The 138,278-nt window shown below is 52.6% G+C and overlaps 8 protein-coding genes across 8 annotated transcripts; 7 read left to right on the forward strand and 1 right to left on the reverse strand.

Annotated features, from left to right (window-relative positions):
• Positions 1–1,895: 1,895 nt before the first annotated feature.
• Positions 1,896–17,339, forward strand: PLEKHA2 (pleckstrin homology domain containing A2; the record flags this gene model as incomplete). Its single annotated transcript, XM_084302416.1, has 12 exons — positions 1,896–1,997; positions 6,406–6,569; positions 8,012–8,068; positions 9,286–9,334; positions 10,078–10,175; positions 11,535–11,678; positions 14,233–14,379; positions 14,520–14,588; positions 14,728–14,798; positions 15,896–15,959; positions 16,545–16,622; positions 17,007–17,339. The coding sequence occupies exons 2-12, from the start codon at positions 6,429–6,431 to the stop codon at positions 17,337–17,339; spliced, it is 1,251 nt and encodes a 416-aa protein (XP_084158542.1). The 5' UTR covers positions 1,896–1,997; positions 6,406–6,428.
• Positions 17,340–25,364: 8,025 nt separating this feature from the next.
• TM2D2 (TM2 domain containing 2) lies at positions 25,365–26,943 on the reverse strand. Its single transcript, XM_084302383.1, has 4 exons — positions 26,704–26,943; positions 26,262–26,349; positions 26,043–26,158; positions 25,365–25,902 (listed from the first exon to the last, which is right to left on the reverse strand). Exons 1-4 carry the CDS (start codon positions 26,907–26,909, stop codon positions 25,689–25,691), a joined length of 624 nt encoding a protein of 207 aa, XP_084158509.1. The 5' UTR covers positions 26,910–26,943; the 3' UTR covers positions 25,365–25,688.
• Positions 26,944–29,366: 2,423 nt separating this feature from the next.
• Positions 29,367–55,451, forward strand: ADAM9 (ADAM metallopeptidase domain 9). Its single transcript, XM_084302229.1, has 22 exons — positions 29,367–29,506; positions 36,895–36,992; positions 38,144–38,208; positions 39,279–39,357; positions 40,903–40,979; positions 41,731–41,920; positions 42,539–42,604; positions 43,062–43,133; positions 43,759–43,928; positions 45,129–45,210; positions 45,708–45,841; positions 46,000–46,171; positions 46,292–46,384; positions 46,637–46,832; positions 47,327–47,432; positions 48,196–48,379; positions 49,067–49,147; positions 49,953–50,058; positions 50,966–51,104; positions 51,605–51,695; positions 52,316–52,443; positions 53,251–55,451. The coding sequence occupies exons 1-22, from the start codon at positions 29,398–29,400 to the stop codon at positions 53,363–53,365; spliced, it is 2,553 nt and encodes an 850-aa protein (XP_084158355.1). The 5' UTR covers positions 29,367–29,397; the 3' UTR covers positions 53,366–55,451.
• Positions 55,452–55,568: 117 nt separating this feature from the next.
• LOC311219283 (disintegrin and metalloproteinase domain-containing protein 32-like) lies at positions 55,569–62,339 on the forward strand (the record flags this gene model as incomplete). Its single annotated transcript, XM_084302364.1, has 17 exons — positions 55,569–55,614; positions 55,713–55,777; positions 56,641–56,717; positions 56,820–57,006; positions 57,382–57,447; positions 57,703–57,774; positions 58,344–58,510; positions 58,643–58,724; positions 58,835–58,971; positions 59,078–59,264; positions 59,542–59,631; positions 60,006–60,204; positions 60,600–60,708; positions 61,027–61,210; positions 61,512–61,592; positions 61,995–62,112; positions 62,197–62,339. The coding sequence occupies 17 exons, from the start codon at positions 55,569–55,571 to the stop codon at positions 62,337–62,339; spliced, it is 2,010 nt and encodes a 669-aa protein (XP_084158490.1).
• Positions 62,340–62,416: 77 nt separating this feature from the next.
• On the forward strand, positions 62,417–70,976 carry LOC311219284 (disintegrin and metalloproteinase domain-containing protein 32-like; the record flags this gene model as incomplete). The annotated part of the gene is made up of 19 exons (XM_084302365.1): positions 62,417–62,462; positions 63,202–63,266; positions 63,555–63,616; positions 63,939–64,017; positions 64,329–64,405; positions 64,508–64,697; positions 64,841–64,897; positions 65,848–66,014; positions 66,238–66,319; positions 66,429–66,565; positions 66,976–67,170; positions 67,362–67,476; positions 67,813–68,011; positions 68,407–68,515; positions 68,990–69,173; positions 69,410–69,490; positions 70,067–70,187; positions 70,344–70,500; positions 70,940–70,976. The coding sequence occupies 19 exons, from the start codon at positions 62,417–62,419 to the stop codon at positions 70,974–70,976; spliced, it is 2,160 nt and encodes a 719-aa protein (XP_084158491.1).
• A 272-nt stretch (positions 70,977–71,248) lies between these two features.
• LOC311219285 (disintegrin and metalloproteinase domain-containing protein 32-like) lies at positions 71,249–77,439 on the forward strand (the record flags this gene model as incomplete). The annotated part of the gene is made up of 18 exons (XM_084302366.1): positions 71,249–71,275; positions 71,378–71,460; positions 71,539–71,617; positions 72,066–72,142; positions 72,266–72,440; positions 72,957–73,019; positions 73,265–73,336; positions 73,450–73,616; positions 73,738–73,819; positions 74,071–74,207; positions 74,306–74,486; positions 74,691–74,780; positions 75,238–75,436; positions 75,845–75,950; positions 76,262–76,445; positions 76,692–76,772; positions 76,905–77,013; positions 77,282–77,439. 18 exons carry the CDS (start codon positions 71,249–71,251, stop codon positions 77,437–77,439), a joined length of 2,070 nt encoding a protein of 689 aa, XP_084158492.1.
• Positions 77,440–77,646: 207 nt separating this feature from the next.
• On the forward strand, positions 77,647–86,340 carry IDO2 (indoleamine 2,3-dioxygenase 2; the record flags this gene model as incomplete). The annotated part of the gene is made up of 11 exons (XM_084302367.1): positions 77,647–77,680; positions 79,545–79,783; positions 80,508–80,603; positions 81,179–81,298; positions 81,443–81,561; positions 81,869–81,883; positions 82,439–82,538; positions 82,668–82,785; positions 82,957–83,008; positions 84,389–84,537; positions 85,988–86,340. The coding sequence occupies 11 exons, from the start codon at positions 77,647–77,649 to the stop codon at positions 86,338–86,340; spliced, it is 1,395 nt and encodes a 464-aa protein (XP_084158493.1).
• Positions 86,341–104,869: 18,529 nt separating this feature from the next.
• On the forward strand, positions 104,870–105,980 carry TCIM (transcriptional and immune response regulator). The gene has a single exon (XM_084302283.1). The coding sequence runs from the start codon at positions 104,908–104,910 to the stop codon at positions 105,226–105,228; it is 321 nt and encodes a 106-aa protein (XP_084158409.1). The 5' UTR covers positions 104,870–104,907; the 3' UTR covers positions 105,229–105,980.
• Positions 105,981–138,278: the final 32,298 nt, after the last annotated feature.

Here is a 138,278-nt window from a genome sequence, read left to right on the forward strand (position 1 = left end):
CCATGCAGCACGGGCTTCCTGCTCCCCAAATCCACCCTGGTGAGCTCCGGCGGCCTCTCTCCCAGGCCAGGCTTTTGCAGGAACTGGAACCCAAGCTGGGCAGCTCGTCCCTGTTCAAGGCCGTGCTCAAGAATATGCTTCAAGTCCAGCTGCCCCGGCCCCCGCCTGCTGTGCTGCAGCGCTGCCTCTGCGCGGGGTGAGAGGCGGCCCTGGGCCGTGACAGACTGTGGTTTCATCCGCTCGAGGCGGTGACACGGGCACAGCGCAGTCACACAGAAATGAACACACATGGTTTCAGTAACAGCATTTGGGCAATCTTCTGTAACATGGAAGGGGAAAAAATAACAAAAAAAAGCTTTGTTCTAAAAATGACCCAGGCCATAGGAAATGCTCAGGGTTGAGGCAATGTGTTTACTTAACAACACTTCACACAACAAGCTCTGAACTCTGCAATTGCTCTTGGAGAGGGAAAAAAAAAATCTTCTAATGCCTGACACCGAATCTTCAGACTCGAGTCTTGCTTTAAAATATGCAGAGGCAAGAATGCCCCAGATGCATCAGCAGCGAGGTGCGTGGAGCTGCAGACCAGGGTTATTTGCACTGCCCAGAAGCAAGTCCTGCTGCTGCCTGTATCCGGGCAGGGGCTCTGCAGAGCTGCCCCTGGGCGTGGGAGCGCTGCTGAGTTTGTGCTAATTCAGCCCCGGCCTCCTGAGCGAGTGACAGGCTCGGCAAGTGACTAACAAGTGACAGACTGATGCAGCTGGGAGGTTTTCTGGGTGACCGGGCAGCACCTGCAGGCCCTTTATGATCGGTTGCCCCCTGCTCAATGTGAGGAGCAGCCTCCCTCCAGGCAGCGACCCTGAGACTTCATCCCAAAGCGGAGCGGTGACTCACGCTGTTCTCAGTGGTCTGTTGTCTCAAAACATCAGTTATTAACTCCAGGCTTCATTTTTGCAACTTTTCCTGGGTGCGGGAGAACCGCAGGGTTGTGTTAGATGCTGTAACACATGGGTAACTTCAGAGATTTCACTGCTGGCTTGCCGGAGACCTCACCTGCTGCAAGGGCGCCCGGAGTGTTTTTGGGAGCGGAGCTCTGCGGTTTGGGCACCCTCCACACCCACGAGGGTGACGAGCCGACCCCTCCGGGTGCTCGCTCCCTCCCAGCAGCCCTGCTGCTGGTGCCACGGTGGCTTTGTGTGGGCTGTGTGTGCGCAGACAGAAATCTGGCTGCGTTTTCAGATGGCTGTGAAAGCACGCGAGGAACTTCCATTCGCAGGCATGCTTCGACCTAAACAAAACCGGGGGGGCAGTCGGGTCTGACGGGGAATCTGGGGAAGCTCCCCTTTGGAGACGCTGTGCTTGCAGGGGCTGACAACAGCCTTTGCCCTTGGGGGCCGTGGGAAAGGTTTTGCACAGCAGTCGCGGTGCCCCGCGGGGTTTGGAAGCCCCGGGACTTTGTCGGGTTGAGGCCTGACCTGAGGACGGGACCCCCCGGGGGTGCCTGCCCCTAAAAGCGCTCTCAGCCCAGGACCCGCTCGTTATCCTGAGCGCCCGAGCTGGCGGCGCAGACGCTGCCCGTGGGGCTGGGGTCGCGGCTCTGGCCGGGGGAGGTGGGGGGTCGGGGGGGGACCGGGCTCTCGCCCACGGAGCCGCAGGGATGGGGGGGGGTCGGAGGGGCGCCGGCTCGGGGGGGGTTGTGCCGGGAGGGGGCCGTCGGGGCAGGGGCAGGGGCAGGGGCTGAGCCCTCCGCAGCCGCCGCAGGTGCGGGATGGGTCCCGGGGCGGCCCCCCCACGGCCCCCGGGGCGCCCGCCGCCCCGCACTCACATCCGGGGCCGGGTTTGCTAATGGGAGGCGTAATTAACCCGGAAAAAAGCGACGGCGGAGCCGCGGGCACACCCCCTCCGCCGCCCGGCCCTCCTCCGCGCCTCGGCGTGCGCGCAGCCCGCAGCCCCCGGCCCGGCCATGCGCGGGGGGCGCAGCCCAGGGACGCCGCGGGGTGAGTGCGGGGCCGGGCGGGGGGGGGGGACAGCGCCTCGCGGGGCCGTGGGGGGGGTAGCGGGGCCGCCGCCGTCGTGCCCGGGGGCAGCGCCCCCCCTGCAGCCCCTCCGGTCCGGGCGGGGATGGGGAGGGGGCAGCGCGGGGACCCCCAGCATCCCGGGGTCCCATCCCCCGTATCCCGTCGCTGCCGGCTGGGGCTGCCCGGCAGAGCCCCCCCTGCCCCCCGAGGGGGCTTCCCGGGAGCGGGGTCGGGGCTGGCGGTGCCCGGGTGCGGGCGGGCGGGAGCCTTCCCCGGGGGTCGGCGCTGTCCCGGGGACACCCCCGCGGGTCCGGGCCGTCGGCGGGGGGGGCGCTGCAGAAGCTCCCCCCGCGGGGCTGGCGGCATCGGCCCCGTGCGCTGGGGGCGGCCTCGCTGCTGCCGGGGGGGTCGCGGCGCGGTCCCGCACCCCAGGGGCTGAGGGCAGGGGGCGGCGGGGGCTGCTCCTGCCGCGGCGGCTCGCGGTTTTGGGGCCCTGCGGGGAGATTTGGGGGTGCTGAACGCACCGCTCCCTGCTGTGGGGCTGTGCTGCAAGGATTGGGCAGCAAAAGCGCAGAGAGGATTGGATCCGCGGTTATTTAAAGCGTGCTCCCCAGACTGCGTGGTGAAACGACGAAGCGTACCCTCGCTGCTCCCAGCCTGCTTTCAACAGGTTAATTATTCCATTAAGGCACGTCTGGATCGAGCAGCAGTGAGTCGCTGGGCTGTTCCTACGCCGTCTCTGCCTTGTGTGCCTGCCACCAGACAGACGTCGATAGGGCAAGCTCTGGAAACTGCTCTGCAGGGCAGGTAGAAGGAAGTGGCGCAGCCACCGCCGCGCCTCGCAGCCCTGCACGCACGGGCGCTGGTCCCACGCCCTGAGTGGCACCGGGGCAGCTTGGACAGATGGATGGGGAGAGGAGGAGGATGCCGTGACCGTCTGCAGGCACAACGGGCTGTGTTGCAGAGTGGGGTGCTGAGGATTTGCCTGCACCTCCGTGGTGCTCAGGGCGGCAGGTCTGCAGGCGCCTTCCTGCTGCCAGGTTTCCGCGGGCAGCGCTGCCGTGGCTGGAGCTGCACCCTGAGTGCAGGGAGCGGGGTACAAAAGGGCACAGGCAGCCGCGGTGGGGCGGTGCTGGCGTCCTGGGGGTGCTTCCTGGAAAGTCTGGCACTGCAGCCACACATGAGGCCGTGGAACCAACAGGAGCCACATAACAGGGTTTGCATATCAGGACGGCTCCCCACCCGCTTGGGGGCAAAGGCAGCGGCGTGCCTCCACCTCGGAATACAAGGGGAGGGGATTTGGCACCTCGTTTTGCTGCAAATCTTCCTCTGTAGCTCGATTGCTCTTGTCATCCCATCAGCCGAGCTTGAGAAGGGTTGGCTGTACCTTTTGGTGGGGCACCAGGGCTTGGGCAATGCTGGTGAGCCAGTCAGCTCTGAGGCTGGGGAGAACCCTGGAAGCCCTCGCTGTGCCGCTCTGCGCGATGGCATCAGTTCTTGATTTGGATCCAGGAACGAGAAGCTGAGAGCCTGGGTCAGTGCAGTGCTTGGGAGGGTCTCTGGGCTGTGGCTGGACAGCAGGTTAGCCTGCACGAATGAGGCCCTGGCATCGTGGTAAATCGTAGCTCTGAGTGCTCAGGTTTCCATCACGGGGCTCATCTGAAGCTCGAGCACCTCCTCCCGTGAGGACTGCAGGGCTCGGTAGCACTCCTGAACAGTGATCACTTTCTGATTCTCTGCTCAATCCCTCCTACTCTCCCCCCCAGATCTAGTCTTGTGTCCTTCCTATGGCAAAGGCAAGTTTGGGTCCTGCATACAAATATTTATGACTCTGAGTTTATAAAGCGCTGTGTAAATAGTAAACATTAGTGTAAAGTGAGCTTTTTCTGGCCCTTGTGGAGTTCCCGAGCAGGAGGACCAAATACCCACATCCTGGCAGAGCTGGAGCTGCTACTTTTGTCATTTTCCTATGGGAAAATGGAATTCCCAGCGGCCACAAGGAGCCGGGCAGCCCATGTGCTGCGAGGGGCTGGGAGCAGCCGGGGAGCGGCACGGCCCCGGAGGAGGGATGGGGAAGATTCCTGCTCGCTGAGAGCAGCGCAGTCCGGAAGGCAGAGTTTGGAGCGATCGTTATCTCCTCTGCCCGATGATTTTTGCATATCCAAGTGCAATCTGAGGTCAGCTTGCACGGAAGAATTGAGCTGCTTTGCGTGCTTTTAGTCGAGCCCCTGCTAATCCAGGATGGCGAGGGGGGAGATAAGGAACTGCGGGAGGGATCCCGGGGGTCCGGCACCGCAGCCACGAGGAGCTGGGGACTCGCCCCTGAGCTGCCTGCCAGAGCCAGGTGGTGCTGCACCCCACCTCACACCCTTCTCTTCCATTTCATAAGCAGAAACCTCTGGATTTTTGTTAGCAGCAGGAGGCGATTAAAGAAGCCTGGTCTGAACGTATTAGTACGGCTGAAGTCGGCTGGGAATCTGTTTTTTGTGCACTCCCCCACCCCACAAAAATAAACCCACAAAAAAGCAGCGAAATGTGAAGTGCCCACATAACCTTTGCATCAGCCCGCCGTGTTGTTTTGAAACAATCCTTTCTACTGCAGCGGGGCAGCTTCCCCCCCGTGCAGCCTCGATACCCATCTCTGGAGCGCTGACGTGACGCCGAGGTGCTGACGCCAGGTTGCCTCGTGCGCTGCCACCTCTACCTCTGCAGCTGCACCGCAGCTCTTGCACAACACTTGCCACTCCGGGCCCCACTCCACTGCAGCTACTCAGCTCAAAAATAGTATTTCCTCCTTTTCTGCATGACATCTTTTATTTGTGCAGCCTCCTCTTCTGGCACCTGCACAAGTCATCTCCTTTTCTACCGGACAAACCGCACCAAGCTCAGCGCGCATCCTCTCGGTAACCGCTGCCTCCGTCCCCTGTCACCGGGGCTGGGGTCTCTGCCCAAGCTGCAGCCCGTGCCTGGCCAGCCCGCGGGTCTCCGTGCTGGTCCTGCTCCTACTGCGGGGCTGGAAGTGACAGCGACCTGGTCCGACGGGCAGCAGAGTGGCACGAGGTGCCACCGGGCTCCCCTCCCCGTGGCTGCCATGCGCAGCGGGCGGGTGCTGCGGATGTGAGCGGTGGCAACGTGCACCCGCTGCCACTGAGTCAAAGTGGCTGCTGCTCCCGTGGTGTGACCGAGAGCGATGCTGGGTCTCGTCCACGTCTAACTCCCACGGGGGACGCGAGCAGAGTCCGTTCGCACGCACCCTGGCCCCGTGCTGCCCGCGCGGCGGGCGTTGGGCTGTGCCTCGAGCTGAGGAGCAGCACTGCAGAGGGTTTGTGCCCCGAGCAGCCCCGGTGACACGGCTGCGCCCCGTGGACGTTGGTCATTGTTTTCCCTGCTGACTCCGCATCCTGGCTGCACACATTTTCTGCTGGAGTTGCAGATTGTTTTCCATTTCCTGGGAGTGTGCTCGGGCTCTCTCTAGTGCGCAGCCTGCCGCGGGGTTATTTTTTGTTGGCAGTTCCCGGGGGCCTTGCGTTGCCCGGGGACCTTTGTGGCTGCTCTGCCCCGTTTGGAGGGGCCGTGCTGGGGCACGGGGCTGCCCCTCGGCATGGTCCATCCCTGCCCTGCGGACCCTGCTGGCGCTGGCTGCAGAGCCTGGGGAGAGCCACGCCGTGCCGAGCACGCCCGGAGCCGTGCAGCAGGGCCAGCGAGCTTTTGTTCAGCTGCGTGCGGTGATCAAGTCCATCTGTGGTTCCTGCAGGCACCCTGGTGTCCAGACTCCTGCAGTTCCTCCGCTGAGCTATTTCGGTCCTTGCTCGCTGCTCTGTTTTGCCCGGCTCTTGCCTGCACCCGAGGCCGTCATGCTGGCACCCCCTCCTTGCCACAGAAGCGTGCTGGATGACTTCTGTGTTCGTCTGGCAGCTTCCCCACAGCGTGACTGCACGGAGGGACAGTTTCATTTTGCTTTGACTGTGTTGAGCCGTGTGCTTTGGAGGCCTGGGAGAGGCAGCAGAAGTTTGGCTGGGAGCTGGGGACAGCTTGAGAAATGGGAGCTGCAGGAAGCTCCGGTGGCCATGGGATGCGCCGCAGGGGGACGGGATGAGGAGTGGATTCCCTGGCTGCTCTCGGGAGCCTTGTGCAGGCTCCTGCGCCCTTCCAGCACCCTTCACTGGGGTGGTGGGACACATCTCTGCAAGGCCTCATTCCTCAGTGAGGGGACAGCCAGCACACCCATGTGGATCAGTCCCAGCAGATTCTTTTCCCTCTCCCTTTTGGCATCTTTGTGCTGCGAGCTGGGGGCTGAGCCCTCACCCAGGAGGGGTTGAAGCTAACGGAGGTGGGGAGCGGGGTATGAGCAGAGCACCCACCTCTCCCCTGCCCTGTCCCTCTGCAGGGTGATGCCAGAAGGAGCCCGGCATGCCGTACCTGGACCGACAGAACCGTATCTGCGGGTTCCTGGACATCGAGGAAAATGAGACCTGCGGCAAGTTTCTGCGGAGGTATTTCATCCTGGACACCCAGGCCAACTGCCTGCTGTGGTACATGGACAACCCGCAGGTAGGGCTCCGCGGCCGCGCTCCCGCTGGGTCCCTCCCTGCAGCTGCCCGGCACGGGGGTCCCCTCGCTGCCCCGCGCTGCCAGCCACGAGCCTGGTCTCTCTCCCAGGGTGACCCCCCCGGCATGGATTCTGCGTGGTGTAGTCAGTGATGTAGAAAGGAGGCCTTCTCCACACACAAAAAAGTGGGATATTAAAATATAAAAAGCGAGCAGGCCGGTGAGGGCACGCCTGGTGTCGGGGACAGCAGCGTGTCACGTTTGTGCCTGTTCCGCTGTGGTTTAATTGAGGGAAATGCTTTCTGCCTGACAGCAGCACGAAGCACAGGGGTAGGGCTTTTCCCCCCATCTATTGCTTGGGCTCATTTTGTTTTCCAAGCCTGGGGTTGAATTTTCCACTCCTGCCGCCTCATCCAAAGCCTGGTGCAGTCTGCAGGGAAGCTTTGGGTTTCTCCCTGCTCGGGGTGAAGCTGCTGGCTTGCGGAGCAGCGGCGGTGCTGAGCCTGGCCCCATCTGGAAGCAATCTGTCATTCCCAAGTAGCCCGGGCTGGTTCCTGCGCTGGGCTTTCTGAGGAAGCAGCAGCGCAGTGGGATTACATCTGTTACCAGCCTGGGTCACCAGCAGTCCTGAACTCTGCATCTCTTTGGATGTCGCATCCAAGGAAAATAAACCCGGAGCTCCTATTTGCACGTGCTGGGCTGCACGAGCAGCCCCAAGCTGCAGCAGCGTCTCCTTCCTCTGCCTTGTCCCGCTAGCCATGGGCTGGGGCTGCCACGGGCTGCACTGGGCAGGAGCCGATGTCCTGGCATAGTGCAGGGTCTGGCAGCACGTCCCGGCACCCCTGTGGTCTCCAGCCCCCCCAGCAGCACTTGATACCTTGCAGGAGCCCGCACAGCCCCTGCAGTTCGTGTCTTGGTGTAAAGGCAGCGAAAACAGGAAGGATGCAAGCTCCTAGGAAACACTCCTCGTCTTGGAGCGGTGTCACGGGGCAAATGTCAGCGCTCGGTGCAGCCAGGTCCCTGCCTGGTGCAATGCCTGCTGTCTGTGGGGGCTCCCCAGTGCCTGCTGTCAAGCTCAAATGAGAAAGAGCCAAGGCTGAGCTCTGGGACAAGCCTCCTGGTGCTGCTGGCAGCTGGGCAGGCACCTGCCGCCCGGTGAGCATCCCCAGGGCTGCTTCAGCACCATGCAGTGGGGAAGGAGAAGCACCCGGCCGCCCTGGGGGGCAGTGGCACAGCCTCGTGCACAGGGCCAGAGCTCGGCAAGGAGCTGCTGGGAGGGATGGGGGCACGGGAAAGGTGGGCGCTTGGAGAGGGGCAGTGACCGAGCCGGGGGCATGGCTGATGTTTTCACCACTTGGCCCTGCTGCTGCTGAACGTTGGGCGCTTGACTCGCCCCTTGCCTTCTCCCTCTCGTTTCACTCCCGTTGCTCGTTTTGTTTTTGCAGAACCTGGCCATCGGTGCGGGTGCTGTTGGATCTCTGCAGCTGACCTACATCTCCAAGGTAAGGGCAGCGGGGCTGGGGTGCCCTGTGCCGTCCCCCTACCCCGCAGTGCTTCCCATCCCCGCTGCGTGCCTCGGGGGCGTGGGAGGAAGAGGAACCGCTCTGCTCTGCGGTGAGGAAGGGGCCGGGGGCCGGGGCCGGATGGGAGCACGGCATCAGTGGAGCTGGCGGTGGCTGGGGCTGGGGCACCGAGCCCCACTGCAGCCTGCACCGGCCGGGGACGTGCCCAAGCCCTGCAAGAGGTGCCGTGGAGATGGGAACGGAGATGGCCCCATGGTTCCTCTCGCTGTCAGGCAAAAACGCTGCAAAACCCCCAAACTGCCCCACAGCCTGGTGGCACAGAGCTGCGGGCACGGCTGTGTGCAGCTGCGTCCTGCCCCTGCGCCGGGTCCCGCTCATCATCGGAGCCAGGAGAGAATCGAACAGATCTCCGTGTTCCTGCTGAATCATGATTTATAAATTAAGCTCAGATGAAGCAATGCTGGGAGGCTGAGCCTTCCCCATTTCAGAAAGAGCCGCACTTATAAATTATATAGGTTTTAGTCTGTTTGAAAATTGCTGCAGGACGGCATTTGGTCACAAACTGCGGGGCTGGGTTATGCCCGTGGCTCTAACTACCAGCTGTAAATACGCCAGAAAAATGGAGCTTTGCTTGAGAAAACATATTTAAAGCATTATAGACTGGCTCGGAAGGAGGAAGCCTGTCAGAATAAATACTCCGTGAATGCTGTGCTTGGAGCCCCGGGGAATATTATTCTTATATAAATGATTCCTGCTCTTTAGGGAGAAACCACTGCTATTTTCCTTCAATTTTCTTAATTGCTGACAAGAGCGACAATGTTGGTCCGGCAGGAACGCTCACTTCCAAGGCCCTTGAAAGCTTTCTGCTCTTCGCAGTGCAGCCGGTGCCTCGGGGGGCTGGCGGCGGATGAAAGCCTGGGCTGGTGCTGACCTTCCCTCGGGGCTGCCCGCCCGTGGGCTGTGCGGTGCCGGGGGCAGGAGGCTTCTAGTGCAGTAGTGCTGCTGCAAAGCCTGCCTGGGCAGTGGGGAGCTGGGGCTGCTGTCCGAGCAAGGCAGGTACCGGGGGCACGGCCGGTGCCTGGGGAGCGCCAGCTTGCCCATGGTCTGGTGCACATGCATGGAAACTTCCACCCCTTCGGCACATTGTTAGTGTTCATGGTTATCCTTCATTTTTTCTTTCGTCTGCTCTGTCACAGGTCAGCGTCGCCACCCCGAAACAGAAACCGAAAACTCCGTTCTGCTTCGGTAAGCCTGGGGACAGCAGTGGGGCGTGGGGGAAGCGGCAGCACGGGCACACGCTTGTCCCAGAGGAGCAGCGTTGCCTGGGCAGTGCCTTACCACGGGGGCTGTGACCCCACACAGCAATCGGAGCACGCGGCGTGTCCCCCCCTGGGTGCGCTCCCCGAGGGGCTCTGCCTTCTCTGTGCTGTGGAGCCCACCAGGATGGGGCTGGGGAGTGCCAGGGCAGCTCTGGTGGCACAGCAGGGCCCATGGCTGCTTCCTCCAGAGCTTGTGCAACCCGAAACATCCCCGGTGCTGCGGTGCAGAGGTTCCCCGAGAGCTTCCCCTGGCCCACATCCAGCAGGCAGCGTTGCTGCAGGGCCAGAGGGACCCGTCCCCAGGGAGGTTCCCAGACCCTGCTGGGGCTGCGTGCACATTTCGGAGGAGAGCTGAAGGTGCAGAGTGAGGGAGGCCCTCGGATGGTTGGCTCCTGGTTTGGGCCATGCCACAGCCTTGGCCTCAGGTCCCTACATGGCTTCTGTGGCTTTGGCACTGAGCTCTGGGGTGGGGGTGCTGCCAAGGGGTGCCCGAGCGCCGTCCCCCAGGGCTACAAGGGGTGACAATCCAAGAGGCTACAAAATCGGTGTCTGCAGAGTGCTCCGGGGTCAGGAGCTGAGAGCTGCTGCCTTGCAGAACCACTCACTTGTTCTGACAACGCTAAGCACCGAGCGGGGTTCCCTGACTCTTCTGTTTCCCTTCTCTGGCAGTTATCAATGCGTTATCTCAGCGCTACTTCCTGCAAGCCAGCGATCAGAAAGACCTGCAGGACTGGGTGGAGGCCCTCAACCGGGCCAGCAAGATCACGGTATGTCGTGCTGCGCCCTCGCTCCTGCTGTGCCCGTCTCTGCTGGAGATGTCCCTGTCCCCATGAGCTCTGGGCTCTTCTCCCTCTGTGGGGTGGGGGCTGCCCGTAACCGATTCCCTGCTGCGGCTGTCAGGGCTTCTTTCTTTCAAACCAACTGCACAGGCTCTGGCTTGCGCCGCCTGCCCCCTTTATGGGCTCGGGTGGCCTTGTCCACAGACAAAACCTCCACAGCAGGGTGGGAGGCAGGGAACCGAGCGGCTGGGCTGGCAGCGGGGTGCCCGGGGCTGCAGCTCCTGCCTCGAGCCGATGCGCTGCGCCCGTGCCCACCCTCCTGCGAGCGGCGGCTCGGGGTGGGAGACCGTGGCTGCCCCCCTCCCTCTGCCCACATTTATCCTCGTGCCCGGCTTTCCTCAGGCTGCGCTGTGCTGCGACGGCTTCTGAGGCTTGGTGTCAGTCCCCAGAGGCACAGGGGGCTGCGGGGAGAGTTTTGGGGCTCAGACCCTCAGCAGCCTCTCGTCTCCCTCCCCGTGCGCTGAGCAGGGCTGGGGGCACCCCGGACTTGGGGGCATTTGTGCCCGGTGCCTGTGGGACCAGAGGATGGGGCTGTGGTTTGGGCACTCCTCCCAGTGCCGAGACCCAGGTTCAGCTTCTGCTTCTCACGGGGACTTTGCTCTGGGCGCATTGCCCGGTTCCTGCCTCTCCTTGCTGCTCAGGCGGCTGCTGCCCATACGCAATGTCCCCCGTGGCGAAACCGCTTCCTGCGGCTCCCCGGCATCACTGCGGGGCTGAGCCGCTGCTGCTGCCTGCAGAGAGCAGGAGGGTGGCCCAGAGCCCCCGGTTAATGCTGGTAGAGAAGCAGAGTGCTGGCTGGGGGGGAAGCTTGGCCGCCTGCCGTTCTTCCCAGAGCTGGGGGAAGCAGCACAGGAGGGAAAACCAGGCAGGAGCTGGGAGCTGGGGGCCGTGTCCCTACCCGCTGTCCTGTGCTGTGCAGACGCAGCCTGCCCGGCCTGTCGGTGTAAAACAGCGCCTGGACGTGCTGCAGCTCAGCCTCGTTCGGCGGCTGAAAGCTCTGAGTGGGGAAAATTAAAGGAGCAAGTGTCCCAGAGATGCGCTGGGCTGCAGAGGCCGGTCGCAGACTCCTGCGAGGTGATGCCGCGTTACTCACCGCCTCTGTCTGGGTTCCTCCTGTGAACCGCCCGGGTGCGGCCGCGCCCGCCTTAATTGGGGTGTCCCTCCTTAATTGGGGTGTCGCCTCCCTTTATTCTTCTTAAAGGGCCATATCTGGGGTCAGGCGGGGAGGATGATGTGGTGGTGCCTGGAGCAGCCCCGTGGCCTTCAGCCTCTGCCTTTGCCCTGCAGGTACCCAAGGGCGGTGGCGTCCCGCCCGCAGAGATCACGAAGCCCCCGGCGGTGCCGCAGGCGCAGGATAGGAAGCCTCAGGTTGCCTACAAAACCGAGATCATCGGGGGTGTGGTGGTGCACACCCCCATCTCCATCAACCAGGTGAGCCTCCGGGCCGTGCTGCTCTCCGACAGAAGTGCCCGGTCCTGCTGCTGGCGGCCCTGGGGAGCCATGAGAGCAGCAGAAAGCACACGGGTGTGCGAGGCTGCTCCTTGTGAGCCTGTGGGCTGCAGCTGGGGTCGGGATTTGGAGCTCTGCTGCAGGGATGAGAAGGCTGAAACCAGGAATTGATGTGGAGATGCCTCAGAGCAGGGGGCTGCAAACCCTGGCAGCTGGTTGGCCTCTTGGCCGCAGGCTCTGGGCTGGTTTGGATGTGACAGCAGCGTGGCACTCGTGTCTGTGCTCCCAGTGCTTTTAGAGCGGCTGGTAATGGAGTAAGCAGAAAGGTGGCAGCCTCCTTCGTGACAGGCAAGGGCACCTCTGCCACAGCCATGCTTTGTGCCCTGTGCAAGGAATGGAGAATACTGTTTAATACCCAGCAGTAATGGGCTCTGTTGTTCCCTAACCCGGGCGCTGGAGCAGCAGAACTCATGGACATGGCCCTCAGAGGCTTGGCGATGTCCCCATGGATGGAGGCTGTGCTCCAGGGGCTGCTCCAGCTGGGCAGATTTGGGGTGAAGGGACAGCAGTGCACGATGTGGGGTCCAGGGGGAGGCAGGTTCTGGCTGTGGGCTGCCGGGAGGCTGGTTTGCATTTTCATTTCTGGAAACCAGCTGAGTGCCTGCCAAACCTTCCCACTCGCTGTATAAATAGCTGCACTTAGCACCTTGAGCACCTCTGCTTTGTCTCGCTCTGAATTATGAAGAGATGGGGAGGGGTGAGGAGGAGGGGGGCACCCGCTGCCCCTGGGCACCCCACGGCACCACCTGGCTCCAGATCCTGCCCCGAGGTGCCTGGGGCAGGGGGGCCACGAGCTGCCGCCCCCATGGGAGCAGCCAAGGGGCCGGTGGGGATTTCTCCCCGGGGAGGCAGGGACAGGCTCGTAGCCGGGGTGGGGGCTGGCACCGCGTCCCACAGTCCTGCAGCCCCCTGCCCTCCACTCGTGGAGGGGGAGCAGGGCCACGGGTGACCCCCGCCTCCGGGTGCTCAGCAACCGGCTCTGGCTCCTGACGGTGGCAGCACCGAAATAGAGCAGGAATTAAACCCTCGCAGTGCTTCTCACTGGTGGGCACTTCGCACACTTCCCTGTCTGTGGGGGCTGCACGGGGCTGGGGCTCGCAGCCACCCCTTCCCAGTGCCCCTGAGCAGCGAGCTCGCCTTGCCCTCCTCCCCCTGCCCAGAAGCAGCGAGCTCCATCCTCAGCCCTCTCCTGACTTTTCTTTCACAGAGGAGCTTTTTTTGGAGGTGATGCGTCAGCCGCTGGGCTATTTTCTGCGCTCTCGCTGCTTGCCCTGGGGTGAGATGGCAACTCTCCCTGCTTCCTGGGCACGCTCACGGTTTCCTGGTCCTGCCCTGGGATGGATGGTGCCGTCCCCGGGCTGCTCGGTGACTGCTGGGGGGACCCGTGCTCCTGCTGCACCCCCAGACCTGCAGCAGCATCGCCCCAGCCCCTGGGTGTGCCCGGGACGGTGGTTTGGGCATGGAGCTGCCCGGCTCGGTGGGGCTGGTGCCGACCCAGGGAAAGGTCTGGGGGTGCCTGGCTGCAGCTTGGGGCCGGCCCAGCTGCTGCTCGCCTCTGTCCTGGAGGAACCAAACGCTGCCCCGAAGGTGCTGGAAGGAGCCGAGCGGGGCAGGTCGCTGGTTAACCGCAGCGGTACTCGCTCAGGCGCGGGTGCCATATAAGGCTGGCTGCTATGGCAATTCGCAAACCTCAGCCTCAGAGCAGGAGGAAGGGGTTGGAGGGGCAGGAGGGAAGGAGATGAGCACAGAGGTTTCATCTCGAGCCATCCTCCGCGCTGCCGCGGGGGGGGAGGGACAGCGCTGCGGGGAGCGGGGCGATGCTGGCTGGGGGCAGTGGGGTTTTTTCTACCCGAACTCCAAACATCGAGGTTTCCTTCGGGGAAATGCTGGCTTGGCTGTGAGAATGTGGAGCGGAGACTTTATGGCTCTCCTGAGCAGTTTATGCCCGTGATGGATTGCTTTCTCTGGCTGGAAAGCCTCCCTGCCTTCTAACTTGGGTTTGTCTGGCTCCAGTTTCCAGCCGGTGGTTTTTGTTCTGCCTCTGCCAGATGAAAGAGCTCCCGTACCTTGCCTTTCCCCCAGGACCTCTCTGTTGCAGTTGAGTTGCTTCTCAGTGTTAGATAAGCCGGGCTGATGAAGTTCAGCTCCCCTGCTGCAAGGGATTTCCTCAGCCCTCGAGTCCCCTCTAGGGCTTTTTTGTAGCCTTTCCAATCTCTTAACACTGTTTTTAACACGTGGGCACCGTCGTGGTGAGTTGTACTCCAGCAGCAGTCTGCAAAGCCAAATGCAATGAGAGAAAACCCTCCTCCGCTCGTTCATTACCATGCTCGTGTCCAGGCGCTGCAATTCTCCCTGTGCATGCCGTGCTGTGCTCAGGGCACGCTCTGGGCCGCCCTCCCCTCCAGCTTTCCATCGGGGAGTTCCCCTCCCTGCTTTCTCCGTGCCCCCCCCCGGGTAATCACGCTCTCCTTTGCAGAACGGAGGGGACGGGGCAGAGGGCAGTGACCTGGCCGCCCACCCGCTGCTGCGGCGCTCGCAGAGCTACATCCCCGTCTCGGCCACCAAGCCGCCCGCCGGGCCCCCCGCCATCAAGAGCGGCTACTGCGTGAAGCAGGGCAACGTGGTGAGTGCTGGGGGCCCGCGGGGTGAGTGCTGGGCTGCTGCTTCCCCCGGCTCAGGGGTGCTCCGGATGCCACCAGCATGTCCCTGGCACGGGGAGAGCGCAGGGCCCAGCACCCAGGGGTTTCCTCGTCTGTTTTCCAGAGGAAGAGCTGGAAGCGCCGGTACTTCGTCCTCGATGAATTTTCCATCAGTTACTACAAGTGTGAGCAGGTGAGCGGCCCCCAGCCCTGCCTGCGTCTGGCTGCTCCTGGAGCAGAGCCCTGGGTTACGGGGTGCTTGCGGGCACACCCCGGCACTGGCAGCCCCGCAGGGTGCCCCAGCCCACCGTGGTCTCCTCTCATCTCTGCAGGACAAGGAGCCCTTGCGTTCGATCCTGCTGAAGGATGTGTGCAAGACCCACGAGTGCCTGGTCAAGTCTGGGTAATGCTTCCTCCTGTGCCCTGCTCCTGCCGTAACCCCGCGTTGCAGCTCGCTGCTGTTTCACAACCCTCTAACGCCTCCTGCTTGCCCCCCCCGGCGCTGTGCAGCCCTCCAGAGGGTCCTGGGGGTGGGCAGTGAGAAGCATACGGGCCTCAGCAGAAAGCATTCTGGATGTGTTGCTTTTCCTTGTTTTTTTTTCTCGGAGTCACATCCAGAGTCCCCTTCTCCCATCCCTTCCCCTCCCAATCCTGAATTCCCCCATTCTCCCCTGGAAACCCTCCCCTGGCTGGAATGGGGGCAGCAGGAGACCCCTTCTCAGGACAGCGGGTCCTTTGGCTCCCCCCGTCCTGCCGTTCATTCCTGCGTTATTCCCAAGTGTCTCGAGCTTGCTTTCTCCAGACATTCTTCAAACATCCCGGTTTTGGTTTGCTCTTAAGAAACTTCTCTTCCTTCAGCTTCCCCAGGCAGGTTGGGGAAATCTGGATGCAGGATATTGTCATTCTGTTCTCCTCCTTGTGCTGATAGTCATCTCTGTGGCAGAGGCGTGCTCGCACAGCTCTTATCTCTCTAGATTAAGGAGTACGAGGCCCTGCACAGTAAATAGCATCATATGACAGAAGAACAAAGGTGTTCATAAAGCAGCTGAAAGCTGGGTACAGGCGTATTCCTTAAACTATCACAGGTGGCTACACAACGTCTTGGGAACAATTTTATTGCAGCTAACGCTGATAAAATCAAATAACTTGAAGATTTGCAATGAAAATGAACTAAGAAAACAAACTTCTTTAGCTTGAGCAAAAATGTAATTCATTAATTACGGCTTTGTATCAGTTATTCTTAAGAATTCAAGTTTAAAATGAGGCTGGGGATTCTGGGACTGGGGAGGGGACAGAGGCTGAACTGCAGGAGCTGAAATGTTTGTGGATGGAGGTGGTGGTCCCTGGGGAGCTGGGCTCTTGTTACCAAAATCCTGATGAGATTGCTCACCCTGAGTGTGTGTTTTTTCCCCAGCACGCTGTAGGTGTGAGGGTCATTCTGGCGTTTCGCTATCCATGGTGACTTCTGGGTAGTGACTGTCTCTTTCTTGCTGTTCCCAGTGACCTCCTGATGCGGGACAACCTCTTTGAAATCATAACGAGCTCCAGGACCTTCTACATCCAGGTACGGCAGCCGAAGGGAGCTGGTTCCTGAGCCGAGGATGGGTGGAGGCGGTCAGCAAGGCAGGGCATTGCCAGGCCTGGAGTTTACTTTGCTAGGCAATAAATTCCAGTGCTGACAGCCAAGGCAAGCCACCCTCCTCTAACCAGGATGTTCCCCAGCAGCCTCAGCCAGCAAACATCGGCGGATGAGCTCGCACACGGCTGCCTGGCTTCAGGGCATGGGCAGCGGGGAGGACTCCGGGCGGTTTCACTTCTCCGCTGGGGCTTATTTATAACAGCAGCTCCTTGTGCGAGCAGGAAAAAGCAGAGACGAGAGCACGCGGCGATCCGATGAGCATCGCGGGCGTGCGGGGCTGTGTCTGCACGCGCTGCATGCTGCAGATGTGGCCACCACCCGCCCCCGCCGCCTGCCTTGAACGCTTTTTGCAGGCGAGGGCAGGGCGGTGCGGTTGCTTCTGAGCAAGCAGGAGCTAGCAGCAGCTGGGTTGGGGGCCGTGGTGCCCCGTGCATGGGTCAGCCCGGTGCTGTGGGGCTGGGAGGCTTGCAGAGGCACGGGGGGCTGACTCCTGGCTGCTGTGGTTTGCAGGCGGACAGCCCCGAGGACATGCACAGCTGGATCCGCGCCATCGCAGGGGCAGTTCAGGCCCTGAAAACCCGCCCCAGGGTAGGTCATATTCGTATTTTGTGTCAAATAATGATCATGTTAACTCACAAGATGCTTACTTCGGGCCTGTGTAAACGCTCGGTGAGCCCATTTCCAGGTGAGGTGCCTACCCTACTGTCCCTGCCTTTGCTTGCCAGTCCCTTGAAAAGGATTGAAAAGGGAGATCCGGCTTCCAGGCTGGCCCTGGCTGAGCCCTGCTCTGCTCTCGGAGCTTTCTGATGGCAAGGGGCCATTGAATTCAGGCTGGCAGTTTGCTTAGCGTTTCTTTCCTTTCTGCAGAGTATGCAGAGGGCCTAATTCTGGTCCCCAGAGCTCTGCAAATTGCTCACAGCAGCTTCTCACACACAAAACCAACCGGCACTCGCTCTGCATCTGTCCCTGCAGGAAATCTCCTTCATGAGGTCCTGCTCCATGACCAAGCCAGCCCCTTCCCAGCAGAGGCAGCCGGTGGAGGAGAGGAAGGCGCTTTGCAAAGCCCCCTCGACCTCCTCCTGGCAGCCGTGGACGCCGGTGCCGCAGGCGGAGGGGAAGCAGCCGGCGCTGGCGGAGGTGCCGGTGCCGGTGAGGGACGCGGTGTTCGTGCCGGCATTCACCGAGCGCGACGTCGGTGCCACGCAGGGCCAGCGCCTGCGGCACAGGTCGGAGCCGCAGCACCTGAAGGAGAAGTCCTTCGCCTTCGACCTGGACGATGAAAGCATCCGGACCTCCGACGTCTGACGGCGCCGAGCCACGCCGCGGCTGCAGGGCGCGGGGACTTGGGGACGCGTGGCCGCTGGTGGGGCTGGACGAGCTGGTCTCCTTGGTACTTCTGCCCAGCCCTTGGGACCTCGCCTGCCCCGTCACCTCGGCTGGGACGAGATTTGGCTCCTTTCCTCCACTGTCGCTGCTCCGTGCGGCGCTGGGCTGGGCCAGACGCACTCCCTGGTGCCTGTGCTCCATGGGGAGAAGCGGGGCTCCCGTCCTGCTTGCCCCTCGGTTGTGTCTCGGTGAGCCTGGGGGCTGTGGTCTGGCAGCGGCTGGCTGAGGTAGTTTGGGGTTTTGGCAAGCTGCCTCCACCCCGGGCACTGCCTGCCTCCTGCACGGGGTGGGAAGCGCCAGCTCCGCACTGCTGGTGGGGGGGTGTCCTCTGCAGCAAATGCATCACTTCTCCCCAAAAACACCCCTGGAAGGAGGACTCAGAAGCAGGAAAGGGGGGAGTGAGGTGGCCTTTCTCGTTTCTGGATAAATGTTTTTCTCCCCTTTTGTGCTGCTCAGTCTTCCCCGGGCACAGCCAGGGAGCTGCACCACGGCGCAGTTGCGCTCGGAGCAGGGGAAGCGCTGCAGCTTCCAGTGCTGATGACATTTTTTTCCAGGAGACCAGCTCTTTACCCTGCTCGACTAATGGTGTATTGGCAAATCTGTTTGCTTTTAATTCCTTCTTTTTATATCTGTCGCCACTGCTAAGCTCCAGCAGACTCCCTGCTCAATGCCCTCTGCAAGGTTTTAGTGATTTTTAGCTGCGAGCTGCTCCTGGGCAGGCTGCCGGTGCCGCAGCGACCGGGGGCAGGAGTATCCTCAGGTATGTCTCCCGTTCTGCGCTGCATGCAGTTAGGCACCAAAGAGACGTGCCTGAGTGGTGAAGGGCTTTTAAGAAAAAGCAACAAAAGCCGAGTGTTTAATGAAACTCGGAAGACTCGTCCAACTGGCCTCTTACCCGCCTTGAAATGAAAATGAGCAGCACCTTTTTAAGCAACGCGAGCCATTTCCATAACCAAATGTGCTCATGTAGGAGGTGTGACAAATAGCACATAGAAAATTGAAGTGAGATTGCCCGATATCTGCACCCCAACGCCTGTGCAATGCCTCGGACACTGAGAAGCAGCACACCCCTCCTGGCTGCTCGCTCAGGGCAATAGCTTGCATGGCTGTGACTTTGGAAAGCTGCACCCAGCCCCTTCAAGCACAGACGTTGCTTTACGCTCATTCCGTGGGCCTGTTTAGGCTGGAATTACACCCAGAACGAGGGCTGTGCCCTCTCTGTTCCTCTGGGTATCTCCGAGCTGAGTGCACCTGCCCTGTGCTCGCTGGAACCGAGCTGCCCCCGACACAGGCACACTCATTGCCGTCTGATAAACCAGGGTGGCAAGTGTGGGAACTGCACAGCAAGCCTGGCAGAGCACGGAGGGCTCTGGAGTTAGCAAGGCTTCCCTTCACTATGTGCTCGTTGCCATTTCTTTGTCATTACGTGTTCTCTGCTTTGCAAAATCTGCTTAACGTGCCCCCCAGAAGCAAAATCTCTGATTTGTCCCTGCCTTTTCCAGGTCTGTGTGCTCTAACCCAGCTCAGGCAGCCTGGGATCGAGCGGGGTTTTGTCACCTGCCTCACTGCACATCCAAATGAGGTTCGGGCATCTGCCGAGCCCTGGTGTTGGAGACGAGGCCAGAGGGGAATTTCGTAGCTTGGCCATGCCCTGCAGGTTTTCTCCCCTGTCCCTTCACACCAGCCCTGCACAGCCGTGCTCTGCACAGAGCGTGGTCTCTTTGGGGAGGTTTGTGCTCACACCCACACCTCCGTGCCCGCGGCAGGAAGGGGAGGCAGCGGCACTGCCTGGGGCAGGCGCGGTCTGCACGTGGAGGCGTTCTCGTTTTTCACAGAATCAGTTGGCCAACACGTGGCTTGCTAGCAGTACGTTGTCAGATGGCATTATTTTGCTTTCCCGTGGTCTGCTCTAGGCCGCGAGGGGCAGCTGAAGGTACACTTTATACAGCCTGTGAGGCGGCGAGCGGGGCCTCCCGAACCCGGTGGGCGAGAGTGGCTCACAGGGGGCTTGTGTGGAAATCCTGGAGAAAATTGAGAGTATGAAAATGAGTGGGAATCAATGCAAATGGTACTGGGAGAATGTTAATATTTGTTATTTAATTGTAGAAACCTAGGTTACGCTGTTCCTTTTTGCTTTATTTGCACTAGTGTTTGAATTTTTTTCTCTAGGCTGACTTGCTCTTTGGCTAGTTAGATGTTCTGTTTCCGAAAATGTTTTAATAATTTGGTAAGACTATCAACCATAAAGTTATGGCACTTAGTGATATCAGCGCTCTGACCTCATTTCTGGAGAACATTGAATGCGCAGGGACGATGGTTACTTTGTGCAAGGCTTCAAAAACACAGAGTACCAAGTATTTTTGTTGCTTGATAATTGCAAAGTTTCCTCGGGCCTGGGATGGTAAAGCAGAAGCTCGTTGCGCAATTACGGTTAATTATCCAGGAGGAGAAGCTATCAGTGGCTCCAGCATGGTTGCGACATCCCCGTCTCATTCCCACCCTCCCTCCGTCTTCAGGACAGCGCGACGGCCTCGGCGGTGGCACGGGGATGTGGGACTAAAGGCAGCGTGCTCAGAGCCGGCCCGATCCGTGATGGTGACCCCCTCCTGCAGGAATTGCTCCTATCCCGAGGACGGACAGAAACATGGACAGGAGCACAGCCAGACCTCGATGGGGCTCTGCAGCGATTCCTAAAATCGGTGCCCCACGTCCTGTAGGTTTGGCTCTTGGCACTGGTGTCGGGGTCAATGCATTGCCCTGGTGGCTGCCCCGTGTCCTGCGTGGGCCCTTTGGGAAATGAAGCTTGTGCCGAGTTTTCCCTGCTTTAGTAGCGAGTGCGGGTTCAAGGTGTCTTGTACAGAACGAGCGGAGTGAGGAATGGGTTTGCTATTTTTATATGAAAACTCCCAAATGGTTTCAGCCATCGGTCAGTGCTGGCTGCATGCTCCAAGTGCTCTTAGGGACTGGGGTCCCTCGCCGGGCGATGCTCCACAGCCCGTGGTGCCAATCGTCCGCCTCGCGCGTGTAAATGCTGGCTGCAGGAGATGGATCTCCCTTTTTTTGCCCTGTGTTTTTAAATAAAGAAGGAAATCCCAGTTGCTTTTCCAAGCTGTCCATTGGTGTTGTGTATTTTGGGTTGTGAGTCCTGAGGGGGGTCAAATGCCATCCCTGCTGATGTAAGATCCCCCAGATCGTACTCAGCTTGAGCACTTCCACAGGTAAGTGTCCCAGTAAAACTCTTGCTTTAAGCCTGTTTTTTCCTTTTAATATTACATTTTCCGGTGCAGTCTAGCTGAGCACGTTTCTCGTGGCCATTTGCAGCCTGTGCTGTGTTGACGAGGAGTGGAGCAGGATCTCCTTTTTTCAGGACTCCTTGAATAAATAGACAACAGAGGAGGAGGCTGTGAAATAACTTCCTCCCAGACCAGCCTAGGAAACCCCTGCTGCGACCGGTTGCAGCTGGGGGCATAAACAACAGCAGAAGTGCAACGGGAGCAAACTTTTCCCAGTTGCTGGGAGCTGGGAAGCAATCCTACAGAAACAGAAAGGTTTGGAGAGCTTCACATGAGAGCTGCGCCATTTTCCAACAAAGGGTTTTGTTGATGGGAAGATGCATTCCTGGGAGAAGTGGTGCATTTTTTTATTATTTTTTTTTTTACTAACAAACTAGCACAATCGAGGACTAGTAGTAATGCTAATACTTTCAAGGAATGAGACAAGCAAACAAACTTGCTGCAAAGTTTCTCGGGCAAATGCTGCAGGGGTGGCTGCTGAGATCTGCAGACGGCGCGGATGGGGATGGGAGTCAAGGCTGGGCTGAGGGAGGCTGAGCGTGCGGGGAGGCTGCTGCAGAAACGCCTGCAAAGGGCTCGAATGCTGCCTTCCCAGACTCATCTCCTACCCGCTCCTCTCCTTTTCCCACTGCGCAGGACAAATGCAGACGCTGTGGGCTGGGCAGTTGTGATGGCATCAGGAAAAATGCAGGACATAAATGCTGCTGTTGTGCACAGGTGAGTTTCATGTGTAGGATGGGAATGAGTGCCATTAGAAACAAAAACATCAACGTGCCTATTTTTAAAGCCCAGGTTTAGAACCCTAGCAACTATCTTTTTTCCCACCCCTCCATCAAAAGGATACTTTTGATGTAAGACTGCTTTTCCAGCTTTGTTCCCCATTAAAGTGAATCAGAAATCTACTTAAGAAATGAGTGGGTGCCCATTAGAAGCCTGTGTGTTGCACTGAAAACACCAGAGGTGATTCATGCAGCAGAGCAGCACGTAATTGCACTGAGGAAGGCAGCACGGTAAAGATTTTTCCCAAAGTAGAGAAAGAATTGATAATATTTCTGACAGGAGTGTGCTGCCGTCTTGCCTCGAGAATATGAAGGGATTTTTTTTCAAAAGATTTCCCCCAAGCAGGTGACACGGCTGGCAGGGAGGTACGGTGAGGAGACTGGACTTGCTAGGTCACGTTTTGGAAATGTTTTGTGCCAGTCTGCCCTGCAAACGTGCGTGCTCCCCGGAGCACTGGGAGTCGGCTCCTGGGCACACTGTGCCCCAGCGCCTTCTCTTGAAGCTCCAGCATTTTGCATCCCTGTGTGAGCTGTTGGTGCCTCCTGTACCAGCGCTGGCTTTCTGAGGGCCTGTCCCCAAGGACTCAGCGTGCTGTGACCTGAGGGAGCCCTGCAGCCTCAGCACAGCTCCTTGCAGAGCGCAGCACCGAAACACCAAACCCCCAACTTCAGAGGGTTTGGGAGCTCGTTCCAGCCTTGGCTGCCTCACTTCTCTGCTGCCCCAAGCCTGCCGGAGGTCGCTGGGGTCAGACTGAGCAGCGTCGTGCTCTGAGCGCTGCCTCTGGAAGATGCCACCGAGCTCAGCAGCGATGGGCAGGGAGGGGACGAGGAGCTCGGCCCGGAGGTCTCAGACACGGGCTGCGCTCAGACAGATGCTATCGCCGATGTAAGATCAAACTCCAGACGCTGCCCCCGGGGCTGTGGGAACCACAGGCAGCAGAGAGCACTTTGGTCAGCTTTAAGTGGGATTCCCGGATGCTTAGGGAGCGATGCCCCAGAAATTCCCAGGTTTGGGCTCTGTGATCCGCTCTGTAATTAGCAGCAACTGTCTCGCGGGCGCCTCTCCTCTTTGCATGCACGTCCGCGCGGCGGTCGCAGCAATATTGCAGCGGGAAGTAGCACCCAGGAAGTGTCTGGCCTGAGCCCTTCTTGCTGTAATTACGCTCCTGGCGGGGAGAACCAGCCCTGCTGGCCCGACCAGCAGGAGGGAGAGGGCTCGCGGCTCAGCAGGGGCTCTGCTGCCAGCCACAAGCTCGTCCTCGTCTGCGAGGTGGTGCGGGTCCTGCTCAGCGTTGGAGATGCCCTTTGTGCTGTCTGAAGACCGCAGGGTTTCTGTGACGCACCTCGGGCCAGAGAATCTCATCGTTTACCAGAGGAATTCCCACTTTTCTAAAGCTTTGCTCCCTGCTTTAAATAAACCATGGGGAAGCACAACCTTGAGGCTGGGATTTCAAACTTACTGTCACTGGGAGTTCAATTCACGTTTCTCCCAGTAACTCCTTCTTGCTCTTGCACCACGGGTTTGTTTCTGAATTAATGTTCACAAATGCAGTGCTGCGGGTGCCTTCGTGGCCTTAAGGTCATGCGAATAGCTCCTGGTCCAGCCCTAGTTGTGCCTGGAATACGCTGGTCTTGGGAAAGCACAATTCAGAATCAGTTCACGATTCTGCCTTCGTGCAGCTGCTGCTGCAAGGGCCATCATCCGAAATGGGGACAGGACGGCAAAGTCCCGGGGCTGGGCACGCTGACGGTAAGTGCTGGCACCTCCTCTGCAACCTGCTCTTTAAAAACAAAAACAAAAACAAAAACAAAACAAAACAAAAAACCTTTAAAACCGTGCAGCACAATAATCCATTTTTATTGCACGAGTGCAGTATAACAAGTTGCCCTATGCCTTGCTCACAGCAAGTTGTAGCATAACTTCAGGCAGAGCAGAGAATGCATGAGAAGTTCCAGCTCAGCATTGAAGGAAAAAAAAAAGGCAAGGAAGTTGAGATTCGGGCCTGTAAGGGCTGAATCCATGGGCAGCCACAGCAACTTCTGTCCTTCTGGGTACGAGGGCGTGAGGAAGGGGTGCCCTGATGGCCAACACCCCCGGCACTTGGTGCAGTCAGCGACGGCCTCGGCTGCGGGAGGAATCTGAGCCCCCGCTGTTAGTTGGCAGCTGCGGGGCTGAGAGCACAGGGAGCTGTTAATGATGATGGGCTTTTTGCACACAGGATTATTATTTTTTTCTTTCTGGCTTGCAGCTTAATTTTTTTTTCCCACCGTGGGCCTTTCAGCCCCGTTGTTCCACTCGTCTGAAGAATGTGGTAGTTTTATAATGAGCGCTCCCCCCACCCACCCCACAGCCCCGAGACCTATTCAGAGCTGCCAAATTCAGATTACTTGTGACCTAAATGGGATATAAATCCCGTTCCCCAGACAGAAGGAGTTGCTGCAACAAACCACAAACCAGAACTGGAACAGGCAGAATTCCCTGCCAAATCGAACCCCTTTGCAGTTCCACGGAAGGCAGAAGTAGAAGTAACACCGGCAGAAACTCGCTGAGTGCAAACGACTGGAGGGTGCTTAATTTGCAGAAATGGGTGGGAATGGTGAGTGTACGTCTGCTGTGCTTTATGTCAAACGTTAATTGACTTTTGCATATACGGTTCTGGTTCTGGTGGCTGGTTCTGTCTGTGTGTGACTTACTGTAACAGCTTCCTTTTCCCGTTTTTATTCAACTTGTGAAGTTTTCAGACTGCATCTGCTGGGGCTTCCTCTTTTGTGTGTGGTTGCTTGAAGCTTCTGCTCATTTCGGTAGCACATGCGCCCCGTGCCGTGGCTGCCAGTGCTGCGGGCAGCCTCGCACAAGGACGTGCGTGATGCAGGATTTACCCTCCTGCCATCCCAACCCCGTCCCAGCTCTCCCATGGCTCCTGGCCATCCCCTGCAGCTGCAGGGTGGAAGTAAGCCTTTCCTCACTAATGAGGCCAAGCTTGTTTGGCAGTTCTGTCCGTTTGCTGTCAGTTAACTGGGGCACAAGTTTACTGATCGGGACTAATGTCGTCACAGGCAGAAATGTGTGCAGCGCCTCCAACGCCACGGGAGCCGAGCTGATTGGCTTTATGGGGACGTTACCAGAGCCTGCAATGGAGCTTGGAGAAGTGACTGTGAAGTGCAAACGGTTGCCGCTGACCCGCCGTGGGTTTTAGCAAACATGAGTATCCAACAGCAGTGGGAAGGCAGGCAGCAGCTCACCCTGAGGCTGCTCCATGGCAGAATTTGAGATTTAGATTGACTGCAAGTCCCTTCAGTGCAATCAAACGCTTTTAGTTTGCTACTGCGCAGACTTTTAATGTCCACCTCTCAACCAGCTGCTCCTACAGGTCTCACCTCAGCTCCCCTCTCGTTCACGCTCTGCAGCCTGTCCCTGGAGCCAGCGCTTGGCTGCAGCACCAGCGGAATGCTCTTAGCCGTGAAGGGCAGGGGAGAGGAGAACCAGGTAACTGTAAAGTAATACACGTACTGCTTTGGGGTAGGCTTCTAGAACGTGGACATGGTAGGGGAAGCCTCATCAGTGGAAGCAAGTGCTTCATTTTGTGATACTGGATTTATTTTTGCTGCAGTGCGGGTTTTCCAGCCTGAAAGGGAAAGTGCCATTCTCCACAAGGGTTTGGCCTCTCCCAGATCTAACCCAGCTTCACATGAAGCAAGTGCACATGGTCTTGAGCAAGTCAGTTAGAATTGGAGCTCATGACTTTGCCACAGTCTCTATAACACTGCTTGGTTTCAGCTGTAAAGGTTTGTCAAATCATCACATGCAACCACAGGACGGGGGCCTGCATCTCCACGTGGATGTACCCTACCAGCACCAAAAATAAGTGGAATCAGCTCTTTCCAGACTTTATTAATTTGACTGCCAGTGTTTGCAAGGTCTGAGTTCTTTAACTTTTACCGGCTGAGGGGGAAAAAAGCCCAGATCATTGTAAACAAGCAAAATATATACTGAACAATTTTGTGTCCAAGGTATGTACAGAGGAATTAACAAGAGTAATTGTTCTGCAGATCAAGCTACAGCTTTGTAAATCCACGTTTGTGCAAGGCAGAAAGCCGCACGAGAAGTCTGTTCTGGTGCCACGCAGCACGTGGCAGCGTCCATCTCCAGCCCTGCGGAGACGCTGTGGTTTTCTTTGGGACCAGCTTTGCTCCTCTCAGTACACTGTGCACCAGTTGCTGCCATCGCTGGGCATCAGCCCTCCGGTGATGAGGAGAATCAGATCCACGAACCACCAGATCCCGAGGCCTCCGAGCGTCAGCAGCTTCCCCACGGCGGTCCCCGTGTGGCCCAGGCAGAAGCGATCCACTCCGAAGCAACCCAGGAAAAACGAGTAGAGCAAAGTGGTTATAAAATAGTGTCCGGTGTACCTGCAACCGCCGGCAAGAGGTGGGTCAGAGGAGGAAGGACACGGGGCAGGGGGCTGGCAGAGCCCGGCTGCTGCCCGCTGCCGGCGGCGCGGCTCCCCCCGGCGGGTGCCGGGCTCCCTGCAGCCGGTGCCGGCTCCTACCTGATGCAGGGCTTGCTGCCGCGCAGGAAGCTCCGCGGCTCGGCGCACTCGATGCCATCCAGCGCCCGGCACTGCACCCGCGTGTGGTCCACGTCGCCGTGCGCCTGCCCGCCGAACTGGGAGGAAGGGGGGGGCTCGGGCTCAGCCTCAGCCTCAGCCGGCCCGGAGGCCGCACCCCCCCCTTGTCCCCCCGTCACGGGCCCGGAGGCCGCGGCTCACCTTGACGCAGCCGTGCCCCAGCTCCTGCTGCGCCGTGGCGTTGCCGCCGTGGTCCACGGGCTCCTCGCACTCCACGAACTCCTCGGGGCTGCGGGGAGGGGACGGGGACGTCAGGGGCGGCGGGGAACGGCCTGAGGGGACCCGACCTGACGGGACCTGACTTGAGGGGACCCGACCCGGCCTGAGGGGACCTGATCTGAGGGGACCTTCCCTGAGGGATCCGGCCTGAGGGGACCCGTCCCGGCCTGACGGGGCCTGGCCCGAGGGGACCCGGCCTGACGGGACCTGCCCTGAGAGGCCTGGCCCGAGGGGACCTGCCCTGAAGGGCCCGTCCCCGCCTGACGAGACCTGGCCTGAGGGACCCGTCCCTGCCCGAGGGGACGCGGCCTGACGGGGCCTGCCCTGAGGGGCCCCTCCCCGCCCGCCCGCCCGCCCCGCTCACAGGTAGGTGCAGAGCACGAGCGGCGCCTGCGGGTCGCTGTAGGCCCAGGCGTTGGCGGGCGGGTCCTGCCCGGTGGGGTCGGGCTCGGAGGCGTTGTGCGGGGCGGCGCGGGAGGCCCCGCGCAGCAGCAGGAGGTTGGCGAGGAGCAGCGCGGCCTGGCCGCACAGCAGCGCGTAGCCCAGCGGCCCGCCGCGCCGCCGCGACATGGCGGCGCCCGCTGCTAGGAAACGCCGCCGCCGCCGCCGGGCCGCGCTGCGCAGCTGCGCTGCGGGCAGCCAATGGGAGAGCGCGGAGGGAGGCGGGGATAAGCGCCGGTGGCCAATGGGAGAGCAGAGGGAAGGGGGAGAAGGGAGGAGAGGAGGAAGTGAGCGCCGGATGAGGAGGCGATTGGATGTTAGCGGGGAGGGGCAGCCAATCGGAAACGAGAGGGGGCGGGATAAGGCGGCCGGGTCCTTTAAAAGGGGGCGCCGCGGGCGGTGCCGCAGGGTGTGGGCCCCGGGGGCTGGTCGGGGTTGGGTTCCGTGGTCCTGCTCTGCCACAGGGTGCTGGGATGCTGCTTCTTGAAAAACACCAAATTCCCCTCCTTTAGCCAGGCAACGCTGAGATTATTTTCAACATCTACCACATGAACTTTGTTTTCACACTAGATACGACGTTACCTGTGGTGTAAATAGTTAGTTCGATGTCCTTTTGGCTCATCAGCTGAATCAGCTAATGGTTTCGGCTGTCAAATTGCACGCCTTGCTCTTGCATTACCAATTTCCTGTGGAAGTGAGACGTCCAGCACGCGCAATTTGTTTCTATTTATGTACATTTATTCTTCGTAAGTTCACTTTTAAATGTTTCCCGATTCTGCCTTTCATTCCTATTTAAGAGAGTATCTCTCATAACCAGGCCTTCAAAAAGGTTAAACATCTTGATTTTAACATCAAGTAATCTCCCAGGTTCTTGCATGCTGTGGTTCTTCTCCTTGTCTTACTCTGGTCATATAGTTAGTGCAGGACTGCTTGCCTTTGAGGTTTCATTTGTGATTTCAGGCATTGCAGCAGTTCCAGGATTTACTGGTTCATTTCACCTGGTCCTTTTCCAAGAACATCTTCTACCACTGCTGAGCGATAGCTCTGCTTGTTCATGAATTTCAGGGATATTTCCGCTGGCGGATCTGATGAGCTTTTCCTTCCAGAGCTGACGGGCTCACATTTGACCCAAAACATCTGTTCAGAAGCTGTCCTAGCCTTCTCGCCTCCTTTCTGATTTGTTTCTGGAGTTTGGGGCTTTGAGGTGTGTTGTCTTACATTCATTCCTTTTACTGCAAAGCCAGAATGGTGGTGGGAAGCAATAGAAGTCAAGGGAGATGGATGTGGCTCTTGCTAAGTGCAGACCTGGGAATCTCGTGCCCCTCAGGCAGGAGCCACTTGTGTATGGGATGACTGATGTTTGTGTTATTTGTACAGTGCGCAGTGATATCCGTATTTGATCCATGATAAGATCATAATCCATGGGAAGCCTCATATATCTCGAGTAACGCCTAGCTTATGTGAAGCACCGGGTATCACCTGACCCAGAAGTTACGCTGACAGCCCTCCCACGGCGCTCGTGCAGTTGCCTGTTGTTTGTGTCTGTGCTGATGAGACCTGTGAGGCCTTTGGCACAAGTCTGGCCCTGGATCTACTGGGCATCGGTTTTGTTCAACAGTGGCAACGTGGATGCTCAAAAACAAACAAACAAAAACATAATTTACCAGACTTGGAAGACCAGAAAAGGTCAGTATGTGAAAAGTTGTCAGTGGGACTGGGTTTTCTTCACGTGTACTATAGTACAAACTACAAGAACCCACTGTAAGTACTATGGGGTAGCCTCTCGGTACGCTGTCGAGGTGACTAACACCTCACGTGTTATTTATGCTGTCTGCGCTCAGAGGAAGGCACCATGCTCCGTGGGGTGTTTGGGACGGGTGTTGAACGTTGCTGTGTGCTGTCAGCGGCAGGTTGAAGCAACGTGTGCGATGCTCAGGGCGGCAGTGAGGTCTGTGACGTGTTGCGTTCAGAGGCAGCTGGTTCCTCCTACTCACCTGTATCCTGTTGATATCACATAGTGGAACACTAACGTGAAGTTTTACCTCTATGTGCTTCACGTGCACAACCTAGGATTTTTTTTGGAAGGAAAAGCCAGCAGAATAATTGTTTTGAATGAGGTGTCCGGGTGTTTCTCCCGAAACAACGGGGCTCTCCGAGCTGCGGGGTCGCTGCGTGTGCTTGAGGCTCAGCCCCTGGGCGTTTGCTCAGAGCGGGCTGGCTGCTGCCAGGCGGCTTTCAGCACCCGTGGGTGGCACGGGGCGCCCCGTTTCCAACCCCACGCTTCTAAATTTTAACCTGAGGCTCCCGTTAGCTCCCAGCGGGGCTGAGCTCCCGCAGCTCCCCCTGCGCTGTTACTTTGGGGGGCACCTCCCGGGCACGGCGCTGCCTTCGGGCGGCCTCCCCTCGCCCTCACCCGCCCCGGAGCCCACCTCAGCCCCCCGAGGGCCGGTGTCCGCCCCCCAACCCCGTGTCCGCCCCCCCCGTGTCCGCCCCTTGTCCGTGGTGCTGCCGGCTGCGGGCGGAGCGGCCCCGCCCGGGGGGCGGCGCGGCGCAGGCCCGGGCCCGGCCCCATCGCAGCCCGCGGCCGGAGCTGAGCGGGCGGCCCGGGAGGGGCGAGATGCGGCCGGGGGGCGCCATGGCCGGGGCGGCGCGGAGCTGCCTCTGCCTCCTCCTCCTCCTCCTCCTCCTCCTGCTGCCGGCAGCGCCAGCGGGGTCGCAGCGAGCGGGTGAGTGCGGGGCGAGCCGCGACCCCCGGGGCGGCCGGGCAGGGCCTGCTCCTGCGGGCGGCCCCCCCGCACCCTCAGCACCGCCGGGCCGGGCCCTGAGGGGGGTGAGGAGGGCGCCGGGGGTCGCGGGGAGGCCCCGGGGGTCGCCGAGGAGCGGCCGCTGCCGGCCCCAGCAGCCCGGGGCCCTCCCGGAGCCCTCCCGGGGCCCTCCCGGCTGGGGTCCGGCTGCGGGAGGTGTTGGGGTGCTGGGGGTGCTGCTAAGGGGTGGTTCCGTGCTCAGGGCATCCCACTGCAGGCGGCTCTCCTGGAGCCGGCAGCCACACGCCGTGCTGAGCGGTATCGCTCCCGGGGGGCTCTCGGCGTGGCGCTGAGCCCCCCGTTTCTCGCCTGGCACCGGGCGTGTTGTCGGCAGGGGCTGCGAGCTGCCAGCCAGGCAAATCCCGGCTCGGGCAGGTGGCCGGGGGCTGGCTGTGGAGGCAGGGCCCTGCGTGGGCACCGCGAGGGGCAAAGCTCACGGCACATCCCCGTGGGCTGGATGTGTGTGTGCGCAATGGGCCCGCGCTGTCCGGAGGGTCAAGGCTTCGTCCCTGCCCAGGGTGAGGAAGGAAACACAGGGCACTGGAGCCACGGGTGGTGTGTGGGCAGCGCGTCCCAGCTCATAACGCCAGCTCTGTCCCGAAAGATCCCAGAGCCCGGCTGTCTCAGCTCGGGGCACGACCACGAGGCCAGAACCTGGCACCTGTGCCCGTTCCTGCAGCGTTTGGGCTGGGATGTGAGGGCTTTGGGGGCTCCCCAAGGAAGAGGGGTGTGAGGCAGAAAGGGGCTGTTACCGGAACCTGCTAATTGAAAATTCCTGAATGGACGTAATGGCACGGGGATGTGTAGCCCTAGGGGATCTGTGTGTGTTGTAGTTTTTCCCTTCCTGTTTGTGTCTGTGGGAGGTGTCAGCATTTGCCTGGGTAAGTTCATAAAAAAGCAATCTGACACAGCAATAGGTAGGGGTTTTGCCTTCTGCCTCCCATTTCTTCCCCAATTCTTGGTGTAACATACCTATCGGAATGGTCTAGCCACACTTTATCGGTTTTTAAAGGAATTTTTAAAGTGTCTGAATACTTTGGTTTGAGTTTTCTGAGGAGATGCAATGTTTGCTTAAGATAATGCTTTTGTTCAGCTCACAAGAAACACAGCGCGGCCTCACCCGTATTTCAACAGATCTGGGACAATCATTCAGCAGAGTAAAGAGGTTTTTGTGGTTATTTCCTCTGAGTGAAGAATAAAAAGAGGAAAAACCTCAGTGTAGCTAATGTTGGAGCTTGTAGTGCTTTGCGTGTGGAGAGAGGAAGTTTAAAACACAACCTTGTAGTGTTTGCACGTCTCGAGCATTCTCATTTCTTAAGATTAAAAAAAAAAAAAGTTTATTTGCTCAACTCCACTGAGCTCTGTGATTGAATTCGTCCTGCGTGGTTTCCTTTGGTGACCAAATGTAAAGATAGCGACATCCCTGAAAAGAAGCGTTCCCACGAGCCTCCGCCGTGTGAGAAGAGTTGGCCCCTGCAGCTGGAGGAGGTGAGCGGGCGCTGCCCTCGGAGCCAGCACCGGGGGAATCGTCTCCCACCCTCAGGCAGCGCGGCTTTGCTCAGTTTGTCACTGTAAAATGAGAGGCCAGGCTGGAGAGGATGTTAGTGGCAATACCAGAGAAGAAGACCGATGGTCCTTTTGCAGAAGGAGGGTAGCTGCTGTCCTGCAGACAGATGAGAGCGTGGCTTCAGAAAGGGCAGAGGGAATACCAAGAGTCTAGACAGGAAACCCTTACAGCAGAGGTCGGGGTTTCGGTGGGAGGGAGGTGAGAACATTGCTGGAAACGCTGCTGTAGGAGAGCTCAGTGTCATCGTTAACTTCCCACACCGCTAGTAAAATACCAGGAGAAATCCCATTAACCATTCTTGTCTAGTTTAGTGTGAAGTGTTTCAGGTGAGCAGCAAATCAAGTGCATGACTGTTTCTCTTGCCATGATAGCAGGTCGTGTTTTCCTTCTAAGAAGGCAGTGACACCAGGACACCTGCGCGGTCTGAAAACGTGGAGTAAGTGAAGAGAAGCTCTGGGCAGGAATGCCCTGCAGCAGGAAGGCGTGCCCCATGTCTCCAGGTGCTTTGGAGACGGAGCACGACCGTGGACGTGCAGGGCATGCTGTAGTCTTTGAGGCGTCAGAGGAACCAGAACTGCTGGCTTCCTACGAAATGTTCCTATATTTTTGCAGTAGATTTGTTAGCTTGCTGCTTTGTGTGAAGCTCTAAATATTTTTAAGTGGACGTGGATAATGTTTACATAGTGCAAGTGAAGGAGTTTCTTGCTTCCAGTAATTTCAAGAATAAATCTTAACTGCAGCTGTCATCTTAGAGCGAAGGTCAGCTGCACATAAACGTGCCTTCCCCGGGATGTGATGGGCTGAAGAATTACACAGAAGAAGTAACTGATGGCTGGCTACCGTTCCGGATGGACGTTTTAATCCCGTTCACAGAATTTTCTCCTCAAACAGTTGCTGCTTGGCAAAGTCCATTATGGTGTTGATAATGGGGTACAGAGGACGCATGCGGAATCTGCAGTGATGCCCCTCCAGTCAGAAGGGATTCGAGCTCCTCAGACAGGGATCAGCAGCACAGGTAACGCGGGCACGTGAGAGGAATACCTGGCAGGAAGGTGCAGCTCTGGGAGCACAGGTGCAAAGTGTTCTTCCGAGGTGGAAATTATTGTCTGCACATGAGTGGGGCGCAGGAGCATGTTGCAGGGAGGGGAATGAGCCTTGGAGTAGGTTAAACTACCAGTGAATCACCCGGGCTGCTTGGTGTGGAAAAGAATAAACCTGTGCAGGCAGATAACCACACGGAGCTGTCCTTCACAAAGCGTCTGAAGCTTGGTACTCGTGAGGCCTCGGTGGCACCCCGTGTCCCATTCTGGTTCCCTTTTTGGGGTAGGTGTGGTGTGACTGGAGAGCCTGGAGCCCTAGGAGGTGTGCTCCGCGAGGGACTGCTGAAAGAGCGGGGTTTACTTCTCTAGGGGAAAGGAGAGGGGAAAATGACAACAAATGGTGCAAATACAACAGCCGTGCGGCCAGATGGAAGGGCAGGGACCCGACCCCTCCGCTGGGGGTGGGTGTGCGGCCGAAACCCCAGCGAGGGGGAGCTGCCGGGCATTGGGCAGGGTGGGAGGCAGGAAGGGGGCTGGAGCTCTGTGCTGGAGCTCTGCGTAACCGTCAGGTGACGGTGCGGTTGACCTCATCTGTTAATTGCAATCAATTAGAGCACAGTGGTTAGTGCAGTCGGCATATCTAATGCGTTAGCAATGTGTGTCTGTCTTTTGATTCAGTCTCAGTTGTGTGCATGCTTAAACTCAGTGCTGTTAACTGATACTCTTGCTTTGGTATGGCTGTGACCACACCTTTACAGGAAAATGGCTGAGAATTGCCAGGATGGGTGCAGGCGCTGGATGAATCCAAAGCAAGTGTCAGCTTTTGCCGTGCTTCTGTGTGAAAGTGAGTTCTTTCCTGTCTCAGTAGGAAACCTTCCACTCCCATGCAGGGGCTCAGTAAGTGGCAGATAGAAGCGTGTGGTTACACTGGCAGTCCTCTGTGGCGTTCACTGATGGAAAGCTGTACACAAATCTGGGGAGGATCAGAGGAATTGCAGCATTTTGCTCCTTGTGAAGAAGGATGCTGTCTGTCAGCAGTCACAATGCTGAAAGCAGCAGGGGATCCGAAAGGGGTGCTGAGCAGAAACCTGGCCATGCAGCCATCGCTGGCATTTGGAGCGCGGCAGTGCCCGGAGGTGCTGCAGGTGGGATGGCTTTGGAGGTTGCTTCCCCAAGGCCTGACCTCCTTTTTCTCTTCCTCCTCCTCTTCTTCCTCCTCCTCAGTGCAGGAGAAGGCTTGTGGGTTCCTCGTCCTGGCTGCCCATAGTCTGAGCTGGTCGCCTGCTGACTGAGCTTGGCGTTGGGGAATGAGTTCTGCGGTGCAATAAGCTGCAGTCTGAACTTCCCTGAGTTTTCTTTTTTTTTCCTTCCATGGAAGAGGACGCCTTTGGGCTCACCTGAAGGGCTGGGCAGGAGGTACTGTAACGGCTGGGCCGTGCCTCTGTAGCACAGCGAGGTGCGGGGAGGCAGGGCATGCAGCTTGGCCTCCGGGCATCGATCTTACCTGTCGGGGAATAAACGCCCCGCCAGCTTCCCTCGGTGTCTGAAAAGCCACAACAGCTCGGATTCATTTCACTGGTTTTCAAGCTCCCACATGTGAGGAGCATGCACGGCATTCTTACTGCGGGTTCAGGGCGGGGAAGGTGATTCACGTCTTCCTGATAATTACGGCAGTCCTTAATGAGACAAGATAAACACAGAGGATGCAGTTGCTTTTCCCTGCTTGGAAATAACTTCAGCTGGTGCCCAGGCCTGAGCGATAAGAAGTACGGCGGTGGTGAGCAGTAGCTGTCAAGATTTGGGCTCCTCTCTAAGAAGAAGCCAGTCGGGTCCCACAGCAGCGAGCCTTGAGGGCAGGAGGAGGATTTAGGGGCAGGGCTCTCTTCGCATGCTTTAATTGCTGAGCCGGTGTGTTTGCCCCTTGTATCTGATTACTGAATAACCAGTCAGATGCTCCTCTTGAGGCTTGCTAATGAGTGAAATGTTACATGGGGCAGCCAGCATGGAAGTGCTTCCGTACGAAGTTGGGGTAAAGGCGATGGAGATAACTGCTGGAATGGGGGCTTTTGTTCTGGGAGGCCCCGCTGGTGGAGTCTGTGCTTCCAGACAGAGCAGGGAGGTTTTGTCCTAATGAGAATCCCACAAAGCAAACTTTTGTCTGTCCTGTAACGAAGTGGGCTCGTCAACCTAATCTGTACTACAGCATGGGAAGAAAAAGGGTGTTTTTGCCAGCAGAGGAAGGAGAACTGAGAGTTAAAGGGAAAAGGATTTGCACTGAGTTCCAGCTTCTAACGTGAGCCTTGCTGTACTCCTTCCATCCGCTGAGATGAGAAGCAAGGAGCTGCCTTCCTCCTCCTGTGCTTGAGCTTGTTCTAGCAGGAGGAGACAAACACACCTCCCTCTGATACAGACAAGAAGGGGAAGGGGAAGGCATTGCACCTGAAATCAAGCCCCAGGCTGGCAGTGGGGAAGTGAGGAAAGGAAAGCAGAGGTGTCAGAAATCCCTGAGACCTGGGGGCAATGCTCCTTCGCCGCTGCTTCTCTGCGATGCAGCCTCCTGGGCTTGCCCTCCTCCCCGAGGTTCCTCCCCGAGGTTCCTCCCCGAGGTTCCTCCCCGAGCTGTGTGTGCTGATTCACGCCTCTGTGTGCGGCGTCCAAGCTGCTTTTGGGGAGGCGTGCGGCTTTCTGAGCGCTGCGGGGACCAGCGGGGCCCTGGTGTTTCTGTAGGCTGCGTCCCGAGAGATCCCCCAAAAGTCTCGCAGCGTCTCGTGCCCCCTTCAGTAACCACCGAGGTGAAGCAGCGACGTGTGAGAGCCTGGGGCAGGATGTGAACAGAACCGGGTGGCTGGAAGTGACAGAGGGAGAGAGGTGACTCGCCAGAGCGCACTGCGGTGGCTCATCTTGGGGAAGGAAGCAGCCCTTCCCTCTGCTGTTCTCAGGCCAAGGAAGCGTTGCCACTGTACTTGCTGTAGCCTCTGAACTACAGTTCAAGAGCTATTTTCAGGAAGTGTCCCTGATTATGTTTTCCCACACTTCTCCAATGATCGCAGAAATGAACCAAAGTTCTGCTGCCGTGTGCGCTGTGCCTGCTGCTTGGTGGGAGGCAGCGTGGCTCTGCCCGTGCTTATGTGACAGAACTGCAGTGTTACAAACAGCACGCAGTAATGCATACGGCTGTGTTCCCCAAGCAGGTGTGTGCTTGCGCTGCAGCCTATGAGAAACTGGAAGCCATCTAACTGCTTTTGCTTCCTCACTGGGATCCTGGTGGGAAGAGCACGGAGATGATGGGCGTAGCGTTCCCCGCTGCGCTGGCGGTGTCGGTGCAAGGCCTGGCTATTGCAAAGTGCAGTCTTGGTGTCAGACATAAAAGCATTTGTGGGCTCCTAAGGGATCTCCAGATAATTTTGCTGACTGTGATAAATCAAAATCGGTCTGTCCTGCTGTAAATTCTGCTTTTCAGCTGCTGCTTTGCATGCTGCTTTTGTGCAAAGCTCCGCCGAAGAGAGGTGCATCCTTCACAAAATTGAAATCAGCCCAATCTGTGCCTCAGGCTGAGAGATGCTGAGCTTGAGAAGGGAAAAGGTACCAGAAAGGAGGCTGTAGGAGGACGAGGGGCTCACCCCAGAAGCAGGAACACTTCCCTGTCTTCTCTTTAGCCTCCTGCTAGTGCGGTAAGCTCGTGGTCGCAGCGAGGAGTGTGGCTGCTCCCTTCCCCTGCCTTTGGCTCAGAAGGCTCACGCGGTGCTGCGAGCTGAGCTCACCCACCCGTGGCTGTGAGCTCGCAGGAGGCTGCTCCTCGTCCGTGGGCCGGGCACAGGGGCAGTGCTTGCGGGTTGGGAAGGTAACTTAGGTGTGCACTAAACTCCTGTCTGCACGTCCATGCGGAGCAGGTGCTGGAAAACCTGGTGGCTCGTGCAGGACGGTAGAGTTTTGGTTGCTCTCTGCTCCATCAGGTGATCTGTCTGTTGCATATGCAAATCGTTTATACAGTAATCTGCAAAAGGCTTTTTTTTTGCATGTATTTGTTTCGCCCCGCTTGTTTTTATAAGGTGCTTAAGTGCTCTCTAAGAACATAATGAGCAGCCCTGGCGTTCTGTCAGCAGCTCGGCAGTGGCGTGCAGGGCTGAGGGCGTGACGCTGAGCTCTGCTGGCCTCCAGCACGGCGTTGGAAGCCCAGGAACTGCTGGAGCCCCTGGGAGCTGAGCTGGAGAGGCTCTGGAGCCCAGCTGGTGTGTTTCTGCAGCTCGGGAGACCTGGATTTGACACTGCCTTTCTTTCTGTCCTTGAGCGAGTTATCTCTGTGCTGACCTCCTTGATGTGCTCTGATTTCTGCTAATGGAATGTGAGATAGACACCTGTAAGGGAGTAACTGAACCGTGAAGCTTTCAATTCAACGTGTTCTGCTCAGCTCGGTTGTGTGGCCTTTCCCAGGGCAGCCCACGAGTGCCGTGCTCTGAGCCACACTGAGTCCTGCGTGCGTTGGGCCTGGGACTTTGTGTGTTTGGGTGTGGAGCTCCAGGGCTGTGCTGCACAAAGGCTCTGGTGGGGTCTGCCCGGTGCCGTGCACCTGCACAGAGCTCTGGGGGTCTGCCTGCCTCCTCCCTGCCCAAGGGAAAGAGCTTTTCTTCCTGCTGCCTCATCCTTCCGACTGCTTTGTTTCTTTATGTGGGCTAATCTGCTGGCGTTTCTCTCTTGCTCTTTAGGTTTCCAGGAAATTTCTGAGTTGTCCTCCTATGAAGTTGTAATCCCGCAGAGGTTAGGAAGAGAACGGCGAGAGGCCTCCAATGTCTCCTCGGTGCAGGTACGGGGCAGTATTGACCCAGCTGGGGGCTGGGGTAGACACCTCCAGGGGCGCTTTCCAGCCTGTATTGTCCTGCTGTAATCACATAACTAAAGACTGCACGCCTCAAGGTATTGGGATTAGACCAAATGTTTTTAGTCATGGATTTTATAAGCCTTGGCAGAGTTTAATATTCAGAAAAATGCCTTGCAGTTTATTGCTGTTGATGGCTAGTACTCTTGCTGTGATATTTAATGTAGTGATCAGGCGATTCAGCTTACCCACGTAATGTGTAAGGACCCTCGTTGCTGTGCATAGCACTTGGCTGACGCAGGGCTGTGGAGGTACTGGCACACTGAATGCTCAGTGGTAAAACAGTGCTGTCCTCTTCCAGCTGTAACTAAGAGTTTTTTTCTGTGAAAGTCTTGTTATAAACAAGGAATGTGAAAACCACAAAGCTATTTCGAAATAGCTTTTTTCATGTGACTTTTCCCCAGCTACGCAGGAAAAGATGCCAGGTTCTGGAGGTAGGGACGATTAGAAAATAGGCTTTAGGCTCACACACCCTGCTTACTTCTGCTCTGGTTCAACCAGCAAGATTTAACAAAGTGCGGTGTCTGTGTCTGGCAGTTTGCTTGTGTGGATATGCCATGTAGAATCAGTGTGGTTTGTGTTGGAAGGAACCTTTAAAGATCATCTAGTTCAACCCCCTGCCTTGGGTGAGAACGTGCATGGACACAGCAGCCATCAATTCTTTGGGATCTCTGGGAACCAGAGCAAACTCAGATGGCTGAGGCCAGGTTCTCATTGCAGTCTTGTCAGCACAGCGAGGTCGGTCAGGAGCACAACAAACACCCGGCCCCCTGCCCAGCATCGTGGTACCAGCCAGCAGCACCACAAGAGGAGCAGCCGAGGTCAGCAGAGCTCCACATCCTTCAAGGAAGCAGTTTAAATTTTGTTGCATCTCCCACAGGGACTTTGCTGCTAAGGCCGTGTCTGCAGGCTAACGGGACAGACCGCTCCTGAGCTGTGGAAGGTGTCAGTAGTGATCTGAATGCTTGTACCCATCGTAGTAGCTTGCAGAGGCTGTTTCTGCCAAACTTTTGGTGCTGTTGAAGAACATTTTGTTCATTAACATAATTAAAATGCAACTTTTTCTTTTTTACGTTCAGGACAAGGTGTCGTACGCTATTGAGATAGAGGGGAAAGAATACACAATTCATCTAGAAAAGAACAAGTAAGTGATGAATTTCTCGATTACTAAATTCCAACTGTTCTGTCCAAATAACAGGTTGGCAGGTAGCATGCTAGTTTTGATTGCTGAGGTTCATGATGAGAAGGGCAGTTACAAACTAACTCTGAGAAATCTGCAGAGAAAGGCAGCGAAAGTGGGTTGAGCCACATTGTCCTGGCTATCAGCCAGCAATGTTGTTGAGCTCCTGCGACACTGGTGATCCTCTTGCAGTGAAGGAAGTAGTAGTTTGCTCAAAGGGGATCTGGGGAATCATTGAAATAACTCTCCATTCACATCTAAAAATAAACAAACTGAGTTACATTTCAAGTAAATATTTCTGCTTTCCTTTGGGTTTTGTTTATTGTTTCAGGTTTTTTTCCCTGTCTCAGTAGCACAAGACTACTAACAAGTGAGGAAGTGAACTTCATCTCCCAGCTCTTAGTATCTGTAACTTACAGAGAACGTAGATGTTGTCTGTCTTGCTTTTAATTTTTAAAGGGCTACTTGAGCAACAGCAGGTTACCATACATCAGGCTGTTTCCCGTGTAAAACTGCCTTCGTAATGGAAGAGACATAACTGTCTAAACCGAAGGCCACAGAGATCTGTCTGCCATTTGCCAAACTCCTGACCCTCAGGAACGTGGGAATTCACCTACGCTTGCACCTCTGGATTTACGAGTACGGGTCAGCTGTCATAATCATAGGAGACTTTCCCAATACACTTTCTTCCAAAACTGGGGATGTCATAATCAGCCACCTGAATGTTGTGCTTTTTTTTCCTGTGTGAAAGCTGGTGAGCTGTTAGCACCATCTAAAGACTTTTGATGCTTGTTCTGCTTACCCAGGGTGAGGTGTTTGATTTGTTTTCATTAACGGTTCAACCATTGTGATATCTTGGATTTTGCTGCAAAAGTTCACAATTTTTTAGTTATTTTTTTTCCCTTTTGAATGATACATTTAATTATAATTTACATACATGTGACACTTAATTAGGATCATCTTGCTACCTGCTATAGCATTATGGTTATGTCATGATTTTCCTCTTTCCTCTCTTCTACTCTCTTTCCTTGCAGAGAACTGCTGCCCAAAGATTTCACAGTTTATACATATAGTAAGGAGGGGAAGTTGCAATCTGAAAATCCAGATGTCCAGGTAGGACTTCTTCCTTTTTATACCTTTCCTGAAGGTGTCTTTAACATTGGGCATCAAGACCTGCAGCAGAACTGGGGGTTACCTGAGGCCTAGGGAAAGCTTTTCCTTTTGCACACAGTGGTCTTCCAGATTGGTCAGCTGCGGACCCATCTTTTTGGTTTTATGAGGCTCTGTGTTAGTGACTCTTAAGAAGCTCCAAGGGCTGACAGCCTAGCCGTCAGTCCAGACGTTTGGGAGCTACTGGAAGGGGTGGAGGACCTCTGAGAGGGACATTATATGCGTAGTGTTGGAGTTATTTCACTGAAAATGTTTGCAGCCCTCTTCAGTACGAGCAGACTGCCTGCTAGGTTGCCATTGAAAATTTAATTACTTCTGTAGAACAAGAATAAATAGAAAGTAGCAGCTTTTGCAATACAAAAAGCATGAAAGCGTTTCTAATGGCTTCACTCTTCTTACATACCGGCATTGTTCCTTTGAAAGGGAAGTGTTAGTCATATATGATTCATGGGATCTTGTTTTTGAAAATAGAGCACCTGAACTGACTATTTACTTCCTATAAAAAAATGATTGAGAGAAAAAATGTTTTTTCTGCACAAGGTTACAGAAGTTACGGTGACCCTGAAGGATTATTGCACGCCTCAGCATTGAGTGCTGAAAGAACAGGCGATGTAACCTGCCTGACCCCTATACTAACATTCAAAAATGCAATTGCCAGAGAAAACTAAATGCATTTGCCATGTATTACCCTATTTTCAAATTTCCAGAATGTCTAATACAGAGGATAAAAAGGAGCTATTGTGTGTGCTCAGGGCTGATGGGGGATGTTCTGTGCTTTTGAGAAGTTTAGGCAGCACAGTGCCTTGGCGAGGATAGCAGGTGTTGGCCCTTTTCTTGCTAGAGGGAGGCTACATGCAGGCCAAACCTTCTCCAAAACTGTTTTTTTCAAAGTCTGAATGATGATTTGGCCCAAATCAGTAGGGAGGGGCTAGCCTCAAAATATTTGAGGCAGGGCGGAGGACAGAACTGCAGAGAAGGATGGCTTAGTGTCAAAGCTAAGAAATCCAGTCGCTAGATAACGCCTCTGAGCCCTGCCTGTCAGTATTGCTGCACGTTAACAGTGTCAGCTCGGAATCTGGCTTCAGGTAGAAGGACTGAGTGGGCGAGTGGGATTTTAAACTCAGATCTAATGAACTACTGGCTGTATCGAGTTGTGAAGAGCGCATTCTTCACAGAATAGGAATCCGACTGGGTTCCTACCTCCCTATACATCTGACAGCTTGATTAGCTTCTGTTATAGAAGTCCTTGTGGCACCAAGGCATGGGAGGAAGTTTAGGTGCGTGCTGGAGAAGGAAATGCTGTTATGTTGTGGTAGTGCCAGAGGCAAGTTAGAGGCTGTAGACTATAGGTACTTTAAGCATTATGTTGTCAACTTGCAGCCACTGCGGGTCAGTGGCAGGCATGGCGATTTATGTGCTCAGGGGTCGCACTGGGTGTGCAGAAATGCATGGAATACGCCTGTAATATGCTGTTGTTTTCCCACGCAGGATCACTGCCATTACCAGGGATACGTGGAGGGGATCCTGGATTCTGTTGTTGCTGTCAGCACTTGCTCGGGGCTCAGGTAGCAGAACTCATCTTTTGTGCTGCAGTTGTCATGTGAGGCTCACGGTTCATTTAACCTGAAACAAAAATTCTTTCTCTGTTTTTAACTACTGTTCAGCCAGATGGGTATTCATGGACTGGGGCTGAGCTGCAATAGCGTGTATCTTTATGTAGTCTTTCTGCAGTATCGTTTGTTCAGGTGGAGGTAACAGATATTTCCACTAGCTTTAAATATAAGCTAATGCAATTCGGTATCAGTACAAAAAGCCATTTGTTGACACAATTTTTGCCTTATTTGATTTGATGGTCATTATGAAGAACTATACTCAGTGCAAAAGTGTAAAGTGTTATACCATTCTGCAAATTTTTTAGAATTGCACTTTAGCTTGTGCACTTCGAATGTGATTGAAAATTCTTTTTGTGTTAATTTCCATACCTTTTGTGCTAATTTCCATATCTTTTGGGACTTCATTTTGATGCAGCAGCGTGCCAGACACAAAAGCAGTGATAATAATGGAGCTACATTTTTTCTGCATGTGATTTAATTTCTCAGGCATTGCAGACTGATGGAAACGTTTAATTTGCTGTATTTGTGAGGGCTGTGTTCAGCCTTTAAGTGAAGCGTACTGTTTTGCAAGGACAAAGAGGACAGAGATACAGTTATTCCTTCAGTTATCAAAGAACAACTGTTTCTTTTTCTTTTACTGTAAAAATCTGCATAGTTATTGTGTGTTTAATGAAAAAACTTCTTGAACATCACCATATTTTAGGGGGTTGGTGACCATAGAGAACATCACCTATGGGATTGAGCCCATGGATTCGTCCTCTGGCTCCAAACACATTTTATACCCATTGGATAATGTGAAGAAAGAGCCCACAACATGTGGAGTAACCACCGAAGGCCATGAAAGGGAGCATGCAGGGGAAAATCACCATCCCAGTATGACTCAGCTGCTGCGAGTAAGTGCACCACTGTTTTCTCCATAGTCCCCTATAATGGATTTTGTGAATGTTCAGCTAAGAATATGGAAGCAGCTTACTGGATTTCCTGGGGTTTAGCACATACCTAAAGGTTTCTGATCCAGAGGGTTTTCTACTCTGCTGGAAAATGCAGTTGTCGCAACAAAGCAGTTGCAATTTTCTTCTGCGTCTGCACAGAGCAGTGAGAGTTCAGTGGCTGGCTAGATTATTCATTGACAGAGCTTTCAGGGGCTTTTAAAGGCAGGAACAGTGCCATTATTGGAGAGGCTCATTATCAAAGTATTACATCATAAACCGGCAGAATATTGTGTTTAGTCCATTCTCCTAACCATCAGTCTAGCAGTTAGGTGTGAATGTCCCCTTTGCTGTTTAAAGACTGACTATATGGGAACACAGATGCTCAATTTTAGTGTAAAATGCTGTAGAGAAATTGTCATTGCTTTGGATTGCACTTCTTGCTTTTGGCTAGTTTTCAACTTGGCGGAGTGACTCTTAAACCACTAGTTGTGCCAAGTGAGATATGACAATATAATATTTCTTGTTGTTACTTACTTCTGAGTTAATAAACTTGAAATTATCCAAAACCTTTTTCCCCAGAGAAAAAGAGCCGTCCTACATCAAACAAGATACGTGGAGCTATTCATAGTTGTGGATAAAGAAAAGGTAGGGATTGTGTATTGCTTTCTATTCCTTCTCCCAAGGAGATGACTTGAAAAGCCCCCAGTCTCCGTTATTCCCAAATGGGCTGTTGAAAGACAATGACACTTTAGACAAGGTTATGCAAAAATGTTAACCTGTAACTGAATAAATATGTCCTCTGTGATACTCCTCAAGAAAACAGTAAACTGTCAGACACAGAGAGTTTCTATCTGCGAAGGAATTAATGAAAGGAAAACATATGGCAAAAATTGCCTTTCCTGTTCTCTCTTGGATATTGAAAAGCTCAGTAACAGCAATGAAGATGCTGTTTTCTTGATAAGCAGGGGTTCAACTTTGTATCTTTTAAGCAGGAGATTGGGAGCCTGGCAGGAGTAATTTTTGTTATTAGTCTTAAAATGTTTTATTTGTTTTTCTTATTTTTTTTTTCTTCTTTTCATGACCAAGTTTATTTATCTTGCAGTTTGAAGATTTTGGGAAAAGTGAAACAGAAGTAAGAGAACACATGGTGCAGCTGGCAAACTTCCTTGATAGTGTAAGTTACAGACACGCTGACCTTAAGGAGGAATGACAGCATGTGCAACAGCCTTTCAGCTCTGTTTATGTTTATAAACTTCCACCTTGGAGTTTGTTCTCTTACCACTTTAGAGAGAATGAAATAAAGGTTTTTGTCAAGCTAGGAACTAAACCTGTTCCAACGTGTCATCACTATGAAAGCTTTTTTCCTGCCCTAAATTCATCTGCAGTTATTCTTGAGAATGAACTTAGGGAACTGTTATAACCTGTGACACAGTGACAGGACAGGTTATTGCTGTCCTTGTGTATGTAACCTTTAGGTTAGAGAAAAAGCATGTCTTTCAACTTGACTGTTTCAGATGATATTTGTCAGGATTTAGAATACTTTTTATTTGTGTCTTGGATTTCCTTGTAGTATGGCCACTGTGGCATTTAAGCGTTGATTCTTTAGCTAATTAAAATGTAATTTACTGGGAAAATGCATCCTGTTCATTTGAACGGTGTACTAAATTTAAAAAAATAAGTGGAAAAAGTGTGTGTGGGGAAAAGTAGGTTCTCACAGTTAGATACGTAACACAAAACCACTTGTTCTTATCTGAAGGTCTTCAGAAATATTTCTCCTTATTTTATTTTTTCTTCCCCAGATGTACGTAATGTTGAACATCCGCATTGTACTGGTTGGCCTGGAGATCTGGAAGTACGAAAACATCATCAGTACAGACGGAGGTGCTGGTGATGTGCTGGCAAACTTTGTACAGTGGCGAGAGAAGAATCTTGTTTTGCGACGGAGACATGACAGTGCCCAGTTTGTTCTGTGAGTCGAGGTTCCTTCCCTTTGGCTTTTAAGAAGCTTATTCTATTCCTGTCGGCTTAGCTGTGCTCTAGCATCAAAAGTAGCTGTTTTCTGGCAGAGTATCGAATGCAATCTGCTGTGTTTTATGGGAAAACACTCCAAGTCAACTTACGGATTTTAAGGTTTCTGTGGTCCTTGAATGTCCTCCGTGACAGATACATTCCTAAATTTATTTTCTCGTTCCACATCTCCTGCAATGTTATATTTTTGTATTGTGTAAAGCTTGTAATCAGATAATCCTTCGTCAGGATTGTACACTGTTCAGACTTGTAATGTAGGGCTTTTTTGCTTGGAAGTGAGCATTAGCCTGGTGCTGAGCATTGCATCTGCACGGAGTAAAAGCTGTTTCTGCAGTTGGTATCCAGAAACCGGCTGCGCAGTTTGAGCTTTGCCGCGTGACATTAATCTGTCTGTTCCTGTTGCCTGAAGCAAGCACAGAATTTGCAGGACGCGTGCCCCCGTGCACTTCCTGCCCCTGCAGATAGCACAGGACTTAGGAAGCCACTACCCAAAGTACAAAGGAGGGCAGAGGCGAGAGCACTGCTTTGCACGGGGGCAGCTGCCCGATCTGCCCTGGCACAAAGCAGTAGCTCCCCTTCCTGCAGGGCAGCAGGAGCTCAGAGCCTCTTCTCCACTGAGGCAAAGCACCACTGGTCAGGTTATGAGGGCAAGATGGCTGAGAAAAGTACTTTTAAAAATTGTTTTGTGTGAAGTAAAATGTGGTTCGTTACACTTAAGCTTTAAGATCTATGTAGAAAAAAAATAAGATAGTAATGAAAAGGAAGTCAGCAAGGAAAGGAACCTATGTTTGGCAATAGTAGAAAGGCAGTTAATGGCCAATTTAAACACATGATTGTAAGGGTGGAGAACTTAGCTTTTCATGTTTAAAAGGAATATGTGGGAGAGGCTGACTCTCTGCAATCTCTTAATTCAATTTAAAAAAATGAACAGAAAGATAAAGCTGAAGTAGTACCTTCATACCCAAAATAAACACTAGCACTTGTAGCAGTGTTCCTCCCATTTGCTAGCATGTGAAAGCTGAAAAGCCAGTGTTTTGTGCCCAGAGGCTACTGAGTGGCTGTATGGATGGGCTGTATTATTGACAGACAGTATTATGTTGTCTGTATGATTATATTTCTCCTTTTCTCTCACTGACTGCAGGAAGAAGGGATTTGGTGGCACTGCTGGAATGGCCTATGTTGGAACAGTGTGCTCCAAGAGCCACGCAGGAGGCATTAATGTGGTGAGATATCTTTAGTAATGCTGTGAGTATGAATGAGATAAATAAATTGCACTCCACACGTCTTCCTGGAAGTACAGAATCTTTAACAACACAGCTGCAGTGGCTTAATGGGGGCTTTCGTGGTGTCACAGTTTCTGGCAATGCCATGATACCTGGGTCACAACTCTTCTGCTGTCTTTTGCATCCTCTGATTAGCCATCCTTCTCCTCAGCATGCAGTGCTCATGAGGAAGGGACAGGATTTCTCTGCTGATGTTTTAAGCACCCATGTTGTAGAAGTATGTGGGAGCTGTGAGCATTTATCTCAGATCTGTCCCCTGCCGGTGTCTGCTTGACATCTGCAGCTGTGCCATTCTGTGGAACAGTGCTGGTTGGTTGCCCTCTTATGTGAAATTCCAGAGCATTAGTGAGCTGCATTGACTTTTTGGCACATAAGGAAGCACTGACTTTCTCAATATAAAAGTGTCCACTAACTTCCTCTGTTTTGCTCTTGTGCAGTTTGGAAAAATCAGCATACAGATGTTTGCATCGATTATGGCTCATGAACTGGGACATAACCTGGGGATGAACCATGATGACGAAAGAGTCTGTCACTGCGGAGCAAGCAGTTGCATTATGAGCTCTGGGGCATCGTAAGTAACTGAGGAAAGGGGAGGCAATTCCAGGCTGTCAAATCTCCCTGTGTATATGCTTAGTTTTTACAAGTCACAGGAAAGCAAATACGATGCTTGTTCTACAACAAGCATGTGGATTGACATGGTGTAAAGATATGGTCATGTTCTCTGTACAGGGGATCAAGGAACTTCAGCAGCTGCAGTGCAGAAGACTTTGAGAAGCTAACTCTCAACAAAGGTGGAAGCTGCCTGCTCAACGTTCCCAAGCCTGATGAAACCTATAGTGTCCCATACTGTGGGAACAGGCTGGTAGATGTAGGGGAGGAGTGTGACTGTGGTTCGCCAAAGGTTGGTAGCTTGCACGTTTACAAATGCTGCCTGGGTAGCCTTGCATGCCCCTCACTGGAGAGCAGCCTGTGGCTGGCTGAGGGTGTGATTTCCTGACATTCACAGAACTTCTGTTTTCAGGAATGTGAAAGTGATCCTTGCTGTGAGCCAGGTACTTGTAGGCTCCGATCTGGTGCTGCATGCGCTTACGGTGACTGCTGTAAAAACTGCCAGGTAAGAGGCTGAGGTGTATTATTTGGAAGCGTTCTTCAGTGGGTTTAGAAAAGGAGCGTAGGCCTAGCCAGGGCATCTGTGAGATGAGCAGCACATGCTGTGCTGGGAATTGCCCTGCACTTTTACAGCACCCCCAGAGGGCTGCAGATCAATGCCCTTTCTGTGGGGAGCACACTGTGGGTTGGGTGCATCATTCACTGCTGTGAGGTTTATATTTTCTGATAGTTTCTCCTCCCCAAACTCTCTCTTTAGCTCCTTCCTGGAGGAACTGAGTGTCGGGCGAGTAACAATGAGTGTGACCTACCAGAGTACTGCAATGGCACATCCCAGTTCTGCCAGCCAGACTTCACTGTTCAGAACGGTCACCCGTGCCACAACGAGGAAGCCTACTGTTACAATGGTGTTTGCCAGTACTACGATGCACAGTGTCAGGATATCTTCGGCTCAAGTGAGGAAGAGCACAGTATTACAGTTTTTCTAGGAGACGTAGTTAAAAGAAAACACTGAGCTTATTTAAAATGTTTCATTGTTTTCCTGTAACAATGACCAGATGGCTCTGGCAAAGGATTTGTGGCTTTACCTTCACACACTTTTCCTTTGTTGCAATTAATGCTGTGCTGGTGATTCAAGTAGTAGTTTTCTGAGCATTCCTATTACAGTGAGGCTTCTGGTTTATAGGACTTGAAGAAATAACATCCAGTCAATTATGCCATTTGATAAGTAACTTTTTAAACTTTTTTTTTTTTTTTTTTAACTTGGGACCTTGTAGTGCTGACAGTTTCACTCTATCATTTTGATCAAGCTCTTGAGCTATCTGTGTTGCATGGAAAACATTAGGCATAGCAGGGTAATTGGTTTGGGGAATGGAAACATGATGATGTGAGATGTTTCTGTCTGTTTAACCTGGTTCCTCTGTCTGGGGGAATGGGCTGTTTTTTTCAGAAGCCAAAGCTGCCCCAAACATTTGTTTTGCTGAAGTGAACTCCAAGGGTGATAGATTTGGTAATTGTGGTTTCCATGGCCATGACTACAAGAAATGTTCCAGCTGGTGAGTTGAGCCTGACACATCAACAAATTCCTAAATGTATCACTGAGATTTATTTGGGTGCCACAGTGTTAACTTGGGGTTTTACAGCAGGCTCGCTGAGGGAGAGAGATGTTATGCCATAATCTAACTTTATCAGCAATGCACGTGTCACTCAGTAACCACAGTGAGGTGTTTTAGGAAAGGTCTGAAAAAGATCTGAAATTTCTGAAGCTGTTAGTAGCACTTAACCAACTCACAGTCCCCACACCTGCATTCCTAAGCTTTGATGGCTTTTGTTTTAGATTGTCTGGCTTTTAACTCTTGCCCTTAATAGTTGAAATGGATTTGAATATTCAGGCAATTCTTCTGTAGCTGGGTTTTGAAGCTTTTGTGCTTGTGCTGCAATTCCTATGCATGCAGCGTTCTGTTGCCTCAGGGTGTCTTTGTGTCCTGCACTCAGACTTGGGGCTATGGCAGGGAGAGTTTGTTCTACATCTGCCATCATTGATTGTTCTTATCCTGAAGTCTTTACGTACAGGAAAAAGAATAGGAAATGGTCATGTTTTCTTTAATGTAAAGATCCTGGCAGCTTGCAGAAAGAACGGGTAAATCCATACCCTTCCAGCACTGAAACCAGGCCCAGCTCAATTCTGTTTGGCAGGTTGCCTCAATTTTATTTTCAAGTAGCGTCTTCCAGTAGAAAGAAAAGGTCATATCTGCTTTTAGTTGTCTTCTCAGAATAAATTAGTGTCATCGTTACAGTATTTGTATGTTGATGTTGTAGGAATGCCATGTGTGGGAAGCTGCAATGTGAAAATGTGAAAACTATGCCTGTTTTTGGAATTAAGCCTGCCATTATCCAAACTCCCATTAGAGGCACCACCTGCTGGGGTGTAGATTTCCAGCTAGGCTCCGATGTCCCTGATCCAGGAATGGTGAATGAAGGCACCAAATGCGGTGCTGGAAAGGTAATTAACAAGTCAAAAGTGACTACTAGTAATTTGGATTTTAATGTGAATAAAACTTTGAGTTGCCTTGTTTTATGGGTACATATGGCCACTATTTTTTTGGGGGGAGGGGTTATGTGAACCCCTGCAGAATGCAGAACTGAGTAAGTCCATTATGTCCACACACTCTTAGTATTGCAGTGCATGTCCAGAAAAAAATAAATCTAAAACCCCTCTCATATGTAGATGCAGCAAAAGAAAACAAATATTTTAAGAGTCAGAATCCTTCCTCCATCAGTGAGCAGGAAGAACTGGGCTTGCACAAATGCCTCTGAGAAAATTTTCAATTAAAATCAACCTAAACTAAATGTACTTGAGAAGCTTAGCACCAGTAGAGGAATGTGCATTCCGCATCCCCATACTGCACGCTGCTAATCCTTTACGTTCAGACAAAAGCCTTCAAGTGAGAATTCAGACCCCATACTGAGAAACCTTTTGTAGAAGAGGTGTTCCTGTGGAGTTAAGGTTTAACACACAAAAGTCCGAGACTTGCTTTGCGGTCCATGAGAACAGAGTGCCTTGAAAGCCATGTGCAGTAGAGCTATCCGAGGTGAAGCAGGCAGCCTGGGGAGCAAGGAGTGGGAAGAAGGGGTGGGTCAGTGAAAAGCCAGCATGCTTCACTTGTGTGCATCTCTTTAACTCCCCTAGATCTGTAGGCATTTCCAGTGTGTGAGTGCCTCTGTCCTGAACTATGACTGTGATGTAGAAAGGCAGTGTCACGGGCATGGGGTAAGTAGTGCAGGAGCCTCTGCTCCTACAAATAGTCCACTTAGAATGGCTGCTAAGGCTGTAAGTTTTGATACAACTGGCAGTGTTTCTATACGAGGCTCTCTGACATATATATACTTGAAAGCTCTTAAGATAATAGTTTGTTTGCTGGGCAGGAGTAATTCCCAGTTCCAGGATTGCTAATGTAACTTGAAACTGCATCTCACAAAAAAAGGGCAGTTGGGACAGCTAATCTTTGGAAGCTCGTCCTGAACAATGCTGTGCTTGCTCAATCATGTGAAATCTTGAAAACACGTGGCCTGGCCTGGCCTGGCCAAAGACTATCTAGAATTGACATGGGAATTACTGGTTAAAGTTCTCCAGGATGAGTGATGTGGAAGGGACAGAATAGACAGTCATGGCTACAGCATGCTGCTTTTAAAAATACAGAAACATAAGTTACCAATCTGTTTATACAGACCTTTGCAAAATGAGTATTCAACTGAATATTAAAGTGCCTATTGCAGTGAGTTTTCAAAACAATTCGTCTTATTCCAGCAACTCTGTCACGGCGTATGTATAATGCTAACTATTACTCTGTATCCTAGGAGGAGAAATTCCTGAGTGCAGTGTTAGTAGTTGTTCGTATGACTTTTTTTTTTTAAATTTCCAAATGGGCTGTAGCAGTTGAAGACACCTTGCTGTCTTTGTGTTCTCACTATTCTTAGCCAGAAGATACTTTCTCTGGGACCATGCAGTAATAGATGGCTTCTTCCTCTGTTTTGTTTTTTATTTACTTGTGTGTGTGTGTTTTATTTCAATATAGGTGTGCAATAACAACAGGAACTGTCACTGTGAAGCAGGCTGGGCCCCTCCTTACTGTGAGACTAAAGGCTACGGAGGAAGTCTTGACAGTGGACCTCCTTATAACGGCAAGTAGTGCGAAGGCAGCTCTGGAGCTGTGGGCCTGTCTTGCTAGGGGTGATGCTGGGCTGAGTGCAGTGCCTGATTGCTTGGAAGCAGCTCAATTCTGGTGTCTGAAGTGCTGGTGGTTGGCTGTTGACCACGTTTCATTTGCAAGCAATACCAGTTAGGGTTTTGAGCTCAAGGTGTTGCCCTTCTTTCTTTTGGGATGCTGTAGATCTTCAAAGAAACTGGTCTGTTTTAGCTGTCTTCAGCTGATTTCTGCCAACTTGGACCAAAATCAACTTGGACTTCTCTGTATCCGAGCTGGGAAAATGGCCCTTTCTAATCTTAGATCCAAAGAAAACATGACGGTTGTCTGAGGATGCAAGACATATGCCCAAATATTTTATTTTCTGATCATGTTTTTTCAGAAATTCTCTGGTCACAGGTGGAAAAAACATATGCTTTATGATATGCTGGGCTATAACAACATATTGCTTTACAAAATTAATTCCTAATTTCTTTCACTCCATCACTGTGAAGATTTTGAGCTCAGCTGAAAGACAGGAAAACAGAGCTTCCTCCCTTTGATCCAATCCTACTTCTGTTTGCTTTACACAAAGGAGCTCAGGTTCTTAGCAATCTCTGCATTTTTATATATACCAAATTTCTCCACGACAGGCTGTGGTGTGATTCCCCAGTCTGTTATTATGCTAACACAGTATCTAGCTTCCCTCAAAAACCTCTACCATCTTATTAAAAATGGTCTTCAAGATCATTCTTGCGGTCTTAATAGTTTCTTTAGGTAGGTTTTTCTTCCATGAAGAATGGAGGGTAGTTGGAAAAAAACAATCCTGCTAAATGCTGCAATGAGTTGAGGGGTGGTAATGCTATATAATACTTTTTTCCTCTCCATCCTTTTGTCCCTATCAGACAAAGACACCTCATTGCGGGATGGACTACTGGTATTTTTTTTCCTGGTCCTACCACTCCTTATAGCTGCTGTTCTGGCATTTGCAAGGAGAGACAGGCTGAAGAGATGGTTTAGAAGGTTAATGTCACGCTGTCATTCGTAAGTATATTCTCCTCCTTACCTTCTCTTCTGCCCTTTTGAGGTAGTCCATAGACATTTCCTTACACAAGCCAATACCAACATATGTAGGCATATTCCAGTCCCAAGATGGTCAAGTAAAGACTGCTGCACCAAATGTCATGTGTAGCTTGCCCTTGGCAATGACACAAAAGATAAAAGTTTTTCTGTTCCCACAACGTATTTTTTTTCTTTTTACCATTATGTTTGAAGCCGTGTCTTTGGTGATAGGTTTTATGTTTGGTTGGTTGTTTTTTTTTTGGTTCCTATGTTTAGTACAGAGGCAAAGCAAAGCTGTCATAATCCTAAACAGAAAAAAAGGTGGTTTCTTAGCTGTGTGACAAATACTGTCTTCCTGATGTTTGATATTTGCTAAGATACTGTAAATCCATCTAGCAAGTAAGAAGCACTCGGATTCATAGCCTACTTGGTCATTCTAACGCGTTTATATGCTCACACAGTTTATATCACTTGGATTTCAGGCCACCTCCTAGAACAGAAACAGAACCAAGAGACTACCAACACAGAGGCTTTTCACATGGCATGCCTTATTCGTCAAGAAGTGTACCCATGGTAGGGATGATCCACTTTCCATTACTTTGTCTCTAAAGTAACACATGAGGACAGGTTTTTTTTTATTATTCTTGCACTAACAGAGGCTTCAAAGTTATTTTATTTTTTCGTTTCTGTAATCATTTTCTTTCTTTGCTAAGAAGGGAATAGAAATATTATTTCCTAAAGGCAGTGAAAAAGCTCCTCCGTTCTCCCCTGTTCAAGCACTATGGGTTTCTCTTACAGATTTTTTTGGCTTGGTGGGCAGTTTACCTGCTCTGCTACCCCCTCATCCTTACACTGGAAGCAGTCATCCCACCTGGGGAGTGGAGCACTCCTTCCCACCTCCTTGACCTCCCTCCTTTGCAGACCTGTTCTGTCTCTGAGTGCGATAACCAGTCAAAGCACTGCTGCTAAACAAACCAAACACTTGTCAAGATCAGCCCTTCTATTTTTTCCAGAAAGCAGTACTCTTCAGACTGCTGTTGCTTCTTTCTACTGAGCTTCTTGGAAGGAAAGAGTAACTCTGACATTTCCAGATCTGTTTGCAAGAGGTCTTAAATGTCAACTAAATAATGAAACAAATATTTTAATTTCCTAACTGTAAATCTGTGACTGTTCTTTTAATGTTTCCTTCGTAGGATATGGAACCAAATACCTTCCCTGTGCCATCTTACCCAGTTAACCAGCATCCTCAGCAGGCTTACCACCAGTCCTACTACCCGTCTCCACAATACCAGGCAGCACAGCCACAGAAGCTGCCAACAAGGTTGGTTTGAGTTATTGCAAATACATCAGCACAATTGGTAGTAGTTATATAGCTTGTCACTGCCTTCATCTCTGTGTTAGGGTATTTCATCATGTGTTATATGCATGCAGAACAGACCTATTATTGAAGAAAGTTTCTCCTTCATTTCACACTTCAGAACTGAAGCGCTATTACCCGTAACATTCATTTTACACGTTGTCAGAGCTAGATTTTGATTAACAGGTTTCAGAATGCTTTTCTGGGGCTAGATTAGCCCTGCATGCAGGTGAAGAAAGTGCCTCTCAAAGGACATAGTTTAAAAGGAAATTACTCAAAAATCTGGCCTCTCTCTGATTCATAAATATTATTGCCAAGTACAGGATCATTTCTTAATTAACTTTGAATAGGTTTGCTTTATTTTTCATTTTACTTTTGAATTGTATTTCTAAGATCTTAATGCCCGTGCTGTAAAATATACTTATCCAGAAAGTACAGTGCATCAAGAGAGGAGAGGGAGTATTTTAAAATAGCTTGCGTTGGTGAGAAACTTGTGGGGGTCTTTGAACTGTTTTGGGAAAAATTGTAAATTGAAACTGTGGGAAGAAATACAGGCAGTGGAAAGAAGAGTTTGACCATGAGGAGTTTGAAATGAGCCTTAGCTCTGGGAGCTGGGTGTGCTAGAAGCAGTGTAGCTGGAGAGGGGGGAGTCTCTGCCATTGGCCTTGGGGCATGCTTGTGCAAAGCAAGAGGAAGAAGGGGCAGCTTTACTGTGTGTGTTTTTAGACGTAGTCGTCTGAACTCACAACGGCTTCTCTGTCCCCCTTGTAGGCCACCTCCTCCGCAACAGAAATGTGTACCTCAGGGACCTCTTCCATCACAGCAGAAATGTTTACCTCAGGGACATTATTTTCCTTCTCGACCGGCACCTTTGCCTCCCAAATAGCTTTTGGCTTCTTTGAGGCCTTCACGTGAGCTGACCTGTTCGCTGAAGCAAAGCTGAAATTGCATTTATCCGTCTTGCATCGAGTGGCCCATGGTAATCCCAGAAAGCCTTCCTTCTGCAGCCTTGGATAAGGCAAATGAGATATTGAAACAAGGAATGTAAAACTTTAAACTAAATACCTCTACCAAAGCTACAAGAACTGAAAACATCAAACCTGTTCTTAGCTCTGTCTGAGTATTGTGGCTTTGTAAACTGCAGCAGGGCTGCCCAGCTGGAAGTGGAGCAGTCTGCAGTTAATTAATCTTTAAAGTACAGCACTTAGGAGTTGCTTTTTGTTTCCCAATTTCTGTGGTGAGCCCTAATAATGAAATTATTTGTTGTCGTCTTTCCAAATGTACAGTGAAGAATTAAAGTAACCCATACTAGTATCAAATCAAGGAAATCTGGCCGATTAATTTAAAACTTACTTTGCACGGACTGGAAACTGCTACCCATTTACACATAAATGGCACAAGCGGAATAAGGTATCAGTGTACTTTATCAGAGGAAGATAAATATATTGTAAACATGTTTATGCATGTATATATGTTTATTGATGTGTAATAATGCACTTAAATTCTTAATTTCATGCTGACTGACACTAAGCTGTACTATATGAACATTAAGTTTAATTTAATGTTTTTAAATTAGTAATTGTGAGTTGCTAAATGAGAATCCTGCACTAACTTCCACTAATACCATGAATGGGCAAGGAAAATAAAGGTACGAAAAGACACGGCCATATTTTGTTTTTAAAAAAACAGAGTGCTCTCAGGTTTTAAACCGGGTCTAGAGACTACAAAGGAATCTCTGCAGAACACTGAGAAGCAAAAAATGTGTATCTGCTTAGACCACCTGAGCTTCTCCGTGCACTTTAGACAGGAGCCTGTTGACTGATGCGAGTTTGTCACCTAATCTTCAAACCCTTTTAACGTCAGTCAGGATGCTTATATAGGCTAACTTGCAGTACCTTGTACTGCCGTCAGTTTCTGCAGCATTGACTAAACCAGGTTTTAATACTGCTTCTGAAAAGGAGTGTTTAGCACTTGGTGTGTGAGCAGAGGAGGTCTGTTAGTTGTGATACAGTTGTGCTGTAAGTAGAAACTGAATGATGGTGGTGATGAAGAGAAGTCCATTGCACAACCTTGCTAAATCTGAAGGAAACACTGAAAAGCGTGCTTGGCTTTCTCACTTCGTGCTAGCCACTGAGTACAAACGCGCTCTGTAAAGATCCCCCATAATATTGCCAAAAAAATCTTTTCCTTTGTATATACATATATAAATATATATATAGTGTTTGCATTTGCAGTAATAAAATACTTGAACTCTTGTGGTTTCCCATAAACTTAGACTAAGATTTATAACACTATTAAAATACGTAAAATGTCAGCTAAGGTATCACCAGACTTATCTGTGGGGGTCTTCTTTTTGTTCCAAGATAATCACTTCCTACTTTTTGTTGTATTCTACTCAGTTTGGGCTGTCTGTAAGTACCTAGCTTTGCTGTTTGTAAGGCGATGTCTGGCCGAGCCCCTCGAGGCAGCTCACAACAGTGGCCAGGTTCGCTGGGTGTGTTTGGGAGGAGGGAACCCAAGTCACAGAGTAATCCTGGAGGAAGACGTACTTAACTGAGTTTAAAGCCGTACGTGTGAACTAAAACTATGCTGAAAATGGTGCCTTCTAATAGCTAAGTTTTTATACTTCGGTGTGCATGTTAGCAATACTTGCAGGGCGGAGGTCTAGGGCAACGAACGTGCAGTTTTTAGAAACAGTTCTACGGAAAGGAAATCACTCATATTTTAAATGTATTAAATACTGAGTATGACTACTGACTTTTTTAAAGTGTACACTCATCCCTGTCACCTGATCAGGTTTGAAGGAGCGGGAAATGTTGTTCATGTCCCATACTCATTTAAAACGTTGCACTGGGAGCAACGTCACCTGTTTCTGTGCGCCTCCGGGACCGCGCCGCGTGCCAGTTTTGTAGCGTTTGGGTGCAACGAAAGGGCTGTTACCGAAACCCTTTGTAAGAAACGAGCAATAAAGATGCCAGTTTTGTACAAAAGCGCTCTTGTCTGCCCCTGCTTTCCTGGTGCAGGAACGGTCCCCAACGGCCACGGCGTGGGGCGGTTCCTGGTGGGGCCGTTGGCAGCCAGGCCGCAGCATGGGGCCGTGCGTGGTGCTGCGGGCGGTGCTGCTGGCGGTGCTGTGTGAGTCTGCCCACAGCAACCCGTGGGCCCCCAGCGTGCCTGGGGCTGCAGCTGGTAATGCCTCGCACGGCCCTTTCCCTCTTTCTCTCTCTCTCCAGGTTCACGAGCACAGTCGCAAATCACAGTCCCGCTGCAACTGCCCCCAAACACAACGGGAGAGTCGGTACTTGAGCACCCCTCTTATTTCCTACATGTGTGTGTAGGTGTGAGTGGGTGTACATGCAGGAGGCTGTGCTCTGCTGGCTGCAGAGGGGTGATGGGGGTGGTGAGTGCTGGCAGCTGTAACTGCAGCCACAGGGGCTCAGCCTGCCCCATGAGGAGTGTTTGCTTCTTGAGCTCCTGCAGTTGTCCTCAGCGCTTGCAGCCTGCCCTCTGAGCTTGCTTTTCTGCGGTCGCTGTTCCTAATTCTTCCTTTCTCTGCTCTTCTGCACACACAAGGGCACGCTGTCCTACGTCCTCGCGATAGAGGGGAGGCCGTACACCATTCACCTGCAGCAGCAGTAAGTGCCCTGGTGCTGCCCCGTCTGAGCACTGCTGGCTTGTGCGCTCCCACCGGAGGCTCCCCTGGCACGGGACGGTACCGGTCACCTGCAGAGGACGCGTGTTTGTGTGGCACGCACGCGAGTGCTGTGAGGGGCTGGAGCAGGGCTGGAGGGATGCTTGTGCCCGTGACCGCTGGTGGCAGCGGGTTTTGGATGTGCAAGGAGCCCCGGCACCATCGGTGTGGCAGTGCCTGCTGCAGGACCCAGCGCGAGCTTGAGAAGCTCTGTGTAAGAGATGCTAGTTTTAGTATTTGACTTCATGCTTTTCTTTTGCAGTCTATTTATACCTGATGATTTTAGGATTTATATGTCTAATGAGATGGCATCCTTTAAAACTGATTTGACTCATATCAAGGCAAGTTTGGGCTGTTTTTTTTCTTTTAACCTGAAGTATTGCAGAGCTGCTGTTCAGTGCGTGCAGTTAAACTGTCTGGGTGACCAGTTCTTGGGACTTTAGGGCTTCCTTTGCTTTGCTATGGTTTAGGGCGACTGCTTCTACCGCGGGTACATCGAGGGCGTCCCCGGCTCTGCGGTGACTCTCAGCACCTGCTCTGGGCTCAGGTACCGGGGCCGCCTGCGCTGCCGTGCCGGTGCCCGCGGCTCCCCACCCTCCCCGTCCCCTGCCGGCAGCCGGGGTTCCCAGCGGTGCCGTGCCCCTCGCAGGGGCTTGCTGCAGTTTGAGAACGCCAGCTACGGGATCGAGCCGCTGGTTAATTCACCCATCTTTGAGCACTTCGTTCACCAAATGAGCAACGAGAACACTGCAGGCTTCCTCTTCGCAAAGAGCCGCGCCGAGAGCGGGGCCCAGCCGGCAGCGCAGGAGATGGTGCTGAAGATCGTGTACGGTGAAGTGAGCTGCCGCTGGTCTCCTGGCCGAGCTCACGTCTGCTCGGTTTGGGTGGGAGCTGTTCCTGCAGGCAGCTTTGCCCCACGTGCGGTCTGGATGGGCAGCGATGGGTGGGGGATTTTAGGAGGGCAAGGGCTTCATGGAGCTGTCGCATGGATCGTCACTGTCCTGGTGCCTAACGAGAGGCATGGCCAAGTTAGAACGGCTTCTTTGAAAAGTGAGGAGTGGTTAAAGTTAGAGCGGCTGCTTACCTTGTGCTAAATACGAAGACAGCATCCACGTAATGCTGTTGAGCAGACACTTTGTAGTATAGCAAATTTCAGGAATAAGATCGATGGAATGTAAACATAAACAGCTTCACAATATTTTCTTTTTTAGCCAGCATTATCTGCAGTACGGTCTCCTAAGTACTTTGAGGTGTATGCAGTTTTGGACAAGGCTTTGGTAAGTCAGTGCCAGCCATCTTCTCCTTGTATTTGCTTGACTACTACGAACGTAAGAATGGTGCCGTTTCCAACTTTTATGCATTTTTGGTTTTCCCTTTATAAAGGTATTTGTACTGTGGATTTTACAGGAAAGAATGATTGAAAATTGGTAGCTCACATTTACGTGACTGGATGCTGGGAATCCTTTCCACCTTATCCTGCTTTGCTGTGATAAACGACTTGTCCATTCTTACGCCCTTGTGTTGTTTTCCAGTACAATTATATGGGCTCAGACAAGAAAGTTGCAACATGGAAGATAATCCAGATTTTCAATTTAGTCAACAATGTAAGTTTTGAAACCTGGTTTGTATCGTAATAGAATGATGAGGGGCTGATTTTAGAAACAGCCACCTATTTCCTAGTTGCTTTTGGTTTGGGGAGGAGGCTTTGTAACTGCAGTTCCAGCCTTGGCTCGTGATGCTTGGCATTGCGATGCCAGGCACAGCCTGGCAGGAGCCGCCAGCTTCTCTGCCTCCTGGGCCAGACGTGATAAAAGGTTGGTGAAGAGTTTAACCCCAGTGGGTGAATACAAAGGCTTTGCTTTTTCTTCCCCTCCACACTGTCCAACAAACACACTTTTAAGAAGTGTCCTTGGGCTGATTTGTGCGTATGATGATAAGCTACTTAGCAGAAAAACTGAAACATTTTTACCAAGTTATTAGGCTTTGTTCATGTGCCTCTTGGGACACTGTTTTATTTTTGAGTTTAGTTCATTCTATTTTGCCATACAGATGTCATTCCATGGCTGCCAACAGCTACTGTCCATCTTTTCCTGTCTCATTTGTTGCATGTACAGACATAATTGTGCTCTGAAAAAAGGCGTGTGAGCAGCCATCTCACCTGTCACGTTTTTAGATTTTTAACCCTCTGAACGTGACCGTTGTTCTGTCCTCCCTGGAGTTCTGGATAGAGGAGAATAAAATCTCGACAGCAGGGGAAGCCGATGAACTTCTGCAGAGATTTTTGGAGCGGCAGCAGCCATACCTCGCTCTGCGGTCGTATGACATCGCCTGCCTCTTTGTGTAAGGCTAGAATTCCCCCAGGGACTGGCGGTGCGGGGCAGAGCTCAGCCAGTCCTGCCATGTGGGGGGCACTGGGGGGACCACGGGGCTGGGGGCTGCGACCTGCGGCCGGAGAGAGCTCCTGTGTTTCAGGTACCGGGACCAAGCTTCCTTCGCGGGTGCGACCGTTCCGGGCAAGGCGTGCCAGAGGGATGCTGCGGGTGCGGTGGCCGTGGTATGAGGCCTGCGGCTGGGACCAGGCCGGGTGCTGCAGCCCTGGGGTGGCGCCGGGGCCGGGTGCCTGCGGGGCAGCGCCGCACCCAGCTCCTGGCTCTGCTCCCCCAGTACCAGCGCAGCGTGACCCTGGAGTCGTTCTCCGTCCTCCTGGCCCAGATGCTGGCCCGCAGCTTGGGCATGAGCTACGACAACAACAGGAGCTGCCGCTGCCCCGGGCACATCTGCGTGATGAACTCGGAGGCGCTGTGAGTTCCTTGCGGCCTTCACCCGACAGAGGCACAGGGCGTTCTCAAACCGAATGGTGGTGGATGCGTTGACACCTACACAAACGGGGATAATCCTTCATTTTAGACATGTCGGTGGGGCAAAAGCCTTTAGCAGCTGCAGCGTTGAAGACTTTGAGAGCTTCCTCAAGCTGGACACAGGGGACTGCCTGTTCGACAGGCCGCGCCTGGCCGGGCTCTCCTACCGGCAAGCAGCCTCCTGCGGCAACGGCGTGGTGGAGCGCGGCGAGCAGTGCGACTGCGGCTCCGAGGCGGTGAGCACTGCAGCAGCTGTGGTAAATGTGGGATTTTGTGCTGTTTGTCCATTCGGAGCAGTGAGATGTGGAGATACAGGGCGCAGCTGAAGTAGGAGCCAGCCCAAGGTCTTGGGTCTGCCATGAGCTCCTGTGCTGGCATCGATCCGACAGCAGCTTTGCCCACTCTCTCATGTTATCCATTTTATGGATAAGCAGGAAGGGGAGGACCTTGGACAGTGAAAAGCTGAGAGGGAACAGAAGTGCAGAATAATGTGGCTTTGTGATGTGTTCTCAGGCATGCTTGAAGGATAAATGCTGTACTAACACGTGTCGGTTTAAGCCAGGAGTGAAATGTTCCTCTGGACTGTGCTGTGATGGATGTCAGGTAAGTCATGTTCTTGCGGTCATCACAAGGCCATCGTAATTTTTGGAGAAATATTATGTTCCCATGCTTACGGATGAGGACAAACTCCTCTGCTGTGCAATTGCAGCAGTTCCTGGGGTGGAGCTTTCCAGCTCAGCTCCCTAAAATCCCAAGGAAGGAAATTACTGGGGGAAGGCTGTCATGGGATGGGATGGGATGGGATGGGATGGGATGGGGGAGACACATGGTTAACCTGAGTGCCCAGCAGTGGTCCTAGCACTGGGGAGCTGTTGTAGAGGGTCCCGGGGGCCCGAGAGGGACCCCTGCCAGTGGGTGCCTGAGCATTTGTGAGAGAGGAATTGTGAGAAAGGAACAATTTCTGCCTCTCTCTCCAGTTTAAAGCAAAGAACTCGCTGTGCCGCCCTCCCGCCGACGTGCAGTGCGATCTGGCCGAGTACTGCGATGGGTCCTCCGCGTCCTGCCCCCCCGATCTCTACGTGCAGGATGGGCACAACTGTGAGCACGGCACCGGGTACTGCTACAAGGGACGCTGCCAGTCTGCTGACCTGCAGTGCCGGAGGCTCTACGGGACAGGTAGCGGGGTGGCTCTGCTCTCACTGGCACTGCTGCCCTGCTTGAGAAGGCAGCTATGGTGCTAGCAAAGTTGGTTTGTGTCCTTGCCCTCTAAAACACCAAACTCAGGTGGGTTTCATTATGGCTTTTTGTAGCCTGGTTTCTGTGGAGGTGAGGTTTCGTGGTTAGTTGTTAGACTCCGGTCTGATATTTGGTGAGAACTTCATCAGCGAGCCAATTTTCTATTGGCCCATGACATGCTTCTCAGGACTAATTAGAGAAAAAAACAAAACATTTTCTCTAAATAATGTACAGCATCCACGTTCTGCTGTGTGCAAGATGAAAATTTGTAGGTACCATAACATGTCATTTCATGTTTCTTTAGCACTAATATTGATTATAAATTAAACTTGTAGGTTCAAAAAGTGCTCCTGTGGCGTGTTATGAGGAAGTCAATAGTCAGCGAGACAGATTTGGACACTGTGGGTTTCACTCCCGACATGGCTATAGGGCCTGCGCGTGGAGGTAGGTTGCAAGGGAGGGGCAGCTGTTCCCCTAAAAATGAGTATTTAATTTGGACTGTACAGAAGAGGACAGTATCAAGATTCCAGCTGACAGTGAGATTTGTGAAGCAATAAATAGTTATGTGTGTTTTCTCCTCATTGGTAATGGAGCATCTTTCCCCGTATCACAGATCATCTCTTGGGCTTTGCCAGCCCTACTTATTTTTTCTTACCATGTAGCACTCCGTACTTCTGTTGTGTGGTTTAATGGTGCTGTTGTTTCACTGTTTAGCATGCGTATGTGATACACACACACATTCCGTGCAAATCAATTTTACAGGAATCTCAGATGTGGAAAGTTAATCTGCACGTATCCGTATAGCACTCCCTTTGCAACTGATGCTGCTGCTGTCCTTTACGTCCAAGTGCGAGAGCATTTATGTATATCTTTGGATTACTTGAATATACCAGTGAGGCTGGATCCTCTTATGATTCCGCCAGGTACAAAGTGTGGCTCTGGAAAGGTAAGAAAACACTTTATAGTCAACTAAGACGTCAGATAGGAATTTTAAACATTAACAGTTTTAGGGATACTCGCTCCTGTGCAGCATAGTGTAAACACTGCAAATATACACTGGCATCACATTAAGTTTCTGGTGTGGTATAAGCATTGAACATAACCCTAAAGTAGTAAACGTAGCTTTTCAAAAGCACAGGGTTGTTTTTTCTAAGGAAGCGTATTTTGAATCCCATGTGGGACACGAGGCCAATGAGCTGAGGACTGATGGTAAAGCACTGAACTGGAATGGCCGTGTGTTTTTCTAGGTGTGCATAAACAACACTTGCCACCCCCATTCCGTCCTCGGATCTGACTGCAACAGCGAGGTGGAATGTCACGGCCACGGAGTAAGTAGCAGCAGCACTGCTCTGAGTGCTGCGGGTGTTTGGTCCTAAAGGTTTGCTGGGACTCGCGTGGGACCTGCCTGCAGACACATTTTAGGCTGATCCTATTGAAATCCCGGCCCTGTCAGCCGGTACCGCGAGTAAAACCACTTCAACGTACTGCTCCTAAAACCAACTCCGAAATGAGGAGGACAGGTTTTATTCACCGAGAGGGAAAACTGGGTGGTTTGGGGGGGGGGCAGCGATGTTGAAGGATGCAGCACGGGCGGGCGGCCGCGCTCGGGGCTCTGCCTTGTGCCGTGCTGCCCGCCCCGACGGGGCTTCCCCGCTGGGTTGCTCCTCGCCCGAGCTGCGGGGGGGGCTGCCCGGCCTGACGGCGGGCCGGGGGCTCTCCCCCCTCCCCAGGTGTGCACCAACCAGCGGCGCTGCCACTGCCACCCCGGCTGGAAGCCGCCCGACTGCAGCCGGAGGGGCTCCGCGCTGGGCGTCAGCGCCGACGGCGGCCCGGGGCCGGCGGAGCGCGGTGAGTCCCGCGGCCGGGCCCGGCGCCACGGCGGCTCCGCGGCCCCTCCGCCACCGCATCCGCGCTCCCTTCTCCCCCCGGCAGGACCCCCGGCGCTGCGGGACGCGGCTCGGACCTGGCCGCTGCTCCCCGCCTGCCTCCTGCCGCCCGCGCTGGCCGCGGCCGCGCTGCTGCTGCTGCTCCGCCGGGAGGCGCGGGGGCGGCGCGGGGTGCGGGGGGGGCAATAAACGAACCTTTACAAACCAGAAACGGCCTCGGCAGCGGCTGCGCCTCTCTGCGGGGCCGTTACCGGGCGGGGGGCGCCATGGTGCTGCGCCTGGCGCTGCTGGCCGCGATGTTGGCGGCGAGCCGTGAGTGGGGCCGGGGCTGTCCGGTGAGGCTGGGGCCGTCCGGTGGGGCCGGGGCCGCCCCAGTGCTGCCCGGGGCTGCAGCCGTCTCGGGCCGGCCGGGAATGGTCCCTCCCGGCGTCGTGGTGGGGATGCTCAGGGGTGGTGGTGGTCCCCGGGGAGGGCCGGGGGCTCGTCTGCTGGGCTCTTCTCACCAAACGCTGAATCCGGCTTCTGGGGGTTTGGGGACTTCATCTGCTCCGGGTAACCCCCTCCTCGCTGGCACGGGGGTCCTGGGTTTTGCCGATGTGCCAAGCACGTGAAGGGGCACAACATGGGCGGCTGTGCGTGGAGCGCAGCACACGGAGGAGCAGGAGCGCTGTGGAGCCTGCTGAAGTGGACGCTCACTGTACGGCAGCCAGCGGTGTTCGACTGGGCTCCCCGAGCCCCATTTCTGTTCCTGATGCAAGTTGGGTTGGGTTGGGTTGGTTGAACTGGGGCTCGCTCTCATGCTCCCATCGTACCGTACTTACATTCCTGGGCTGCAGCAGGGCTGGGGTCCAGCACTGGTGTGTGCACATCCATTTGTTTTTTTTTTCTATGGAAGTGTCCAGAAAAAGCAGGGCTGGTATCCCTCTCCATGCCAGCCTACGGTTTGTAAAAGTGCCTCTCACACGTGCTCACAACTCCAGCTGTGGCTGCCAGGCACAACTGTGGTGGCATTCATCTGTGATTATAACTGTAAAACAAATTGTTTCTCTAGGCTCACAAATACCTTTGCACGTCACAGTTCCTCAGAGGTTACCCTCAAAAACAGCTGGAGAGACGGTACTGACACAGTTAAACTATTTAATGTTTGTGCATGTGTGTGCGAGTGGATATACTGGTGCAGGAATACGGGGTGTAACAGTCCTGGCGTTGGCTGCTGCCGGGACAGTTTTGGGAAATGATGCTCTGCCTGCCCTGAAGTGTGTGTGTGTGAGGGGGTGTGGGGGGGTGACCAGATCTGCTGAGCTCCTGCAGTTGTCCTCAGCGCTTGCAGCCTGCCCTCTGAGCTTGCTTTTCTGCGGTCGCTGTTCCTAATTCTTCCTTTCTCTGCTCTTCTGCACACACAAGGGCACGCTGTCCTACGTCCTCGCGATAGAGGGGAGGCCGTACACCATTCACCTGCAGCAGCAGTAAGTGCCCTGGTGCTGCCCCGTCTGAGCACTGCTGGCTTGTGCGCTCCCACCGGAGGCTCCCCTGGCACGGGACGGTACCGGTCACCTGCAGAGGACGCGTGTTTGTGTGGCACGCACGCGAGTGCTGTGAGGGGCTGGAGCAGGGCTGGAGGGATGCTTGTGCCCGTGACCGCTGGTGGCAGCGGGTTTTGGATGTGCAAGGAGCCCCGGCACCATCGGTGTGGCAGTGCCTGCTGCAGGACCCAGCGCGAGTTTGAGAAGCTCCAAGTGAATACTCCTCAGAGTGTTTTCAGAGGATTTTGCTGTATTTATGTTCTAGGTTCTTTTTACCTGATGATTTCAGGATTTACACATACAATGAGAAGGGATCTTTGTACTATGATTCACCCCAGATCAAGGTAGTGCTTTGTTCTTACGTTGGATGAATTGCGGGGCAGCCTTGCTCTTTAGTATATGGGGAGATGTCACCCCTTACGCAGGGAAGTGATGCTTCCCTCCTTTCCCCTGTCCTTCAGCAGAGCTGGGTGGGACAGGGCCGTGCTTTGTCATACGAATGCCCTGTCCTCACACTGGGATAGTGTGTAGAGACTGGAGATTGTTTGCAGATACTTGAACCAAAATGAGATTGAACAAAATCTTCATAGTGCTGTTGCCTGACAGAGCTGCCCCTGTGGTTCCCTTTGCTTCCCTTTGCTTTGCTGTGGTTTAGGGCGACTGCTTCTACCGCGGGTACATCGAGGGCGTCCCCGGCTCTGCGGTGACTCTCAGCACCTGCTCCGGGCTCAGGTACCGGGGCCACCTGCGCTGCCGTGCCGGTGCCCGCGGCTCCCCACCCTCCCCGTCCCCTGCCGGGAGCCAGGGTTCCCAGCGGTGCCGTGCCCCTCGCAGGGGCTTGCTGCAGTTTGAGAACGCCAGCTACGGGATCGAGCCGCTGGTTAATTCACCCGCCTTCGAGCACTTCATTTATCACATGAGCAACGAGAGCCTGGCAGATTTGCTCTTGGCAAAGAGCCGCGCTGAGAGCGGGGCCCGGCCAGCAGTGCGGGAGGTCTCCTACAAAGCGCACACAACGCTGGAAGTGAGTGCTCTGATGGTGGCACTGATGGCAGCATCAGTTCTGGTGTCTCTTGGTCCATCAAAGAAATTAGCTTTTCTTACATATCATGACTCAAATGGAGAAATTAATTAACAACGGTGAACTTTTTTTTTTCTCTTTTCCAGTTACTGTCAAAGCACCACAGAGAGTTGGCACTCCATTTAATTTTGGAAAGGAATTTGGTAGGTTTGCACCAGTCAGTTCCTGTTCCGTATTTATTTCCTTGGCTCTGGATAGAGCTGCTGCAGAGCTTTGCCATGGTCTTTCACGTGGTCCTGCATGGCTTTGTGCAGGCTGTAGCTTGTGGCTGTGGTGAAAGGCCGTGATAACTCCACGTGCTTCAGCACGTCAGTAATCTAGGTACAACCTCATGTCGTATTTCAGTACAACTACCTGGGTGCAGACAAATACGTTGTGACACAGAAGATAGTTCAGATTATCAGCTCTCTCAGCAGTGTAAGTTTGAACCGTTCTTTAAATACTGCAATAGAAATTTTGGGCTTTAATTTCAGCCTACTAACAGCTAGGTAGGTATTGGTAGGATTTGTCTAATTTTTGAGAAGATAATAATTAATTAAATGTGCTTTCTGATAATACTGAATCTCATCTTTTTAGCTACTGATTTTTTAGTTTAGCCTGTCAGAAGCTCCAAGTTTCCCTAGGTCTTGTCTAGATGGGGTTAGGAGCTGTGGCAAGTAAGGTTTTATCCTTTGCTTTCCTCCACAAACACATGCTCTACCTCAGTGCTTCTCTCAAATAAATCAATAGCTATGCCTAACATTACCTCGATACCATACTGTCCTCTAGTAGTTCCACTGAGGGGTGATCATGCATGTGTGCATGTGTCAGAAGCCACCACTGCTTTTTTCCCTGTGTCTGTCATAGGGGACTGTTTTTTGTTAGATCCTGCTTAATAAACACTTTTCTCTTCTCTTTTGGACACATTGCTATTTCTATTTTTTTTTTTTTTTAATTCTCTGTACATTTCATTATACACATACACAACAGTAGATCAGTTGCCAACTGCTCCTGTCTATTTTCCTTAGGCAATGTGGCTACTAATAAGAATAAAAATTTACACAGGGCATGAAATGAAACACACGTGAGTAGCCATTTCCTGTTTACTTTCCAGATGTTCAGTTCTCTTAACATAACCATTACCCTGTCCTCCATGGAGGTCTGGATGGACAAGAATAAAATTCAGACAGGGTTGAATGGAGAAGAAGTGTTGATGCAGCTGCTGGAGTGGAAGATGACCAGCGCTGCTCTGCGGTCCTACGAAGTGCCCTATCTACTGCTGTAAGGATAGACGGTCGTTATTATTTCAGAGTAGACAGTAATGACCTGTAAAATTCATGTACTCTGGAATTCTAGACTTTACTAGGGCTGAGATGCCTCTTGTGGAAGCGAGGTGGGGATGCAGTGAGGAACAAACAAAAGCCCCCCCCTGCCCTGCGTGGCCTGGGGGCTTTGACCCGGAGCCGCTGAGGCTTGGAGGCCAGAGAGAGCTCCTGTGTTTCAGGTACCGGGACCGAGCTTCCTACGTGGGTGCGACCATTCCAGACAAGGCGTGCCAGAGGGATGCCGCGGGTGCGGTGGCCGTGGTACGAGGCCTGCGGCCGGGACCGAGCTGGCACCGTGGCCCTGGGGTGGCGCCAGGGCCGGGTGCCTGCGGGGCAGCGCCGCACCCAGCTCCTGGCTCTGCCCCCCCAGTACCAGCGCAGCGTGACCCTGGAGTCGTTCTCCGTCCTCCTGGCCCAGATGCTGGCCCGCAGCTTGGGCATGAGCTACGATAACAACAGGAGCTGCCACTGCCCCGGGCACATCTGCGTGATGAACTCAGAGGCGCTGTGAGTTCCTTGCGGCCTTCGTGGCCTTCACCTGCCAGAGGCGCAGGGCGTTGTGAGGAGGATGGCACGGCGTGCCTCGGGCGTGGGTGCCCTCCTGTCACAGGGTAACACAGAGATCTCTGCTGTTCTTGCTCTGGGAAAGGAAAAAAAGCATAAATAGTGATTTGATGGTTACATCGGAAAGCAAATCTTTTCTTTCCAAAAGCAAGATGTTTCTGAATGCTTCTCATTCTTACTGATAGCACATGTTAAAGTCAGGTTTGCCAATGAGATGAAAGGCCCCTGGGGGCTGCTTGTCCTGCCTCGTGCTTACCCATGAGCAAGTTCTCAAACTGAACAGAGATGTTAAGAAATGGAACGGCGGTGGATGTGTTGGTATGCACACAAGTAGGGATAATCCTTTGTTTTAGACGTGTCAGTGGGGCAAAGTCCTTTAGCAGCTGCAGCTTTGAAGACTTTGAGAACTTCCTCAAGCACAATCCAGAGTGCCCTTACATCAGGGTTGCCCGGAGGAGCCCGCTCTCCAGAGCGGCCGTCTGCGGCAACGGCGTGATGGAGCACGGCGAGCAGTGCGACTGCGGCTCCGTGGTGGTGAGCGTGGGGCAGTGGGGGGCCGGGGTGTCCCCTGCCCTCAGGAATGGTCCCAGACATGGGCTGGAGGTGGTCCAGGGGTTCATAATGCAGCTCTGTGGCCATGCACAGAGATGCAGCTGTCCCCTTCCCTTGGGGCCCCTGAGGCATGCTGTTTGTTAGGGGGATGGGGGCCAGGGCAGGCAGGTGAGGAGATGTGAAGCAGGGAAGGGTTCACGGTGTGCTTGCAGGCATGTGCGGTGGACAAATGCTGCACTTCCCAGTGCAAGCTCAAACCGGGCGTGAAGTGTTCTTCAGGACGGTGCTGTGAAAATTGCCAGGTAAGGCACGTTCATAATTATCAGAAGTTAAGGCTATTTTTGAGGTCTGGAGACATAGTATTTACTGTAGTAGGACTATAAGCCAGCTTACTGTTTTTGCTGATGGTCACCTCCAAAAAACTTAACAATATTGGTGCCGCCTTTTGTCTTTAGCAAGATGAGCATTTTCCCTAGCATGCAATGTATGGACAAGATAGCATCCAGGGGATGGGGATGGGGCATGGGGGACCTGAGTGCCCAGCAGCGATCCTGGCACTGGGGACCTGTTGTAAAGGGTTCTTGCACCGATGGGTGCCTGAGGATGGAGAGAGGAACAATTTCTGCCTCTCTCTCCAGTTTAAAGCAAAGAACTCGCTGTGCCGCCCTCCTGCTGATGTGCAGTGTGATCTGGCCGAGTACTGCAACGGGTCCTCCGCGTCCTGCCCCCCCGATTTCTACGTGCAGGATGGGCACGACTGCGAGCACGGCACCGGGTACTGCTACAAGGGACGCTGCCAGTCTGCTGACCTGCAGTGCCAGAGGCTCTACGGGACAGGTAGCGGGGCGGCTCTGCTCTCGCTGGCACGGGCTGGGAATGCCTGTGCAGACTCAAATGCGTAGTGCTGGGCTTCCTGCACTTGTGGTGAGGGGAAAGGAATGGGCCATGGGAAGGTGATGATTTACGTGAGGATTTCAGGCTGAATGTTGGCACAGCCATACATCTAGGCAGAGAACAAGCCACAGAAATACCCAGATTTTGTGGACGGTCTCTGAGACTTTACCAGCAATTCCACTGTCTGCGAGGTCTGTCCTGCAACTCGAATGTGGGCAGATAGTGATATAGCCACTTTTTACTCCATCAGATACAAGAACTGATAAATGTTAAAGCCAACACAGGTATTCTAATCTGTATTACCTCAGTTATAATCAGTATTATTTCCAAACTTCCAGGTGCCAAAAATGCTCCTTTGGCTTGTTATGAAGAAGTCAACAGCCAGCAGGATAGGTTTGGACACTGTGGTAATCACCCGAAGGATGGGTACCAGCCCTGCTCTTGGCTGTAGGTTTCAAGGGAGAGGGAAGTGTTTAACTAAGAACACGTGTTTAATTTGTGCCCCCCTTTACTGTTGATGCAAAGCGTAAAAATCTGTCAGAAGCTTCTTCAGTAGGGTTTTCTCCTGCATGGCTGCCTTTTCTTCCACTATTGGCTCTAGCTGTTCTTAAAAGAGATGGTGATGCCGGGCAGGTCTTGTCCTGATGGATAAGGGGCACGTAGGGGTGAGCAGAGCACTCTGTGGTGGGCATGACAAATGCTTACCCGTGGCATAACCCGAGGTGTGGGGGGGTACTGGAGACCGCAGGGGGTTGAGAAGCAACTTCATCGACTATCCAGCAGTACAAGCAGTCGGTGAGCTTGGGTGCTTATTTCATTTAAATCTCCCTCCCTGAATTGTGCACCTCAGTGCCTCCAGCATTGTGGTCAACCAGATGCTGTGCCCACTCTTCTAATTTACTGTGCTAATGATTTTTTTAGGAATCTGGGATGTGGAAAGCTAGTATGCACGTACCCGAGTCGTATTCCCTTCACAAAAGTTAAGGGTGCCATCATTTATGCTCAAGTGCAAGAACATCTGTGTGTGTCTTTTGATTTTATGCGTGGACCAACAGTGCAAGATCCTCTCATGGTTAAAGATGGTACAAAATGTGGTCCTAGAAAGGTAAGAAATATTTTGAGAGCATGGAAATGACATACAATTATCACAACTGCAACAGTTTTAGAACTGCAACTGGTTGCAACTTTGCAGTATAATTTAGAGGTGGTTTGTACTTACATTTTTGGTAATTGATTTACTGATCATTGTTGAACCTAAGAATCTTTTTTAGAGTAATGGCTAGCATGACGAAGAGTGATGGGAAAGTATCCAGCAGAATTTTTTTCTTTCTGGACTTCCAGGTGTGTGTGAATGGCACGTGCCAGCCACATTCAGTCCTGAAGTATGACTGCAATGTGAAGACTAAATGCTCTGGGCATGGAGTAAGTAACGGTGCTGTTAGGGTGGTCTTGTCATGTTGGCTGATATTGCTGAAGAAGAGAGAGGATCTTCTCATGTGCCTACAGTGGCTTGCTTGGGACTTGGCTAAACCTGTGATTTGGGCTAACACTCATTCTCCAAAATTGTTATGCAGCAACTGTGGGAGAAATTAAGTGAGAATACCTAATGTACTTTCCCTTCCAAGACCAAATATAAATGAGATGAGGGGATGTGGAGTACTTGCTTGTCTAGATTAGCAGAAAACTGGAAAAGGGGTAACTAAAGAGGATTTAACTGCACGTAATTGAAATAGTGTTGGAAATGACCAGTGTATTTGTGCGAGGTAAGAGGCAGCCTGGGGAGCAGTGGAGCAGGACATGGAGGAAGCCCAGTCAGGGGTGTCCAGCAGCAGTGCCAAGTGGCACTGGTGTCTGGCTGTGACCCCAGCACGGGGCTTGCACTGGTCTGCGTGTGGGAAGGAGTGGGTATGAAAACGGTGCTATTGAAAGCTTCGCAGTGCTCCTTAGTACAAGTTCTTACAGGTGGGGAATGTTTTCTTCCCACCCTGATGTTTGCAGGTCTGCAATAACAGAAGGAACTGCCACTGTAGCCCGGGCTGGTACCCGCCCCAGTGCAGGATTCGGGGACCTTCGATAGGCGGCAGCATCAACAGCGGGCAGCAGCTGTGGGGCCGTGACGGTGAGTCCTGTGTGGCAGCTCCGGGTGCCCAGTGGTTTTACCGGGGGCAGTGGCTGCCCCCATGGTCCCAGAAACAGCCTCGGTCTTGTGACAGAGCAGACGCCCTTGGCATCGCCTGGCCCTTACCCGGAGGTGTGCCTGTGGTTCTCTCTCTAGATGCTGTCACAAAAAGCTTTCCTAAGGGCACGCTGAAAAGTTGGCTGCTGCTGCTCCTCTGCATCATCGTCCCCATCCTTGTTGGCTGCATCATCCTGATTAAGAAGTGGACCCAGCTGATGAGGCGCTGTGCGAGGAACGCATCGCAAAGTGATGGGTAAGTTAATGGTGGTTGGTTACTGCGAGTCCCCCGTTCTGGGTGGGGGAGATAGGCAGGGGGCTGTGGCAGCGAGGGGTTTGGGGACGCATTCTGTCCAGGTGTGAAGGAGAGTGGGTGGGAGAGAGCCTGGGCATGTGGGGAGCAGGGGGAAGCAGCGCTGGGTCAGGACACAGAGCAATTGTCCTCCACCCATCCCTCGAAGCACTTGCACGCCTCCCAGAGGGGTGCAGGCATGCTCCTCAGGGGTTACTTGTGCAAGCAGTGACACGTTCCCGACTGACCTCGCTCTCCCAAAACACCGGGCCCTCTGGCAGGGCTCACACGTGCATGTGGGGAGCGGGTGGGCGCGCCTTTCGGGGAAACGTGCCCCGGGGGGCCCGCGGGGCGCAGCCAGCAGCGGGTGCCCGGCGCCCTCACGCCCGCCCCGCGCCCCCAGGTCGGAGGCCAGCAGCCAGCGCAGCTGGGAGAGGTGAGAGCGAGCCCCGCGCCCTGCGGGCGGTGCGGAGCCCAGCGGGGCCGGGGCTGAGCCGCCCCCCTGCGCTCCCCGCAGCACCACCACCGAGGACAGCGTCTGCGAAGCGGAGCCGGAGCCGGAGCCGGGGCCGGGGCCGGGGCCGGGGCCGGGGCCGGGGCCGGAGCGTCCGTCGGAGCGGGGGCCGTGACGGGGCGGGCAATAAAGGCGCTGGGTGCAGCCGCGAGTCCGCGCCTGTCTCGGGGCCGTTGGCGGCGGCCGTTGGCGGCGGCGATGCGGGCGCTGGTGGTGCTGGTGGTGGTACTGGTGGTGCTGGTGGTGCTGGTGGTGGCGCTGGGGCTGCCGGCGCGGGGCCTCGGCCCCGGGGGAGCGGTGCCCGGGCAGCGCCGGTCCCCGGCGCAGCGCCGCCGCCAAGCCCCGCAGCGCGCCCGTGCCTACAGCATCCCCATCGCGGGCACCCCCCGCACCGTGCGCCTGCGGCAGCAGTGAGTGGGGGCACGGCCGCGGGGCGCTGCGGGGCACCGAGCGGGGACCCCAGGGCTCCGTCTGTGCTCTGTGCGCAGAGTGTTCTTGCCAGAGGACCTCCGGATTTATACGGACGGCCGAGGGGGGCTGGCGAAATCCGAGCTGGCGCGTGTGGAGGTACGATATGCCCTGTGTGCCGCGCGATTTTGGGAGCAGTGCTTGCTGCTGAGGTACACCTGAAGAAGCGTGCGGTGAGGTTTCCTTCTGCAGGGATGCTCTGTAGACCTTTTGCTCGCCTCGGGCACTGATCTGCTCCGGGCAGCCCTGGTGAGGGTGTGCATCAGCTCACACCCTGCTGCAGCCATCACGAGTTCCCAGGGACGGTGAGGAGCTGATGAAGGGACGAAGACCGAGCGGTGGTCAGTGCAGGTGTCTGCTCCCAGGGGAGCCCGCAGTGCCGTGCTGCTCCCACGTGCTCTGCGTGCTCCCACCGGGAGCCCGTCCTCTGCAGGGACGGAGACCATGGCACAGGTAGCAGCAAGGTCTGGTGCCTTGCACGCTGCCACACGCTCCAGGTCTCGAGGGAGGAGGCACCACACCGCAGACATGACTTTACTCCTTCCAGCGTGACTGCTTCTACGAAGGCTACGTGGAGGGTTTCCCAGTGTCGCTCGTGGCACTTAGCACCTGCTCTGGACTGAGGTAAGCCTCGGGCTGCCTTTGCCCTGCGGCACAGCCACTAGCAAGAGCACCAGGCTCTGTTGGTACCAGTGGTGCTGGGCTGCTGGAGGAGCCATTCCTGCCGCTCGTGCCTTTGCCTTGCAGTGGGGTCCTGCAGCTCGCAAATACCAGCTATGGGATCAGGCCTTTGGAGGCTGCAGCTGGGTATCAGCACCTCGTTTATCAAATGCGTAATGAAAATGTAGAGACACCATTTGTAGAAAACAGCTCCCTTGCCTGGGCTGCAGAGGTGTCACCAGAGCCGTGGGAAGGAGCAGCAGTGAGTATGCCTCGAGGCCGTGGGGTTTTGGTGCAGTCGTAGCAGTAGGCCCTGGAAATCTTTAGCTGAAGGGTGCCTCAGTTTGTGCAGTAGCATTTGTTCCTGTGTGCATTTGGTACATCCAATGCTAAAGGGCTTTGTGACTCACCGGAGCTAAGGACAAGGTCAGGAGGGGGGTCTGATGGCAGCGCAGGCTCAGCCTGGGTGAGTGGGATGGGGTTTCCTTGCAGCTGCAAGGAGTTCTGCAAACTTCTGTTGCTGTGAATACAGCCCGAATCTGTGGCTGATGTTATTGTGTTGTGGATTATGGAAGGAATGCTTTCCTAGAAGTCTGGTACTGTTTGTCCTACAGCTCCAAATCATTGTGGATCCCATTAACTGACTGTGGAACTAAATGTCTCTTCTGCAAGTTGATACAAATTGCAGAGGCTAGTCTCTCTGGGTAATTTTGGGGGGGTATTTTTGTTGCTGTTTAGTTTGCTGTGGTTTGTTTTGTGTTTATATTTCCTTAAGGGCAAGGAAGCTGTCCACAGATCCCCACGATATCTGGAAATGCATGTAGTTTTGGACAAAGCTCTGGTGAGTCTTTGCATCCTCTCCATCATAAATTGTTTTCTCTATGAAAAAACTCTGCAACAATTTCAGAACTTCACAGAACATCAAGGGAAGCATGCATGGGGCTTGACAGTCCCCATGAAATGGAAACTAACTCCCTTGGGCATGGATAATAATATGTTATGGCAGGAGCTGCAGTGAGCCCTGGGGAGCTAGTCCTGCTGCCTCACACAGTGCACTCAGATGCTCCTGTGTCTGTTGTCTTTCAGTATGACTACATGGGAGCAGACAAGGATGCAGTGACAGCCAAGATAGTCCAGCTTTTCAGCTACGTGAACAGTGTGAGTTGCTTTTGGTTGTTTGTGGCAAATGTGTTGCAGTGGTAAGGAAAAGCAAGCGGGGAACTGTTGAGCAGCTGGGCTCTGGACCAGCCGTGGTGTCTGTCTGCTTCCAGATGTTTTCACGCCTCAATCTGACGATAGCGCTCTCTTCACTGGAGCTTTGGACAGAAAAGAACAAAATTCCTACCATGGGAGATGCTGAGGAGTTGCTGCAGAGATTTTTGCAGTGGAAAAACATACATCGTGTTCTGCGGCTCCAGGACATAACATTCTTATTCGTGTAAGAAGGGGCTGGCTGTGATAGCTGGCACGGGGATGAGAGGAGTAGGACGGTGTCAATACAGAGGCATGAGCATACACATGAGCAGCATGCGTAGGGCTCAGTCTGCGCTGTTCCTCAGCTACAGGGAGCAGTCCCCTTCCACGGGGGCATCTTCTGCGAAGAAGCTGTGTCTCAAGAACCACGCTGGAGGGGTTGCCTTGGTACGCAGCCTGTCTGTTTGTACCCCTAGCCTCCCGTGTGTTGGCACGGTGCTGAGCTGTGCCTCCAGGTGAGCCCATGCCTACCCAAAGGGCGAGGAACGCCAGCAGCACTCTGTAGGGCACGGAGCCCCTGGGGGTGATGGAGCAGGGACCCCAGGGCTGTCAGTGCCTCGCAGCCCACCGGAGCCCCAGAGCAGAGTGAGTTTGCTGCAAGGACAGCGCTCTGAGGTCTGCCCGTGTTGCCCTCGCAGTACCGAAGCACTATGACGCTGGAGGCATTCTCAGTCGTCGTGGCCCAGCTGCTGGGGCTCAGCCTAGGGATGGTGTACGACGACCCCGGGAGCTGTCACTGCGCGGGAGCTGCCTGCATAATGCAGCCCAGTGCGGTGTATGTCCTCGCAGCATGCCCGGGGTTTGCAGGGTGAAGCCCCAAGTGCTCTGTCCGTGCCGCCCATGTGGGCGCCAGCCTTGTCCTCTGGCTTACAGGCACTCGGCTGGCACCAAAGCCTTCAGCAGCTGCAGTGTAAGAGACTTCCAGCGTTTTCTTGCCACTGGAGAAGGGCAGTGCCTGTTGAACAGGCCAACGATGGACGTGTCGTATAAAGCTCCCGTGTGCGGCAACAAAGTGGTGGAGCCAGGAGAGGCTTGTGACTGCGGGTCGGCAGAGGTCAGTTGTGAGCCTCGGTACAGCAGGAAAGAGCCACATCCCGTGCCCCCGGGGGGAGAGCTCTCCAAAGAGGGGTGTGAATCTCATGCCTCATCAGGAGGCTGCAGACAGCCACTGCTGAGGGGAAGCCCGAGCTCTCTGCTGAGCTCCTGTACCCACAGGAGGGGTGTGAGCTCTCCTGACTGCCTGTGCTGGTGCCTCCAGGAGTGCCGGCGCGATCTGTGTTGTACCGTGGGGTGCAAAAGGAGGAAAGGGGTGCAGTGCCTGTCGGGCCCGTGCTGCTGGAAGTGCAAGGTAAGCTGTGCAGCAGCAGTGGGAACACTCAGGAATAGCCTTTGCATGTGCAGGGCATGTGCAATGGGACTTGGTGGGGACAAGTGGCTGCATTTCCAGCTGCGAGTACTGGCTGCTCTGCTGTGAGGAGTTGGAGAGCACAGGTGAGTGAAGTGAGCTGTGTGACGTGGTGGTGCCGGTGAAGTGCCTTTGTGTCAAGAAGGTGCTTTAAGGAGCAGGTACCATGCCTTCTCCTGAAGTACCGAGATGAAGGATATGCCAACTGTACGGACACATGTTAATGTTGCGGGGGTAAACCTGGTTAGTGGAGAGCTTTGAAATTGTGTGGGTAGATTTTTCCCAATCCTGATCTAAACTGTAAAGCCAATATTTGCTTTGCCCTAAGAGGAGATCTGTTCTGTTGTCTGTGAGTGCATGTGCTATGCAAAGCTCCTCTTGTTCTGCCTCTTCCCACCAGTTTGCAAAAAGCGGCACGTTGTGTAGAACCAGCTCCGAGGATGAGTGTGAGCTGAAGGAATATTGCAACGGCACCTCTGGGGAGTGCACAGCCAACCAGTGGGTGATGGACGGGCATCCCTGCAGCAGGAACACCGCCTTCTGCTACAGAGGAGCTTGCCAGACAGCTGACAAGCAGTGTCAGGACATCTTCGGCAAAGGTAAGGGCTGCAGGGGGGCTGTTTGTTGTGCGTGAAATGTAAGGCTGTGGACAAGAATCATCAAAACAGGAAACCCTGGCAGCCCAGCCTGTGTGCAGGCAAAAACAGGCAGCAAGAGTGGAAGAAAACGTGTGTTGGGATGTCTCTTGACTTCAGCCTTGTAGCACAGAGCTGACGGGCAGGCTGTGGTGGGGCTGGGTGGCAGCTGCAGCACTGCACAGCAGCAGCAGGCTGTTGGGAGCACGGCGAGGTGAGCACTGTGTCCAGGATCCTGCATGGCCACTGCACCAAGTGCCTGTGAGAGCCAGCAGCCCTCAGCATCATCGGGTGGCCCCGGCAGTGATGTCCAGCCCTGAGTTGGAGAGAGAGGCCTTTTGCCAGTCTGTGAGTGATGCTATGTGTTTGCAGGCGCCAAAAATGGACCCTTGGCCTGCTACGAGGAAATTAATGGCCAAAGGGACAGAATGGGACACTGCGGCTCCAACCACAGCGGGTACCAGAGCTGTGCATGGAAGTAAGTGCTGTAGGAACCCCAGGGGCCTCTGGCTAGGTCCACGGCAGCAGGGAGCCCGGCTGCACTGCAGGGCAGGACGGGAGCACACGGATGTGTCACCCTTGGCACTGGGGAGGAGCTCGCTGTGCCAGGGTGCGTGGGCTGCCAGGCAGATGTGAGAAGGACCCGTGGCAGATGTAAGCATGCCGTGTCCGTGTGCTGCAAATCGGCTGTTTGGGATCTGTTCTCCAAGCCCTCGGTGCGACCGATGGAGAGGAACAGAAGGGTGAAGGTGTCTTGTGTGAAGTCCTCTGCTCTCCGTGCCTTTGCAGGGATCTCCAGTGCGGGAAGCTCATCTGCGAGTATCCAGGTAACCTGCCTTTCACCAAGGAGAAGGCTGCGGTGATCTACACGCGGGTGCAGAACACGCTGTGCATCACGCTGGACTACATGAGGCCTCCTGCAGCGAGGGACCCGATGCTGGTGAAGGATGGCACTGTCTGCGGCGACCACAAGGTGACGTGCCGTGGCTCTTAGGAAAGGAGGACTTGCAGGAAGTGTTTCTGCAGTAGTGGTGTCGGAGACCCACGGGCAGTCAGTGGCTTTTCCTGTGGTTGCATCCTGAAGGGGTCGGGGTTGGTGCATGGATTGTGCGAACCCCATCGCACGGGGTCAGGCTGGAAACCCGTGTCTGTCCCGAGCAGGAGATGGGTGTTACTGCCTGCTGAGTGCTGTCTGCTGACCCCTACATTTGTGTTTTAGATCTGCATGAATCAGAAGTGTGTGTCTGCTGCTGTCTTGAAGTATGATTGTGACATAAAGAAAAAATGCAACAATCATGGGGTAAGTTACAGTGCCGCATGTCCTCGGTTTTTTTGGACCGCTCTCCCAAGATGCGCCTTGCAAAAGCAAGGAAATGTGTTCGTGATCTTTTGTAGCCAACAGAAATCATTTCTCTCCCTCTCTGTCGCACAGGTGTGCAATAACAAAGGGACTTGCCATTGCCACGCTGGCTGGAAGCCACCGAACTGCCAGGAGAAAGCAGGGAAGCAGGGAGGGAGCAAAGACAGCCTGCTCAGCGCCGGTGAGCAGCGAGGGCAGCGACCCTCTGGGCTGTGGGAAAGGAGAAAAGAAATAGGGCAAGAGTTGGAGCAGAATAACAGAATTACGGGCTGTTGAGGTGGGAAGGGACCTCTGCAGGTCTTCTCCAGCATCCCTGCTCAAGCAGGGTCACCTAGGCCCAGGCCCAGGTTGCTGCCGTTCCCTTTCTGGCCGTGGCTCGCACGGGGGGAGCCTTGCTGTCCCGAGAAGTGCGCTGCTGTGGGCTGAAGGAGGTTGTTCCCTGTGCCTAGATGAAGTAGGCCTGCAGAACAAGGACCCGCTGAAGATGTGGCTGCTTCTCACCTTCTGCCTCTTTGTGCCCGTCCTCATTGGGGTCATCCTCTTGGTGGTGAAGAGAAAGGAGCTGAGGCAGTGTCTCTACACAGAGCAGCTGGAAATAGATGAGTAAGTCTGCTCCCCTTGCCTCGGGCTCAGATGCAGTTGTAGGTGACAGTAAAGGGAGAGCCTGGACCTGCACCCTTGCCATGCGGTGTGCACGAGGGGGAGAGAGGAGAGGGGAGGCAGTGCTGTTGGGCTTGGTGACTGGGGGCAACTCCCTGCTCCCACCCTAGGTTTGAAGATAAAGAAAGCACAGAGGAGGAGGGGAGCGTGTTGGATGCGCAGCAAAATAGCTGGAGAGGACTTTAAAGGTAAGTCGTTGCCAAAGTCACCCAAGTTTTGTGCCGATGTTGTAAACAGTCTGCACGTGGTGGCACAGCTGGCAGTGGAAACTGGGGAACGGGAGCAGTCTGTGTGCCTCTGCACCAGCACGTAGGAGGTGTTAGGGGGAGCGTCAGGGCAAGGGCACTGCAGGTGGCCCAGGCATCACTGTGGAGGGCAGGCGGCAGGTTCCCGGCTGCTGGCAGTTCCTGCAGCACATCGGCACCCAGGCACCAACAGACGTGGCCAGGGAGGTCGCAGGAGCTGGAGAGGGCAGTCACGAGGCGGCAGCCGGTCAAATGTCCTTGGGACGTGGCTGCGGGTGACAGCCAGGAGGTGACGAACTCCTGTGTGACGGAGCGGAGAGGCTTGGAGGCGCTCCCTGGGATGGGAGCGGGTGCACGGTGGGGCAGCTGCTGCAGCTCATGGCGAGTCTCAGGGTGGTGCCGTGCCACACACGGGGGGCAGGCAAGGTCTGGGGGGCCGTGGTCACTGTGTGAGGGGCTGGTGGGGACTAACGGGCATCCCTGTTGTGTGCTTGGCAGCTGCCTGCAGGGCTCTGGACTTTGGGGAGCACTGGAAGCAAGGTGCAGCAGCGCAGCACACAGAGACGTTTGTGGTCCCAGGTTTGGGATGTAACCCACAACAGCCACGTGGCCCCCCAGGGGCTGTGTGCGGGGGGTTTTGAAGCCTGTCTGAGGGATGCTAAGTCTGTAGTTTGTGTTTTTTTGTGTGTTGTTCAATAAAAGGTGTTTCTGATGCCTGAGTCCTGTGATCCCTACAGAACAACGCCTTGCCCGGAGGGCCAGGGAGGGCAAGGGGACTGTGCCTTTCAGAGGCTGCCCAGAGGGGGGCTCTGAGTGCTGCGTGTGTGCAGCTGTGCTTCGCCCAGGGAGGAACAACAAGGAGCAGGCCTGGAGAGCAGACGCTGCTGTTGCTGCAGCCCTTTTCGCTGTGCTGCAATGCCACCGGCACCTGCGGGATGGAGGGAGGGGAGGGGGGGACTGATCTGTGGGGGGACAAAGGCAGCACCACACTGAAATGTGATTTTCAGCAGCCTCCTCTGCAGGGTCTCGTTTGGCCTACTTTCATCCATCTCTGGCCAGACAGTGGCACAAGCCACCTGATGGGCAGGGAGTTTTGGTGCTGTGGAGGACAGTTAGGTCAGAAACCCTCAGACCCTCATCACAAGGACGTCTAATCCCCCTCTGTCAGCACACACCCCTGGGGCTGGGTGTGTGCAGCCCTGGGGAGAGCACGGGGAGCCCACGGTGCAGGCACAATTAAAGCCATCAGTAGAATCTTGTGCTTTGTTTGGCAATGGGAATTTAATGACAACCTCAGCTCACGCTCAGTCATTAGGGAGTTAGCTGGAAATGCAGATAAATCCTCAGCTGACATGAAATGTGGATTAGGGAGTTTTACTCCCTGCCACGCAGCACTTACTTTGTGGCAGCAGCTTCAGTTGTGGCTCCCATTAATTTATTTTGGCTGCACTGGGCATATTATTAGCACATAAATCGGTAGCACCTTATTCAAGCACGGGGCTCGGGATGCAGTTGATGCCTGATGGAGCATACATCGCTCCTGCGGGGACAAGGCGCTTGGAGCCCCTGCTTGGGGGGGGTCACCAGCCGGGTGCAGACCCTGCCGTGAGCCATGGGCAGCAGCCACCAGCGCTGCTGAGGAGATCCCAGGCTGGGGGGGCAGCCCACAGCCCCTGCCTGCAGCAAGGAGCCTTCCCCGAGCCCGCTCCAGAGGTGGATGCTGACGAGGACGGGGCTCGGCGCTTGCTCCACGACATTGGCTTATCAGCAACCTTTAATCGTGTTTGCTCGACCCCTCTGGCTGCAGGCGGCCGGGGCCTCACCTGCCCCCCCAGGACAAGGTTCGTGGCCGGGGCGCGCTGTGCTGGCTCAGCACATACCGGGCGCGGGGCAGTCGGTGCCTCCACGGAGCCGCAGCGCGTCCCGGCCCCACGGCCAGCACCGGGGATGGAGGCCGGCGATGGGAAGGAGGAGACCCCGCTGTCCTCGGCACTGAGCCGGTTTCAGCTCTCGGAGGATTATGGCTTCCTGCTTCCCAACCCGCTGGTAGGAGATGGCCGTGCCACCGTGCCCGTGGGCTGCAGGAAACAGCAGGGAAATAGAGGGGCTGGTGATGTTTGGGTGTCCATTTAACGCTATTTTACAAGGGTTTGGAAAATCAGTGAGGAATGCCTGTGATACTTTGGATCAGGCAGCTTCATAGGACAAATGCCTCACTTTAAAAATTACACTGGCTGCAGCACGTGGCACAGGAGAGAGGGGAAGGAGCTCTGCAATTCAGATATTGGCCTTGGATTTACAGGATTTCACAGGAGTACGAGGAGAGAATTTAGAAGGCAACTCTCCCATGCTGAAAGCAGAGCCATTTGTCACTGGGGCGCAATTTACAGAGGGAGCTCTCAGGGACAGGCAGATACTTGTTTATTGTCCATTAATTCCCCATCATGCAGGCTGATATTACAAGAGGGGGAACCAGACATAAACCATTAGCTGCGACTCCCAGGGCTGGATGGATGCTGGAGCCTGGGCTGGCTGACAGCCGCTTCCCCCCCCCTGCAGAAACCTCTGCCCATGCTGCAGGGTGGGGGGTGTGGGGTGGGGGGGTGTGGGGTGGGCTCCTGCCCCAGCTCCATGCAGGCTCCCCAGCAGCACCAGCAGCAGCCCTCGGCACCGTATTGCTGTGCTGGAGCACAGGGAGAGGAGCGCTGCAGGCGCTGTGTGGGGGGCTGTGTGCTGACAGCCCCCCCCTTGCTTCTCATCTCCTCCCAAGACGGAGCTGCCGGCCCCCTACGGCCCGTGGATGGAGATCGCCCGTGAGCTGCCCCAGCTGATTGCGAGCCATCGGCTCCGCTCTCGCGTTCACCAGGTAAACGTGCGGCCGCTGCTGGTGCTGGCGCGCCCTCAACCTCGGTCTGGCATAGCTGAGTCTGCAAATGCCACGGAAAAGCAAAGCAAACCTCCCGACTGCCTGTGCTGGCAGGATCCCCGTGTACGGGCAGCTCCGTGTGTGTGTGTGCTGCTCCTGCCTTAGCTGGTGCTGCTGTAGGGAAGGGCGCTGTGTATGGAAAGCACACGGAGTTGGTTATAACTAACACGATGCAGAGGCAAAGCCTTCGGCACAGAAATAGCTCCTGACACAGCTGCTGGGCTGTCCCAGCCAGCCAAGGCAGGCCGGAGTGCGGTGGCAGGGGAAACCCTCTAGATGTCACGAGAGCTGCAGCTCCCGCGTTCCTCCCGGCGCAGGGCAGTGACACCCCCGGGGTTCCTGCAAACCATCGCACGCAGCAAACCAGTCAGTCCATAGCGAGCGGTGCAGGGCTGGAGGGAAAGGAAAAGGGCAGGGAGAGGTGACCGGAGGGGCACTCCTGGCTGGGGGGGCACACAGGGAATACACTCTTTGTACGGCTGTGGTGCTCCGTGCTCACCAGGGTCTCTTTGTAGATGCCCCAGCTGAGCACGCGGCACCTCCGAGGGCGCGAGGAGCTGTACTTGGCCCATCTGGTGCTCAGCTTCATCACCATGGGCTACCTGTGGCAGGAGGGTGAGGAGGGCACCGTGAAGGTAACCGCAGGTTCCCCTGCTCGCGGGGAGCTGGCGCACGCTCTGCTCCCCTGGGACCGCAGCCAGAGCCGTCCCACTGGGGCCGAGCCTCCTTCCCAAGGCCGGAGCTGGGGCACAACCTCTCCCGTGCTTTGTGCCCCCCAGGTCCTGCCCCGCCACCTCGCCGTCCCCTTCTGGGAGGTGTCGCAGGCCCTCGGGCTCCCCCCCATCCTCAGCCACGCAGACTTTGTCTTGGCCAACTGGAGGAGGAAGGACCCCAGCGGGTAAACAGCGAACGCGGCTCCTGCGGCCGGGTCAGCGGCAACGAGCCCGCACAGCTCCAGTCCTGACCAAAACCTCTTAAACCCGGCATAGCTGGGGGGCAGCTCGCAGCTAAGGGCCGGGGAGGGGATTTGCCCCATGGGCATGGGGGCAAGCGGGAGCATCTGCCTGAGGGATGGTGCTGCCTCTGGCGAGAAAACTTGTTTGTGTTAGGCAGCACAGGCCATTGCTAGAACGATTTATAACACCTCTCTCTCTCCCTCTCCCCTTTCCCTGTGTATTTGCTGGCAATGCCCAAAATGCCTGCAGGCCTCTGGAAATTGAGTAAGTATTTAAGATGCTTATTTATTTTCTAACGGTATTAGTTTTGTTTGAATTGGCTTAGTGCTCCTACACTGCAGGGCTCTGCTTAGGTTAAACCTCTCTCTCGGTACACGAGCAGAAGAAAAACAGCTCGGTCCTTGGCACACAACCACCACTGAAACAACAGCAAAGCCACCACGGTCACGGCTGAACCGTGGCTGATCCAGGCTGTGCAGAGCCTGGCTGCCAGGGACCAGACTTGTAGCCCAGCGAGGGCACAAGGAGGGTTCAGGATCCCTCAGAGCCAGAGCAGAGCCTGTTGGTCCCTTTTGCCCCGTGCCCACTTCCCTTTGCTCAGGGTGCAGAAGGCTCTGCAACAGGAAGGATTTTGCATGGGTGGGGGAGCTGAGGTCCGTCCTGATGCTGGGTGGAGGGGTGGCTGCACGCAGCAGCTCCTCCAAAAGTCTCACCCACCCCTGGGAGGCAGCAGCAGAGCTCAGCTCCCTGCCAGGATGCGGCGTCAGGGCTGGGGGGCAGGTGAGGGCAGGGGGAAAGCTGCTGCTGACCGCCCTGCAGGAACCTGGACACCATCATATCGCTGCCCGGGGGAGAGAGCCTGAGGGGGTTCATCCTCGTCACCTTCCTGGTGGAGAAGGCAGCGGTGCCTGGCATTAAGGTAGGGCGCGAGCCCCTGCTGTGCCCTGCAGCTGCCTGGCCCCAGAGCCCAGCCCTCGGGGCTGCCAGCGAGTACCCCGAGCACATCCCAGCCCCTCCATCACTTTGTGCTCCCCCCTGCTCCTCACAGGCGATCCCTCAGGCCATTCGTGCCATCCGGCAGCTTGATGAGGAGACCCTGCACCAGGCCCTGCAGGGGCTGGCGACGGCCATCGGGGCCATGGGCAAGGCTCTGCAGAGGATGCACGGTAACAGCAGCCTGGGGCAGCCCTCGGGGTGCCGTGCACGGGGCTGCTCACCAGCTGCACTGCGCGAATGTGCTGGTGCTTGGCCCAGAGAGCAGCTCATAAAGGTCCTGCCCGTGGGAAACACCGATGCAGACTGCCCGCAGTGACACCTCCAATCCAATTTCCTCCTAGATTACGTGGATCCTGCAGTGTTTTATGCCGTGATCCGGATCTTTCTCTCTGGGTGAGTATGGAGCATTTCCATTCCTCCACAGACACCACGGGCAGGGGGAGCAGGGGCTCTGCTGGGAAGGGGGAGCCCTGTTGGGGCTGCTCAGTTGGGCAAGGCAGCAGTATGGCAAAAAGAGCTCAGCGCCGTGGTTTTGTTATCCCTCATCTTCCCTGCTGGGCTGCAAGCATCCCAAACTGCTCCACTCTTGGGCTTCTCAGGGGGTTTCTATTTTTATTTCTATTCGGCATATCTCAGCATTCCTCAGTCAAAAGGCTCCATGCATCCTGATTATGTTTCTTTCATTTTTTATCCCAACTGACCTTGTCTTGATGGTCATCAGCTTGGAAAAACATGCCTTTTAAATTCCCTTCTGCTTAGAAGAACTTCCCACTACTAGAGGTTACTATAAATACATCCATGGGAGAGCTAAAAATATTAAGGTATTTGATAATGAATCTATTTTCTCTGCAATTTGAGCAAAACCTGCAGTCAAACAGCCCTAACAGCCAGTACTGAAAGCTTCATGAAATGGTGCATTCTTTGGAAGGTCAAGAGATATTTTTGTGCCAGGCACATTATCTCTCTGAAATTATAACTTCTCTTTCCATTTGCAAGAGAGCATTTATCCATTTTTGCACAACAGGAGCATAAACCAGTGTGACACGGGCTGAGAGTTAATGGTGTTTGGGGCGGGGGGGGCAGCAGCGCTGCCCAGTTCCCAGCCCTACTGAGGGCGAGCGTCCTTTATGAGAGGGAGGAAATCACATTATGGGCTTGTGCTCTACTAAATAAATAAAGACTCTCCTGCACTGTCTTTAAAGACATCATCAGCAAGAATGGAGAAAAATCCAAAGTCAAAACTTCAAGGGCTCAGAGGAGCTCTTGTGTGGCTCTTACTGGTGCAGAGGCAACCGGGCTGCTCCTACTGGGGACTCAGGGAACTAATGCCTGAGGTGCTGCTGTTCTATCCTGCACAGCAGGGCAGCCGATCCCCTCTTGCCTGCTCAGTGCCAATCCCCAGGACCTGGCCAGGGGCTGGGGATGCAGCCACGGCAGGGGCTGGTCCCAGGAGCGTGCCCTGGGGTGAACGCCAGAGCCTGGAGCCCCACACAGTGATCCCTCACTTGTGGGAAGAAAGGTAGCGATGGATTTCTCCCCACAGCTGCAACCTTGCTGGGCACCTTGGTGTGGTGTTCAGTTCCCAAATTTATCCTGTGCTTGAGGACAGCTGGCAAGGCTCAGTGAGGGGGAAGCGATCCAAGGACGGGGTCAGGAAGGTTTTACCCCAGCTTGTCAGCCCAGGGTCACTTCTCTGCAGTCTGACCTGCTGACAAAGCATGGGGGCTTCGCTGCGTGGCCACCCCCTTCCTGAGCACCTTGTGCCTGGCTCAGCTGGAAGGACAACCCCGCGATGCCGGACGGGCTGGTGTACGAAGGGGTCTCCGAGGAGCCCATGGCCTTCTCAGGAGGGAGCGCGGCACAGAGCACCATCCTGCATGCTTTTGATGAGCTCTTGGGGATTCGCCACAGCCAGGAAAGCAGTAAGTCAAACACTTCTTCCTTTTAAAAAAAAATCTATAATAATTTGGGGGGCACAGAACCAAGCCAGCACATTTCCTGTGGCTTTGCCTACAGCAGATTTACCAGCTGATAGGGCCGCGTCTCCAGCTCGCCCTCCCCAAAGCCCTGTCACAGCATCTGGCTGGGAAGAGGCTCTCCCCAGTACATTACAGAGGAAGTCCATAAATGAGGCTCTGGCAAGCACCTCCACGCTGCTATAAATTCCCGGAGGGACAGACTTTGTTTTTTGCATGTCAACTTTTTACTGAGGTTATATATGGGTACAGAGATGAGGGAGCAGAGCATGCCAGCATCCTGCCAGTAACTGAGCTCATCCATTCACATAGCTTTGCAATAGTCTGGCCCACAACAGAATATATTTATCAGAAATTAGTGAAACCATGCTAATAGCAAACAATAAATAAAGGCTGAGAGCAAGGGCTAAAACCTGCCTTTTAGGGTTAAAAGCAACTCTAATGAAGCACTGACCTAATAAGGGTTTTCTTTCTCGATTCATTTATTGCACCAAGACAGATGAGAGGACAGGAGACTGTGAGGAGGATTTTATCTGGCACTAAATGGCATAGCTCTGTGCCGGGGACAGAGGTGGGGTTGGGCAGAGGGGAGCAGCCACCAGGAGGTTTGTTTTGGGATTTTGGTGCTTGCAGGCAGTACACCACAGCACCTGCAAGCAGAGGGCTTCCCCAGGCACTGACGGGGAACCCAATACAGCTCTTGAGGGGCTCAGGCCCCTGCTTGCTCGGTGCTGGGCTCCAGCCCAGGGGTCTGGGAGGCAAAAGCCCTGGGTAAGCTCCTGGCTGGCTGGGATGCAGCCTCCCCTACACAGCATTCCCAAGGGCATCCAGGTGAGGATCAGCACAGGTAGGAAAGGGCAGGGGCAGCCCCAGCAAATGCCAGCTGAGAAGAGTTTTGAGAGCATTTACATTGCGTTATGGAAGGGACCCAGCTATCTGCAGCTCCTCTTCTCTTTGATTTACATTACACCTGCTCCTAAGGTCCTCTGTTGGTTTATTAACTTTATTAGTTTTTCCAGGTACACAGACAGACCTTCATGGAGTAAGCAAGAAGAGGAAAATCCAATATTTCAGTCTAAAGGAATGCCTGGCATCTATATAGTTTTCCCACATGCCCCTAGCTTAGCAGGGATATATTTCACCAAGATATGAGACAGGATCAGAGATGGGAATATTTGTCATCTTGCATTTCAGGCACAGAATCACGCTGCAGTATCTTGAGCAGGTTTCCTGCCACCTACGTGGCTGCACAGGCCGGGTTAAGGACACTCAGGCTTTGCAGTGTGCAACTTGTGCTCACCGACCGCACCGGCACCCTGGCTGCAGCCCGGCCGCTCTCCGAGAGCTTCCTCCCATCTCCCCTCAACTTCTTTCTTCCTCTGCTGGTGTTTTGCAGCCGCGTTCCTGCACAGGATGAGGGACTACATGCCCCCTCCCCACCGAGCCTTCATCGAGGAGATCGGCCGGGCCCCCTCCCTGAAGCAGCACGTGCTCTGCTCCGGGGACGCGCGGCTGCGGGCGGCTTTCAACCGCTGCGTCACTGCGCTGGCAGACTTCAGGTCCTGCCACATCGCCATCGTCACCAAGTACATCGCCGTGGCCAAAGCCAAGGCAGGGCGGGCGGCGGTGGGCGGCTGGGCTGGGAGGCCCCCGGCCGCGCTGGAGGCCAAAGGGACCGGGGGGTCGCACATCTTCAGCTTCCTGAAGAGCGTCAGGGACACCACCAGGGACGGGCTGATAAGCGCCTGACGCCCCGGCGGCTGAGGACAGGCCCAGGAGGCCGCAGGACTCAGGCTGGTGTCTGCAGTGCATGAGCCAAACGGTGACCATCACTGACACCCCCTCCCACCCTCCCTCCTTCCCTGCAGCCCCTTCCCACTCATGCAGGTCCCAGGCTCAGAGCAAGCTGCCTCCCTCCTCCCTAATTCCAAGTCCCTTGCTCTGCAGCATCCCTGCCTGCCCCACGCCACCCCTGGGGGTTGTGCACGGCAGCCACCCTCACCAGGACCCCACCATGGCTCAGATCCCACGGCTGGCAGGCCGGGCACTGCCCCTACTGGGGTCTCATCCCCAAATGCAGCCAGGGCTGCGGTGCTGCCATGGGCCTGCTCTCCTCAGCTGCTGGAGGCTGGCGCTAGCAGATACACACCCAATGCACCTCTGCTGCTGGAGGTTCTAGTTCTGGGCTAAATTAATTAAGAGCAGGTCCCTTCCAGGCCCAGTCTGCATATCTGCTGTGATTATTTTTCCATGATTTCATGATTCTCTGCTAGAGGTTGCCAGTGCAAACGCTGTGCCACTGTCCATAGCCCCCCACGGAGCACCCAGCGCGGCCCCACGGCGCCAGCAGGAGCGTGGCACCTCGGAGCCCCTCGGCGGAGGCTGCAGGAGCAACTTGGAGAGCAGGGGAATTGCACAGGCTAATAAAGCTGGGATTCCTAAAAGTTGGCTGTGCTGCACGGCTCGCCCTTCCCCTGCAAGGGCACAGGACGCGGGTGGAAGCGCCGGGCCCCCAGCCTTGAGCCCGCTCCCATCGCGAGGTGGCAGCAGCATCCTGCGCTGCGCCGGGCGGGGAGCGCGCCTGGCGGCACGGGAGCGCAGCTGGTGCGGGGAGGCAGAGGAAGCACAATTTGGGTTTGTATTTCACGAGTGCTGCAGTGAGTGCTGGGTGTGGGGCCGTTGGGCGCAATCGGTTTGCAGGACAGGAGCTTTCCGCTGCCTTTGGCACCCGCGCCTGTTAGCCTCGGCTCCTCTCGCCCGCCGGAGCAATGAAGTACAGCACTGCAACACCACGGCAGGGCACGTTCCTTCAGAGCCCAGGGCTGCCGGGCACGTGCAGGTCCCAAACCATGAAGGCAGCCTCAGGTCACGAGCTCCCATCACACCTTTATGGAGTGGGATGAGGCGATCCTCGTGGGTCCTTTCCAGCTTGGGGTATTCTGTGATTCTTTCAGCCTGAACCTGGCATTGGGCTGACAAAAACAAGCTGCCTGGTCTAAAAAATAGGGCTCTTGATTGCCCCACATCTCCCTATTATTTAACAGGTCTGCTTACCAAAATGCCTGCTTCCAGTCTGAGTAACAGGCAGAGATCTGAAATGGATGCTGGGGCTGGGGCTGGGCCACAGTTACTGGAGTCTGCTGGAGTCACTCAGGGCCAGATGAAGGGGGGATGTGGAGGAGAGACATGAGCAGACAGGGGCAGCGAGGGGCCCCAAGGAGCGGGTGGTCACTTGACAGTGAGGCGCCGAGTGATGAGAGTGTGCTTTTATTCTCCATTACCAGCTTGAGTGTTCAGGATGCCACCAGGGTAACGCAGCAACTTCTGGGCAGACACAGAGTTCACTTACTTCTCAGTGATCAATATTGTGCTGTGGCAGGGGACATACGGTTTCCAAAAGGGCCCAGCAAAGGAAAACCTCCCCAGATGAAGCCAAGGTCCTCCCCTGGGCTCTAGAGCAGGGGATACATGCAGCACCCAGCCCAAGGCAGGGGTCAGCCTGAGACAGAAGCACCACAGCACGTGAAGCAAGAGCAGCCAACAAGCCCTCAGCTCCACACTTCTGCAGCGGCTGCGCAGCTTTTCATAACACCAGATGCCCAAGTGGCCTGATTTTACAGAGAGCACCCCCAAATCCCTCGGCGTTGGCATCCTGAGGGAAATCAGGCCATATGCAGCCGTGTTTTGTCTGCCCGGGTGTGCTGGCACGGCCACCAGAGACAGGTTTCACACCCAATCAGTGTCTCAGTGCAAAAATAGCTCTGGCAGTGCCACTTCTCCTGCACTATCAGAAGAAAGTCAAGGTCCTTTGAAATGAGGTTTCATTCCCATAAGGGTAACAAAAAGCTCAGCACACGGCGCCTTGAATTATTAAAGCTCCTTGCTAAATTCTATTTTGTGCCCTCTTTTGAAAGGCAGTCTTAAAACTGGGGCTTAGGCGAAGATATCTTCAGTAAACAGCCTATAGGAACATGTCAGCACCTTTAAATCTTTGTCTGGCAGCCCTCATTCCACTCGATCTTCATTTCTGAATAGCTACTGCATATTTTATGTAGGAAATATTTCATACTGATGATTGTCTTGGTCTATTACATTTCAGACCATTTCAGGCAAACAGCAAACTGGAGGGGAAAAAAAAGTCACTCTGGATAAATGAAAAATATAATGAGGGCTCCCAGGGAGCTCATGCAGATGGCCACTGGGGGGGAGACGCAGGGGCTGTCCCCATGCTGCAGAGCACCTAAGCAAAGGCTGGTCAGCAGCGATGCCAGCGCCAGGCAAGGGCAAAGGGTCCCCAGAAGGCGCTGTCCTTGTTGCAAACCCTCCTGGAGCCCTCACTCCCTGCCCCTGCACGGGCAGAGCCCCGGCAAAGCTCAACCAGGGGAGGGAGGGTGCAGATCTGTGCCCCCTCTGCAGGGAAATGGAGCGGGGCAGCCAGAGGAGAGGTGGGAGGGCTCCAGGACCCTCCTGCGGGGATCCTGGGCTCTGCCAGCACTGCTGCGGGGATGAGGAAGGTGCCTGAATTGCTGTGTGCTTCCTCAGAAACTGCTTCTGAGCCCACGGCTTTCCCAGGCCGACAAACGACACAGCGAGGGCTCATCAGATCTGACTAGAGTTTACGAAACGCTGTGAGAGAGAAGCATGCAGTGACAGCACAGGCATTAATCAGCTTCATCTCCTTTAAAGTCGGTGCGGGCGGGCCCTGCGCGCTCAGCGCCCAGACAGTGATGCACGGCCCCTTCCTGTCTCTGCTCCCGGCAGGCTGGGACAGCTTCTCTGCGAGGGCTTTGATTTCTCTCTGTTTCCAAACCACTGCTGTCTAATATTGATCACAAGACACAGACATCTAAGGTCTCAGGTGCATTACGACTGGAGGCACATTGCATTTAAATTATTTAGCGGGCCCAGTGCCTAAAGATGCCACAACACATTTGAAAATAACACGGCGCTTGGCAATTGTTGTGCAAGAGCAAAGGAAATTCTGAAGAGAGGTGCACGGCGCTGGTCGCTGCCCAGAGCCTGCAGGGCACCCGAAACACCGGGCAGAATTAGGCCCATTTATTCAGCTCTTTATTAAAGTCGAACAGCAAAAGAGCAGTCCCGGCTGGATGTGCCCAAGGGCCAGGCTGGGAATTCCTGCAAGTTCCTGTGATCGCTGCTCCCCGCAGGGAGCTCGGGGCCCTCTCGGAGCTGTTGCTGCCCCAGGCCCAGCTCCCAGGTGGATTTCTCCTCGTTTAGCTGCCCAGCAGCACTGCCGGGCTGGGGCTGTGCCCGGGCTTTGTTCCGCCCCCCTGAGTCAGGCAGCACCTGCCGGATCAGCTGGGAAAGATCCCTGCCAGAGAGCTGATGCAAAAACCAACAGGAACGTCACAGCCTTCAGCTGCAAGCAGAGCAGTGGCTGCAGACCCAACTTAGCACTGCCCACACAGAAAACTGCCTTATCAATACAAACAGAGGTGCTGCCCCAGCCGGACTGATGCACACATTTCCATTGCGAGACTCTGCAGCATGGGGCCCGCCCAGCAGGCACGGCACAGCACGGCACAGCACGGCACAGCATGGCACAGCACGGCACAGCACAGCACAGCACGGCACTCCCTGTCCCGCTCTGTGAGTCCGCCTTCTGCAGACACGAGCGCAGCACACTCAGGTGCTCTGCCACCCATTTTCCAGCCTAGTGTCTCGCCCAGCTGCTGACGCAGAGGCACAATGACTTTTTCCAGGTGCTGCAGCCCTTTTTCTTTACAACCCAGGCAAAGGCAGGCCGGGGAGGGATCGCTCTTGTACCCTGCCTGGAAACCCTAGAGGAGGATGCTCTGCTCTTCGAAAGTCCCTTGTGTAGTGCATGAACAGGGTGAAAGGCGGAAAGGCGCCTTGTTACCCTCCCCACCTCAGGTAACGCATGGGAAACAGTCCTGGCTGCATCCCCCAGCCCTGCTGTCTTCCTAGGCAAAAGCCAAAACGAACAGCAACCTCTGCTGCCGCTGGAGCAGGGACTGGGCTGCCCCAAGCCCTGGGTTCAGCTCCTGCCCTCCCCTGACAGCTGGAATCTCTGGTGGGCCATGGGGGGGTGACATGGGGGCCAGGGGTGCTCCAGGTGCTTCCCAGCTCTCAGAAACTCCGTGTAAAAGCTCCCGAGCTGCCTCTACCCGCTTGCAGCCGCTCCCCGTGGCGGCTGGGAGGCCGGCACCGCTCCCGCAGCACTCGCAGCCGCCTGGCACGCTGAGCAAGTGCTTTGCCACGACTCCTGCTACCACTCCGGTGAATATTTGAAATCGAACAAGAATATAAACATTTGGATTCTCGACACTTCTCAACCCCAACCTTATTTATCATACTTGGCTGTGCTCCTGGAGCCAGGGCCAGAAGAAGCTCCAAACGGTTTAGGTTATTTAACATGCTGCGCATAGATCAATCTTGCTCTCCCCTCTAGCCACAGGCTTCCCTCTGTGGTTTGCTGCACAGTTATGATGTCCATCAATATCCAAGTAATTAAAATCCCCCATTATCCAGGTTCTGGCTGCCTTACGAGCTCCTCATAAGCTATAAAACATTTCATGACCAACTTTCCTTAAGTGCCCGGGAGGTCTGCAGCACCATCTCGGGATCCCTCAGCTACCATCATTATCCTAAAGGCCCCCTGAAACTGCAGCCTGCTCCTGCCCAAGGTGTGCCTGACATCCCTCTCCGCACCATCCCATTCTGTTCCAGCACAGCTCGTTTTCTCCCCCATTTTTCTCTACTGGTTTAACTCAGAGCCACTCCCTGAAGCCCTCGGGGGCCAGCGCCCAGACCTGGCTGGCACCCAGACCTCAGGCTGCAGGTCTGCGGCCGGTCACAGCCCAGAACACAGCCCCCTTCACAGCCGCTCTGCCCTCCGTGCACTGGGAAAGCAACGAGCCCTAAACCTTGTACCCGCAGCCCCAGCTGTCCCCGTATCACAGCCGGGGGCTGTCCCCGAGCGACTTGCCGTGACGGACATGTACCAGTGGGGACAAATTTGTACAAAGTACTTGTCTCTGAGTCGCACTCTCCTCTCCTGCACAGCTCAGCCACTGGTCTCACAGCAATTTAGTAATAACAACCAAGTTTGCTTTGCAATTCCCACTTGGGAGGAACAGGAGGGCACAGGAAATAATTGCCTTAACCTTCTTGGCACTGCCACTTGCCCGAGACCCGATGCTGTATCTGGTACATGCTCTTGCCACTGCATCCCTCTGAATGCTTGACCTGGCAAAAGCTCAAGAAGTGCAGAGGGCTTTATCTCTGCCTGGGGAATTACTCACCTCGGCAGGAGTGACTGCAGTCCAGATATGATTAAAGGACATGACTCAAGCCAAAAAGTGCTAATTACAGCACAGAAGGAGGAGGAGAGAGGAGCTGCTAAATTATGCCTAATATGGGAGGGGAGTGAGGAACAGATTGAAGAGCCATCACCGTGATGAACAGGGGCTACCGGCACTGCTGTGCTGGGGATGCCCTGGGCGCAGCGCCCCGAGGCAGCCACGGCTCTCTCTGGCAGATTTTTTCCTGTCGTTTGTCTCTCCCCTTCTGCCTGCTCTGCCACACTCCATTTTGTATGCTCCTTGCCCAGGGGTCCCTGCCAACGTGTTCCTGGACCTGCCTCCTGCAGCTGGCAGCAGCCTCACCCGCCCAGGAGGAACACTCCATCAGGGCAGGAAGGGCTCCCTGTGCTCCCTGGGCAACCACAACTAAATCTCTGGCTTTTTGGAGTGTTTTACCTACCCAGCCCTAACAGACAGACAAGTATCCCTGCCCCAGCTACATTTACTGCTCTCCATTGCCTCGTGGTAGCTGCAGCCTGTTTGCTGAATCCTGATTTTCCCATTTTTGGCTTGCTGCTGCAGCGTGCGGTCTGCTCAGGTACGGGCTCAGCGCTGGGACAAGGTGACGAGGGACTTGTGTGCCCAAGGCTGCCGTAGGGCTGTGCTCCTGCGGCTGCGGCTCTTGGCACCTTGTTTCTGAGCTCAGTGTCAGACAAATGCTGTTCGTGTATTCCCAGGGATTTGGTGCTGTTTCCCAGCACCAGTCCTAAAGCGAGTCACCAGATGGAGGGCTCCCCAGAGGGACCTTTGGGAAAGAGCTTTATTTCAAACCCTGAAGTCTCCAAGGTATGGGCAACGTTTATAAAACATTGCACCATTAAAGCTGTTTGGAAATAGTAGGAACCATCAACTAAAACATCAGCATGAGAATAAAAATAGCTTGGCATGGGGCAAACAGCTTGGAAACTAGCCAGAGCTAAAGCAGTGTCTTGGCAAAGGTCTTTGACCTCCTTACAAATATCACAGTAACTGCACGCTGCTGCTGCAGCCCTGCCAGAGCCCTCTGCTAGCAATGGGAATGTTTTGGGATTGTGTTTGCAGCCTTGTTGTAGGAAATAACACACAGCTGGAAGAGAGGGGTGTGCTTTGTACCTCCCCTCCCCCAAAGACTGAGGGAATATGAAAAATTCATCAGGACAGAGGCCGAGAAACATCCTGGGGCGTACAGGGGCAGGGCCATGCGTGGTCCCACACTCGCTGTGACCGCAGTTCCCAGGCTGGAGACTGGGGTGGAGGTGCTGAGCCCTCGGCACGCGCCCAGCCCCACCAGCAGCGCGATGCTGAGCAGGGCAGGCAGCCGTGCTCGCCCCGTGTTGGGGCAGCAGTAGTGTGCATGCTGTGACTGCAGGCTCTGAGACTGGGGCTGTCTTCTGTATTTACTCAGAGCTGAGCACAGCAGGTTCCTGGTTTATAAGGAGCTCGGGTAATTTAAATAATAAATACTATGGAGAAAGTACATTATTATGAAATACGGATTTTTCCGATAAATAAATCATGGCCGTCATTTGCATGTATAATACCAAAAGGCTGTGCTTGGGACATCTGGTGCTAGCTGCAGTACCTGTCTGACATGAAGACTTGCAATAAATTGACGTCCCTTTCCTTCAGCTCTCCTGTTGCTCCAGTTCCACCGGGTTTTTCATTTTAGGATTAGCGGAGATGACGCTGCTTGGGCAGAGCCCTTTTTCTACAAATGTTTCCTCACCTAGAAAGCTCTGCCCCAATGCCATGAGGCATCGCTGGGCATGGTGCAGCATCTCCGCAGCTGAGCAGCGCAGGCAGCAGGCGCTGGGAGCCCAGCCCCGGTGCGCACACTTGGTCCAGCAAGGGGAAAGCGGGCGGAGGCTGGGAAGGGTTTCTCCAAACACTCGGCGCGGCCCTTTCATGCCAGGAGCCAGGGTTTAATCACTGGCTGTGCTGGTGGCGTTGCGCCGGTGCCGCTCAGAGGAAGCGCCACGTATGCCCCATCGCCTGCTTGTGGAATTAGTCACTGCAGCTCGCCGTTGCTAGACCAGGGTAAACACGAGCAAACAAAGACGACTGCGTCTCCAACAGCCGCGGTGAGCTTACGAGGCAAACTGTACCACGTTTCCCATGAGCTCTGTCAAACAGATTTCTTCAATAAAATAAAAATAAAAAAAAAGGAAAAGAAGAAAAGACTCTGCTATTATTGCAGTAAGAGGCGGTGTCATGCTGGGCTCCGCTTCTAAATATATTCTGTGTTTACTGTATGCAACAGTAGGAAGCTTTCCGAAAAGGCACCGGGGTTGCTCTGTTTTTTTTCAGCAATCATGCTTCACTTGAGCCATTTTTATCCTGACAGAAACGGAAAATATTTTCCTGGTGTCATTTCTACTGATCAAAGAAGTTTCCTCAACAGAGAGGAGCCCCATGGCCCTGCGGGGAGAAAGCCACAGAGGAAACTATTTTACTAACGAGGTGCGGGGGGAACTCGCTGGCAGCAGGATTCGCTGTGAGCAGACGAGGCGAGCCAGGACACGATTCCTGTAAGGCCAGGAGTGGTTAGCCAGGCTATTAATTCTTTTCATTCCCAATTAATTTGCTGAACGAGAGGCCTGGTGTTTACCTGCATGCTGGCAAAACACAGTGCCCGGGAGTAGCGGACGGCTGCTTCTGCTGCCTGCCTCGCAGTGCCCGGACGGGGCTGGCAGCAGCAGGAGCTGTTCTGCTGGGGGGGGGAATGGGACCCTGCGCCTCTGGGGGTTGGTGCCCTGGGAGGCGTGCAAGGGAGGATGAGGGCACAGGAGGACGAGGGCACGGGAGGACAAGGGCATGGGAGGATGAGGGCACGGCCCCTCGGCAGGAGCAGCCTCCCTTCGGGCAGCTCGGTGCCCCCATCCTGCCTTGCCCCAAGGCTGCTGGGTGCAACCCTGTCCGCAAGGGCAGCTGCCCTCCCGTCTGCCCCACAGCTTCCTGCTGCCCCCGCTGGGGCAGATGTCAGGCTTGTGGAGGAGCGAGGATTTCTGGGGTTAAACAGCTACCAGATTTTGTTTACTTTCTCCATCAGCTTTCCCTAAACAGCTTCAGTCAATGCTCCTTCCACGAACCTCATTGTGGCCGGAACTGACTCAGCTTTCTGCATGGAGGGATTTTTGTGGATGGGCTCACCGGCCTCGTTAACGGCACATCACGCTCGCTGCTGTTTACTGATTGAGGACTTTTTTAAACTTTCATTTGTGTTTCGCGTCAGAGCGACATGCACAGAGCTCCCTGACACATCCCAGCCGCCCCCACAATCCCTGGACCCCCATGCCCCTCTCTCCACTCCCAGGCACTGCCAGGAGCCCGCCGAGGAGCTGGGGCAACGGGGGGCACATGCATTATGGAAAAACGCATGCAGTGCCACAATGGCAATTTGGCACATCAGTTACACGCTGCAGCCTGCTGCAGTGCCAGGCCATGAAGGAAGCCAGCAAGATCAAAAACACTTGTTTTGACCTGTTTTTCTTTCAGGGTTTCTTATGTAAGAGACAAAAGACGGAAAGGGTTAGGGTTGCAAGCTGCATGAAGGCTTTTGCATTCACCTTGAAAAGCCTTTACATACTGACCACACCATTCAGTGCTCTCTCTTGCTCTGCCCCATGTCACGCCACGAAGCACAGCACCTGTGAGAGCAGAAGAGTCAGAGCATCGCCCCGGCAGAGGCTGGTTCCTGTGTGAGCAGCCCCAGGCAGTGCATGAGCTGCAATGAAGTGCTCACCGTGCTGGTCTGGGTGATTCAGACCAGGCTCTTCAGCAACATGACCTGCAGTAAGGTCCCTGCAGTGTACGTACTACAGTTTGACCTGTTAAATATGAAGCATGACCTACACGAAGAGCTGTAGTTTAGCAGCCAGGCTTACAAGCCCTAAGACGCAGCTTGGAGGGCTCTCTCTTCCCAGGCTGGAGGGGCACTGACAATGGTGCCCACTCCCTTTTGGCTAAAACAGCCTCAGCCAGACTCTGGCAACAGGCAGATTTCTCTTCTGAAGGTAGGTATAAAGACATATGCTAACCCGATTTGCTTCTCCCAGGCAGATGCTGATGACTTCAGGGCACAAATTGCAAAACACGCTGATGCTGAACCCCCAGCAGATCGCAACCTGAGTGGGAGGCGTCTCAGCTCATGCGCACGGTGAGCAGTTGCTGCTCAGTCACGCTTCTGTCAGGGGGCTGCAAAGCTCTTTTTACCGTGCCTATATATACCCACACAGCATCATCCTTGTCCCCTTTTCTCCCCTCTGACACGGCTGAAATAAACTCCCAACTCTAAAACTATTCTTTTGTGCTTGAACTGTGTGCATAAATAAACCAATGTAGACAGACAAAAATATCCATTAACCAGAACTGACACTTGACAAGGATTCAAGGGCAGATCTCTAGAACAAAGACAAGGCTTCCTTGTAAACAAGGCATCAGTCACTTAGATTACAATAATTAGGCAAAGCGACCATTGGGAAACTTCTCGAAAGCATCGTGGCAGGAGCTCACCGTGCCTGAGCGCAGGCGCACCCCGTGCTGCTGCCCGGGAAGCCTGGGCACCTTCCCACTGGGGCAGGCAGGACGGAGCAGGCTGCAGCCAGCTGAGCCCAGCCCCGCTGCAGGCACGGGCGTCCTCCCGGGGCACGGGGCACCCTCCCTGCCCACGCTCTGCCCCTCGGACTTCAGCCGCAGGCTGGTGCCGCCGGCCGGCCCGGCGCCCAAAACTGCCTGCCTCACCCCCGTGCCGGAGATACGCTTTATAGCCCTGCTATTGCTTTTCTGAGTGGGAGCTGACGTGTTATGGACTGCAGTGTGCTGGGGAAAACAACGGCTGGCACAAATTCAGTAACCCGCCGTGACCCCGGCCGTGTGGCCGTGCTCCTGGGAACTGCCCGGTCCCGGCCCCTGCGGGGGTCCCAGCCCAGGGCACGGCCAGGCCCAGGGTCCTGCGGCAGGGCCAGAAACTGCCCCCAAAGCAGGCGTGCACCCCCCGTCAGCCCACGCCATGTGGACACCCCTTCTCTAGCTGCCGGTAGCCCCAGGGAAGGCAGGGGCTGGGGGATTTGGGCTGCAACGCGCCCCGAGATAGCAGCAGTGATGGGAGGAGGGATGCAGATACTGCTTTTCCAGCAGCTATGGAGTGAAAGCTGTCAGGCCACAAGAGAGGGTGACGGGGAGGCAAACACCATCTGTTTTCTCTGAGGAACTCTTTTATTACTGGAGGAATGAAATACAAAGCTGATAACACCATAATTTCAAGCTAATCTCCCACACACTTTACATACCCGTTGATTTCCTGATAAATCCCCATAGTGCTCGGGCTGGGTGTTTTCCTCAGCTCTGATGAGTTTTCTTCACTCAGCATTACTCAGCCGAGTGTTCCCCAAGCCTCGGCAGTATGCTGCAACCAAACACCCGCTGCTGTTCCCCGAACCACAGCCCCGATGGGACCTCCCTCTGCCACACTTCTGCATTGCTGCAAGATTAAGGAGCCAAAACCTGAATTTGCTGGTTTGCTGCTCACAAACTGCCCTCCTGTGCTCCTGGGCACACAGTGGCAGGCAGCGAGGTGCCCCATTCCTCACCACAGGAATGGTGTTTGGGCTGTTTCCAGGTGGTCACAAACCAGTGTTGAATTTTGCAGGTTGAACTGAGAGCTGCCCCCAAACCAGCTGCAGTCGGTCACTGCCCATGCTCCTGAGCTGGGGCATCGCCTTACTGCTGCATGGCACTTCACTCAAACCTGTTAAATAAACTGCACACGCAGATCAAAACCACATTTTGGAGGGAGGGGGCCTTGCTATTTTAATTAATCATCTCCATCATGCCATGACTGCAGTCAGCTCCTGGCAGTGCCTCTGTGTGTGCCCCATGCCCTCAGCTGCGCACTGTGCCACACAACTGCACGGACATCACCTCGGTTTCCTCCATGGTGCCCGGCCTCCAACCAGTCCCAAACCTTAGGGGCAAGCAGGCTACAGCTGGGAGCTCGTCTGGGCCATCTCAGCCCTTACCAGGTACCAAAGATACCGAATCCCTGCGTGCAGCCCTGGGTTCCTGCCTGCGTGGCTCCAGGCACGGCGGGGCGGCACCGCGGTGCCCAGAAGCCGGCACAGCACAAAGGCACGCGTCCTGCCTGCCACCTCGCACTGCGGAAGCGGCTCGGCAGCAGTTACAGCCCTGACAAAGGGGGCACTTGAGACCCGGGACATGTGTCTGGTACTGTCAGACCTGGGCTGGGCTGTGGCAGTGACCCAGGCAGCCCCGCGCCCGAGCCCCCCGGCAGGATTTCCCGCGAGCCCGTCCCTGGGCAGCAGACAATGAGCTGTCTGGCAGCTGGAGACGGCGCTGCCGTCGCCCTTCTCCAGTGAGGGGTAGTCAGGACCTTCAGGAAGATCAAACAGGAAACTCTGCAGAGAAAGAAGAAAAGTTTGTTCGTGATTGAAAGTCTAAACTTTTATTACTGTGCTCAGCCTCGTTGACCCGGGAGGAAGATGTTGAAGTCAGCACGTTAAAATACTTTCCCTGACTCCCATAAAACAGCAGCAGGACTTTGTGAGCCGCTCTGCCAAGCCAGGGGTAGGCACTGCCCGTGCCCAGCACCATCGCAGGGAGCAGCCTGGCTGCGGGGGTACCCGGGCTGGAGTTTCACCTTGAAAGATGGTTTTGGGAAACCTCAAGCAAGGAAGAACCCACGCACGGCCTCCTTACTCAGCCTTCCCATCCCCACCACCTCCAAATCCCCAAAGGAGCAAGCCTTTTTCTCCAGAAGTCACTTTGTTGAACGCACAACTTCTTTAAAAGCATGCAGGCTTTTAGATCTGCCAGAAGTTTCTGTTTCTGTTCCTTAGCAGCCATGATTTACTTACTGTAACTGGCTATTCATTATGTCCTGCACTGCATTATTAACTCAGTGATCGTACATTTAGCAGAGAATTTATGAGAAATGAGGAGACATTCATTATCAGTAATACCACAAACTTTACTCTTATATGGTCTCTCTGTGCGGCGATGGGCTCCCGTGGCTGGGCAGCGGTGCTCGGAGGCAGCTGGCAGAGCTGCTCCCCCCTCCAGGCAGCACCCTCCTGGCTCCAGCAAGCCTGGCCAGCACCCCTGGGTGCCAGGACCAGCAGCGGACTAGCCCTCAGGGGTACGTGTGCTGCAGCCACTGCAGCAGCCTCAGCGAGAGCAGGGCTAGGCTCTCACTCCACAGCCCCAGCACTTCTTTCTTCATGCAAATGTCCTGTTTTCTTTAATTTTTCAGCTGTTCTTAAAATGGCTGGAGAGCTAAAGAGCTGCCCTTCACGGCAGCCATAGGACCAGCTCTGCTGTCACTGGGACAAGCCCCTGTGCTCTGGTGAGGGCCTGGCCCTGCACGCTGGACAAGCAGCTCTGCCAGAGTGGCATATATTTTAGGCAGTTGTGTGAGCACAAATATCTAGAACCAAGCTGAGACATTTCTTTACTTTCCAGCAATTGAGCTGTAGCATGTCTGCTGTTTAAGAGCATCGTGTTGTACTGCACATCTGAATCTGACACCACAGGTCAGGGCACTGGAAACACGCAGGGCTAAGTGCATCTCTCAGTTCTTATGAACTAGGAGCACAGAGTACTGCTCTGAGATCTGGGGACAAATGTTCCCAGAAGCTCTATTAAAGAAACAACAACTACAGGAAAAACAAACCAAACCAAACCAAAGCACCACCAACAAAATCAACAAGCGGAGCCTGTGGTGTAGAGCAAAAGGCCGCATTAGTCAAACTTGCACGCGGCAGTAGGTAGAGGAGGTTGGGAAGCTGGGCCAGGCACTGCCATTCACGCGACCTGGATGTCTGACAGATTCCCAGGAATCTGAATTCCAGGAGGAACACGATGAACTGGTTCCTCTCTGACCTCCAGCCATCCCACAGCTGTTTCTGTGCTGTGGAGAACTCCATCTCCAAATGCATTTCCCAGCCAAGAGCAAACATGTCAAGAGCTGTATTTACCACTCCTAAGAAGGGCAAGGATTCTCCAACCTGCACGAACAGGGCTGAAAGTGACTCAGAGGTCAAACAAATACAATGAGGGAAAGGATGGGAAACATGTTTGGGAAATGATGGGGAAAATGGCCTGAAGTTCTTGGACATTTTCAAATTCTCAGATTTTTCCATTGAACGAACTGAAAGGCAACTCTTGTGTTTTCAAAGAGAAACTCAATACCCTTTTGTTAAGCTGCAAGGCTGCCCTTCCCTGGCTCAACACACCCAGAAACGCAGTTCCCACGAATGGGACGTTTGTTGTGAACCATTCAGCTCTAACTAGTCCCCGTTCAGGCAGGGCAAGTGTGGCCAAGAGGCACGTGCAGCATTGCCCCTCTGTTCAGCAAGCCGTGGCGCTTGCTCCGCACCCGCAGAAAGGGGATGTGGGCACACAGGGGCTGGGCACAGCCCTGGGGCAGCTGCCCCCCAGCACCGCATGTGGCACGGCCACTGCCCCCATTCGGCTGCACCAGCCCCTGGTCAGACACAGCCCAGGTCTTGGTTGCTACCAACCGTGAGCTGATGGAGAGCCGTAAGTCCCCTTCTCACCACCGGGAAATATTTCATGTTTCCTCTGCCCAGCTCCCAGGGTTCTGGGAAAAGCAATTTGGCGTGGGCAGAAAAGTGCCAGGAGAAGGGAGCTCCTTGTGAGCCAAGCATGCTCTGGCCATGAGCTAAAGACACACGTGTTTTCAAGGCAATAATTTCACATCCCTCTCCTGTCCCAAAGCCTTCTAAAAGCCCTTCTACATGCTCAGTTTCTGAATATTTAAGATATGACTTTGCCAAACAAAGATTAGAGCAGTTAATCCTCATTTCTTTATGAGGAAAGCAATACTGTTTAACAGTTCACTGGTATTTTAAAAGGCAGATGGTCTGAAAAACTAAAAACTCCATTTTCAAGGATAGATTAGCTGACACCCCCCCCCCCCTTTTTTTCCCCACAATCTCTTACAGCTAAAGTTTTATGGCTAAAGAATCTGATAACAATTGGTGCAGTTGAGCACTGATTGCACGCTCCTGCTTCCGTGTTTGAGCTGTCACACAGGTCTGGTTCCTTATTTCATCCTGATTGCCAGAATTAACAACTGTTTGTGTTCCCGCTGGCAGCACAGAGCACAATTTCTGCCAGAGGTGTTATCCTGCCCTCTCTGGTATTTGCTGCTTTCCCCCGAGCCCCAGCGCAATGAAAAGCACCCGGCCCATCTTCAGAAGTTCCTGCCTCTCTTGCAGGAGTCTGGACAACAGCATCCTAAAGAACAGGCAGCCAAACAGGGATCTTGGAAGCCCACTTTGAAAAATCTCTTCTAGGGAACAACATCAATATTTTGCTTGGTGAAGCCTCTGCAGCTCCAGTGCTCGTTGGGGCTGCCGCATCTTTCAATACCGAGGCGATAGTACAAGCAGTGCGGGCTTAGGCAGGCGAGCGAAAGGAAAGCTATGCAAAACATGCCTTCACAAAATGCATCCCAGATTGCCTTGTTTGGACTGATTTTGGACTGCTACACCAATGCAGACCAAGCTCTCTGCAAGAGCTTGCAGGGGTGAAGGCACCCGTGGCTCCCAGCTGCCACCTCCCTGGCCACACCAGGGCCTGAGGGACCCAGGGCCCAGCGCGGGGCTCTTGGTTGGCAGAGCAGGGAGCAGAGGTTGGGGCTGCCCAGCATGAGGTCACCCACAGGACTCCTGCAGCAGCCCCTTGCTGTGGATGCCCCCCAGGCAGATGTTTCCCATCCTGGCCGGGAGATGTGGCCACCAAGTCACCCACTCCAAGTCTTTTCCCCCAGTGATTGCTTGCTCTGATTGCTAGAGCCAGAAGGTTGGTTTAACCTACAGAAAACAGGTGCCTCAGCTTCAAAACTGCCGCGGGAGGACCCCCAAGCTCAGACAAGGTTGCTCCTCCTCCCACAGAAGAGCCCCATGGCAGGAACCCTCCACATACGTCATCTCCCAAAAAGCAGGGATGTGGCTAAGCTGTTCTGCAGAGACAGAATAGCGGGTTGGGATTAATCCTCCCATTAACGTGTGAAACAGAGCGTTTACATTCATGAAGCAATTATACAATAATAGCAGGAGAGCTGTGATAGAAATCGCATCTTGTCTGAAGTTTCTCTCCAGCCCAACACATGAATAATTCCTCCTAGGCAGTGCTGGGAAGGCAGTATTAAAAGAATGATATAAAAAATAGTGGAAAAAACAGACGAGGTATGCTTCATCTCTCAGTCAGAGCTGAACACAACTAAATTTATGCAAAGTGGGAAGAGAAGCTTGAAGGGGCAAAGGCATTTGTTACTGCTCAATGCAAGATGAGCTCACAAAAAACACCACATTCTTCATCTTGGCAGCTTTTTGATGTCTTACTCTTAAAGCATCAGTTTTATTCTCGGTTTCCATGGCAGATACTTTTCTGAGCTTGTATCTGCCACAAATATTGCTAATTTATGCTATCAGCCATATTTCTGCAAATACCTGCAGAACGATTCCATGTGCGGTAAAAACAGTAAAAAGTAGGCATATGTTAACATGCCTCAGCTCCTCTTTTCAACTACGGGAAATTGTGCTTTGCAGAGGGAAGGTTTGTTTCCTACATCTACAAGATCACCGCTGATCTCCTGGTGCTGTTTTTTGGCCCTAAGTACGTTGCAAGTGTGCGTCTCTGTTCAGTGAAGCAAATAATGTTTAGCATTTCAGATGGACACTTTTACAGGCAGGTTTTCCCTTCACACAGTACTTCAGGCAGCACTTTGCGTCTGAGCAGGAGAGGAAATCAACATACACCTTCCTTCTTTCTACTGCTCCCCCCTATTTCTTTTTAGCAAGCCATCGATAAAAGATGGAGCTCTTCCATAGGCAGAGGCCCAGAAGCCAGCCACATCAAAAAGATCCTATTTTAAGGGCAGATTTACCCTGCAAATGTTGAGCAAGCATCAGCTGATGTGTAATGCTCTCAAATTCAGCGAAGTTACAGTAAAGTAAGAGGCTTTTAAGTTTTTTCTGGCAGGAGGAGAATTAAGAGGTTTTGTAAAGGTTTCAGTTTATACACGGAATCATGTAATAGCTAGCAGATACAAAAGAAACCTAGGAAAATTGTAAAAAGCAAGCCATACAATGGCGGTGATGCAGAACTGCTGGAAAAAAATCCCAGGCACGTGCAGTGAGAGCTCACGCAGGTAACAATGGCACCGAGCAGCGCCTGGCGGAGCCGCCGCAGGAAAACCCCGTCCCCCAGCAGGATGCAGCTGAATGGAGCGTGCAGGGCTACGCCAGGGTGTGCCCGGCTCTATTTACCATTCCCTAAGTCACAGATAGGAAAGTGGTCAAGCAGTTAAATGCAATCCACTCCCTCTCCTACAGATAAAAAGCACGGCGAGCCCCGCCAGCAGGAAGTGCAGAGGTTCAGTTGTTATCTAAGTGCACGGAGCTGGTGACTACCGATTGTTTTGCTGCCTGAGCAGCAGCCTGGCCTGATGTATTGTCTAGTAAGCAATACAGTTCACAATTACTTTATTAGTGTTATTATTCTATGCCTGTACAAATGCCTAGCACATGGACTTTGTGGGCTTTTCCTCAGTAGAGCCAGGGGAGGGTTCCTGCTGGGCTGTGCAGGGACACATCCCTGCCTTCTGTCCGAAGGAACAGAAGTGTTAGAGGAGGGAGGATGGAGTGACAAGCAACCAGGCGACGTCACTGCGGCTCTGCTCCTTGCTGCAATCACCTATCACCTCCACGGCTCTCCCATAAACAAGGGAACCCCCCTAAGTAGTGGGCAGTCATGGGGACAAAGCTTGTTTGTGGCCTCCTTGAGTGGGAATGAGTAATGGAGAATCATCAGCACAGCTGGTATACAAACAACTGGTTTTCTAAACAGTGCCTCTGCAGCATCCGGCCACTTTTAAGCCATTAACAAAAATACACTTATCTCTGGATCCTTGGCCTTGAGCAACCCTTGAACCCACTGTCATTCCTGGCCAGATTTAGTGGGGTGCAGCTCTCCACAAGGTTAGATTTCTAACCCAGGCAGTACACTCCAGCCATCGGAGCTGGCCCTTTGCAGCCCACCGTGCCCAGTCTCATCCTATTGAGAGGGGGCTTGGCATCTCTGGGACTTGGGAATGCAGAGGTGGAGAACACAAACTCCTTTGGAGCAGAGGAATTGAATTCTTTAATTTTCAGTGATGAGCTGGAGGCAGGAGCACAACAACAATCCTCTTGCTGCTGGTGCTGCAGCACAATGTGCACCGTGGGGCAGAGAGATGCCACCTGCTGCCCCGCTACATGCAAACTGGGCAGCTCCAGGTTGTAACATCCCAGGAAAGTCACTGCAGAAGAATTTATGGATTAGCTGCCTTTGCTGAATGGCTTACTGCTTTGAAAATACAGCTTTGTGAGCACTAAATGTGACCTGTTCTATCTAGAAAGCAGCAGAAAGCATCCTATATGTAGACCTGAGCGGGTTTTGCTGCCTTGTCCTTCTGTCTGGCTGGGATACAGACAAGTAGACATCTGCAGGCACAGGCTCACAGCTAACCACTTGCTAGTATTGCAATAGTTCCCAATATTAACTTTTTATTAGGTGCAAGAGCCTGTTGCAGCAGACAAGGTTTTCTAAGTGCAGAGCTTTTCTGAGCACAATGAAAGGCCACGAGTGCAGCTTGAACTGTACAAGCTCAAAGACACACAGCAGTGCTGGGAGTTGTGCGAATCCCCTTCTGCACCAGGTCAAAGAAAAACTCACAGCAGAATCACAGCAATTTTTTTACACTCGGCTGCACAATAGAGGAAAGTTGGCAACTTAAATGTTAACTTGCCTATGACTATTCAGTGTTGACATCAGCGTGACCTCATCACTGTAACTTGAGCTCTCCGGCTTTTTCTCAGCCTGCCTTTAAATAGCAGCCTTCAGCACAGCTACCACACAGATCCCTCTGATCAGCCCCAGAAGGCAAACCCCCGAGCATCCGACGTAGATGAAAGCAAGGAGAAGCAACACAACCTCAGCCATGTCCACCTCCCTGAGAGTGAGCCCCTCGGTCCACGGCTACCGCTTCGACACAGCCCTGCGCAAGAAAGCCGTGGCCAATATCTTTGAGAGCATCGACGAAGAGTCGCTCCAGAAACTCTTCAAACACTCCGGAGACAAGAAGGCAGAGGAGAGAGCCAAGATCATCCTCGCCACTGACCAGGACGTGGAGGAGAAAACGAGAGCACTAATGGCTCTAAAGCAGAGGCGAAAAGACAAGCTCCTCCAGTTCCTGAAATTTCGGAAATACTCCATCAAAGTCCACTGAGCTGGCGAAGGGAACGGCAATGGAGGAGAACGTTTCGGCATGAGACTGCTCACCACCTCCTGCCGCAGGCGGCACGCTGTGCTGCCCTGCGAGCTCCCGGCAGGATGCACGGTGCTGGGAGACGGCCGATGGGACCGGGACTGCCCGCGGCAGCGCCGCAGCCTGGGGCCGGTGCCCAGAGGGGGACAGCGCGCCCCAGCCAGCCCGCAGCACCGCACGGCGGGTGCTGCTCACGGACTGAGCATCTACTGACTTCGTGTGTTTGCTTTGCCTTCCTGAACTTGTTACCTAAAGTTTGAAACCTTTCTAAGCCTCGCTGTTGTCTGCTAGAATGGAGAGTCTAGAGGTTGATCAGCTACTGATCATTTATCATTCTGCATTTGTTAAAATGCTTTGAAGTGCACCGTATGGGTGCAATAAGTTCAGCCTTCAGGGAATGCATTGGCTCTAGAGACACTACGCGACTGTACCTTGTCTTTCTCATGCAGTATGCGTGCATTATAAATTGTTGCACAAAAGCAATAATAATGACATATTTCCCTGAATTTACTGTGAAGTTCCTTAATATTTTGCTCACTTCCCATTAACACTGAATTTCTAAATATCATAATTACCGTTCTTATTTGTATAAATTACATTAGATATTAGACAAGTATTTCATGGTAATATTTTATAACAATGCTATCATTATATTGACTATAATTTATTGCATATGGCAATCTGAAATTTAATAAATTATACCGTAAATATAATTTCTCTTGTCTGAAATGCTCAATTCTCCTGGAGGAGTGGGTTTATCCTCTTTTGGTCATTTCACACAGATCCCGTTTTAAGAGCAGACTGCTTATACTTCTTAATTACCAAGAATGCCAATGTGCAGGCTCTGTTCTTAGCCTGCAACGTTTGTTTTCCCTGAAGTTCTGCCATCCAGTTCAGCAGTACCAGAGTTTTACCCACAGCTGTGCTATGCTGACTCTGGCATTCCCAGAAAAACCTGATGAAATTTAATTGTAAATCAAACTCAGCTGTTAGTTTCTCCTCTATGAGGAGAATGCCTTATGCTCATTTTTCTTAGAAAATGAGCAGCTCCAAACAACAGCAAGTGGTACAGTCCTCAGGCTCTCGCTATTCCTGCAAAGCAGTGTTAGGACTTGGGTCCCAATGAGCCAAAACAAACAGAAGTGAGTTATGAGCACCGGGGCAGCAGAATTAAACTTAGCCTTTCTGCTGTACTATCATGATAGAGTATGTTGAAAATACTTAAAAATAGCCAAGACTAGTTATTAATAAGTGTCCTGTAATAACCTCCTACTTTGGAAAAAAATGTTCCCATGACTCTGTTCAAAACAACAAAGTTAAGAGTTTGGAAGACTGATAGGCCAGCTTCAGTTTTGTTTTTTGCCTACACTTAAAACTCCGAATTACCTATAAATCAGGGAGACTAGAAATAATCCTTTAAATTACTTAAGCGAGTGGATAACTGTAATCATTCACAGTATGATGCAGCAGATCCAGCAGGTCCCCAGGAGCTCCACGTCTGGAAGTGAAGCACCCCCAGCCCCCCATGGCCCTGGCCCCGCACAGGAACAGCTGCAGCCTGGGGTGTGCGCTGGAGGTCTGGGGCTGGGAGGGCTGCAGCAGGGCCCCAGCAGCACTGTCCCAAGCAACCGTGTCCACCAAGAACCGTGGGGCAGTGGAGGAAACATGCAACCATGCCCGTCCCCAGGAAGAGCGGAGAGCGCTGGGACCCGTCCTGCTTCGTGGTGGATCCAGACCTTTTTGACGGGCATTTCACATTGGCTGTTTCCAAAAAAGGCCAAACCGGGCCCGCTGACCTCACTCCAGCCACCCCCAGGCTTTGTGATGCACTTTCTTTCCTCCCACCCCAGGAGGTTTTCCCATCAAAGCCATTCCTCATCCAGTGAGCACTCCAAACAGCAACCCTGTGGGGTGACACAGCCACCAGCGTCCGGCTGCCTTTGGGTTATGGCGTGCACTGCGATGGAGGGGACAAACAACCGTGCTGCAAGAGGAGACTAAAAAACCCGCAGTGGGTACCAAATCATCTTTCTACCATGCCACTGCTTTCTATTTCTCTGCTCAGCCCATGCTTGCCTCCTGTCCCAATCCTGGACACAAACTTTCCGTAACGCAGCTGCTGGGCCAGGCGCAGCGGCAGGGCTATCGGGGTCTCACCCATCACTCAGCCCCAGTACCCAAACCATGCACCCCCACACTGAAAGAGCTGCGAGTGCAGAGGGCAGGACTGAACTGCTTCAACATCCCAGGCGTTTGGGTAGAGGGGACCAGCAGCAGGACAAACCCCTCACACAGCAGGGTGCCGGCACTGCGGGAAATGCAAAGCAACCTCTGCGGGGCAGCGGGGTGCGTTGAAGCTTTGTCTGGACTTCCTGATGTTACTGTCCACCACCAGGACCCATGGCCCCCACATTTGTCACCACATGCTGAACAACTCAACCACACATCTAGAACCTGTCCAGAGAAATTTGCAGAGCTGGTGACAGCCCCGCTCACATCCCCTGGGCAGAGGCAGCCCCTGCGCCTGGCACCCAAGGGGCTCCTGCACCAGCCTCCCCCATGCCTGACACCCACACCTGGCCCAGCAGCACTGTGCCAGGGGCACCGTGATGCATCATCAGCTGAAATTCTCTTTTCTTGTGAAGGAGAATCTGAAGGAAGTCATGACTGCATCAGACAAAACAATGTAAATTAAAGCATTTGCTGCTGGCACATGCTACTATTGCCCAGACATTCCTGCTCCAAACATTTGCATAATGCGATTGATAAGGCCCTGTGACTTATGGGGTTTATAGTTCCTCTTGCCTCCTTACATTTAAATTATCAACACAAGTAATAAATAAAGTTCACCTTATAAAGCTTTTCTGATAAGCGAAGGTCACTTACCAAAGAGCTACATGTTTATTTGATTTTACAGTTGAAAAAGGCAGTTTTCCTTGGCCTCACCCTGCATTCTGCTTTGGCAGGCTTGTACTTTGTGAACAGCAGTGCATCGTGCAGTGAGCTGGGTATAAATTGCAATTCATTGTTATGAAACATTTGTCAGTGAGTACAAACAGCCCAGTGCTGCATGCTGGCCACCCACGTTCACTGCTGCTTTCCCCACCTCTCTTGGCCAGAGCTGCACAAAGCGCCCCAGCCCTGTGCTCTCAGCAGCCCGGGTGCTCTCGAGGCCGTGCTGATGGCAGTGGAAGCCTGTGCCCAAGCAGAGGCTTGCTTTGCTCTGCGAGCCCGGCACGATCCCCGCAGGGTAGGTGCATGAGGGTGGGTCGGCCTCATTGTGCCGGGCCCTTCCTGAGCGCTCGGTGCCGCAGACTCTGTGTCTGTCCGAGCGTGTGCGCTGCATTCATGAGACAGCTCAGAAATGCTCCTGCCAGACACAGAGCCCATTGTCAGCCTGCCCCACGTAACAAAAAGAGGAAAAGGCCTGTTCAAGGTATTTCCTCCCTCCAGGAGCCGGGCGTTTCCATTAATTCTTCTCTCTGAGTCAAACTGGCTGTACTGGGTGTCCCTCTGCCCCAGCATCCTGAGGAACATGCGTCCGAATATCTAATTTTATCGGGCTTTTCTAGTGCTGCACCACAGGCAGGAGCAGGGGCAAGGGGCAGCTGGGCACCCACCCTCAGCTCGAGCCACCCAGTCCAGCTCCAGACATCAGCACTAGGGGAGAAGCCACAAAAAGCAGGGAGGAAAACGAGCAGAAGCCTTCTAGCAACATCTCTGGGTGGTCAGGCTGGGGACAGGCAGCGAGCAGCTTGTAGGGTGCTGGAAACCAGCCCAGAGCGAAGGGGAGCTCAGCTGCAGCAGGCAGTGCCTAATCCATGACCCCATTAGACACCAGTCCCCACCTCCCCAGTGCCCTCCAGGACTGCTCTTGCAACTGTCCTGGTGATGGGGAGACAGGGTTGGAACGAGTCAAAATCCACCTCAACCTGTTCACTGTGTTCAGAAGGAAGAGGAGACGTTGCCCAGTGTCCAAACACCGGGTTCTGTGAAATTGCTGGTACCCGGTGAAACCAAACACACTGCATGAGCAGAGTCCAAACCGAGCTGGGCCAGACCTCACATGGTCTGTGCGGAGGGACAGGGTGCTCCAGACAACAGCAACACCTCCCGGGCAAGTTTCCCTTCCGGACCATTGAGCAACAGGGCAAGTTAAAAATTGACTGTTCAGCTAAACTTCATGTCTGTGTCACTCACAAGTACACACTCTCCTTTGCAAGCAGGTGATTCAGCAGCCTGGGTGCACCCAGGGGAATCGGCACCCATGGGAGAGAAGCTAAGCACAAAGCAAGCACAAAGCATCTCCGGACGGGTGATGCCAACGCCCTTGCCTCCTCTGCAGCCCAACCCAGCAAAGCCAGCTCAGTGCCAGGGCTGACAGCACCGGGGTGGACACGTGCTCAGAAAAAAGGCACAGACGAAGCACATTTCATCTATGGCTGCACAAGAAAAACCTCTGCTATAAAGCATTCTAAGTGTGAGTGAAGAGCCGTAATGTGGTGAAGTTTATGGGTAGGTTAGTATGCCTTTCACAGAAAAGGGCTGGCTGGGGATTTCAAAGCACAAACGCCTCACAAGCAGCAAAGTGATGCAACAGGGCCCTTTTGGAGTGATGTACAAGGCTGTTTATAAGAAAAGCCTCCAAATAACTGTAGCCAACAGGAAATTACATGGTTGCCATATATCTTTGCTAAAATGTAAAAGTTAAACTAGGACCAGAGTCTTAATATAGGGGAATTTTCCTGACACAGTCTTGAAAACCACCTCATGTCCATTGAGCTGTATGCCCGGTTGGCACCCATGGCACAGCCTGCAGGGCACATCCTGCATCTGCTGCAAGTCCGGACTCCTTAACCAAGTAATCCTTTGGGCTTTCACCACACTCATGGAAAGTCCCGCTTCCGCCCAGCTCCGAGTCACCAAATACAGACTGGTGCTGCGCTGAGTCACATTGACATGACCAGCTCGCAGAGCTCCCATGCCAAAACCACACAGGGCAGAGGGATGCAATGCTGCTGCTTTGACATTGCCACACATACAAGGGACTACATACAGAATATATGAACTTGAACTGACTCGTATAATCCAACGGAAAAAAAAAAAAAGTCATATTATGCTTGGACATATTCTCCAACTGAGATTCTATGCAAAATTCACCTGCCAGTCTGAATGGTTAAAAAAAAGGTTCAAATCTAGATGCAGTTCTCTCTCTCTCTGAACTGTAAAGTACAAGAAAGACGCAATTTGTCATTTCACAAATGTGCTAGTGAGCAATCAGCCCCTCTGCCAGAATTTTTGGGAGGCTCCGATTTACATCAACCCACCCTCGCCTGAGTGTCATTTTTGAGCCCATTTGCAGAATGACTGCGGAGGGCTGCAAGAGTTCAAGTACAAACCCAGCATTCAAAGACATGTCAAAATCTTGACCCGAGTGAAGTCCATGGAAAAAGGCCAAGCGAGTTGAAGGATTTTTGTACAGAGGTAAAAACCTTGAATATATTCTGCTGAAAATGCTGCCAAACATACACTGTTTTTATCCCAGTTCTAACAATAAACCTCTTCCCTAAATATTGTGCATTCTAGCTGCAATAAAAAGTATGCAAAAACGCATTATGACTTTGGAGAGATTTATCAAAGCCAAGAACCAGGTTTTCCCTAGCTAACTGGCCAAGAAATAAAATAGCTTTTTAAAGCAAAAGCAAATACGGCATTATCTACCTTGTGAAACTAATTATCTGCAGATCAGAGAAAAAAAAAAAAAAAAAAAAAAGACCTACATTACCCCCAGCCAACTCCCCCCAACAACCGCAGGCACTCCTTAGAGACAAAAATATCAAGACAACTTTCTGTTTGCTGTAGAATTTCAGTGTCTTTCATGCACACTTTTAAAAAAATAAAAGAAATACAAAACGTTGGATAAAGTAACCTGATGAAATCAAGGTCTCGCATCTGCTTGCAGCAGAACCCAAAAGCCCATTGCTAATATACACCTGGGGAAGCTGTGCTTGCTATGAGGTGTGACCAGGGCAAAGCAGCCCTGAGCCCAGGGATATGGGGAGCAGCTCCCCCAGACCAGCCCACGGACGCTGCCTCTTCCCTGTGCTGCCGTGCACAGATCACGAGGCCTCCGCAAAGGGGACAAAGCCTCAACATCAGGACCTGCATAATGCTGAATTTCAGCGTGCATCCTGCAGTCGTGTGGCCCAGCAGGAAGGATTGCTTAACCCATGTACACTGTCCAAAGCAAACCCCACTGCAGACAGCACAGCGCTGTCCCAGCCTCCTCAGATCCCTCCTAACTGCAGCAGGAAGCGGCAGAGCCATGTCCAGAGCTCTGCAAACCCACACAGCCTCTCTCGAGTTCAGGGAAACTGCATGCACACCACCTGCATTGCAGATAAACCCTCCCTACTTCTTCTAGGACATTCCCCCCCCCTGCCTCCACACCCTGCGCTGCCCCCTCCCTGCTTTGCTGCTGGTTCCTGCCCACCGCCACCATCCCCGGCCGCTCCCACTGCACAAACGCAGCGTTACCCCGAGTTTGTTCCCTAGGAGGAAAGGTGCCCAGCACGATACCAGATGCATCTAAGCAATTAATACTCAGATAAGGGCATTTTAACAGCCTGTTTGCATCTACCTGCATGGACTGATGTGTATTTTTTTTCCTAACAGATAATGCTAAACTTATTAAAATATTTGATATATTTACCATACATTTTTCTCACAGAAATTCATATTAATCCTATGTTTATCCAGAACACATGCCCTGGAAAAATCAAGTATATGATAAAGAAGAGCAAGCATGCAACAGAGTGAAACTCCAAAACACGCTGCCTACCAGGCGCACGGCAGCTGCACTGCTGATGCAGGAATACACAGGCTGCGCTCTGGTTCTGAGAGCAGAGGGGTTCTCCTGCTCCAGGGGGGCCACAAAGCCTCCCTTGCCCAGTGCAGGCACACACCTCGCTGCCCTGGGACATGTATCACCAGAGCTCATGCAGAATCACAGCAGGTTTCGTTAGCTGCTGGGCACTGATCAGCCGCACGGTCAGCACCCCCCTGCCCCACTGTGCAGGAACCCATCATCCCCCAGACGTGCGTGTTACAAACCTCTGCACACTCAATTGCAGTGCTTGCGGTCTGCCGTAAGTAAATAAATTAGGTGTAATTTAATATTTGATTGTAAGAGTTAGTGTTCTATTCTTTACGGCTTCTCAGGTGAATGCCCAGTAATTGAGCTAAATGAAGAGCCCATTAATCCTCTGGCAGTGTGGAGTGGCTCCGTGTGGCAGCGCATGGCAGCGGGCGGTGGGGGCCCCAAAGCTTTGCTTCTGCCACCTCTCTGCTGACCCCCTGCAAGGCACGGGGGCCAGGAACCAACTCCTCCTCTCCTGGAGGGACTGCGTTCCTCTGTGCCTCAAGGCACCGTGCAGGGGCCACGCACCAGCCTCACCGTAGGGTGACCCAGAGAGACCTCACAGAACACCCGGGTTTGTCACAAAACCCAGGGGTAATCTGGGGTCTGCTGTCACAGACCGTCATGCAGCTCTGCTGCTACTTTTGAGAATCTTTCATTCTGAATAGGGAAAGCAGCTTTACTATCCTAAAGTACTTGAACTTGAAAAAGTGTTCAAATGTATTTTAATAGCTTCCCAGCGTTGAATTATGTTGAATACCTTCTCTGCAGGCTGTTTTTAACCTCTCTTCTGCTTTGAGCTACGCATAATAGGTTTTGGTTACTACAAATTTAAAACAATTAGAGAACTGAGAGGACCACTTGTCCTAAAATAGCATGCAGAAGTATCAAAATGTTAATCTATTGCGTCACTATTCTCAGCAACTATTGTGCAATCTGCAGATTGGAGTCCTTCAGAAACAGTTCAAACAGGCCTTTAAACTGATTACTTAACCATCATCCTTCGGGAATTACATTTGCAACATGATCTCTTCCCACTAACTACAGATAAGAGACCACGGACATCAACGCCAGAGGAAAGCTAGCAAAATAACACCCGGTTCATTTCTGAGGGAATTCCAAGTTTGTACTTGTGTTTTCAGGATTTGTCTAAGTCAACAAGCATTGCAACTTAACCACTCCCAAATGCCGCCTCCCTTTTAGCGTTGCACCCCCTCTTTGTTTCGCCTTGAGGAGTCGCTCAGCAGCCCAGAGGAGATCTGAGCCCGTCCCCAGCCGCAGCAGCGCCGTGTCCTTGCTGGCTGTGCCACCACTGGCCCGGTGTGGGCTGGTTCCCCTCCTGACCACAGCCCCATGACTAAGCCATCCCAGGGATCTTTATCTGGAAAGTCTCGTCTAAGCCACCAAACAAGCCTTCTTTGAGGATAACACCCTTGCCCCACTGCTGACTGAGCTTTGACTAAGCAAACCAAAATATCTTTAGCTGTTTAAAACACCACCAAATCTGTCCTAGCCTGGACTAACCCTTACACAGGCAAAATCCCATTCCTGGAAGTTGTACTTTTAATGCAGCCCATGCAGCCTGCTAGAGAGAGGAAATGATATAAACCTCTCCCGGTTTGCAGCTAGGGGCTGCTCTGCTAGTAAAACGTAGTCACCTTGGAATAACGCAATAAACCTCTGCACTGGGCTCACAGTTCTGGTTTCTAGAGCTCTTGCAGGGAAGTTTTAATATTTTAACAAGAGATCAGCCTCCTGAGCTCTGCTGTTTATAAGCTGTGGTGCTAACGCATGCGACCCATTTGCACACTGATAGCAGTCCGTGAACACCATCGCTTCCTGGCTGCATGAGCTTTTGGGGCTGTCCAAAAGGCTCCTCTGTTCTGCCAGCAGTCCCCAGCACTGCTGAAAGTTTGGGGGGGAAACACCTACAGCTCGACCCTCTCCTCAGAGTCTGCAGTTTGCGTTTCAGGAATGGGATCAGTGCTAAACCCAGCATTAGATCCTGATGTGCTGCTGTCCCTTACCCAACCACAGACCAAATTCCTAATAACAGGTCAGCAGCACAGCATTGCATCCTCTACGTGCCGACACAGGTGGGTCACAGCATGATCACTTCTACAGCCTTGTGCCCCCCCAGCACCTCAGTGTGACCTGCTGAGCCCTGCAGCAGCCCCTCTGCCGGGCAGTGCCCAAAGGCTCTGCTCTGCCCCGCACTGCCTGCTGGCACAAGACAAAGGGGCAGCTCTGGCCACGTCGTTTAGCACAATGGGAGCTGAGCATTTTCAGGTCTAAGAACCAATTAATTCCCTCTTCTCCCAAGCCTTTCTGACAATACTACTGGGCTCGATGACTCCTGACAGCACTGTGTAACTTCAGGCATAACCCAAATGCTGCAGCAGAAGCTGAAGACTGTGGCCAAAAAAAGTAATCAGCTGGTTTGGGCAGTACTTTTTATAAGTGTGGTCTGAGTAAAGCAACCAGTATATGCATACTGAGTACTCTGGACAGGCATTTAAGGGCTCCCCCTTTCTTCCCTTTAAGCAGTTTTGTTTTCTAACAAAACCAGCAGTTTGGGCAAGCTGAAAAAAGCATTTTTACAGCTTGCAGTGGTGCCGCCCTCCTGTGGCTGCAGGGCTGATCGAGTTATAATAAAAACAGCTTAAAAACTGAATGTTATAGCATAACTGAGTAACTCGAGCCTACAGTTCTGGCGCTGCTGGGACTTCAGCCTGGCACCTGGAGCTGCAGCACTTCAGCAGTGCCCGAAGGAGCCTCCAAGCCGATGGAGTTTAACCTCAGCAGTCACAACGACATTTTGGCTCTGCAGCGTGATGCTGCTGCAGATCATGCGCTGTGTCCAGTGTGGGAGCTGCGCCAAGGATGCGCCAGGGGACGCGCACCGCTTCGCTGCTGCCCACCTCGGGTACCAGGGACCGTGCTGTTTCGGTTGGTGCCACCATAGTGAGAGTGAGGCTTGAAGAGAAACACATCTTTCTTCCCAGTCCTGTGACAAGGGTTTTCCAGGCTGCACTTCATGCAGACCACAGCCCTCGCAGCAATGTGTGACTCAGCCTCATACAGAGACGCAGCCCACGAGCCCTCCTGGAGCAGAGGATGCCAAGCACCAGGGCGAGACCTCAGCACCAGCCCCAGCACGCCGTGCCCAGCTGTGCTGCTTACTCAGCAAGTGGGGACCTACAGGTTCTTAATGAGTGCCTGCAATCCAAGTACATATGCAACTCACCCACTGAGCAGGGTGAAGGGAAATACATGGGTTATATAAAGGAAAGCCTGGAGGTAAAGCTGTATTCCCACTCAGCACTCTCCTGTGGCTGCCTCCAGCTTCTTTTCTAGGGAGAAAGAGGCAGGCAGGATTGAGAAGTGAGGAAAATTCCTCTGCTCCAGCATGCCTGCCTAGTAAAGGCACCACTGCAGTCGCAGTTTGTGTTTGAAAAATGCAGCAATGCCCTCAGGAAGAAAGCTCTGAGATATCTGTACTCAGTGCTGGAGTAACAGTTTGCCTTCAGAGATTAGTCCAAGCAGTTTCAGTCCATTAAAACCTGCTGCTGCTGAGCCCATCACCTTGCAAGGCTCAGACTCTGCCTGGCTCGGCAGCAAGTCCACCATTATCCATGAACTGTTACTGTAAATTATTCAAAAAACAGGGTCTCCGAGTAGCCCTCAAGGTTTCCAGATCACTTTATGCCAGATGAGAGCTGAGCAAGGCGGACACGGGTCACCCAGGCCACGCTTACTGGTCCTGGGAACTCCCTGCAAGCACTCCTGGCTTTGTAAAGATCGTGCATGCCACAGGGTTTCCAGGGTAAGGGGATTTGGGACAAATGCTTCACCCCAGTGACTCACCCACTTCCGCAGAGTGTTCCGGGTTTCCTAGCTGTGCTATGGCAACAGCAAGTGCAACACATTTTTGTGTGGTGTTTCATGCAATAACCTTTTGCTGAAGTAACTCAAATCGCTCAAGAGACACGGGCACGCCGCAGGAAAAGCATCACAGAGCCAGCGGGAGCAACCCACACAGCTAACAGCACGCTCTGAAATAACGCACTTCCACGCCAACCGGCTCGCAAAGAAGCTGGCAAGAGGCACTGACAAGGACTTCTGCCACACCTCGGGTACTGATCTGGGGCTTGTGACACCACTAACGAGGAGCTTGCAGAGGGGAAGGGCAGGGCCAGCCCAGGGCTAGTTACGAGTCCCTGGCCAGCCCCCAGTGCCTGGGGAGCCTGGATCGCGGAGCTGCCTGTGGCACCCCCAGCACCACACGAGCCCGGGGCCGAGGAACGTGCCTGAGCTTCAGGGACTCATCTCGGCTGTGCCTCACACCACAGCCAAATAACACCCAGCTCAGGAGTCCATGTGTCAGGAGACACAGACACCTTCCTGACAACCCCTCGAATTCTCCCTACAGTAAGTATTATATCTGTGCAAATAAAAAAGCAAACACATGGTGAGGCAGGCGCAGCCTGGGAGCCCCGCTCCCCTGAGCACATCCCACTGCCCCCCGCCAGCCTCACCCCAGGTCTGTGTGGCACTGCCAGGGAATGGAGGCTGCTGGGGGGTGTCTTGGTTGAGGATGCTTTGACCAAATCTGCAGCTCATCTCTTGGACAGAAAACAGACACGCAGCTACTATAAAGATTTTGGTACAGCCCAAATGTTGTCCCTGCTGTTGGTTGTATCTAAGCATAGAATGTGATTCAGCAAAGGAAAGCCAAATACACAAAAAGCTTACTGCATTAAATATTCATCTGATTTATGATTTTTTTTTTTTTTTTTTTTTTTTTTTGCACCAAGAAGGATTAAGCAGAGAGGTGAGTTTGCTCAGTAAGAACCTGAACAGTAAGCCCTGTTTTTTGCAGTCCCTGTGCACCTGCACAGTACTAGTAATTCAAGGGAGTTGCTCCCAGCCACTCAGCAGACATGTCAAAAATTGGATTCAAGCAGAGGGAACAGCTTGCATGGCTGCTATCTCAGCTCGTATTTGTTACCTTTAACGCTAGCAGGGAGTTTATATTCACCCAGGAGCAAGGACCTTTCTGTTTGTTTCCACGCTAGCTTTGCTTTTCCCGCTCTGAGAAGCATCTACCAAAACAGCACAAAAGCCAGGAAGCCAAACACCTGACCTAACACAACCCTTGGCAAGAGCAGGCAGGGGAACGATTTCCCAATGCCTGGCAGTGCCGGTCCCGGCCCCGGTCAGGGTTCAGCCACGGGCAGGGCACTGCTGGTCCCCAGAGCCCCCCGATCCAACTGGAGCCCCAGTTACTGAAGCGACACCCGAGCCTTTCCCAGCCCCTGGTTGCTCCAGGAGCACTGAGGAGGCGCAGGCACAGAGCAGCAGCCAGGCACGCTGATCTGCACCCTGCTCCCTGCCGGGGGGCCAACATGCTCAGCATTCGTCCCGTGGCTGGCTGAGTGCTGTGTGGAGCTCGGTTTGGGGCCCTGGGTAATCGCGTGCCCTCTAAGCGGTTGTGCTGCATTGATACCCAGCAGCCAGCTGCACCCAGCTCTACGTCAGTGTGTACATTTACATGTTGTAAACATGCCTCTTTAACTCCCACAGGCTAAGGACTAGCTGGCTCCGCAGCCAGCGCTGCTGGAAGCAATGCAGATTATGCAACAGCTCTCCAGGAACGTGCATGTTTTATGAGTATTGTAAATTGCAGGGGAATTGTGTTGCATCAACAAAAGCCTGCATGGATTCAGGATTAAAAGCACCCTCGATTCACTTAAAGGGACATGTCAAAGCCTCCCTTAATTGTGATAAATTCCACCCTTTCATTTGAGAAGGTGACATTTCATGGTAAATAAGCCCAAGAAATTGACTGGAACAAGGAAGAGCTTCCTGTTTTGTTATTTCTTTTAATGAACAAAGCACAACATGAAAATGGTAGGCTGCTTGCCTGGTGCAGAGAGTTTTTTTGGGGTCTTTGTTGATCCCAAGCAGGCAGATGGAATTCATCAGAAGAAGCTAATCAGGGACACTGAGACCTAGTTGCATTTATGGGGAGAAAATCTCAGTTTTGGGAATCATTAGAAACCCTCCTCTCAGAAGCAAGTTGCTTGCTAATTTACAGACCATTTCCCAACCAAACCATTCTGCTTGGACCTGGCAGTAAGACCAAGAAGAGAGCTGTAGGAACTGTGCACAGCAATCAATTAACCTGGGTCTTTTAAGAAATTCACCATTTTAGCAGTCAGGGGAGTGCATACTAAGGGGAGGAGGCTAACGAGCAGTCAAGCAGCCTGGCTCTTAAAGCATCTGGCACTGCACGGGTCCACCCCATGGCAGGGATCTCCCCAGGTTCCTGCAGCTTGGAGGCCACGTTACAAATCCTCCTATGCCCTAGAGAACAGAAAAAGCCCCGGGAGCCCCCAGTGCCTACACATACACCCAGCCAAAACAGCTCCCACATGGAGCTCCCTCAGAGCAGTGCTTTCACCCAGCCAGCCACTAACCAAAGAGACCAAAGAAACCCTGAGTCCTTTGGGAACACAAAACAGCAGGAGCCTACTCCAGGGCCACCACTCGCTTCTCCCCTTCCTCAGCTTTACAGAGCTCAGCCAAAGCTGCTGCTGCCCCAGCTCCTCCCTTTCCAGGGGCAAGAGCCTCCCGGTCCTCCCCTTCGCACCCAGCCCCATCACCGCCACCAGTCCCCCCTGCAGCGCACCCATTTCCAGCTCAGGCTGCCCCAAACGGTGCTCCTTACTCAGCAAAGCCGGGAGGAAGGGCAGCTCCCACCCTTCCTTCCCCCCGTCCGCCTGCAGAAAGCCCTGCCCGTTCTCAGAATTCAGTACATGCCAAATCTGCCAGGTGTCCCTGCAAATCTTCTTTGCCTTTTTTTTTTTTTTCCTCCTCCCCAGGAGGAGTTGCTGTTTGGGTGGCTTATCGGACGTCCCACAGGAGTGGAGCATTTCCTTGATTTGTGCATTTCTGTGCATTTATTTCCAGGAAATGCGTTCTTCGTGGTTTATCAAACCTAGTGCATTTCCAGATAGAGGAAAGCAAAATTCCCCAATTACGCCTTGCCATTTGTCTGACATTTTCATTATCCCTGATGCAGCACCCATCAAATATTGTCTTGTACCAAAAGCCATTTCTGTCAAATTAAGTTAAAAGGAAGTAGTGGAAAACTAAAAGCTCCACATCTAATCCTGCCACCTGGAAAATCAGCAGAGAAATATAATTTTGTAGTCTTTCAAATTAAATCAGATTCTGGGCTCTCTACTGATGAGTTAATCCAATGCTGAGCGGAATAGCTCCACTCAACCATGACTAGGTTTAGACGCATTCAATTCACAGCAAAGCAGTTCCAGCTCAGAGACTGCTTTTATTTGTATTCTCACCCTATTTCTTTTAATTTTATAATTTGCCTCAACCACTCCCAATTAAGAAGCCATCAGCAGGCAGTGCCCTTTATCTGTGGAGCTCCTTGCAGAAACATATCTGCAAGTGCTTCTTGTTAACCTCTGAAGAGATCTCAGCATTTTGTAAGGGCTCTGTGGTCAGCCTGGGAGCAGCTCTGACCCACACCTCCTGCTTCTCAGCAGCAGGCACACAACACCAAACATCCCTCTGTGCCTTGGGGCGAAAAATTTGGAAAATTAGAAAAGATGGATTCGGCACGTGGCTCACCTGCCCCCAGCTTGGAGTGAGGCAGTGTGGTGCTTCCTCCCCTCCAGGGCCCACGCAGGGCATCTTCTGGTGCCGGGCTGCTGCATCCTGCTGGGGTCTGCCTGGGATGACTGGCCTCTGCGGGCAACAATGCCAGGCTACAAAGATATTATTTGTGAGAAAGCAGAAAGGAAAAGAGTTTCTTCAAATAAAAACCAAGCAAGGGTAAACATGAATGAAGTGGTTCATTCTGAGCAGCTTTTTTTGGTATCAAGAGAAATGATCTTAGCACAATATGGTGTTTTGGTTTGGTTTCTATTTTGTTTTCCTAATTTACAATGTGTTTTAGCATCTACGCAAAATATCCCTTAGGCTGCCAATGGCAACAGGACCCAGAGCGGTGATTTTATGTAAGAGAATATGTTTTCTTACACCATCTACCCAAGTTGTCCCCAGGGCTGCGGGCGGCTGCCAGCCAGCTGCTGGGAGGAGGGCAAGGCCAGAGCCGAGTTTTGTGGTTACCCAAAGAGATTCTGCTCCTGAGGCCAGTGAAGCTCATCAAGCCAAGCTGCAAGTGTCAGCCAGGACATACAAATATCACTCAAGTGGACACATGCTGCTATTCTACAGAATTGACAACTCATTACAGTAACTAATCTAAAGCAAAGGCTGAAAAGCAAGCAGGCAGCAATTTATGCCAAAGATCGCAGCTATAACTGCACAATGGGAAACAAGTTGCTGGGGGAGCAGCCTGATTCAAATGAATCTTGACAGGAGGGAAAGGAAAGTCTGAAAGCTGCTCCCTTGACCTAAGTCTGGCTTATTTTCATGTGCAGGGGAAACAGTTTGCAGTGCTGCTCCTCCTGCAATCACGATGGATGCTCGAGAACGAGACAAAGAATTTATCATTCTTCTCCAGGCAGGTGGTGATGGATCATCTCTGGAGCTGTGGAATTTCCCCAGACCCGATGTGAAATCAATCTCCTGGAAATGTTTCACTGGCCACATAGAGGGCTATTTGGAAACTGCAAGGTCCTCTGGTATACGGCTTTACCTGCAATCATCTGGGCTGCAGCATTTTAATTTGTTTCCTTTAAAGAGACTCAAGGGTACCATAAAGAGGCAGCTTCCAGGATTCAAAGGAGATGGCTGAATTTGATCTCTTTCCATGGCCTTGTATGTAATTACGGGAAAGAGTGAGGTAGGCAATACAGATGCAAAAACTGAGAGAGGGTGAAGAGAAGTTGTTCAGAGTCAGCAGACAGAAACATACCTCTGCTCGGATTTGGTGGCAGCATGCTGGCATTGCTAAGCAGGGAGGCTGGGCTAGGGCTGATAACAGCAATCTTGCAAACTCCTGTGGCTGGGAGCATGTTCCCTGGGACCGGTGCGTGGACCTGGAAAGAAGGAAAGGAGAATGTTACTGCCTTCCACCTGCAACAAGGGCAGCCAAAGGTTCAGCTCCATCCTTGGCCCACGTTTTATTTCCCCCAGCTCTGTCCTAGCCCTGCTTCCAGTGGCTGTGGATGTTTTTGCTGCATGCTCTTTTGAAGGATCACCATCCAGCCAAGGGGTTTTGCTTTTCCTGGAGCTGCCTGGCCATACAAAGTGTTTCTTTGCACTGTATAATTATAAAAGACATGCAACTTTTGACACTTATAATATCCCAAAGCAGTTTGTTTCTCTCCGTTTTTGATTGCACCTTGCTTCAGGGCATGGCCTTCAGCTCTGCTAGTGGCTAAAAAACCATTTCAGGCTTTGACAATATCAAGCTCATCTGTCTTTGACTGCACAACTCTGTATTTTAACAGCCTAAGTGACTCGTCAACACTGCCACTTTGAGAGAATTTCTTATGTGTTATCTAGTTTTAGTGCTATTCTATTTCATTTGCTACCTTAGCTTAATCATTTTTTAACACTCTTTCAGTTTGCGTTTTTATCTCTTTTCATCATCATCTGTTCCCGATACTTTATTTTTCCAATAAACTAAGTAATTTAATGGCCCTAATCCCAAGTCTCCTATTTAGAGCATGGATGTGGAGGCTGTGGGAAGGAATCCCAATTTAAATCTGTCAGTCAAACGTAATTTAATCTATCTTCTTTATATCTAAAACTGCTTTATGGGAAGAAAAGTATGATTGGGATTCACTTTACCTTTAAAACATCTTCACAGTTTTCTTGTGCTTGCTTTTTTATGCATGGGCTATTAAAAAGTGACAAAATTATACAGGTTTCGGGCAGCATGAAGTCATAACTATTTAGGTCCAGAGGCAATTGCATAGGATTTTACATGCCCAAGGACACATCCACAGTACCAGTGCTGCAGCATGCGTGGACATCCTCATGCCGATGGCTCCCAGCTGCCTGGGGCCAGGGTGCTGCACCCCGTGCTGCTGTGCATGCAGGAGGTGGAAAACTACTTTTCTCTGCTACCTTTCCTGTTTGTGTGCTGTTAGCCCATGGACTCACCAGAGCCTGGATCAGGGCTGAAGCTCAGCTGGTGTCTGGGCTTCTCCATCCCTGCAGGCACATGTCCATGGACCATATGTGCTGCGCTGAAAATTAAGTCTGAGAAGAGCCTGCCTTTATCTGCCTGCCAATGATGAGATCAGATGGGAGAACGCACTTCTTGTGCTGGCATTTTGTAAAGTCTGACAAAGACATAGGGATGGGAGTGCTTCTTTACATTCATATCAGTGTTTGGGCACTCTGAGGGCAGAGCGAGAACTCAGCACGGAACACCACTAAACCTCTTTGCTCCATCTCCTTTGCCCTATTTTGGTCATGCACGATGTTTGCCTGCGGTGATCAGCCCCAGGACACACACCCTGCCTGAAGACCAACCCGGTGTGAGAGCAGCAGAAACGCACAGCTCACTGACAGCTGCAGCTATTATTTAATTACCCTTCCTGCTCAAGGCCCATACGAGAAGTAGTATCAGGCAGCAACAGAAAATGTTCAACAAGACTCACTGAACAAGATGTGAACTTCTGAAATCAATCCATGTGAGACAAAGCAGTTAATTACCATGCAAGCACATGCTACGCCTCTCATCCCAGGCTCCCCAGTCCCCAGCGGCTACTGACACAGAAAGGGTTTTTAGGCAGCTCGAGTGCCTTGCCTCAAAGCCGCTGCAGGCTTCCAGTGCTGTCCAGGCTCCTCCACCACTTTCACACTCGGCGTTTTTATCTGGTGTTTATTTTCCCAGTTTCTCTCAGGTTCACGCAGTGGAAGCTGTCTGCAGTACCTCCACCCCAGGGACTAGTCTCGATGCAGCCAGGGCTGTCTGAGAGCACGCTGCATGGTGCTGCTTATGGGCAGCTTCGAGCCCAGAGGGATGGGCAGGGGGGAGCATGAGATCCTGCCTGGAGGGCAGGAGATGCCTCCACCCACCCCATGACACCTTCTGAGGGAACCTGGGATAGCTCAGGGTTACTCAGGTTTGGAAGAGGAGCGCCTGCTCAGCTGGATGCCTTTGGACTTGTCCATGTCACAACCTGTACAAAAGAGAGTCTCCTGTCTCCTACTGATGAGTTCAGGCGTTGGGAAGAGGGCTCAGCGTGAAGAGAACCTATTTACCCAAAGCATCGGGCTCTAAACAACTCTACCACACCCATGAGATGAGCTCTGTAACTGAGATGTCGTTCATCATGCATAATTAAAAACCTTTCATAAAAATTTCACCAGCAGCTGGATACTGAATGGGCAGGTGAGGGTCCTTGCTACCTCCAAAGCTGGCAGCTGAAGAGTATAAAGCACAAACACAAACAAAAAGGCACAGGATCGTGACTCCAAGTGCCTTAGAGTCTCAGTGTTGTGGACTTCTGTCAAGCAATTCTGCATATTCTCCATTTAGTGGATGCTGGGTCCTTCCCCTTTGCTCCACCTTGAAATAAAAACATAAATCTGATGTCCAGGTTCTGGTTTTCTGAAATAACATCTTCTCCATAAATATCTTCTAAACAGTCCAAACCTCAAACACATAGCTAATAAAAGCACTTTTTATGGTTTTCAGGCAAGTGAAATGTACCCGAACTGAACAATTACCTTCAAATATCTGTTCAAAACTGGCTGGGAGTGGAAATCAGTTTCTTCCTCCCCAGGTACAAATCCATAATAAGGATTTATTTCTGAGGCAGTGGGAATGAGGTAATCCCTCTCCTTCTCAGAGTGAGATAAGGACCAAAAAATGAAATAATGTGGTGTAAGTTTATACCAAAACACCTGGAAAAGCAAATGATTTGCAGGAGGAAGGGGCGGGAGGCCAACAGCGTAGACCAGCTTTAAATAATAAGAGGGACAAATGACCAGCTTGCCTAAAGCCACCTCGGGAAGGAGAGATGGCAGAAAGCGGGCACAGTGCTCCATCAGCTGGCCAGAAGGCTGGGCAGGGAGGGCCACGCAGGCGGCCTGGGGCAGGCAGCAGGCACAAACCCCCAGCACCCTTCCAGCTGAGGAGATTTTGGAAAAGTGAGATAACCCTGTGCTCCCTGATCCAAAGGGTCTGAGCCTCACAGCCACTGCCATCCAGCATTAATTCACTGAGCAGCAAATGCCTACATCAGTACATAAGAAACAAGTCTAAAAATTACAATTAAAAAAAAAAAAAAAAACAACTCTGTCATAACTGTCTGGTTTTTAGTATGGACTTCAGATTTAAGCTGCAATAAACCTCCTTGTGCAGACATAGTGGCCTCCCCTGAGAAGCAGGCATCCTGGCAGCCAGGACCCACGGGTGCTTGCCCCAGAAAGCCTCATCTTCCAGCCGTGCCAACAGCTGCACCCGGCTCTCTTTTTCCATGGCTCCAGGCCACACAGACAGTGCTGTTTCTTCCTTTTCAATACTCTTTTATCTCACTTTCTCCCATGAGATGAGTGATTATCGGCAACAAATAACTGTTTGGTAAGGCAGCAAAGAAAACTATGCTTTTAGACCCAGAATATGCAGCTAGTTACTATAAATATTTGACAGTGTTAGGGTAGTTGCTATCAGTCCCTCAGTTATTCTCTGCTGCTCCAACATCTGCCAGAAATCAGTGCAACACCAGTGGCAGACAAACGCTTGGGACAGATGGACTGAGCTACACAGCAGCCCTGAACCAAGCAAGTGGCTTTGACCGAAAGCGAAAGTGGTGGCACACAGAGATGGGGACAGCTCTATCCCACAGGGGCCCAGGGCTTGTTTGCCAGAGGCTTCACATTGCAACAAACAGACACATTGCATTTTGTGGGACAGCTGTTCCCTATTTAGTGGCAGTGAAACCATTACTACAATATTCTACTTTGGTAAAAGAGGCAAGACTGGCATAAAATGAAGCAGATGAGAAGAAATTGTGTCACCCGGGTAAAGACACTGTCACCCAGTCTCCGTTTTCCAGCAAAGCCATAGCATAGTTGTAGAAGTACCCTATGCAAATGCAATAATTTGAGAAATAGTGTAGATTAGTATAAAGGTATGCATTTATGGGAAGCAATTGAGAAAAATGCCTTAGCTTTCTCCTGGGATTTATGCTCTGCATTTGCTGATCAGCCTTGTTTTCTGCTGAACCCCCTGGTAGTTCTGTAGTAGGCAGAACAGGAATTTGTTGATGCTAGAGAAAATGAAATCCTGCACAGCAGTCAATAGAAAATAATGGATATCAATTACACAGCTGGAACTGCTGACTTGATCAGATTTTATAAGTCTTTACTCTAGAGGTCTTTTTAATAAATCCATTGAGAGAAGTGTCATATCTTTTATAGCAATACGTTTCCATGCTTTATTTTCTAGGAAGGAACAACTGGCAGTTTTACAGAATGCTCCTCGGTGTCTCTCACAGACTCATGAAGGTATCAGAATTGATGGAAGATGGAAATGAGATATTTGTTCTCTAATACAGGACCCAGTTTGCCATAATGTTAGGAAATTGCCGCTGGAAACCGGATAGATTCCCTTCCTCCTGTTTCAATCCTGCTAACAGCACAAGGAGTGCACTCCCTGTGAGTGATTTACTAAGCGCCTTGCAGCAAGGTACTAAAAGAAGTGGCCACCTAAAAGTAAATCACCCACTGAGGAATGCCTTTGGTTTTGCTGCAGTCTGAGAACAGCATCATCCCGTGGCTGTATGGGCAGCTGCCCAGTGCCCCAGGGAGCCCTGCACTGACAAAGGGGTAACAACAGGCACCTCCATCCAAACCAGAATGAAAAGTTGTTCCGAAGAGGGAAGATGAATTCGTCTTGTCTGCTACTTGCAGTATTCTATCTGCATCTTTATTTAATCCAGTCACCATCTCAAGCGCTGAAAACAGAAATGCACCCTTCTTACATGGCATCTTCCCCATGGTAAATCTAATTAAACAGCCATTAAAACGTGTGTTAGCTCGATTATATCAAGGTGACCTGGAGCTCCTGCTAAATGTTAATAACTGCATTCCCCACTAACTGGCATTCAGTAGGGAACAGGCAGTGCTCTTTCTATTGACGTAGCCTTTAGATGAGCATGATTATTAAAGTGCTTTGTGTACTAGGAATTCCCAAATAAATGTCTATCTAATTTTGTGACAACTGAAGTGTTTCACGTGCCCCTTCATGCTCCTGGCAAAGGGTGACATCTGGACGCACACCCGGGCTGAGTTCCTGCTCTCAGAGGATGTGAAGTGAGACAAGAGAAGTAGCAGCATTGTGTGTATGGACCAAAAACATTCAAGCAGCACCTGTAAAATCCTGGCCAAAGGAAAAACACTAGCAGGTAAGAAAGGAGAGAGGCTGGACCCTTACCTGTAAACAGCAATAACTTCCTCCCAGCCTCATGGAAGCTGATGCAAATCCCTAATTGGGATGCTCATAGAGTACATCACTCCTTCCACCTGTAGATGACAAGATTGTTCATTTCCTAGCCCAAGGGAACACCCATGAATGTCTTTAAGTCTCTAAGCCTTAATACAAGCCCAAATCAAGAACAGTTTCCTTGATTTCCACTGGCCTGACCCATGGCAGATTTCCTTTTCATCCTCCAGTTTCAGAATCACCCATATTTTGCGTTCATCTTTGCAAAACTCTGTAGACCAATTTTCATATCCCTATCCAGAGCAAGATCTGCTAATGACTAACAAAGAAATATCTTTTTGTAAGCAGGCAATTTATTCTGTGAAGGTTAATGATCACGAAATGCTAATGATCAGATGGATAGCTGAGAACAAGTGCCTGTCCATTACTGCAGTTTTCTGTCATGCACCCTAAGAAGTATCATTATGCTGAAGAAAATCTTTACCATGTACTAAATCAAAGACAGAGGGATCTGCATCTAAAAAATTACTTCCTCTGCTGGTTACCTTATGTCTGACTTCACAAGTTCATTCCTTTAACTGCAGCTGCAGTTAAAAATAGGAAACATCCCACCAAGCTGCAAAATAGCAGAACAGGTGGAAGATGTCTAACTGCCCCTTTGCATGTTCCAGCAGACATGATTTGGACATTTGGGCTACACGGCTGCATACAAACCGCTCCCATCAATAATTAGCAATGACAGAATTAATTTGCGCTAATTTCCAGCCATTTAATGGCATCAGAGGAAGAGGCCAGGGGACTCAGCGAGGAACAAGAGCCACTTCCAAAGGCTCCCCAGCAGGATCCTGGTGCTTCATCCCCATGCCCACCTGCAGCTCACATGTGCAGCTGAGGACAACCACGCACAAAGCACGGTGCAGGCAGCTTTCTGCCCACCCCGTGTGCTGCCCCAGCCCCAAAATGCAGAGTGCTGCAGGACAGGCCTTGTGCCTCCCACCTCAAGCCCTTCAGAGTCCCAGGAGCTCCCCACACACCGCAGGCAGTGCCCAGGCTGACGACAGAGCAACCTTTGGTTATGTGTGCCTGGTGGTGCTGGCAGCACAGGCATTTATGTTTTAGTCTCACAGCTCCATGAAAGAACAGGGTTCGCTTTGCATGGTTATGCAAACAACCATCCATGTTAACAGCTGAAAATACAAACAAATAAGTTAGATCAATGCTGACGGACGGAAGGTAGCACTAGGCAGTTGGGCTGAGTTTCAGTGTTGTACTGTTAGCAATCTGGTCAGAGAACAGAGGTAAAACACAGCTCCACGTGATTTACTATGGGGCTGCTGTGCTCCCAGAGCTGGGGCTCCTGGGGTAGAGAACCCTGTCCTGGTCCCCCCGACCTCCCTTTGGGGGGAGTGAGTTGTATGTGTGTGTGTAAGTCACCGTGTCCATTTTCTGGACTCCAAGGAGGATGCTGCAGTTCAGTGCCCTCTTCCCCAAGCCGCCCTGTGCTCATTTCCTTTTCCTATACAAAAAGGAGAGCCAGAAAGGGCATTTACTCACAAGCTCTTTTAGATCCTGCTGGAGAGCTGACCACAAGGACATGCATGGGTGACCCAGCAGAAAGCGACTGCTCCAGCCAACTTGCTCTTTACCCCTTGGCAGGACTGACTGCTGCACTGAGAAATTAAGTTATCCGGTGTCTGCAGGCAGCCCTGCCTGGGGAATGCCACACAGCCATTCCTGCAAGAAAATCTGTGGATGGCTGAGCTTTGCAGGACTTCCACCAACACTCTATAAGCAGTGGCACAGGGTGGTTAAAATCTTAGGAATGATGAACCCCCATTGAGTACAATGACGAAGAAATGAAATAACATTAAAAGCAAAAAAGAAGAAAGGAGCCAGGCTGTAACCTTCAGTTCCTCCGGCTTTGGCAACTCTTGTAAAGGCAAATATGCCTTTTCCAGTGCCCTTTTCACTTTTCCTTTTTCATTTATCCAAAATAGGTTTGCTGTGAGCACTTTTAAAGTGGTCAGATGTTAAATTTGATTCTCAGCACAGAAAATGATAAATGTACTTGAACAAATGATAGCATGCACCAGTTTAACAATAATTCTGGAATAATCATTGCACAGCCACTTTATGCCTTTCTGATGCAGCTTGTTGAATGTCCTTCCCAATGTCAGTGGGTCTTCAGGCTGCCGCTGGAGGATTAAATGTGCAGCCGGCATTATCTGAGTCAGAGCTGAGAATTCTGGCTGACGAGAGTAATCCCAAGGCTCACTTTTAGGCTTTTGAGGCTCAGTTTTATCAGAAGCAGTGTGTGCCTGTTGCACTGCAATTTCATCTTGGCCATTTAAAAAATCTGTGTTTATTTTCAGATTTTTGTTCTGTATTATTTTGAGTTTGAATTTCATTATAAAGCATGAAATTCATTTCAATTTTAAAGCATGCCTTTGCATTAATCTTCCTGCTATTAATATATATCTCTGTCGAGTATAGAAGGCACAGTAAAACTAATTAACACCCAAAACTCTTAGCACTCCCATTTATTATTATTACAGCGATACATTAAGCTGTGAGAACTTCTCTTTAAGACTCATTGCAAGGGGTGCACGACGGGCTCATTTTTCACGTGATGGACTGCTTTGTGCAGGGTGGGCAGGGGGAGAGAGGGGGCTCATGGTCAAAGACCCAGACAGCAGGGCCACCAACTTTGCAGGTCGTAGAGCAGGAGAGGTCGTAGACCTGTGAGTCCAGAGTCTACACAAGGAACCGAAAAGAAAAATAGATAGCTTTGTGAATTACTGACTGCTCAGCTACATTACACGGTGTCATGCTGCAAGCCCACCCTCCCTGGCACAGGGTCCAGCAGCAGGCTGGGACAACGCTGTTACCTCCTGCCTTGGCTCAGGCATTTGTGTGCCCCCAGCTTTGTCACTTCCAGCCATTAACACTTAGAGGAGCAAAAATCAAGAAAAAGAGAAGGGGTAGGTGTGGAGGATTGCTGTAGAAAGGGACATATGTGAGCTAAATGAGCAATTCTATGCAGGAATCTACTGAATTTCACAGGGGGTAATGAATTAAATGAAGTGGAAAGCATGGCATGAACTGGAGATTTGCTGCAGTGACTAACATAATTAACCTCTATTGAAATAATTAAGCATCCCAATTTGTGCTGCACGAGCAGTACAACCAAAAGGCCAGGTGGGAGCCAGTCCCCACCAGCAGCGAGCAGGGGGCACAGGATGGTGCTCATCCCAACCCATCCCACCCAGGACCTGCAGCTCCCTTCCCAGTGGGCTCCTGTCTCCCAGACCCTCCCAGCACCCTGCTCCCTGCCTGCTCTCCCTCTGCTCCACTGCTTGTGCAGATGAGGGATTTATGGGAGAAGCAGAGGCTCCCCCAGTACAAGGTCAAAGCATGGACTGATGGGCTCCAAAACTGTTTCACCTGATCCCTCATCTCAGCAGGACACTGCTTTACAGCTCTGCCTGTGCCACTGAGGTAATAAACCACCCAGGTTTGGGGAAAAAGGATGCTGGTTACATATATCCTACAAATACTATGGCCCATTCCCCTCAGACTTGACCTATCTGCTCATAAACTGTTGCATTTTCCTTCCTTCAGCAAAGGATTGTTTTATGCCAGTCAGTGGAGTGGTCTTTTGTTGTCTCTAGTTATTAATTTACTTTTATTGGCTGCGGTGCCTTTCCCTGTTTCATTACCAAATAGCTCACACTAGCAGAAAGCCTTTTCTTTTAGGTTATACATAAACACTGACTTCCCCAGACAGGCACCAAAGAGGCAAAAGCCACCCCAGCTGCTGTGCTGCCCCACTTGTGCTGCTCTTTCCCTTCGTCCCTGCACCCAGGTCGCAGCAGCGTCCACGCAGGGGACCAGGGCAGCACAACCAGACTTATATACATATAGAGATATGGAGAGGCAGAAGAGGTAGGTCATTAAAGAAAGAGACACCAGCTTTCAGCTAGTAACAACTATAACCATGCCTAAAACGCTGGGCTGTTAGTAGACGTTCATTCTCCTGTCATACCCAGGTGTGGTTACTGCAGTGCAAACCCCCTCCCCTACACTGCTGGCAGGCAGAAGTACTCTGCAAGGGCCTGCAGCTATTCAGTGATGCAGGAATTGCTTCAACACTTCTAGGTGCCTGGCACTGCAGTAACTGCAGCATGGGAAACTGTTAGTAACTTTTTTTTGGTGCTGTTAGTTCTCTTAATCATCCAAAGGGGCGCTTTTTCTTTGGTCCATTTCTGGACTAGAGGCTTTCCATGTTACAAGTGCTTGTGTTACCGGGATCCACAGAATTTGTCTGGGTTTGTTTCTCTGCTGAAGAGCGGCTGCTGATGGAGGAGCACAGCAAAAATTCTCATCCCCTTCCCTCCCTTTTACTGCTCAAGGCATGTGATGAGAAAAGTATAGGATTTAGACTGATTCTTTTCCTGTCCTAAAATATTCTCTGAAATACTTTCATTGTCAAAGCTTTGCTGTCTGTGATAAGGCACATCTTCCCTCTATAGCAACTATTTTGAATACAGCTATTTGACTGTGAAAACCCAATAGCATCACACAAGGCACTAGCGATACCAAAACATCGGGTTCCTTCACTGTTGCTGAAAACCAACTACCCGCTGCAGCGATAGTGTCAGTCTGAGTCTGCTGAAAGGCAGGACAGCATGAATGCTGAGAGATTTTGGAGAAATCTGACACCTGAGACAAGTCCCCTGTGCAGATATGTGTTCGTGCTACAGTTTAAAAAGAAAACCAGGTGCTTTCCTTGCTTTGAAGCGTGAGAAATCCTTCATGGGTGAAGCTAAACACCAAGCAGGGCAACAGCAGGCACAGCATCTGCCACCCACTGGCATTTAAAGCCCAGGGCACATGAGACCTTCAGACAATTTCCCACAGCCTCATCTCTGCTCTTGAAAGAGGCGATGCTGAGGACTGTAAAGGTTTGTTCGTTTGTTGGGGGGGGGGGGTGTGCCTCATTTCCCTGGAAGATTGACAGGCTCTTACAAAGTATTTATATTAATCTGTTGAGTCTCTCTACATCTAATTACATTTGACTGACTACATTAACACAACCATGAAATTTTAAAAGCTATCAGTTTTATTCTGTTTTACTCCAAATCTGGCAGCTTCTGAGTGCCTTCCTGGCCCAGTCCTGCCTCTGAAGCCCCTTTCCCTGGAGGCTGCAGCTGGGCACAGCCTGCTCAGGCAGCTCCTGACCCCACAGAGAGCCCCAGAAAATGCACTCCAGCAAAGCCAGATTGCCAGCAGGAAAACACTGAGACCAATTTCAGCCTACAGGCTGCGACAGGGGACTTAGTTTTTGTTGTTAACACATGCAATGAGTCACAGTAAGAAAGGTTAATAGTAATTACGGAAGAAATATATGAGAGATCAAACTGGCTCAAGAATTAGCATTACTGAATCGTCATTACTTCCCTCCCCAGGTATTTTGCTCAATCAGAAAAGGCCTTGATCCAGGAACGACCTAATTTAGCCCTGACGCTCGCTGAGGGCACAGGACAGCACACAGCCCCCACCCCAGGGACCCCCCAGGGGTGGCTCCGTGGGGCACAGGGAATGCAGACACTGCCCAGGACAGGAGGAACCCCCGCGTGCAGGACTCAGCCTGCAGCTGCCTGATGTGCCACATCGGCCACACGCCGGTCTAAATGCACACAGACACCCCCACGAGCACCGCCCGGCCGCCAGGGCAGAACGAGGAGAGCGGTGCAGAAGCAGAGCAGGGCCGATGCTGCCACTCAGAGGCATCTGAGGCTGAAGAGGCATTGCTTCCTGCAGCTAAGAGGACAGATTTATGAATGTGCTCAGCGTGCTTGGTCTCTGCGCTTCTCTATGCCTGCCTGCAAGCAGGAGCTGAGAGGTTTGGAGGGGTTGGCCACATTTGTGGCTGCTGAGCTGACACCTCTCGCCCTCGTTTGTCTCCTGAGCTCCAGCAGGAGCCCAGGCTGTGCACAGCTCCTCTTACCCTCATTCTGCAACTCCTTTATCTTCCATATATTTATTTCAGTCCATTTCCCACTCCAGGCTGCAGCTCTGTGATAAGGCATCACCCCGTCTTTACAGTCTGGATTTTATTGTTTCTGCTTTTCCTTGTGTACTTAATTGCCACCTTTTAATTTATTTATTTTTTTTGCCTTTTTTTTTTTTTCTCTAGCAGATTAACTGTAACTAGGGAAGGGCTTTGGGAAATGCAGCATGCACAACACACCTAGGAGAACAGCCCCACATCCTACAGAGATGCTCAAAGACAAGGTGCAGATGGAGGATGGTGGCAGATGCATCACAGCACTGCACTGAGGGACCCAAGATCCCAAAAGAAGCTTTCTGACACTGTGCACCAGAGGCACAACTGGGTGATTCTGAATACCAGAAAAACATAACTTCACTGCCTACAACAAATTCAGACAAAACCAGGGCAGGAAGTCAGTAATCAGAGATTGACTAGCATTGCCCAGCAAGACTGTACTGAGAGACGGAGCCCAGAGGATCTCTCTCCCATCCCACTCTTTATCCTGTGCCCATCATTTTGCTAATTAATCCCCTCCCTGGGCACACCACTAGCAAGGACCAGAACAAGGGACACAGTGACTGCAGCTCACGTGTGGCATTCTGTCACCAAGTAAAGCCCTGATGTTTGCACTGTCATTATTCACTTCAGCAGCAAAATGTCATGTCCCAGCAGAAGCAAATGGGGACTTAACACAGTAGTGCATTTGAAAATTATTTGGATCTCAACAGATTATTTTTTTTCCAGAATATCTCCAACTGCAGAGCAGCATCTATAATAAGCCCAGGCTGTTAAAATCTCTGGTAGTGATAATCAAGATCTGTTATCCTTGGCATCCAGTGCTTAGCCCTGTAAGGGAGATATTATTGATGTAAACACAGCACTAAGAGGTTTGAAAAAGCAAGTAGCAAATTCCAGATTTCAGGACAGTAAAATACAGTCATGACTCTTTCTGGCTGAAGAGAAGTTCATAATCAAGATCTGCAGCACTGAGAAGGTTATTTGCATTTAACATGGACAAGAACATATAACTGAATTTACTGCAGCAGTTCTCTTGAGATGCAGCTCATAGAGCAGTGTTTTATCTTCGCCTTTGCTAAACTTGGCTGTTATGACAGAAGCAGAAGCCTGGCTGATTAGGGTGCATTAGTATTCACAGATACTAACTGGCAAATTAGCATATTCTCAGGAGCCATCGGAACGGGATGGATGGTCCATCTCAAGGACTGTTCCTGCTGTCACTCGCATGAAAGCCCCAGCTATCCAGGCATCACACCAGCAGCGTTCAGGAAGGCTGCAGTGGGCTTTGGCTGCCGAGCACCCCAGGGTGGGAAGGGACTTCTCCAACCTCCAGGGGAGCTCTGGATACCCCAGAAAAGTTCTTCAGCCTTTTGGCCAATGGCAGGTATTTATTTTTAGGCCTCCTACAATAACTGAAGGTATGTGCAAAGGCAGGAGTGCCAGGGCTGTGCAATCGCCCAGGCAGCTGCAGGCAACGTGCCCTGCAGAGCTGAGGCTCCTGTCCCAGCTGGGGTGTGCACCCTTACATCCAGAAACAGAAAGGCATGATGCACGGAATGGTTTAAGACTGAGTTGAGAACAGTGGCTCATTCATCAATTTATATTCTAGTCAAGCTCTGTAACAATGATGGAGACCTTTAGTGAATGCAAGGGAATACAGTTCTGCCTGTATCATTTGCTTCGCTATGGCTCACACTGCTATCATTTTTCTGTAGTTTGTTAACAATAAGTATTCACATAATTCATTTCTGTGAAGACAGAACAGAGAACATTGTTTTGTTTGCCTTCATGTATGTCAGGTATTTATTGACTACAAGCTTGAGTAGATGCCACCCAGAAACCCAAAGCAGTATTTCACTGCAAACAAAACACAGGTGTTGGTGTACTTGGAGTAATTTTGCAGCATTAAAAACATCAATTGTGTATAAATAACTAAGCAGTAGGACACCAATTCATGATTAGCAATGACTAATAACCCACCACACCCAGACCACCCTAGGCAATGCTTTTTGATTCCTTTCTGCCAGAACTCACCCCATGCCATGAGGCCTGGGCTCCCCAAGCTGGGTGCCAGCACCCAGTCCCACCCCCAGCACCCAGGAGCCAAGGTGGAGCTGGGGGCAGCCCCTTTTCCACCCAGAAATTCCAGACTTCAAAGGACAGCGATCCTCCAGTGATGCTGGGCACACTTTATGAGGTGCCATACATAGCAGTAAGTGTTCCTTCCTGCAGAACTGGTGCCTTGTTTGCCAAGCTTTACAAACACCCAGGCCCTGCAAACAGCCCCTGCCAGTCTCAGCCCCCTCCCTCCTGCTCTCCCTCCCCACGCAAAGCCTTCGCCAGAGCCGACAGCTCCCTCCTCACCCTTGCACAGAATCAAAATCTCACTTGCAAGAGAGAAAACACGAGTTACAACAGGTCATTGTACTCTGCCGGAGAATTTTGATTTTTTTCTGGTATTAGACATAATAGGATAATACTCAAAAGACTTTTTTCCTCAGACTGGCTTTTTTAAGATTTTTTTTTTTTTTGTAATACTTTCCTACTTAAAACAGATACAAACCCCGCTAGTAAAAATCACATGCTTTGTAGGTAGTGTAGCGATGTTGTAGAGCATAATGCTGAAAGAATTTATTTTTAACAACTGCTTTTGTGTGTTTAGGACAGCACAATAAGTGCTATAAATACCTACTTTCCTGATCATGAGCAGCAGACAGGTAGCCCACAATGAGAAGTCATTTATTAGGAATGACAGGAGGAACTATGCTGCCTGTTAAATGAATATAGGTACCTTTCATATCACCTCTTTGCAGGCTAAGTTCTAGGTCTCCATATAGATCCTTAAGGTTTTCTTTTAGATCTTAAACAGTACCACAGAAGGAAACAGGCTTCCAACTTTAAAAGTGACTCTTCTGATATGATCACCATTTAGTACACACGCAAAAAGCAAACTGCCCTGGGGAGTTACTCTATGACTTTTTAAAGCTTTTAGCTCTAAACTGTAGTCTTGGAAGAATTTCAGTATATTGCTGCTAGGGTATCTTTTTCATACACTGTTTGGACTTCGCTTATGTTTGTCCCATGTCAAAATATAAAAATTCTGAGAGGCAGTCCACTTAACCGGTAGAGACAACACATGAGCACAGTATTTCCAGTAAGTCACTAATGAAAAATTAAATGGCATAAACTATAGAAGCATGAGAGCGTGGCACCAGCAGGATGGACAGAAAAATTTCACACCAACCTCTCAGTTCCTGAAGGCCCTGCCACCTTCCTTGGTGGCCTCTGTGTGAGTTGGGAGCTCCTGGGCTTGCAGACCCCAGATTTTGGCCAGAATCACCCTGGGCAGCCCCAGGCTCCTGCAAGCAGGGCTGTGTCCTGCTGCTGAGGCTGCCACGGGTACCTCACAGCCACATCCTCATCAGAATGGCCAGTCTCATCTTCTGCCACCGTGGGTCCTGCTGACCCGGTGGGACCTGTGACATGCTGCTTGGGGCTGCAGAGACATGGCCTGTCCCACCACAGCCCTGCTGGGACCATCCCGCAGTGTGACTGGTGCTGTCCCCTGGCTGGCACCACATCTCTGGTCTCTCCAGCATCAGTGAGATTCCTGCCTGCTCCCCGGGCACCACACATGTGCTTGCCTCGCACACAGTGCCAATTATCAGCAAGGACTGATAAGCATAATTAAAATGGGGCAAGTGACGAGGTATTACAAGTGACTCCTGAAATTAGTACAGTTCTTAAACCTTTGTTGTGGACAATTTTATACAATTTGTAATTAACTTGATGCAAAGTTAACTCAAAATTTGACTTGATGCACAGTTAATTCAAAAATTGACCCATGACTGTGGGGTTCTGGACGCTGTCAGGCACAAACTCTCCCGAGATCAGGCCAGGGAGGAGCTCACTGGGGATGTCCTGGCCTCCTCTCACACAAAGCATGAACAGAAGAAACAAGCAATGGACAAGAAGCTTCTTTGTCTCCGCACTCCCGCAGAATCAGCCGTGCACTGCTTCGTGCCTCATCCATAGCCCAGAGACGTCTCTCCAGGGAATAAACTCATTTGCAAGCAGATGTGAGAGTGATGGGGAGAGAGACAAGAACACAGGAGCCTGTTCCTGCAGAAGCATTGCATGTGAAGAATAATTAAAGCAGTGAAAAAAATCAGTTGCTAATAAAAGCAGAAGCTTCCAGTGTCAAAATTCTATAACATTACAGCCAAGTGAGAAAAGCAGTTTTCACCCTACTGATTTAAAAGGTCCATGGACAAATTTGTTGCCCCCCTCCAAATTATACCAAATTTAACAAATACTTTTCCCACTGGTAACATATAGAAGGCTAAATACTGTTAAACAGAAGGTGCAATGGCTTGCTCAGGCAGCAGTGAGGACGCTGGGAGAGCTTCCACACATGGCAAGGCGGGCACTACGGAAGAGCACAGCTGATTATCTGCATTTGCTGTTCTATGTATGCCCAGATGTTGCCTGTGTCTGAGGCTTGCGCCCTGCTACTGAGCCTCCGCATGCCAAGTCAGACACCAAGGGAGCCTTATCTCACTCTAACCCCTGACAAACTGGCCCACTAGTCCTGATGTACACCACAGGATATCTCCCACTAGGTCCTGTTAAACAAGAGTTTGATGCAGTAACTGAAATAAGTACACTTTTTCCCAGCACTTGCTGAGCTTTTATTCCTGTGACTATTATTTAAATGTGTCTTACCCTTTCACACTTTTTTCATAGACATGCATGATTTAAGTCTGAGGCAGCCATACTTTTCTCACTTTCTGCAGTGACAAACAACCAGACTGAGTCATAACAGGAGAGTACATGATTTCTTGGATAAATCACTAATGCATGCAGACACCCTTATAGAATAATTTTGGTGCAGTTGCTCTGAGGTTACAGAGCCCAAGATGCTATCAGCAACACTGACATGTGGCCCATTTTTTACATGAGAGAAATGGAACATTTGGTGTAAATCCAGGAGGTGGTGTGCAATAATGAATGAGCTCAGCCTTCAGAAGAGGCCTCTGGGCAAGGCAGTGTATTGATTTCAACATGATGAGAAAATGAAGAAGGATGATATGTTTCATATTATTGATCCTATCTATTAGCAATAATGGCAGGTCACTCTATCGTCCCCCATTGCCCTCCGTCTTCCACTGCAAGAGCAAGCAAGGTTTGCATGGGAAAGTACAGGCAGCCTGGGGGAGCTTTATTCCAAGGGACACTCGGTTGTAGCTAACACTGAGATTTAAAGTGGCATGTGACTCCATCCAAGAAGCAATGGGCCTTCCCCTGCTGCAGGAGGGTAAAAATGGGGACTAGACAGACTGACCTGACACGAAGTATTACAGCAAAGGATTTTTCACTGCTGGTCAGGAACAATTTCTCCCAGGGTCACCAGCACACAGTTGTGAACCACAGCCCCCCCACAGCACAGATGCTCAGCACATGGCTGTGCCAGGAGCCTTGCATTGCTTCCACAAGCTGCAGACCAGAGCTGTACCCCACACAGCAAACCTTTGTTCCCCTTAGATAAGACACAAATACATTCAATCTATTTTTCCCTTCAATCCTGTGATTTGGTCTTATTTGTTCTTATCATG

Source organism: Netta rufina, assembly GCF_964035555.1.
Source record: "Netta rufina genome assembly, chromosome: 27".
NCBI lineage: Eukaryota > Metazoa > Chordata > Aves > Anseriformes > Anatidae > Netta > Netta rufina.

Coding starts and splice junctions, on each gene's coding strand:
- TCIM (XM_084302283.1), top strand. CDS start 104,908: ATGAAAGCAAGGAGAAGCAACACAACCTCAGCCATGTCCACCTCCCTG.
- TM2D2 (XM_084302383.1), bottom strand. CDS start 26,909: ATGTCGCGGCGGCGCGGCGGGCCGCTGGGCTACGCGCTGCTGTGCGGC. Junction 26,350..26,703: donor CTCGTGCTCTGCACCTACCT/GTGAGCGGGGCG, acceptor CCCTCCCCGCAG/CCCCGAGGAGTTCGTGGAGT. Junction 25,903..26,042: donor GGCAGCAAGCCCTGCATCAG/GTAGGAGCCGGC, acceptor CGGCGGTTGCAG/GTACACCGGACACTATTTTA.
- ADAM9 (XM_084302229.1), top strand. CDS start 29,398: ATGCGGCCGGGGGGCGCCATGGCCGGGGCGGCGCGGAGCTGCCTCTGC. Junction 41,921..42,538: donor GTATGACTCAGCTGCTGCGA/GTAAGTGCACCA, acceptor CTTTTTCCCCAG/AGAAAAAGAGCCGTCCTACA. Junction 50,059..50,965: donor CAGTGGACCTCCTTATAACG/GCAAGTAGTGCG, acceptor TGTCCCTATCAG/ACAAAGACACCTCATTGCGG.